This window comes from Citrus clementina, unplaced genomic scaffold (genome assembly GCF_000493195.1).
Source record: "Citrus clementina cultivar Clemenules unplaced genomic scaffold, Citrus_clementina_v1.0 scaffold_3, whole genome shotgun sequence".
NCBI classification, from domain to species: Eukaryota; Viridiplantae; Streptophyta; class Magnoliopsida; order Sapindales; family Rutaceae; genus Citrus; species Citrus x clementina.
The window spans coordinates 45,786,536-45,923,250 of NW_006262339.1; the positions used below are offsets into that span (position 1 = coordinate 45,786,536).

A 136,715-nucleotide genomic window follows, 5' to 3' on the forward strand; every position below is an offset into this window, starting at 1 on the left:
AGCCTCTAGATTCGCGGCACTCCATAGACTCATGCGCATTGCAGCTCCACAACTGGAGGCCTTTTCATCTCCAAAACCCCCTCGACTCCTCCGATTCCACAAAACCCTCCTACTCTCCCTCCAGTTGGGTCCACACCAAGCGCCCCTGCCTCTCCGACCGCGCCACCTCATTCTCCATCATCGACGCAGCCGCCATTGACCTCTCCAAACTTAGCCTCTTCGACGACGATAATGTTATTAAACCCATGACCGCTGCGACAGCTCCACAAAGCCGAGGAGGTTACAGACTAATCGCCAGAAAACGACGCCGCCGAGGGTCGAGGTCGGTGTCGGGTCGGAGCAGCGACCGTAGCGGGACCAGGCGTTGCTGTTCCGTGGGAGCATCGGCGGCGTATGGGACATGCTCGGATTTTCCTGTGGCGGTGGGGACGGATTCGAGTGGAGAGCTGTTTGGGAATGGAGAGGCGAATTGGGCGTCCGATGTGAGTGAAGCTAGGAATTCGAGGAGAGAGAGGGATAATGGGAATGGGAGTGGAGAGAAGGAGAATTCAGGCACTGGGTTTGGGGGGCAAGTGGGGTGTTTGGAAGCTCAGGTTCTAGGAAATGAATCTGGTTACGGGAGTGAACCTGGGTATCGTGGGGATGCCGAATTCGGATATGGGGACGAGCTTGATGAGGAGGAGGAAGATGCTAAGTTGTTGTTTTGGGGGAACCGTTTTGGAGGTACTGACAATTCTTATGATTTTAATTAGACAACTTAATTGGGATTCTTTTGCTTATCGTGTTACATTTCTGATATCTTATCTTCTCTAACTTTTTGGCCTTCTTGCTCTTCTGTTTATGGACCTGAGTCTGTTGGGTGCTTAATTCTGCTAGGCAGTTGAATGACTACTTTGTAAATTTAGTACATAATTTCAAGTGTTTTCACTGAGAAGCTTGCCACCCCGATCGCTCATACTACCACAATCATCTGACTGCATTTCCAACTGAAATGCAATGTTACTACAAAATTGCATTGCACATCCAAAATAGTCCTAAGAAGACATGATCCAAGCTGATACTTGACATGTACCCCCTCTTCCAGGCCCACCACAAGGGGGCCCAAACCACTTAGGCTAGTACACTATCAACTTTCTGGGGTATCTTTCTGCATGTGTGACTAAATTCTTTGTTGTTATAGAGTCAAATGCTAGAAAATTCATTTCTAATAGGCAATTCTATGAAGAAGGTCAATACGATCATTCCAATTATTCATCTGATTGGATCATTGACTAAGACGCGGTTTGTTAACACATTAAGGCATCCCATCAGTAAGTCCACCTTGTCTGATTCCTCTGAAAATACGGCAGGTAATATAGTGTCTAATTCCTCATTAAACTGCAACATATAATGCTTTCATTTGGAGATTATGAATAAGTTGAACTCTAGTTGCTGGAACCATGATAACTGCCCGTAGGATCAGATTCTTCTTGTGTTCCATTTTGCTGCTCCAGTAAAGCTTCTTGTACATCACCTGGCTGGAACAGTTACAATCTTTGAGGCTGAGGGTCTTGTGTTTTGTGGAACAACCAACATAAGCTTCTTTTCTGTTGTTGGCGTTGAAAGAAAAAATATTCTGTTGATGAAGCCATTGATCCTGCATGTTTCAGAATTTACCATTAGTATAGTTTTTTACTCGGTATTTTTTTTCTTTCTCCATTGTAGATTTGGGGACATAAATTAGCTACTAGAGCATATTGTATATTTTATAATTGACAATTTCTTGGATAGTAGCCTCCTTCAATTGTAGAACTCCCGTCTGCCCACTTTCCTGAGGCTTACTTTCAATCTGGTAGTAGATTTTATCCAACTCTAGAATTAATGACTGAGAGGGATGCTGCACAGGAACCTGTAGTTAGAGCAAGACATAGAGAGCTAGATTTAATTTGTTTTTTTTTTTTTAAATATAGTTCTTTCTCTTTATTTTCAATAAATTAGCTTTTCACTATGTATTAATGGTGGAGATGATTTCATATGTTTTTCCTTATTCCATGATTTCTTAAGAGTACAATAATAGGATAAAAATCAGGTCCTGATAAGTAGTGCTCATCTGTTGCTCTTCAAGATACATATTGTTGGAGGAAGTTTTGCTTTTCTCATCATCTAATTCTAAATTCAATTGATCAGTTACCAGTTGGTGACTGTACATGAAACATGGCGAAATGATGCAACTATACGCTTATTGAAGATTCTTTATTTCTATGTCTTCATTATCTAGCGTCTTTGTGTATTTATACTAATATGAGAGCTATATTTGATTGGCCAGGTATCTCCTGCCGTCATTAAGATAGTTATTTACTGATGTGCTGCTTTCTTGCAACAGATGTAGATTCTAAAATGGAGATGGTTGGTGAGAATACATTCACTGATCAAAAATCTCATCACAGATGCCGCCGTAAGAAACATGATTGTAGAATGGTTGATGCTCTGAGGTAGCCGATCTTGTGAACCAACACGACAAATACCTTCATCGCCAGAGTGTTTTGGTGTTCTACTGGAGATGTTTATGGCTTCTTGGATTATAATGCATACTTGACAAAATAACAAGTAATGCTAATGCATTCATTTCCATATTTTGTTGAGAGTTCTCCAATTGTGTAGATACAGTATGGATGGCGGTCATACATTATTCTTCATCCCTGAAGGATTTTGGACTTGCTTATACTATTACTACAGGGAAGCTTCGTAAATTATTTACTGTTTGTTATTTTGAAACTGCTCGTACAAAGCAGTCAATATATGTAATATGATTATGATTATCATCACTACATTCATACACATCCAGCACCAGTCAAATTATCCGTACAAAAGAAAGAAAGTTGCATCATGTCCATTGATGATGAGCTAACGATTATCTATCATTTACTTTATCAATTCGGTGACTTCTTGTTATTGGGAGGAGAATGCTTTGTAAGAGCTTCGAAGTGCAGAAACCGCTGGGTGAGTTCAGTAGCATGAAAGAAATCTTCAAGGAAAATTGGGGAAAAAAATAAAAATAAAAACAAAACAAAACGAACACGCGGTACGGTCGCGTTTGGTCATTGGTGGCTTGGTGTACAGACTAAACAGTATGTAGTTGGGTATTTCGGTAATTTCATTATAGTTTAGAGTCATTTGGATGGCAATGATGGTGTTTTACAGAAATGGTCTCCCAGCTCAGCATCAAATTAATTTGAAGTGAGGGTTCTCTTCTTCTTCTTGTTAGTTGATTAGTAGTTCGTTGCTGTTAGTTTTATTAGAGATACAGACTCAAAAAAGAGACGCAAGTGAGGGATGGCGATGGCCGGAGAAGCGATGATAGCGTATAGATCCCTGATTAGAGCGACGCGGAAATCATTCGCGGGAGATACAGTGATGCTGAAGGAATCAGCCAAAGAAATTCGTAAGAGATTTGAGGAGAGTCGTCACGTGACCTCCCCCACGGAGATTCAGAGACTCCTCGACGAGGCACGCGAAGCTTCCCGTTTCATTTCCACCATGATTGTCCAGGCCAAACTCAATGAACGCGGCGGTTACGGTACTTTCTGGAGGACAACTCATCTTTTCATAAGATTTATTACATAGGGCAGTGTGTCCATGTGTTTGTTGAATTGTCTGCCAGGGCCCAGGGGTTCTTTGATTTCAGTTTGCGAACTAATGTTAGATTGAATGTTATTAATAAGGGGTTAATGAGCCCTTTTCAAACAAATTTCGTCACAACTAAAATTAAAAATTTGTTGTTGCAGAGGTGAAGCCTACTCAAGAACACGCTGGAGCAACGCTTGACATTCCTTCGGAAGAGATCCTCCGAAAGTCCGCACAAGGAGGGAAAGACTAGACTAGGCCTCATCATCAAGGAGGATGCATTACATATTCACATTGCTTCAATATCTGGGTCATGTGTTCTTCTACCATTACATCCACATGAGCTCCTGCAATTGCATTCTGTTTGTTTTTTTGTTCGTTTAGTTGCTCAAAATACTACTAAACAATTAGCAACTGAGAACAATAACTTTTAATATGCTTGCGTTCATGTTTATTTTAGTCTGATTCCTGCATTATTTTGCGATTTATTATGGCTTTGCAAGAAAATTATTGGTCTTAAAATCTCTAATTTTAGAGCAAAACCTATGGAATTTCTTTCCATAGAACATTTCACAATCCTTGCTGAATGCAAGTGTAGGGTCTGCAGTTCCTCCATGCTAGTGATGCACTGGCTGCTTTATTTTTGCTTAACTCAAAGACTGTTTATGAATCTAATGGGGAAATTCAAAATCGAATGCTCAAGGATATTGTGTTTCATCCCTCGGCCTGCTTTTGGGTGGCTGTGACTTTTAAACGAAATTGAATTTAATGAAAGAATTATCACACTATTAATATTTTTCTAAAAAAATATTAGTTATAAATCATATTTGGTATTTACCGAACATGATATGCTTTTATATCACAGCTATGGAATTTTTATGTTTCTTGTCTTCCACAACAGCTAATACCCTAAATATCAAACATGCCCTTAAATATATTTCTTACAACGATTAAATACTTTTCTGCTGTTGTGGCAAAAAGAAGACGACGCAACTAAATGCTGAATTTCTTTCATAGTTTTAAATTTTTTTTTTTTTTTTTTTTTTTTACAACAGAAAACAAAAATAAGAGGGCATGGGCATCAGTATTACTAGTGCCAATGCTGCCAATATACAGTAATTGATAACCAAATCTCCGCATATAGGCATCTTCCCGTAGTACCAAATATCCCTCAGAAGCAACTTCACCGATCAAAAAACTACAACACCCTAATTCGGAAAGGTACTAATCTTCCTCGCTGCCTTTAACATCTTCCTCACTTTCTTCATCATCTTCCTGATTCTCCTGCTTGCTTCCTTTCTGTTTTTTCTTGTCACCAACAGTTCCTAGGGAAAACCGAGTTGAAAGAGCAATGAAAAATGAATACATGTTCTGAGCCTGGTAAGTTAGGTTCTATAGGAAAGAGAAGAGAACTGGTCGTATTAGGGATGACCTCTTCTCACTGTGTTGTTCATAAAGACAATAAGCCTTCTCTGATACAGAAATGAAAACAAAACATGTAGAAGATACACATACCATATTCACTGAAGATGATACTACCAGAACACAATCCTTCCTCAACCTTGATGAGTTGTAAAGTCATTCTGGGTCCAATCTCTTGAAGCTTTACAGCACTTTTTGTAGAAGCTCGGTTAACTCTACCAAGATCACTTACCAGTGTCACTGTTGCTGCTTCATCATCAGCTTCACTTTCTGATCCATAACCAGCCCTTCAGAAATCAAAGGATATTAACAATGAGGAGCAAAATAAATACAGAATATCCTACACTAGTGTGGCACACCAATCTTGGGGAGGGGAAAATCCAGTCTAATTTCTGTTTGCACATGGGGAATAGTGGTGTGGTGTGTGGTATGCTAAAAAATTAAAATTAAAAAATAGAAAAGAATGCCCTCATTGAATCCTCACTACCAATGAAGGGACACAATTTAAAGAAAGCATTCTGTTGTTCCCTCAGACAATCTGATAAATAAATATTAACTTTGTATCCTTTATTCCCAACTAAATGATGATACTAGCAGAGACACGAAGTAAAGTATGAATAAAAATATGAGAAATTGCTAACGTTGACCAGAAAATTCATGCTAGAAATTTCGCATCTACAAAGGCAGGTCATACACATTCCTAAGTTGCATCTCTAAATTTTCAATAATAAGCTCAAATAACATAATATCTAGTGTTCCATATTTATGACTCGTAATTGATAATCCTAAAACTATTAAAAACCTAAAATGAAATAATAGATCTGCTTTGCAGCCACAGCTCCCAAAGTGTTACAACTTACGATATCAATTGATGGAATAAAATTCTCCCATCACGCTGACAAGATTGACTAGAATACAGTGGAACTGTGATAAACAGTGGAACTTACTTGGTGACAAAATCACTCACATCTTGGAGACTCCTGAGATCTGGAACTTGATGGCTCTGAACAAATTTTCTTAGTCTACGGGAAACACCCACAGGTTGCAGTCTAATAGAATAATGCCTAAAATCAATAAGTTTTGTGTCTTTGTTGTAATTAAGCAACACAATCCTCTGGCAAGTCGAAAGCTTCACCTGGGATATCATATAAAAAGAACATATGAGAATGTTCAGCTGGTTCTGGCATTTTGAATTATTATTGTTTGATCACTAACAGTGTTGATATCAATTGGTTCTGGCATTTTAAATTATTATTGTTTGATCACTCACAGTGTTGATATCAATAGCCGGAAAGATGTTCTGAAACATAATAGTTGTGAGCTTTAGATGTTGATCTCCAGTTCCAAAACCAGAAAGAACAATCTGTCAAAAACATACCCACACTTAGCAGAAGACGGCAGGATTAAACTTCAAGTTCCCTAATTACAAAATTTTTTGCTCAAATATGCTACTTTGGTCTATTATACCTTGAGAAGAAGTCAAAATAGCCAACATAAGTTGGGGAAAATAATGTGAAGCAGATATTAACTATTAAGAGGCAAGGATTTATGTGGTCAAATTATAAGTTCTAACAGATGGCCAATTGATATTGAAGAAATAAAGCAAGACAAATAGAAGCAACAATGAGAATATAATTGTGAGAAATATTACCAAAGGAGAAGTTTTGAAAAGATCTTGAGGACATCTAGGACGCAATTGAGATTGGGCGACATCAACAGCTAATGAGTACTCGTGTATTTTAAATGTAAGAGTTGGGCCCTGAGGGGTCCTTGCAACCCTCAAGTAGGGTGCAGATTCAGTCTTTGATAACATGAGGAAATGTGTAACACCCATTGGCCCTGCAACATTCAGAAAGTCCTTGAGATTATTCCGTTTCTTCTCCTGCAAACATACAACAAAGAATAAGAAACATTTTATTCAGAAAAAATAACATACAGATTAGAACTAAATAGAGTTCATGCAGGAAAATTAATTAGTGACTGTTATGACACTGCTTTCTATACTTGTAGCCTATGACTGACCAAGTATATAACTGAATGTCGTGGGTTCTAAGAATCAGGCATCCAAGATAATTAACGATCCCACAAGGTTTTTCTTCAAAATTTTCCACACCACTGACTCAACTTTCAACATATTGTTTACCCTAATAGACTCTCTAATTCAGATTTCTCGAATATGTGCTGTAATTCCCAGTTATCCTGGTACTGCATCAACTTTTATCAAAGTTGATCAAAGAATGACCAAAAAAGTATACAAACCTTTAGAAATTCACATAATGTCATCATCATAAAGCAAAACCATAGGTATTCCAAATAAACTATACCTTAAGGTTGAGAGCAGTGTGTGGAAGCATCAACTTTCTTAAATCCATTTCAAGCTGCCTGAGAGGACCAGGCAACTTTCCTCTTGAAAACACAAAACTCTTTGGAATCTTATCACCGGTGATGTGATCCACAGTCGGCTGCTTCTTCTTCACAAATGACTTCACAAATCCCTTCTTCTTACTCTGTTATAATTGAGATTGTAATAAGAAACATTCCCAACAAAATTAACAATCATCTTAATTCATTTAGTTGCTAAGAAAAAAATAAAAAATACAATCAACTCGAGGAATAGTACAATCATAATTTTTCATCTTATCAAGTAAGCAAATCAGATACAAGGAATTCCACTTACATTCCGGAAACGAGCCATGGCTTTGTAGGCACAACTTCAAACTTTCCTGATTAATTATTTCACTTCTTGAAATCTATAACTAAATATAAAACACGGAGTTAGCTCGGAAAGATGACCTATTAGTAATATAAACGGACACAATAACCAAGTAAAGAGGACGATTGTTTTCTATTTTGCCTAATTTGTTCCAATTAAAAAAAAAAAAACTAAAATACAGCAGCTTTTTTATAAAATTAGCTTATAATCACCACTTACGGTTGTTGCTGCGCAGAGTGTTCTTCGTCGTTCGTACACGTCCTCCTCTGCGAATTAGAAGAGAGGGGTTTTGGTTTCTGTAATAGGGTTTTGGTAGAATGTTTGGACTGGACTGAGCCTACTTAATTAAGAGTACCCCACCATATCCCTGATAAAACCCCTTGTTTATAATTACTGTAATAACCTTTACCATTTCGTTTATCATTGGTTCGGTTTTTTTATTGATTTGGAAATAAACAAAAACAAAATTCCATTGAATTCGTTATTCGTGGAGTATAAACAAAATTCCAACTTTAGTATAGGATAAAAAAAAAAAAAAAATTGATACGAATTATAGAGTAAAAGTTAAGAATGATTATTTTTAATGTTATAAAAGAAAGTGATTTTATGGTAAAATGGAAAGTTTATTAATGATGAAATAGAGAGAGGATTTACAATTAAAGAACAATGAAGTTATAATTCCATTCATGTTTTGAGAATATTAATCAAATATATGAGAATCATTAATAGCTACTTCTGAATTTGTGAAAAAAAATATCTTATTCATAGGCATGATGAGAAATACAAGTGAATGGTTAGTTGTGAAACTAAAAATGAGTGTATTTGGAAGTGACATCATAATTACATAACTTCAACAGAGTACATTTAGCAAAGGGATTTTACGAGGATTTTAAAAGGTGCTAATAGCTCTACTCTTAAATAAACTCTCTTCTTCATTTTGTATTTAATGAGAATGGGTTTGACAAAATTTCATACGACCTACTAACATGATATGAAATTATGAATCCATATAATAAAAATAGTTGTCAGGTTGATCTTTATCGGGTTGGGTGGTTAATGGATCAAACCATTAAAACTCATTTCCCAAGAGTTCAAAATTGTATTTAAGCATCAAAATCGTTTCACCCAATTCATAAACATTTAATATTAATAGTTCAGTAAATTCAATAGCTAAGATTATGGATTTTAAAAAAAGATAAATTAATTTTTTTTTTTGTTAATACTGCCAAAATAGTAGGAGGTTAGGCCAAACTCCTATCTGTAATATAAATTAGAAACTAAAATAAAAAAGGAGAGAGAAGATCAAAACCTCTAATACAAAAAAAAAGAAGATAAATTAATTTCTTTCTTTCTTTTTGTTAAAACTGCCAAGATAATAGGAGGTTAGGCTAGATTCTTACCTGTAATATAAATTAGAAACTAAAATAAATAAAAGGAGAGAGAAGATCATAACCTCTAATACAAATAAAAAAGTATAACAATGCATAAAGTATGCCCAAAAAGAATAAGTCAAAAACAAAATATCATCACCCAATATGCAGAGTCTCATAATCATCCAAATGAAGAATATCAGTCAAACCAATTGTAAGGCCCTGGTAGCTTAAAAACCACTAATGAGTTTGATGAGAACATGCCCAATTGGCCATAAAATCAATAGCAAATGCAATCTACTATAAAACATGCCTAATAAAGATTAAGGAGCTATAAAACAAAGCACGAACACAACTAATGAGATAAACAAAATCCTACCACACAGAGTCATAAGATTTAATTTAAGAAACAATTATGACCGAGTCGACTCTACCTCGAAAAATATTGAAAAATTGACTTTAAATTGACTCGTTGTATGATTTTTCGAGGAAACACAAACTTGAAATTTCTTTCTATGATTATAATAACTAATATTGGTGCTAGAATTAAATGATTGACTAGTTTTGGACTATATTATTAGATCATGTTAAACACTGAGAATATAAAGAATTTTCTTGTTTGGTATTGTATATATTTTTAAAAAGCTAGTCCTGTGAATTGTTATGTGTTTTAATCTAAAAATATATAACAATTATTTTGAATTTACCAAAAGGAGTAGATAAAATAGGCCGGTTCGAATAACAAACTAATAATAATGAATGAGTTTGAATATATATAATTTAACACAACATGAAACCGCTCTCAAATGATCCATTGCAAGAGGTAAACGAGAATATATACAATTTTATTTTTTTTTTTAGTAAGAAAAACGAGCCTAGCACAAACTAAGGCTTAACAAGCCGAGGAAAAGCAGTCCCGAGACAATCATTACCCAACCAAACATTAACACCACAGGGAGGGTTAGCAAAGACATGGAGTCCCAAGGGAAGCGGGAGAGCATAATTAGCAAGAAAATCCGCAGCAAATTTGATTCCCGTTAGATATAATTCACGGAAATCTGCCAACTTCGAGAAAGGAGCTCCTAGATGCCTTTAACTGAGGGATAACAAGCATTATGAACATCATCACGTCGCTGTAGCAACTGAGTCACACATAAACTGTCAACTTCAACCACCAACAACTTTATACCCCGATCCCATGCCAAAACAGTAGAATATATACCAATTTTTTTTTTTTTTTAATGAAGAAAATACAAGTTCAAAAAAAAAAAAAAACTGTGACATTATATATATATATATATCAAGACTTTAACTCAAATATATTAACCTCTCGATAATAATGAATCCATGAAAGGAAATTAACTTGTGGTTTGATTTACATGGAAGTTCCTTTCATTTGCTCTTAGTGTGCCCCTCCATAATTTGTCAGGTGGCGCACAATGGTGCGACAACTACTGTACCAATCTTTATCTGTTCTTTTTTTTTTCCCCGAATGGTACATGTTGTGTTGGGTTGGTATAGTGTTTTTATCAGTATCATGTGAAGTGTGAACTGCATCCTTGACCTAACAGAAATTATATATGAAGATAACACCTCGTCAAGAAATTTTGTTGAGGCAGAAGAAAATAAATGCTTTTCCGAAAACAGTAGTTTGTGATATCGTATGATGTGTTCTCGACTCTTACCGACTGTAAATCTTTAATGCAGTCTAACCCCCCACAGTATGAAAATGAAGAGCACAGCGTTTTGATTTAATGATTGTGACATAAATTCATTGGATGCTTGGCATTCAACTGCAACAGTGCTTGTGACAGTAATATATGAATGTTATTATGGCCTTTCGAAGTCATATAAACTTTATTAAGATTTTCAGCATCATCAGTCAATATTTAGCAAACAGATCTTCCCTCTCAGGATCTATATCATCACCCTCATCCCAAATTTCATGAGAAACTCACCAGTCCATTCACATGCTCTTTCACTTTCTTAATCAGCCTGTTCTACCCTTTCCCCTTCTTTATTACACTCACCAGCCTCTTGCCTTGGTAACAACTAGAAAAGCGCCCAAAAACTTCTTATAAAGTTTCCCATCAAAAAGCTTCTGTTAATTCAGGCTTCACATTTGATAGATATGATTTCTTTTTTTCACCCATTTTAAATCCTAGAAATAAAAGAAATGGCAGGACCAAACATGTTCATGTTGTTCATGCTCCTTGCCTGGCTAGCAAAATCTGGCGAATCGGCATCCGGGAATAGGAATAACTTCGTCCGAGATGCATGTAGTGTGACAACATATCGAGATCTTTGTATCCACTCGCTAGCACCATTTTCTAAGAGTGCTAGGAATAGTCCTGGGAAGTGGGCGCGTGCTGGCGTCTCGGTGACAATAGGTGAGGTCAAGAACGTAACTCAATTCTTGTACAAATTGAAGAGAAGAAACTTAATGAGAGGGAGAAATCGATTGGCTCTTTTAGATTGCATCGAGTGCTTTCAAGAAACCATTGATGAACTTCACATGTCGCTTGGCATACTGAGGAGGCTAAGTGCAAGAGAGTTTGATAGACAAATGGATGATCTCACAACCTTTGTGAGCGCTGCACTGACTTATGAGGACACTTGCTTGGATGGTTTTGAAGGGCAAAAGGCAACGCAAGTAGATTTGCTTAAAAAACGAGTTTTGAAAACAACTTATTTAGCAAGCAATGCTCTGGCTCTTATTAACAAACTTGCAACCACGAGTTTGGAAAGCCTTGCCCTTGCCGATCCATAATATGTGTGTGTGTGTGTGTGTGTGTGTGTGTTTACATGATACGCTCTTCAATTAAGCTGCGTGCTGAGAGGCAGAGGTGATGGCATGAAACAATAAAACTAGTAGAGATCGGGCTACTTGTTTCTCTTTAGTGTGTACTCAACTAGCTTTAATTTAATCTTCCTATTGTGTATATCTGTTGTAAAACAAATAAATTTCAAGTTTCATGAACCCATGTGGATTTACTTCCCAGAAAATCCAACCCCAGCAGTAGCTCAACAACTGTAGATCATTAGAACTTTCTTCTTCCAAAATTCTGATCTTTTTTTCTTTTGGAGTGCGACTTATAATTGTCCTCGCTTTGGGTGCGTACATAAATCCATAAAAAGCTAAACCAGTAAGCATCGGGTTTGGGCCTGTATTTTAAACCGAAATTTGCTTGTTGAGGACCCAATTCGATTAAGTGATGATACGAGACAAACAAACACAAGCGATGCGCTAAAATAATATTCCCCAACAAGCTCTCATCTCATTTTTATTCTCATTTAAAACGCACTTCCCACGTCTGTTCTGAAAATGAATGGGACTTATCTGCACAAAAGCATAAATTCTGTTCCCACAAGACAACAGGTGGGAACTTCAACCCATTTCATTTATATTTAGGCTAATAATTAATGGAGAGATTTACTTGTAAAGAAAGATAAATTTTTATTCATCCCATATATATTAGGAGAAACGATCACTAAACCAATAAGTGGTTGTCAACACCCGACCCAATCTCAAATTTAAATGAGAATAAAAAATGCAGCAAATAAAATTTGAATCCAAGGACCTAACAGGCAATTCACGGTGTAAACTGATGATAGTGGCTAGGGAAACGACAATGCAAAACTGAAGGTTAGGCCGCTTCGTTGACTTTGGATCCAACTTGTTCAAATCTAGATCCATCTGAAAAGGCCTAATGATCCTTGAGCACTCGGCCACTTCTCTATCATTTTCTCATATTTGACTACTTAAAAAAAAAAAAAAAAATCAAATGCACCTTTAGTTGGCGGAGGTATATTTAATGTTTCACCATTTTGGTAGCATATGGTGCAGGCCGGGCAGTTCATTTGCTCCACACATTTTATCATCCTCGGCAGCGGATTAACAATAATAATTTCCACAATTTACAATGAAGGAATCACGTTTGCCCATGTTCTAGTTAATTTCGTCGTTCCTTTTTTTTATTCTTCTTTGTAAGCTATGTAATAGCAATTAGAAATATTTAGCACACTTTTTTCTTTGAAAAGAATAATGATAAGAGGTCAAGTTTCAAAGAAGTGGGAATCATTTTTATTTTAATCAAGAAAAGTCATCGGTGGATTAATCCGCTTTGCTCTTGCCATCTGTCACTGAACTTGACGATGCAAAAGTGTAAAAACAAAAACGCCATTTTTGGATCAATTTCAGAGAATGGGCTTTCGTCCTAGTCATTTTGTGATTGAGAAATTGACGGAACCATGCACGGATTGCTTTGCTCCTTCGTCAAGATTGACTCTTGCCGTTTTGAAAAACAAGTGTAATAAGCTTTGTCTACAAAACTTCTCGCCCGATCGCGGTCATTTGTTATTCGTGGAGAAATTATCATTGCACCATCTTTATTTTACTTTGTGTTTATTCAACCATTATAAAATTTTAATATATTTTTTGTACTATTTTTACACTAATATCATTAAATAATTTAAACAAAATGATAATTTTACCCCTAAATAAATTAAAATATCATTTTATCTTCTAAAAATTTTGAAAAATAAAAATTTATAATTAAAAAAATACCCCTAATTTTAATAAAAATAAATCCCAAAATTAGAATTTTTATTTTTAATAAAAATTATAATTATAAAAATAATTGTAAAATTTTGGGATTTAATAAAAATCTCCTAAATTATTAAAATTTTGGGATTATTTTCTAATAAATAAATTCAGTTATTTTAATAAAATTTTGTAAAATTATAATTTTTTAATAAATAAATTCAGTTATTTTAATAAAATTTTGTAAAATTATAATTTTTTAATAAATAAATTCAGTTATTTTTATTAAAATTTTGTAAAATTAGAAAAATTTTAATAAAAATAAGGAATTATTAAAATTTTACAAAATCTAAATTTAATAAAAATCAGCTGAGCACATCTATTTGTGATTTATTTATTTTATTAAATTTAGGAATATTTTTTTAATTATAATTTTCTTAGTTTTCAAAGTTTTAATAAAATAAAATGGTCATTTAATTTATTTAGGGGCTAAAATTATCATTTCGTTTAAATTATTTAACGGTAGTTGTTCAAACGTGACTAGTTGATATAAATTAAAAAAAAAATAATGTAAAAAATATATTAAAATTTTATAATAATTATATGAATATAAAATAAAATAGAGGTTGTACTATGATAATTTCCTTTACTTATACGTCGTTTATGTTGCATGTTCGCAATTTTTTTCTTTTTATTTTATAGCCGTTCAATTAGTTGAGACTTTGCCACCAAAAAGTAAACTTTTTTTTTTTTATTATTATTATTAGTGGAAGGGGGAAAAAATGCAGAAAACTCAATACTGTTTGTCCACAAAACTTGCAGGCTGATGAATCAAGATTCCAGACAGACCAATCACTGTTTACTGGGGACCATTTGCAGTGTAGAAAAACCCAACGCTGTTGTGTAGGGTAAATTACTCGTCAATTTATTGACCAAGGTAAAAAAAAAAAAAGCCTTTATCATGGTTTATCCGTAAATTTGTATTGTAATATTTAAAATAATGTTTGACATGAATGAGGCGTTTTAGCCCGGTGATATGCATATCTATATATATTTTTTGGTTTAACATAATCTTTCATTTGATAGCTTAAAAAATAAAGCGGGTTATCGTACTGTAATTTGGCGCAGGCATAGGGTAACACAGCAATGAAATTGCACCTTTTCATGTATACTTTTAGGTGGTGTTTGGTTTTAAGAGAGTGGAGGAGAGGAAAAGAGCATAGAGGAGTGGAAGAGAATAGTAAAATTAAATTTTATTGTTTAGTTTGAAATAAAATTTAATAGGAAAAGGAATTGTAATTTTTTTTGGACAAATTTATCCTTTGTCTTAAATACTAAATTACCTATATTAGTAATAAAATATTATTTAATATTAATACCAAATTTTTTAATTTTAAAAAATTCTAAAACAATTCATGATTTATATTTAATATAAAATATAAAATAATTTAATATAGTAAACTATTAAATATTAAATATTATTTAATATTATTAAAATCCAGTCAACGGAAGTCAACGCCGGTCAACGGTGGCAGGTGACTTTTGACAGAGGTCCAGCGAATTCCGGCGGAGGTCCGAGCAAGTTCCGGTGCCGGATGAAATTCCGGCAAAATCCGGTAGAGGTCCGGCGATAATCCGACGATAGTTAATTTATATTTACATATTAAATATTAAATAAATAAATAAGTTTATTTATTTATTAAATTTTTTAAATCATTCATTAAATTTAGTTAATATAAAATTATTTATAATATTAAATTGATAAAATAAAATTATAAATAATAATAATTAATAACATTAAACAAGTGAAAATATTGAAGAACAATTTTAGAAGTTTGTGTTTTCAACATAAGAGGAATTTAAATTCTCACTCTTTGGTGTGGAATTCAAATTCTACATTATAAGGAATATTAAATTTTAATAAAAATTAAATTCTTATATATTTTATGTAACTAAACAATAAAAATAAAAATAAAATTTGAATTAATTTTCTCTCCCCCATTCTCTCCTCCCAACCAAACATGCCCTTAAAAGAGAGAGGAGAGATTGGATAACGGTTAATAAAATGAAAAATACTCGAAGAAAAGCAAAAAGCACATTAGTAGTGACCCTGGCGCGTGTTGGTGTTATGCTTTCATCATGGCACAAATGGCGGTTGGTAACTAATCGAACACAGTCAAGGCTAAGTGAAGACTGGAGAAACGTGCAAAATCTTTGTAGACACCACGTGTAGGGAGAAGAGTCGATGTCGCTTCAGTACGAATCCTGCCACGACGTGCAATATAAGCCTTGTCCACGAGGACCCCCAGACTCTCAGATACCCCTCCCTGGGTTCGCCCCACTCATCGAGTCATCGTCTCCAAATTTTCTGTTCATTTTTTATTTTTATTTTTTGGTTACACACGAAGCGGACCCAACCCAAGCAAATCAAGATAATGATATTTTTAACAATAATTCCCGTAGTCAATTTTCGATTTTACTTACTGTAACGGAATAACTTTGTTGTTACACGTGTTACTACTAGTCTCACCAGGGGCATGTTTTGGATGTGTCACGGACTCATCGTTGATGTAGGAGTTATTAGAGGTGGTGAAATGGGCTGTAATATGACATGATTTTTTTTTTTTTTATATATGTTGATAAATTTGATACAACTAATAAGTATGTTGACGTATTCCAATTTAATAAATAATCGCTTCATATTTGTAGAGACTACTTCAATATGATTACACAATTATGATGCCAATATTAATTTATCAATTTATTATATTTTTTTAAATCTGTTACTATCTACTAATTATTGTGTTATCATAATATATCAAACATCTTATATTATTCGTATCAACCATTTATTAAGTGGAATGTATTCATATTTGAATTTTTTGACACGATTATTAAATGTGTCGCATATGTATTTACTTAAATTTGACATAACACGACATGAATACGACATAATTTTATGAATTGTCACCTCAAGAAGTAATTATGTTTCTATTGAAATGAGTCAAAAAAATATCAATGCTATGCTTACTTAAGTATGACACTTATTACGTGACAAACGATGTGTCATTATTTAATTGATTAAACAGATAATTAATTATTAAGTCTTACTATTTATAACCTAAATGATAAAAATATATCGGTGGCACATTAGTTGAAATATAAATTAAGTATTTTAAGAGAATAATCATATAAATAAATAGAAAGTGTCCGATTATTTAGTTCCTACCAATGAGAGTTTGATTCTAATCCAAAATCACTTGTACTATTCTAAAAAAAAAAAAATTATTAACATGAGAGTTGTAATCTCACTGAAAATTGTAAAATTAGACTAGGCAATTAAAAAGTCATACGAAACTTTAAACAATACTGCAGTAGCCATGTCGGTACCAAACACAATTGAGTTGTATGTAATCTAACATTTCGGAATTTTCAAAGTCCAAAAGGTGCGCCCCACCATTTTCTGTGTCGGGGTCCGGGGGTGTGATTTTCATGAGGTGACCTAAACGAGCGGCTAAATTTAACCCTACGGCCAATATAACAAGAAGAAATCTTTAACTGGAAAAAAAAGAAAAAAGGAAAAAAAGAGGAACGCCTGCTTACAAGTATCATTTCTTTACATGGGACTGGAAATAAGAAATGCATGTGTCCCCTCCCGTCGGTTACGTAAAGTAATAATCTTGGCTTAAAAAGAATAACGTAAATTCATTGAAGGCATAAAATAATGTTGCAAATGTTCAATTTAAAAAAAAAAAAAAAAAGAAAATGAAAACTCGATCTAATGAGCCCATGGATTGCTGCATTTAGGACAAAGGTTAGGTATTGGTTAGTGGAATAATTGAGCGACTAAAATCACCCAATAATGGAGTACCATTTTTGGGGGCAGCATTCGACATTCGCCTACCAAGGCAGAACTCACCTAATTATATTATTATTATTAATATTGAAAACATTTAAATCTCTGTCTTCCCTTTAAAGTTACCACCACGAACGGGTAATAAATTTGGACACGAAAGCCTTCGATAATCTCCAAACAATGAACTCTATTTCTTTCCTAGACCCAACCCACAAAAAAAGCCTTTTCCCCGCGAAGGATGGAATGGGCAACTTGGATTTGCATGGACTCTCTACCGGGACCACGTGATTTGTTCTAACCATCGTAGGCTACGCGTAAAGTAGTATATCACAATGCACGAAATTAATACTCGATTTTGTGAATTATATGAGTTTTAATCATCGTATTAAGCAAAAAAACAAAATAAATTTAAAGCAAATTTTGCATTAACTGTAATCGGTAATTCCAGTGGAAGTAGTTTGTGGCGGGTAACGGAAATTGAAAAAGAAAATGTATAAAACCGCGCGTACAGAAAACGAAACAACAAAAAATATTATTAAACATTTTGGAAAACCAAAATTAAATATACGTAATTGACGTCTATACATTTTGGTAATCCAGTTCTTGTTTCATTTTGGTAATCCAGCGTGCGCCCCCCATATAATACTGTGTATATACATCTGTTACGGGCATTGAACCAATCATAATAATATTTAATTTATAAGTTCTGTTAATTTAAATATAAGATTATTGTTCTCTTAAACAAACCTGTGAAATTTGCAAATAAATTAACAACCGTCGAAATTTCTTAATTGACAATCAATTGTCGTTGGGTAATCTCAATTTATGGTGGTAAACGAGATAATTATGAACTTTCAGTTACGTTATATATATAACATAAAATAATGAGCATATCTCAACACAATGATAAGAGTTTTAATATCTAAAACAGCTGTTAATTACTTATGTCGTCAAATTTTCAAGAAAATAAAAAATAATTATACTACAGTATTAAAATTAAAAAGTCAATCACGCAACTACGAAATCAAAATTCGTAAAAATACCCCCACTAGAAGAAAGTTCACAAAGCATTAATTTAATTACGTAATAATTTCCTACTATTTGGAAATTCGAATCCCACCAAATGACGACAATCATTTACTCGACAAAGTCGTACCACAATGGCCTTTCCGCAATTTTCCACCAAACGGAGCCCTCATCTTTTCCCCTCCCCTTTTTATAAACCAAAACCCCACAACTCCAAAACGAAAATCGCACCAATCCTGCACAGCATAAAACACAAGCCGGTGACTGAGCTCTCCCGGCCTGTTCAACTCAGCTGTAGCTCGTGAAAAATTCACCTTCTCTTTTATATTTCTTCTCTCTTTGATCAGCTGATCTCGACATTGGAGCGAGGTGGGGTGTGATTAGAAATTCCCGAGGATGGGGTCTGAGCTCATATACAGAGGCCACGACAGTCAACTGGCGACGGATTCTTATTCCCCTAAACCCATCAAGCCATGGTTCGCCGTGACCCAACCGATTCGCTACATGCTCCGCGAGCAGCGACTCGTGTTCGTCCTCGTCGGCATTGCTATCGCCACCCTGTTTTTTACCGTCATTCCGACGTCGTATCCCGCCTCGTACGGTGGGGCCCGCGGCCACGTAGCGATCTCGGATTCGCTGTCGTATTACCCCGTCGAGACGTACCAAAGAGCCTACAACCCTCGCGTCGGGTTCGGGGCGGTGAATTCGGGCGGGAAGATTCCCCTGGGGCTGAAACGGAAGGGGCTTAGAATAGTCGTCACGGGTGGGGCGGGGTTCGTCGGGTCTCACCTCGTGGACCGTCTGATCGCGAGGGGCGACAGCGTGATCGTTGTAGATAATTTCTTCACGGGAAGGAAAGAAAACGTGATGCACCACTTTGGTAACCCGAATTTTGAGCTCATCAGACACGACGTCGTCGAGCCTCTCTTGCTTGAAGTCGACCAGATCTACCATCTCGCTTGTCCCGCATCTCCAGTTCATTACAAATTCAACCCCGTCAAGACTATTATATCCTTTTTTTCTTTCGAAAGGACAAAAATATTGTTGTTTTCAGAAAAAAAGTTTATTTTCAGCTCATATCTTTTGTTTTGTTTTTATTTTAAAAAAGAACTTGGTTGTTTTTTTTTTTTTTTTCCTTAATGAGAAATTTTACAAGACGAATGTGGTGGGAACATTGAACATGCTTGGATTGGCGAAGAGAGTGGGAGCGAGGTTCTTATTAACGAGTACCAGTGAAGTGTACGGTGACCCTCTTCAGCATCCACAGAAGGAGACTTACTGGGGCAACGTCAATCCTATCGGTACATATTTCTTCTCATTCTCTCTCATTTTTTAGTTTTCATTAGTCAATTTCGGCCATCACGCAAAGCATGTCGTTTCTTTATTTTACTGTATCGAAACGGCGCCCTTTAGCAGCCCGGGCAAAGCGGAGGCTGTTTATCATGACTTCAGATCTGATGATGGCCGCGTCTAGCGGTGCGCTAATCAAATGGTTCCAATTTCACCACGTATTTGTTATCGTAACTTCAACAAATCGGCGGATGTTTGTTTGAAGTTTGAACGGTGATAATGGTAACGTTGTTGTAGTGCGCGTGGTAGATTGTAAAAATGACAAACGTTGAGGGAGGGGTATTTTAGTAAACGGGATGGTTTGTGAAATATGAATGTTAGTGCGGCGCCTAGATCTGACGGGTACTGTATTCTCGGTTTTAAAATAAATCTGACAACGGGTTTGGGTTCGAATGTTGGAATGCATGACAGGTGTCCGAAGTTGTTACGATGAGGGAAAGCGAACTGCTGAAACGTTGACCATGGACTACCACAGAGGAGCTGGCGTGGAGGTTTGTTAAAGTTACCCATTGATTAATTTCAATTAACTGTTAGTTATAAAATTTTTCAGAGATGACAAATTGGACATTATTTATTCTTGTTTTAATTCTTTTTCAGGTTAGGATTGCTAGAATTTTCAACACTTATGGACCCCGTATGTGTATCGATGATGGTCGCGTTGTCAGTAATTTTGTTGCTCAGGTATTCTTTTGCGGTATTTTGTATTATATAATTACAAATGGTGGTGGCCCTAGTGGGTGTATTATTTAGTTAAAGATAATTTGTTGCAATGATGCAGGCTTTAAGGAAGGAGCCTTTGACTGTATATGGAGATGGGAAGCAGACTAGGAGTTTCCAATTTGTTTCTGATTTGGTAAGACTAACAGAAACCATTTGAGTATTTACAATATTATTATTATGTATTTTTACTATCTGATCAGTATTTTCGAAGTGCTAGTATGGTCACTGCTTATTCATTTTTTTGGGTAACTTTAAGATTCTTTGATGCTTCTACACTTGGATTAGCTTTCTAATAAAATAGATGGGTTGGGCATCTCTTGAGCAAGAGATTTGTCTTGTTTTAGGGAAGTTTGTTCTATAGATGTATTTGAATTCTAGCTCACTATGCATTGCACATGTTATTGTTAGAAAATACAAATTGGGATTACTTTTTCCATGCGGGCAGCACGTGTTTGGGGAAATTGGTTTTTTACTTCCTGGATTAGAATTTGCAGCATGGTGAACAGTTTGTGCAGTGCCAAAATGAGGCAGTTGATGTTATATGACCATAAATTTTTCTTTGGCAAGTTCTAACTAAAGAGGCAAAAACCATGTGACTAGGAGCCAATGAAGTCCTAAGTGGGCCAGGCGTATTAATAGTCCCCCTAGATATGTATAGCAGTATACCACGGTCTCTTTTGCATCATCAATTTACACTTAGTGGGACAAGAAAAGAAAAGAAAAGACCCTATCATTAAGTAGACAGTATCAATGACAAGATTCTCCGGTCCCTCTGACCTCTCTCCATTGAACTGATCATTTCTAAGTATTTTATATTAGGTTGAAAGTAAATTCATATCCTACTGGATTGGCAAGCTGATTTTATTAGAAGGTTAATAACTTAATATATAATTCTTCTTTATAGGGGTTACGTGGTACTAGGTAGGTTGTTGCCAATCCCGAGTAAGATTTCTCTGAATACTACTTTCTTTCAAGAATATCATAATAATAACAATTCCTCTTAAGTAATAATAGTAACAAAAGTCTCAGTAATATTTCAGGGGTATATTTACCATGGTTGTGGAACTGTCCTCTCCAGATGGTTATAGATTCAGTATGGTTGCTGCTTTTCAGTTTTTTTTTTAAAGATGATTTGTTGCAATGTGTGTCAAAATAGGTGGAGGGTCTGATGCGCCTCATGGAGGGAGAACATGTGGGTCCTTTTAATCTTGGAAATCCGGGTGAATTTACCATGCTTGAACTTGCTCAGGTATGTCTCATTTCATTGAAGAATATTCATAATTTTGATGGTTTCATTCTTTCACTTTGTGGCATTGTTGCTTCTTTAGTTATTCATTTCATTGTCTGTTGCCCACAACTGTTGCGATTTCAGAAGATCTCTGGTCACGAGTACAGTGAAACGGATACTATATAAGATAAACTTTGTTTAGACATATACAAATATGTCTAGTATGGCAACAGTGTCTTTATACGGCTTTTCTAATTTCATATATTTATTTTTTGGGTTCAATAGAAATAATCTGGTTTTACATCATTATGTATTTGTAGATCAATATGTTTATGATTATAGAAATTGCCTCAGTAACCAGATCACTCATTTAATGTCAGATCTAAATATATCAAGACAAATTCAATGACCTTCCAAGCCATAAAATCCAATGTGAAACATAAGAATGTATTTTTTTTTTATTCCATGAGACTATTACTCAGACTATAACTCATATTAGATGAGACTATAATTGATATTTATAAATCAGACTATTACTAGGACTAGTTTACATCAATTTTTTATGAAGCACTGTCCAGATTTTTAACCCTTACTAATATTCAAGAGATGTTTAACCCTTACTAATATTCAAGAGATGTTTACTGCACTCACACTTACTAAGGTGAAGACTGCCTGTACTCAATTATTTATTATAATTAAGGAAGGAATAACCTCTGGGTTTGTGGGGGTTCGAATTGTTGCCCTCACGTTTGGAGGGCAGCAGCCCTGACCATACAGCCAAAGGCCGAGTGGCAAAAGAATGTATTTTAATACCACAGATCTTGTTTTATCTGTTGTTTTTTTCCAGTTTGATTTTAGCAAGAGATAGTAATACCAGCAGGTTCTGTAAATTAATGTCTTGTACCTGGCATTTTTGCTTCCATAATAAATCTGAGTCTTCTCCTCCTCCTCGTTGTTTTGCTGCAGGTGGTCCAGGAAACAATTGACCCAAATGCAAAAATAGAGTTCAGGCCCAACACTGAAGATGATCCACACAAGAGGAAGCCTGATATCTCAAGGGCTAAAGAGCTTCTTGGTTGGGAACCAAAGGTATCATTGAGGAAGGGTCTCCCCAAGATGGTCAAAGATTTCCGGCAGCGTATCTTTGGTGACCACAAGGAAGGTGGTGCAGGTGCCACCCCCGACACCACGTCATCGGCGTAACTTGGCCCGTGTACTTCTTAGAGTGATCAAAGGAAGGGGAAATGTTTGGTTGAAAACAATTCCCCCTTTTTCCTCCTCGAGAACAACATATGGTAGCCACATTCAACAGCAGCAGCGGTAGCAGCAGATGAGCCCTTTGTTATCTATATCTGGCTTAGATTTCAAGGTGCCCTGATATAAATTCGTTTTCCTATTTTCTTGTAATTTTCTATGTTATCCTGATCCTGAGTTTGATAGACAGCAAGCATTACCGTTACAATTTATCCAGTTCTTATCTTCCGATTGTAGTAGAGGAGTTTGTTACTGAAAATAGGCAGTAGACCACATTTCTTTGTTCCTTTCGTTCTGTTTTTTGATAATGTACTTATTTTTGTTGTTTCATTTCGACCATAAAGACTCAAATCTTAATAATCGCCCACTACATGATACTAGTTGGCCGACAAACCACACACTGCTCGTCTTCTTGAGCTGGTGACAAACACCATTCAAACATTTGACTGTAAACGGAAATCCACAGAGAGCATCACCTATCTGAAGTCTGAACCATCATATATCCCTTGGTCAGGTAATATAATCACCTGACTACAAAAATCAACGGGCTAGTGGAGACAAATAAAAGTCACTGACTTTATAATAAACTTTCAGACCAAACATGTTAATCCCTAAAAATGTAAATGGATCTGTCACGCAACATAGTCCACAAATATCAAGACAACCGTTCTAACATCATCGAGAATGATTTCTAAAGACCGCTATATCACTTGGGATTTCTAAGGACAATGATTACAGAGTCCCCTCGAAGGAACATCTTGCTGATGAATCTGTCTTTGTTGACCGGAAGAGCTTTCTTCTTTCCTTTCCCAGTCTTGGGCAACTGAACCAAAAGTAAATACAGACATCAGGCATTGTAGCATCAGAATCAGGAAAAGAATAATAAATAAATAAATAAATAAATAAATAAAGATCGGTGGAAAATAACAAACCTCAGTCCACATCTCCCTGACATTTTCAAGGACCATGTTGCAGTGTCGATCAAATGCCCTCACACGGCCAAGAAGCTTCTTGTTGTTCCGGCAGTTGATTAGCACCTGAGTGAACAAGTGATTAAATGGCAACAAAAATATTGTAACAAAGCCATATCCATATGATAATTTACAAGCAGATCTCACAAGCCAATACCTGGAGAACTATAAACTCCAAGGCCCAAAAGCAGAAAAGCATAAGGGTTGTTTGGGAGTTTCGAAAACTGAACCGAATTTGGATAACAAGCATTATGCTACCTACTTCTGGTTAAAACCAACAGAACATTAATTTGGAAAAGCAGGCAGTGAAGCCTAATAAACAAAACAATTCTGTTACAGAGATCACCTTAAAATGTCAAACTTCACTTTAATCAGACCATTCCAGCAAACTGGTTTAGAGTTTCTCAAACAGCCCCTAGCTAAATAGTCACCTTATCAAACTACCAGCATCCTCAGCTTGCATTTGATTACATAAATAATTTAGAAACTTCCTACAAAAACTACGCAAGGCACTTGATAATCTTTTGCTCTTATTAAATGTAAATATAGTTGCATAATACCTGAGTGTTATTTTTAACACTCATCATCAGAACAGAAAGTGGCCCAGTGTTGAATTCCTCTTCCTCAGTCTTTCCACCCTGCCACAAACAGTATAAATAAGAGGTATATAAGCTAAGTTCAGCATAAAAGTAGGATAACGGCAATCCAGAGACAAAGCTGATAAAAATCTTAATAAACAGTAAGAAATGTTACAGTGGTATCCTCATCCATTGCTCTACTGCAAAAGAATCAAAAAGGAAGAGAAATAATGTTAGTTGGCACATTGTCAATATACAATGATGCAAAACAAGCCGACAAAGCAATTAAATCAGTGAAGCATACAAATACACTAAACTATCTAAGAGGACAAAACCAAAAAAAAAAATGAGGGACAGGACAGTGAGGGCATAGCAGTGCTGCATGCAAGATGTACTTCTGCTGTCAAACAAAAAATTCTAACAAAAAGGAATATATTGAGTGCTCATGCAAAGGTAAATCAGTTAAAGAATTAGAAACCTATTATCATGTCTTGAGATATATTAAAGATTTGAGCTCCTTTTCTACTTAACTGAAATTCCAAAGCTCCAACTCTAATACACACACACACACACACACACGCACGCACACAAACTTCAATTTCTGATAGAACCAACTGTTACTTTGTCCCCTGATTCCCACAAATAGACTAATGAACAGATTTTGTAAAATCCCCAACATGAGCATAATTTGAACCAAAAACGAGTCAATCCACACGTATAAATACCCCAGTTATTCAATAACCATACATTCAAAAAACTTTCCTCGCAAAGATAGACTAAAAGAAATTCAAAGAGTCAAGGATTAGAAGTCAAAAACACTGGCGAACAAGCAGCACACATAACAAACCCTAACTTGTTAAATTATAAAAGGAACAAAATAACCGACAAGAAAATAGAAACGCGAAAATGGAGTCGAGTACCTCATCTTCACTCGAGTCTCCCAAACCTGCAAAATAAATAAGTAATAAGCAAAGATAAAAAATGAAAATAAAAATAAAAAACGAACAAGCTGGCAATTATCTTAAAAAGGATAAAATGAGTAATAAATCCGCAAAAAAAGAAGAAGAAGAAGAAGAAGAAGAGGAAAACAGTATAAAAACGAAACAGAACGATAAAGAACTAGGGATCTAAGAGAACTCACGACGACAGGGTATAGACTTTAGAGAGAGCGAGAGGGTGAAGGGGATCTTGGGCAGAGAAGTGAGAGTTGAAGAGTGAGAGAGAGAGAGCGAAAAACGAATGTTGATAATTTAGAACAGTTGGGCTATTGCAGACGATTGATTCAGTCTGCAATTACGCTTTGGAACCAGCTGCCGAAACCACAAAGGCCCAGGCTCCTATTTAGACCGGGCTTTGATCTTTCACTTACACAAGCCCTTTCTTCTTTTTGTTTTTTTCAATATTAATAAAAAACATTGAGAGTTGCTTTAATATAAAAGACAAATTAGTAGAAAGTGAAAATAAATAAATAAATAAACAAACATTTCTCTATTTGCAAATTTATATATTTGTTTTGTGGAAGTATTGCAAACAAATAATGGAAGAAATAAAAATATATATATATAATACAGGCTTAGTGAGAGTGAGAGAAGACAATCAGAAGGAATAAATTTTCAGAAAAAGCCATAACCCCCTACATTATGAAATTTGATATTTTTCAAAATGCTCACACTTGCTCGCTTCCACCTTCACTTATATATACGATTATGTTAATGAAATTTATTGTCACAATAGTACAAAGTGAGTAGCATAGTGGAATCTAAATTTGAATGTTGGATTATGTGCAGTAGTGGATAAGGTAATGTGGGACGTGTATAATTCACAACATTCTCTATATTTAAAATTTTCTAAGATATGACACCAAAAGTTTCATGCAGTGGTTTTTAAACAATTTATTTTAATTGACTACTTGAGTTTGACAATAGAAGGTAAGGTCTAAAAAACTGATTTGATCTTTTTCTACATTACATATCTTTTAAATAATTATATTAATTAGTTTTCATACACTCAGAGACAGATGTAATATGTGATCAGTGGGGGCTGTAGCCCTGCTGACTAAAAAAAATTCTAAGAATAAAAGAAAAAATATGTAAGATTTTTAATTAGCTCCCCATTAAATCTATTAAAATTGACCTATAAATTTATAAATTCACAAAATTTAAACTTTGACTTTTAAAATTATAAAAGCATATACTATAATTAAAAATAATGATAGATCATCACCACAAATATTTTTTTATTCTTGAAAATACGTCGAGAACAATTATAAATGTATTAACAGATATTCTATACATTTAAAGTTTTTATTTTAAAATTTTATTAATATATAATCTAACCCCGATAAATTATTTTTCTAAATCCGCCGCTACATACACCATGCTTTTCTTTAAAAAAAAAACATAAAATGTAGACAAAGATTACAACTCTAGGCAATGTTTGCAGTTGTTATTTGTTAACAAGAAGTTTTGCAGGTTGAAATGGTATTGCTTTATTTTTTCCACCAAGAAAAGAGAGAGAGAGAGAGAGAGAGAGAGAGAGAGAGAGAGAGAGAGGGAGAAAAGTACGTTTACAGGCTTCATTTTCTATTAACTTTCCTCATAATTAATTCACAATGGTGGTTGTTGGGAATTTTCACATGAAATTTGGGATTCATTGGATAACATTTTCATTTCGCATATAGGAAGGAAAGAGCCTGAAAAACACTAAAGAGAGATTTCCGCAGCAATGGCTGATGCCATAATCAGGCTACATGGCAGAGTGGTGGAACATGCGACGGCCTTTCAACCCACACAAATAGCTCCGCTGTTGTTGGCGCTGATGTTGCCTGCCGCTGGGTGACTCAATGTCAGCAAGTTTTTCAATGCTATTTTTAAATGAAGGATGAATTGGTGTCACTGCAATTGCATTGGCATCACTCATGCGCTCATCAAGCCAAGCTATGATATCACCAAACACGATATCTATGTTCTCATCAGGTTCCCCCGACGTCAAAGCGTGCCACATTCCTGGGTACAATTTGATAGTCTTGTCTCTGCTGCTGGCTCTTTCATACAATGCCTTGCTCACTTCTGGGTCTGTCACTGTGTCTGCTTCCCCATGCAACACAAAGAATGGAATCATAACCTGTAAAACATACGCCATTAATTAGTGATACCCGTCATCGATACATATATATTACTAGAATGCTCTTGTTGTTGTATCTCAAGTTTTTGCGCATTAATTCATCATTCACATAGATAATAACCTTGCTTAAACTGTCTTCAAGGCTCATGCTGGTTCTGAGCATTTCCAATGCTGTTTTCAACCTTGGTTTGTCTTGGTATATCAATTTGTTGTTCCTAATCTGCAACAATGTAAAGTGGCCATATATTATTATTAAATCAGTAATTCAATTACTTGAGTCAGATAATAGCTACCATACAAAATAGAGATATAAAAAAAAAAAAAAAAAACTCATCACCTCTTCACGTTTAATGGAGTCCTTAAAAGCAGAGTCAATGACATCTTTAGTGGGCACTATCTTCCATTTAGGTATGATCTCTTCCACTCTAGTTAATATATTCACAAGTACTGGATGTGGCTTCACTTTCTCTGATATCTAACATTTCGTAACACCAATCAGATCAAATCAACAAATGCAATATTAACTCATCTCTTTATATATAACAATATCTAATTAATATTGATTTGTACCTTACACATTGGTGCAACAAGGACAGCACCATTCCAAAAAGAAGGGTCCTTTTTGTGAAGCAGAAGGGTAACTGCTCCTCCCATTGACTCCCCATACAAGAATCTGGCCTTATCCGTGTACTCTTCCTGTGCTGGAAAATCATTGTGATAAAAAGAAATATACATATTTAGTGATGGATTTGACTGTATGTCTCGAGCGAAACACAAGATGATTGCGGCACTGGCATGATTACATATTACATACCACAGACGGACTTGAAAAAATCATCACAGTCATTAACGATGTTCTCGAACTTCTTGATGTAACAACGAGCACCTCTGGATCGACCATGTCCTTCATAATCAATACCAAACACAGCATATCCAGCACTGGCTAGCCTGGTTCCACATTCTAATCATTCAAATCATGATGTCATTAAATCCAGCCTTCAGCTTATATATTTTAATTAATTCACACCATTTATTTAAAAACTCCCCATTATCTTTCTCATACTAAATCTCAAAATGGGTCAATAACTCTCTGCTTCCAAAAACAATACCTATATGGCCAAAAAAAAAAACACGGTGCCTGTATTTCCAAAATTTAACACAAATATAATATTACATATGTATTTCAACCTTTTGTTCGCTAGCTAATTCAACTTACATCCATATATTTATTCCCTTTAAGGCAAGTTTAGGCAGGTAACCAAATTTACAATAACACATATAACATTACCTTTTGAAAATCCAACAACAACATTATAAAGCAAAAATGTCAATGAATGTGTGGAAGGCATGAAATATATTAAAATAAATGCAGCTTTAAATTATTAGGGACCCTTTCTTGTGTGGAATAAATCTAACCTCTAATTAATAAATTTAATCGTCCTTTAATATGTAGGTTAGATGTATTTTGGTGGAGCTACGAGTAAAATTGGAAGTTGGAAAGCAACCCAACCAATGAAAATTGATGATGTTTGCCAACCAAACCAACTTAGCTGACCAACATATTCAATTTTCAATTTCAATTTTCAGGTCAGCATGATCCACAAGTATCCTTAAGGAAACTTGTTGCCCAGTAGCAATATGAGGTGTCACAGAGAGTACGAAAATTATTTTGCGGTGCACTTAATAAAGCAAACATCGTTTTCAAAAGAAAATGAAATTTGCACATGGTTTCTAATTAAATAATTAGCCAAACTTATGTTTAGTTATAACTATCTAGTATTTTATATGATTGTATTGTTTACCTACACAAGGCAACTGATGGGTGCCATTACCAAACCATGCCCAAAAAAATTAAAAATAAAAATAAAAATAAAAATAAAGAGGAAGCTCTTATAGAGGAAAAAGCTCGCGGGAACGGGAGGGATCAAGAAGACGATGATTAAAAACAGTGATAACTGATAATATTAATCAATTTGATCACAAATCAGTAGTGCGCAGAGGAAAGGAATCCGCCAGTCTTGTGACGTCAATATAGGAAGGATGAGACGACACGTTTCAAAGAGGGTATGGGCATACTTTGCAAATGGGTTATTTATGTATAAATTTTCAATCATTTTTGTCTTCATTATTTTCAATAATTGCGTATAGCCGTATAGGACATAAAGTGTGTTAGGATAAACTCGTTCAAGCCATGGCAACTATTGTCAGTGTTTATCCAGGTCACGGCAGCCATTAGGATGACTAATTCAGAAGGAATAGGAAGGAAAAAGAGAAGGGGAAAAAAAAAAAAAGAAAAAAAGAAGGGCCGCAGCAATGTTTTTTCAATAATTTTTTGCAACAGAGAAATTTGTTTTGTTATTTGTTTTTGGATGATGACCAAATTCTGACGATGGAGGTTTCAGGAGTTATCTAAGTGTAAAAATTTGGTCAGAATAACTCATTTTGTAGGCAGGCGAACGTACAATGCGAATTGGGCAAAGAAATTCGAGCGAACAAAATAATTATGCAGGTTAAAGTACTTTGCATTTGTTTCTGTAAATAATGTAACATCATGCAAAGTTTGTAAATGGAAATTGAGATATATAGAACTGAATTTGGAGGAGATTTTTTAATTTTAAGGAGGGAGAAGGCAACAGCAAAACAAACAAATAAATAGGTAAATAAAAGTAAAAAAATTGAAGTGAAGGAGAAAAGGGTAGTTGAATAAGCAAACGCAATAGAATTTATTACCTCTCATGAAACCACTGCATTCCATGCCATAACCTGCATCGCCATTAATGAATTAAATAATCACAACCAACCCCCGTAAAAGAGTACAAAGAGAGAAAGAGAGAGAGAGAGAGATATCGCCTACTCCTACCGTGGCAAAGAAAAACAACAGCCTTTGGAGTAGAGAAAGGCAACCATCTGCAAGTAAAAAGCTGCACCCCTCTTGCATTCCTTATATATTCCTATTTGTAACAACAAATTATGTAAAAGAAACCATCCATAAATGGATTAATACTTAGACATAAATAAATAAACAAGAAAATGAAAATGAAATGGGTTGAAGATGAAAAAAGAGAGAAAAAGAAAAGGATTAATATAATACATGTATACCTCTTGATACTCAACGACCGTCTTGTTATTGGGATGAATCTCAACTTCCATCTTCATGCAAAAATATACAGATAGATATATATGTCATCCACCACCAATCACAATATCTGCTGCTATCTCGCTCAAATTAAGAAGATGATGTGATCTTAAACCGTATATATATATATATATGTGTGTGTGTGTGTTGCAAGGTCAAAGGCAGAAATATTTGTTGCTCAGATAAAAAGCAGACAACTTTTTTAATTTCTTAGGAGAACGAGAGGATGACTGTAAAAAGAAAAAAAAACACGAGACTCAAGAGCAAGCTAGCGAAAAGGAATGGCTCAAACTTTCGCACATGAAGAGAGAGAGTTATACTCTTATTATATAACACAGAATGGAGATGGAAGCCAAGGATTGTTTCTTTACACGTATTCATTTGTTTATTTAATTGTTTTGGACACGTCGGAAAGTTCCGTACCTGATGACGTGGCGTCGTCAAAATTCAGAGCCCCATACCCCGTAACGTATGTGTAGCGGGAGCCGGAGAACTTCGAGATTATGAGTTAAAGAATGCTGCCTCCAGTGACCCAGTCTCCGCTCCGACCAAATATATCAATCATCCCATTCCCCATCCCAATCTTCTTATCTCACGGATTTCCATACATGTTCCTGACCGACTTTTTACATCATTATCTTCTTGTAGAGTACGAAGAAATCCTTGCGTTTTTTTTTTTTTTTTTTCGCGTGGGAATGGGATCTTATCGTTTTGTTTAAATATTAATGTTAAGGGGATTTGATTGGGTGCTGACTGGGGGATTCGTACCCCAGTCAAGGACGAGAATTTGCTCTGGCCCCTTCATTTCGGGGAGTGTGCCACTGCCACAATTGGAAGGAACAGCTCATTCTGCAGACTCTGACCACCACTTTCCAACGCTGACACAAATCCGGATATAAAAATTTCGCTTTCACTGGGATTTTGAACAGCATCATAAATACACTCCCCACAATCGGACACATCTTAAGCCTGTAAACCACTTCCAATGTGATAGCAACTGAACCAATTCTTATTATATCAGAGTTTAATTGAAAGCAATTTAAACAACACTTTCACAAACCAACCAACCCTCATAAATCGTATCAACTGTCTGCTAGAACATGTACTAGTAATAATAAGGCGAGGGTTACCTTGCAGCTGCTATAAGATGCAGTCTTCTCAGTACTCGATGTGGATCTAAATGAGACCCACGGTCAAATTTGTGAGAATTACACCTTACAACAGCTGTAAGGTAGAAAGTTATTGATAATAATAATAGTAATCCTCAATAAATTCTATCATTATCATATCAATAAGAAAAGTCAATAGGAAATTTGTATATATGCAGGCGGAGCGCCCGAATCTGACTTTTGAAGCAATTGGCAATTCTATTTACTTAAAAGAATTTCATCTTAAAGAATTATTCTATTTGGAACACCAGAGCCCCTCCACTTCCCATGGCAAACAGTACTGAAGGTTCCGGAACTCAATTCTCGCAGGCCTTGAAAGTTAATATTCTTTATAATCTGCCAAAGTGATGAAGTGATGGTGATGGTGAGGATGGATTTGGTGGTCACGAAGATCTATGGGTGGTGGTAAACTGGCAATGATATGTTGGTGATGGTCAGGGGTGGAGCACAACTGAAAATTCTAAAGGAGCCAATTTTTTTCTTTTGAGATATTGATTAGTTTTTATTGGTGTTCTCATTATTGTTGTGCTGAGACGGTCATAAATTTGGGATATTGGTTGCATAGCTTCCAATTCTTGGGATTTGTTACTTAGCATGGGCTTAGTGGAACTGAAAAATAACTTTATCATCCAATATATAACATTTGTAAATTAATTGTGCAGGACCGACTTTTTACACTAATTTTTCATATTTTATTTGAAAACTCCAAAAAATTTTAAAATTCTACAGGTGCCATGGTATCCTTACCTAACCTTATATACCCTTCGTCCTTGGTGATGTGATGCTTGAGAGAGAATAAAGAATTTTAAAAAAATATTTTTACTTCTTATTGAGGATAATTTTGGCTAATCCATGTGTGGCTGTAATTTTTGGACGGCAAATGCTAAGTTACAATAATTGTAACATACATCTCTCATGTGAACCACATAAATTGTGGGTCCTATAATTTTGTGTGGTTCACATGAGAGATGTATGGTACAATTATTGTAACTTAGAGGCTCCCTTTTTGGACGCATTGCATTGTATTAAACATATAGCTAATACAATAAAAAAGTGTATAAAATATACTCCTGAAAGTAAGGTTTAGATTGTATTATATTAAAATAAAGTTCATATTTAAAATATAATCATTTAATTTTTATTATTTAGTAAATTATAATAAATTTAAATTTATTAAATATTAATGTATATTTATATTTTAAATGAATAATTTAATAATTCAATTTCAATAATAATAATAATATAAGATAGTAATAAATCTAAATATTTAATAAATAAGCGATAATACCTTATTTTACTTTCATTATTTAAAATCATTTTAATTATTTTACTTTAAATATGTAAAAAGTATTTTATATTTAATGATTTATTATTTGTTAAACAATTATATTTGACATTAATAAATAAAAATAAAATTACAATTTTATATTATATTTTTACAATATAATATTAAATTATACTATATTATATTATAATAAATAATATATAGAAATAAATTAGACTATAATATAATATTATTAATAATATAACATAATATTGTAATATTTTGTTATCTACTAATTATAAATTATTAAATTTTTGCATTGAAAGTTTAATATATAAAAATAATTGTTTAATAATTAACTCAAAAATAATAATAAAACCCTAGAATATTAATAAATTTAAATGATATTAATTTGATTTCAACATTAATATAAAATAATATTATTTTACATAATAATAATAAAACCATAGATGTTTATAAGTCTAATTCAATCGATATAAGATATTTTCTCTTGTGACCGATTCTTGTCATGTGATAAGATAACGTGTCTCTTACAACTGGTCATTGTCATATGATAAGATAGTGTGTCCCTCACGATTGATCTTTATCACATGCTAAGATAGTGTGACCCGTGTATGAGTTTAGGTCAGATACCATATAGAAGTTTATAAATTTAACTCAACCCAAATGTTAACAGAAGAGTTGAGAGTTGTCAAAGTCTTACATGTTCAACCTAATTCACTCGGTTGATGTGGGACATTTTTCCTAACAAAAACAAACTAGAGTACCTAAAATGTCTAAAATACTCTAAAATGCCTAAAAGCGGATTGGAACAAGAAATTTTAATCTCTGGCGCAGAAAACAATATTATGGTTAGGAATCAATTTAAGGCTACTTGTCCGCGAGGCTTTATGGCGAATCCAGTTTTAAGGCTAGAATGGAGAAATATTTCTACAGAAAGTAATGGCAAACAAGCTGAATGGAAAATATAGCATAATCAATCAATCACGAAATGACATGCAAATGTTGCATTAAATAGTCAAATTGAGGGCAAAAGTGAGAAACACAAAATATAATGCAATGCTAGGTTGTAAAATGTAGAAATAGCAGTAGTTGATAATGTGTATATCTTGCTTTGCTTTGTCCCCAGGGATCTAACAGCGTTGTGATAAGAAGAATGACATAAGCTGAAGGAATTAAGAGAAGGAACTAAGAAGGGCAGAGAAAGCAAAATTATTCTATATGGAGATGATTGAACAACAATTGCATCAAAATTTCGGCTTACAAATCATGAGCAGTCTATAACTCTCATCCATCATGTGCTTTAAATTATTACGTTAAATGTTTCATTTCTAATTGTTCGTAAGAAAGAATACATGTTTTTAACTGTTGCAACTTCTCAAAGGCCAAAAAAACTATTTTCCCAGTCTCAAATGTGACGGCAACATTGCATATTTCAGATGACAATTTCCATATAGCCATCTGAGGGAAAAAAATAAAATAGGTGGCATGAAAATTAATGGTTGATCAAACAAAAGAACATGAGTGAGAATCATCTTGATCTACCCATCAGAATTTCATTAGGAAATACTCAGTTTGTTCTGGAGTAGTCAGCAGCAGCACTGAAGGCAGAGACTATGCCCGCCACACCAATGACCTGCGTCCATCTCCGTGTCCCAGCAGCAATAGCAGCGCCTGTCACAGCACCAGCAATGAGAGCATTTACCTGTAAGAAGGGAACAATGACAACTTCCATGAGTATATCATATGCAATGTCCACATCTCATGATTCTAATAAAGCATCAGAAAGATCATGTTGATCGAATCTTTCGCATTTCTGATTATATGATACATGAACTCCTGTTACGAACAAACACTCCTGTCCTACGCAATAAGTCAGGGACCAATGGTAATTGACTACTTTGTACATGTAGATTGTATGGACTTCAAATACAATCTTATTAAATTGCAAGCATTTAGCTGGCGGCAGAAAACAAATAATTCAACTGGAAAAATGAAAGAACCACAAATAAAAGGAGTCTTTCATCATCCCAGGGTGTACCATATTTTCTGCCACATCATTGAGGTAAAAGGCTTTGAATCTACATCACGGAATCCTCTCACAGAGAATTGACATGTATTATCCTTATGAACCACCTACAATTTGTTAGCAGACAATGTCCAAATTTCCACGTGCATCATAGTGCGTATAACCTAAAATTTATCATCTAAACAGCAACAAAGAATCAGTAACAAACACCTTGAGGACATCAAAACATTAGCTAGCACAGTTGAGAGAGAGAGAGAGAGGTTATAATAGTAACTGCCTTAACTTCTAAAGGAATTGGAAATAGCAGGTTGAGGAGAATTGCTACAGGAATCAACTAAATAATCTCTAATGGGACTCCGTGCTTGATGCTTTAAAAAATTTGTGCTCCATAAAAATTCATGCCAAAGTCAACCCATCTGGCATTCAAGAAGATTTAGGTATCAGACAAACAGATTTGAGGCACTTAAATGTCGATACTGATTGTACAATTTGACAAGCTAATATTTGTGTCTACACAAATACCCAAACATCAAAAGAAATCAAATTGAAAATAATGATGGTTGACTAACCCAATCATTCTGCTTCCTGTATCTCTGAATCCCACAGCGGGTACTAGAAAAAACACCAGCAACAAGTCCTGTGCAATAATAGAAAATGCAAATATGAAAAAATTGCTTAACAAGAAAGATATGGAATAAATTGCAAACAAGAAGCAATGAAAAAGGTGTTGACAAGTCCATTAAGACAAGAAAAATGCTCTATGAATGTGATGAAAGAGAGAGAGAGAGAGTAACCACAGAGACACTGGTGGCGGTGAAACATTAAGATGTGGGCAGAAAGAAAATGAGGTTAGGTTGCCTCCTGGTTACAACACGTGTTAATTCTGCGACATTGCTCAAATTATATAAATAGCTACCAAGTCAAAAAGCTCAGAAACTAATCTCTGACTGAAAATTGTGGCATGACATAGACTAGAATTACTGATTTCAGAGGATTTTTAAGATCCTGAGATATTGATACAGTCACAATGCTGAGAAAATCTCTAAAATACATAAGGAACGGACACTGATGTATTTTAGAAGGTGCTTACAATAAAATTTTGTAATGAACTTCATGACATGGCCTTAAAGCTAATTGAAAGTCATCCTGAAAGCTTGTTACCTTCCATTAAAAAATCAGTAACTACTACAAGTGAGCCTTAAACTCCAAGTTTAGATCGCAATAACACTAGGTGTATTCATGCAATAAACAATTAAACACAGTAACCACCATATGATTAAAAACACATTCACTTACCACACTGAAAGCCGTACTTACCAATTGATTTTGCCTGCACAGCAGATAATATATAAGGAATAAGCAGAGTAGCAATGGCGCATCATATAATTTTGAAACTAACTAAAATATATAGTACCACGAATGAAGCTCGAGTGATGCCGCTTAGACCTGTATTAGGAAGCAAACAAAGCACACAGCTAAAATCAACACACAGAATTGAATTCCTGAATCAACTGGAGAAAATAGCAAGGCGAGAACTTAGCTTAAAAAATTAAAGCGAGTGAAAAAGAGATTTAATTGATTTAATTTGGATTTTGTAAGCATTATTACCTCTTTTACGAGCTAGCTGTGGACCTGCACACAGTCCCCAAATTGCACCTGCCTAAAAATAGAATGCGATATTATATTCGAGTAAGCAAGCGTTTGGTGAAACTTTTATTGAATTTATATTACGAAATCGTAAATAGATTTTCGTTACCGTTCCGATACGGAGGATGGCATCAACAGCAAGTGACGAACACGGAACGGCGTCGATGAGCTCTTCTTCCATCTCTCATTTCCGATTTTATCTCTAATTTCCCAATTTCAGACGAAAGCCGGGCGGTTATTTTGGTGATGTGTCAGTAATTCTGTGTAAACGACGCCATTTTGACTGGGGTTGGTAAAATTCCGATCCGGGCCCGGATATTGCAATGCCCGGACCCGACCGGGATGTAATTTTCAAACACCCAGACCGAGTTTAAAAATTCCTGCATCCGGTCGGGTTTTTGTGCCCGAATTTTGTATTTTTTTTAAACTTTAATTTTGTAATTTTATGTGTGTGTATATATATACTTTTTTTATTTTTTTATAATTTTTAAATTTATTTCAATAAAATTAGACGAGAAAATATAAACTTTAAATATTTAAAAATTTACATATATGTAATACATGAATCAAATAAATATTAGTATTTTAAATAATATATATTTTATAATTTTTTTCATAAAATTTGGGTTTCAAACTTATAAATTGATGTTAAGGACCAACTCGGCTTCATACTCAAGTTAAAAATTATCCGACCCACATCACTTGGGTCCAATTTGGGTCTGGACTAGGCAAGTATTTTTGGCACTCCTAATTTTAACTGTTACAATCATAACAAAACGTCAATTTGCCGAAACGTCACCTTAAAAATGGATTTACTATATAATACAAGCTAACATAATATAATTTGCCAAATTGGCATGCTATATGTCAATAATTAATTGATAAATAAAGGCCAAACATGGCTCATATAATTGTTTCTGCTTTCGTTTTTTTTTTTTCCAAATGATTGAAGAGTTGAAGCCTATAAAAGGCAGACAAAACTATACACAAAATAATGAGGTTTTGAGTTTATTTAAAATACACATACGTATATATATATACATACATACATAAGTAGGTGCATTTTTAATTATAAAGTTTAATAATAAAACTGTGATGGATTATATGCTCAAAACATATTACTATTACATATTTGGGAATGATATATTTATTTTTTTTCGAGTAAATTTTTTTAATTTTGCTAAAACTATTGTTTTATTGAATAAATTATTTTGTACTATAATTCACTTTTAAATATTGCAATTTTAGACATTTAAAAGAATATGTGGTGGAGAGTTAAAAAGAAAAATAAAGAAAGAAAGAAAATAAAGAAGCGACATCGTTTGGTCCAATGCTGAAACCCTAGTTAGCCCACATAGCTAACCCTCCTTTTTATACGTTCGTTCTTGAGACAGCTCCAAGCTGCAGTGCTCTTCTCCTGTAAATTGTACAATTCGTAGTGCGGCGGAGCAGAGACGGGAAAATGAGTCGCGGAGCAGCAGCAGCAGGGGTGAAGGGGAAGAAAAAGGGAGCGACCTTCGTGATAGACTGCGGGAAGCCTGTGGAGGACAAAATCATGGACATTGCGTCCTTGGAAAAGTTCCTCCAGGAGCGGATCAAGGTCGGCGGCAAGGCTGGTGCCCTTGGGGATTCAGTTACCGTCACCCGTGAGAAGACCAAGATCACCGTCACTTCTGACAGCAACTTCTCTAAGAGGTACTTTATTTGTTTTTTTTTATGTGCTCTTTTTAATCTATTATCGTGTTGACGTTTAAATATTAGGATTTTATTTAGGGTTTAGGAAACTAGATCGCTTAAATGGTGATGGTGATGGTGATATGAACTCAGATGAATCCATGTATGTAGATAAACCCTGCTTTGTAAATCTTGCTGTTGTAAGAAGTTTTTATTTGATGCTAGTGGAACCGCTGGTGATTGGAAACTTGTGTACTGAAGTTAAAGTCAACCATATGCTTCAGTGATGGCAACTATGTAGTTAGGTGACGATTGATGTTATTTTGGAATTCAACATTTCTGATAAGCATCTTGGTTTTGTTGGCTTTCACATTGACACTCCTCGTACTCAAGTGGTTTTGTCTGGACATCTGTGTTGCAAATGACAGTTTTATTTGAGGATAGTTCTTTTCTAGCCATTTCAAGGAGACCTTCCATTAGCATTACAATGATGTTGTCATTTCATTAAGGGTTCCTTTTCTCGCTGGTCCATCCAATCTGGATAGATGTGTGATTGACTGATTGCATTGTGATGGGCCAGCTGCTTTATATTGTAGTTAGGGCATCATAACGTTATTTTGAATTTTCAATGATAGTTACAGTAATGGTATAGTTTCTCATAATTTTATTTCAATGGAGATTTTGAATTGTATTCCTTGAGAAGTTGCATTTCTTTTTCGTCTTCACGGTGCCACTCCATTGTCATGTTCACCATTCCTATATTCTAATTTCAGGTATCCTATGCCCGGTAAATTTTCATTTTTGTCATTAATTGTTTTCAGGTATCTTAAATATTTGACCAAGAAGTACTTGAAGAAACACAATGTAAGAGATTGGCTCCGAGTGATTGCTTCAAACAAGGACCGAAGTGTCTATGAGCTGCGATACTTCAACATTGCTGAGAATGAGGGAGAGGAGGAAGACTGAAGATCCATTTCAGTATTTCCTCATATTATATCTATTCTGATTACTTGTTCTAGCTCTTTTTTCTTTTTTTCTCCTGCGATCAAATCTGTGGACTTGTTTGAATTGTTTATGAGATCATTCTTAGTTTATGTTCTGTTGAAATTTTGTTTACTTTTTAGATATATGTTTTTTTTTTTTGGGTTGTATAAGATGCTTTAATACTATGCCAGTTTTTTCTCAAGTGGTTGGTTATTTAGTGGTGGATATTGTTATTCACTCGTAACTTTGTATGATCAAGCCCACCTGTGGTTGGGACTCTCAGTCATTTTGAGCTAGTAAGGCATTGTTTGTGCTGCTTTTCCCACAAATTTAGTTAATAGCTTGTTGCTCAGCTGCAAGAACAGCACTTGTGGTGATTGGTGATTGTTAAACTCATTTCCGTTTCTCAGTGAAATGGGAGAATTAATGTCAGAAGTACCATGCTGTAATGTATTATATAGTTGTTAGCTGGACATTGGCGTTGTCTTCAGAGTCAAATCTTGTGGGGGATTTGAATTGGATTGATGAATTAGGTAACCTTTGAATGGCTGATGTTTGGTTCTAGTTAATTACTATTTAGGATTTGCTGGGGCTAAAAGGTCAGTCTAACAACTCTTGAGGGTAGAGCTGATACTTACTGGCTAAATTTATGGATGCTGAATATCAAAGTCAAAGAAAAGTTTAACAGCACATAGTGCTGAAAACAGTCACAGTAAAGCGACGCTTGGTCACAAGTATGAGGAAGTGGCGCTACTTATGGCAACCCAGACTGGCAGTGGCAGTGATGATAAATAACTATGGCTGGAATGTTCGCTCTGGCCTCTGGGGGTGGAGGTGATACTTACTGGCTAAATTTCATTAAATAAAATTATTCAAATAATAAACTAATTAATATTTTTTAAGTAAATCATGAATAACAAAAAAATAAATTACTTGATTAAAAACAATGAATAAATCATTTTAAAGTTATAAATAAAAGTGGTGTAATAAATTATGGAAGGTATAACAAATGGAAAAATGTTTTTCTTCACATTATCTAATCTTTGCTAAACCCATATGAAAATTGGGATTAATAATTCCATGGATTTAGGATTAAAATTTAAATTTAGTCCATCAACCCAATTCATGTAGATTAATGTTTTATCTTAAAAATTAGTCCAACCTATACTTAATTTAAGCCCCCAAACATAATAAGATGGATAAGTGAAATTTCATCCGAAGAATTTCAATTGCTGTGTTGACGTGGCTTGTATTTAAGCAGCCGAATAATAAATATCGAGTTGGGTATGCTTTTGTTAATACTTAATAGCGTCACTCGGTATCTTTTTAATTTTTTCAATTTCCAGAACGTTGTCCATTCATATACAGGCTGCTTCATTTTTCTTTTTGGGCTTTTTCATTTCGGCCCAACAGTTGTTGAATGCTATATTTGTACGTAAGAGTGCGCTGTTAAGACCCATCGTTCATGGGCTTCGCTTTTTTTTTTTTTTGTTACCCCCTCTAAATCATCAATTTAAAATTTTAAATGTGCTCCATAAGTCGTAAAAATTTAAAATGTTCGATTGTTCCGTACAAACTCAGATAGATTTGTGTTCATGCATACGGCAACAGCTGTAAGAGTTTCCACGTGAGACTCAATATATTTTCTTTTCTAAATAGTGATAGGTAAAGATAGAATTTTTTTTTTAATTCGTGTGGATGGAATATGTATTTTTCATTCCCCAGTAAATATTTAATTATAATATACATATTTTAAAATAAATATAAATAAATTTTGGCACAATATATCAGTTTCTTAGTTGTCGGTTTGTGAAAATTACTTTTTGAGTACGAATTTTTGTATTTGTTATTCTGTCTGTTGCTTTGTTTCCTCATATCTCTTTCAAAAGTGGCTGAGTCTGTCAATGTCGTTTCCTTTCCTATTTCCTAGATAATTTACAAGTTTGTTCGCATTGGTGTGGAACATTATTGATTATTGATGAATGAAATTGGGATAAAATATAATAAATTCTTGATCCATTACTGAATGAAAAAAAGTACATAGAAAGAGTTGGCGTTACGACTTTCTAAGAACTTTCCATGTAATTTAATTTAATTTTATAATAAATTTAAAAATTAAAATAAAACTAACATCAAGGTGTTAAAAGATAAAAAGTGGGGACCGAATCTTCGATCCCTCTTATGGAAACAAGTTAATTTAACAACTTTGCTGACAATTATATATTTTGATTTGGTCAGAAGAGTCCTCCGAATATTCTGTTCTTAGATTAGAAGGAAGGCTAGAATGCCAACAGTTGTCTATTATTGAATTCACGATCTTTTTGTTTTGTTCTGACAATGTTAAGATAGTGGGTGCTACTTCATCAATCTTACTGATTAGTATACCCGTTGTATTTGCTTCTCTGGATAGTTGGTCTCTGCCATAATGTGATGTGTTTCTAATGCCAATAAAAAATACATGTGCGGCTTGGGGAAGGATTTTGTTTACCTATTTAACAAGAAAGTTTTCTACCTAATAAATAAAATACATTATATAGTCCATTTTAAGAATTGGCGACTTACCCGTCCAATGACCTTGGCACTGGGCGTTCCCTAGCTCCTTGATAGGGATGGCAATGGGCACCGCCCGCAGCGGGTTTGCCATTACCAAACCCAAACCCGCACAAAATTTAAATTACCAAACCCACCCGCAACCCGCAGCGGGTTTTAATTTTTTTTAAAAAACCCACCCGCAGCGGGTTTTAACAATTACCAAACCCGCAATGGTATCCGGCGGATTTTTTGCGGGTTTCCGTATTTAAAATCACAAATATTTAATATATAAATTTATAATAATAACCTCAAGTTCCATATAACATATTCAATTTTATATTTAAACAGTGTAAATGAAAAATTAAAATTTCCACATCAATTCAACACAAATTCTCAAATTTAAGTATAAATTATACAAATCTATTTAAAAAACACAAACTAATATCTAAAAATAATAATTACATTTCATATTATCATTTAAAACAAGATCAAAGAGAATATATTTATTTTATTCACCACCATAAGCACCCATCTAACACAATGCCTAAAATAATAATTAAGATTAATATTTTCAAATACTAATTCGAAGGGAAATGCTTTTAGTTTTCTTTAGGTTATGACTTTAGAATAAGAGATGAGCCATATACACACATACACAACTTTGAGCCTTTTGCTATTTGGTAATTTGATTAATTACATTATTTTCTTTATATATTTTTATATTTAAATTAAATTAAAAATATTTGAAAAAATTATTGCGGGTTTGGTGGATATCCATGCGGGTATCCACCGGGTATAAGGTTAATACCAAACCCACCCGCATCCATATGCGGGTTTTAATTTATAATACTAAATCCGCCCGCAACGGATAAAATTACCCGCAACGGGCGGGTTTTGGCGGGTGGGTTTGGGCGGGTTTGCGGGTTTGCGGGTACAATTGCCATCCCTACTCCTTGAGAACTGAGAAGCAAAAGGCATGAAGATATCTCTTCTATGACTATGGATCATTTTACCAGACTAGTAATACCGTAATGTGATTCAATAACGTGAAACATGCGTGAACGTGGGCCCATCTCTGTGGGGAAGTCGCCAATGTGATATTTTGAAAGTATCCTTTCCTACTTTTGTTTTTGTTAGAACGAAAATATTAATAAAATATAAAAAAATATAAATTTTAATATATTAATAAATAAAAACTTTTATAAAAAAATTATATATATATATATTTTTATCTTTTACTACATCCTCACTTTAACGTATTATTATTATTATTATTAATCAAATGATGCTCACTGTGCTGAAATATGAAGTAGAGATATTTACATTATTTAATTGTTTATCAGCAAAATATCTTCACAGTGTATAAGCTTCCGAAAAGTGGAATTACAAACTCGGAATACTTTGTGATTATTCATTCTCATGGAAAATTTAAGACTTATTTAGTAGTGAAGTTAGATAATTATAGTTTTAAAAATTATAGTATTAAAATATTAACTGTTGTGACTTAAAAATTATGTTGATTTGATTTACTATTTTTGTAATGAAAAATTTATAATTTTTTAATTATTTTTTAAAATTATTATTTAAAAATTATATTTACTACATACAATTAACTTTTATTTTATAAATACAGTTTTTTTAAATAAAAACTTTAACTTTTAAATTTAACAACGTCTTAAAATTGTTAGATATTTATATTGCTATCTTTATTAACCGAGTGTGAGGAGAGGGCTTCATTTTCATACATCGCTATGCAATCACAATACTTGCATTCTAGAATTGGTTGGATTCATTCAGCAAACGGATAATCTAATCTGATCACACATGAAATGAAATGAAATTAAAAGGTTAGATAGCTCGCGATGGGTAGCTTGTTTTGTATACTGATTGGGGAAAAACTGTGGTGCAATTCTGATATCGTATCATAGTTACATTCAGCCGTTGGATCTTAATAGACCTCACTCATCTAAGTAGATTCAACGTCTAAATGCTACGGTATCACAGTTGCACCGTAACCGAACCCGACTGATTGATACCTGTAATTTATTAATCACAATTTGTATTATTAAATAATTTATTAATCACAAAAAAATGTAAAACGACAACCACTAGAATTTAAATAGTGGAATTAGAATTGGTTACGAGTCCAATTGTCATGGACCCACAGCAGCAAGAGCTTTACAGCTGAATTGTGGTTATAAAATGAACCCCCATAGTGTAGGCAGCGGTGATTATATATGCATCTCCAATCGATTGGTTTGTTTCTTGAAAGATCAAACAGCATTTGATTATTTTTGTTATTATTATTTTTACATGCAGAATTTGTTGTAGTAACTCCATTACCATATCTATCCTTAAACCCGAGTCACCTGCTGTTTCTTTTACTTGCTGTTTTGTGTATTTGAACTAGATAAATCATTATTCGCCGTCGCCGGCGTTCAAGGGTGAGTCTCCGACGACCTTCTCCGTTTTCTGGTAAATTTTTTCTGAATTGATTCTATCTTACAACTTCAATTTGATAAATTTTGTTATATCTCATTTCTTTCCTATGTTTTTGGCAGCTTGAAGCTTCTGAGCTCCATGTTTGCATGTTTTCAATTTTTGTAACGATTTACTCTGTTTTTTGGCTTTAAATTATTCTTACTTTTATTATTTTTATCCTGTGCTGTTTCATTGATATTAATTTGTTTCACTCGTGTAGGACATGTATGGTAAGCTTTGTAGCGACAGATTGTCGAGGAACCAAAATTTGTTGAATTATTTTGTTCCTCTTATTCAGCTAATTGTGGGATTCTTGATCGGGACAACATCTGTATGAATTGTGAGTCCAATTCCTTAACGCTTAATGACTGAGTGGGTTTTGTTGGAGTGAAATGAATAATGAATGTGTGAAAACGGAAATTCAGATGCTAATTTTTAGTTGACCGAAGAAACTTTATCCCCCACTCTGGAAATGATACTGAACTAAGATGGAGAAACTCTCACTGAACTAACACTACTTATTGTGGGAATAAGATTATTAAGCTTAAATGTTTCAGTGCTTGGCATGTTCAACATAAGCATCAAATTTAATGCTTATTATGTAGCTATTTGATTTATACTCATATTTATTATTGAAATATCATCCGATTGCATTTAACTTTTCCATCATCTCAGGCTCCTTTATGCTGATGGAAGAATTTTTTATGTGATAAACGTGAACTGCAACTTGGGGTTGATATAAAGATGGCCTCTATACATACTCAAGCCATTGAGAGCATATCTAGAGCTTTCAATATTTTGCATTATGAAAAATGTGAAAGCTACTTGCTTTTCCGCGGGGAAACATCTCTTGGGGATGGGTTCCGGGCCTTTTTATACTTTCTTGGCCTTGCTTACTGTTTTATTGGATTGTCAGCAATAACTGCTCGGTTTTTTCGTTCTATGGAGAATGTTGTGAAACACTCGCGTAAGGTGGTAGAAATAGATCCAGTCACTAAAGCTGAAGTTGTTAGATATGAAAAGGTGTGGAATTACGCCATTGCAGATATTGCCCTGCTGGCCTTTGGGACTAGCTTCCCCCAGATATCATTGGCTACAATTGATGCCATCCGAAGCATTGGAAACCTGTATGCAGGAGGTTTGTTTCTTATGTAATGTTTTACATCCTATCTTTAACTATTTAAATTGGACTTGCATATTCCATCTCAATCTCTTTCTGAAGCATATCTAATGTCAGCTGGATTTGAAATTCAAGCTTACTATGTGCATGATCTTATCCATTTTGACTTTTCCCGCCTACCAATAAGGTGCAAAATATCTTCTCTGCTACACATATTATTGTACACTATAAATTCTACTTCATAATTAGGTTTGGGTCCTGGAACGCTCGTTGGTTCTGCTGCATTCGACCTGTTCCCCATCCATGCTGTTTGTGTTGTAGTTCCAAAAGCTGGAGAACTGAAAAAGATATCTGATATAGGAGTTTGGCTGGTAGAGCTTTTTTGGTCTTTCTGGGCTTATGTCTGGCTATACATAATTTTAGAGGTAACTTCAAGCAATGTCCTCTCACTTAAATGCTTCATAATTTGTGTAGTTTAAAATATTGAAACAAAAAGTACTAACTCTTATTTCTCTGTTGTGTCCATTACTTAATATTTAAATCAAAACCCCTTAGAGGATGAAATTAATCATGTTAACAAGAAGTTCTGACTTAATGCTTCAGGTATGGACCCCGAATGTGATTACATTTTGGGAGGCCTTACTGACGGTATTGCAATATGGATTGCTTCTGATACATGCTTATGCTCAAGACAAACGTTGGCCTTATTTATCACTTCCTATGTATGTTTTCAGTTTATCACTTCCTTTGTATGTTTTCAGTTTTTTTGTCTTTCTGGTCCGTTTATTTGTTTAGCAATTTAGTTTTTCTGTGCTTGCTGTTTTGCTCATCTCTTTTGCAATGTTTGCAGAGCAAGAACTGAAAGGCCAGAGGATTGGGTTCCACAAGAGACCACTTCATGTAAAGATGAGAACTGTGATTATGATGAGTGCTCTGAAATACTTCAACTTGGTGAAGATGAAAATAGGGGCGTTGTTGATATATTTTCCATTCATTCACCGAATGGGGCAGTTACCAGTATGATAAATCACATGTTTTTATGCCGTAGACTGAATATGGTTTTAGTGGTAACTATGCATTTCAGCATTCCAGCAGTCTATTTATATTTCTGTTAGTTGTCTTGAAGGAGCAATGACTCATGGCAATAAACACTGAAGCTCAGGTTATAGTTTTCTTTTAATCCATCTTATTTTATTATTTCTTTGATTCTTCGTATAAAGGTCCACTTGTTAGAAAGCCATCAAATATATATATTTTTTTTTCAAAAAACCCAGACTCCTGCTCTGACCCAGAACATGGGTCTGCACCGGCCAGGATCTAGACTGTGGGGTCAGTTGGGCCCCCCAACTCCATGACCCATGAGACAACAAAGGATGGAAATTTTAAGCTCACAGAAGTTATATCAGTGTCCTTAGTAGTGGCTATAGAAGATCAATAAGTCCTAGCAGAAAAGTGTATGTGGTGAGTTAAGTGGGTCTCAAGGTAGGGAGGATGAAGAATGATATATTACAATAGCTGTTATCATGTTGTGTCTAATTTGCATCATATTGGTATCCAATGTTTCTAGCCTCTTTCACCAAAGATCTTGATTAACCAATCTGGAAAATGCATCCTTGTAGGTCCACTGTATCAAAAAGTGCCTGGAAGTGAAGATGTTGCGGAAATTTCCAAGGAATCTTTCCGTGAGGAAATAAATTCAGAACTTCCTCATGTGCATGCACTGTGGAAACAGCAATTTGTGGATTCAATTGCGGTACCATAATTTTAGCTGTATTTTAGATTTCTTCAAAATCATATTTTGAGTTCAAGAGTCACTCCTCAATTCTCAAGAGTCACTCCTCAATTCTCAAGAATCACTCCTCAATTCTCATTCTTTCTCTCAACGCAATACCATTAAGAATGGATCAAATATTTTTCCTTCAAAACAAAAAAATGAAATCTTCTCAATTGACTCCGTACTGGAAGCATCCTAAAATTGTAGTTTGTTCAAAACTATTTCCAGTTGTATTTCAGAAAACATCAACCATTGCAGTCCCTGGAATGCAACTTTGACTGTTTAAAATGCAAGAGAAATATATTCTGGTTGGGGATTTTCGAAAGTTTAGACTCACGAGGCGGACATTTGAGTTCACCTCTTCATGCTTGTTCATATTGTTAAATTGAATTTATTGTTGATATGAAAATTTTATTAGAATAGGATTGTTGGGACTCCTTTGGTATGATTTATTAATGTCTACATTGTGTAGTTGCACACTAGTAAGTTTTAGTGGTTTTTCAGTATTAAATGGTTCCTCTTTTTCATTTTTTTCCAAGCATAGTAATAGATCCTCACAAATTATTTCTAATTTCTTAAACAGTTGGAAAGCCCAGAATCTAGGAAAATGAACAATATTTATCTACGGCTAGCCAGGATATTTTGGCAATCTCTCCTTGTGCCATGGAGAGTTCTATTTGCATTTGTGCCTCCTTATCATATTGCTCATGGCTGGATAGCCTTCATTTGCTCTCTAATTTTCATCAGTGGGATAGCTTACATTGTTACGAAGCTCACAGATATTATAAGCTGTGTCACAGGTATCTCTCCTCACCAGGAATGTCATTATCTACTTTCTTTAGTTGATGGCGAATATGGTTTTTCTTATAGTCTAGCTGCTGAAGATCCTCCCTTTATTATTTACCCTACTTTCTTGCAGGTATAAATGCTTATGTCATAGCATTTACAGCATTAGCAAGTGGAACTTCATGGCCAGATTTAGTGGCAAGTAAGATTGCTGCTGAACGGCAGATAACAGCAGACTCTGCTATTGCGAATATCACTTGCAGGTTTTGCTCTTAGAACCTTATGTCAGATCCTTGTTGCATATTAATTTCAAATAATGGTCAACAGACCTTACAGAATAACATAACCTGGCTGATGTTAGTATTTCCATGGCATATTGTATTGATTTTTCCTCATTTTCTTTGCAGCAATTCTGTGAATATTTATGTTGGCATTGGCATTCCGTGGTTGATTGACACTGCATACAATTTCATAGTCTACAAGGAACCCTTGCGGGTCCAGAATGCCGAGGGACTCAGCTTTTCATTGCTTGTATTCTTCTGTACTTCTGTGGGTTGCATTGCTGTTCTGGTGTTAAGGCGTCTAACGCTGGGTGCAGAGCTTGGTGGTCCAAAACTCTGGGCCTGGGTTACCTCTGTATATTTCATGCTGCTTTGGATTATTTTCGTTGTGCTCTCTTCCCTCAAAGTGTCTGGAATCATATGAAAAATGGAAAATATTCTCATTAAAATTTCCCCCATTTTTTATCCTTATTCCTTCCCGTATGTTTTGATTCCATACTATAGATTACAGATTCGTCATAGTTTTGCCTCAATCAGCGAGAGTTTTGATTTGGCTATTGCAAGATTGGGCCGAATAATGATGTTTATACAAAAAGTACTACCACAATATTAAATACAAAAGTACTTTTCTATTCTTCAGTGAAATATTTTTTATTTTGTAGTGTTTTTTTGTCTTTTACTATTTATATATATATATATATTTTTTGGGTACATATATCACTGCTTATTGAGACGGCTGTGGGAAAGAGTACAAGACACTTGCAATTGCTGTGGGGGTAGAAGGGTGGATTCCTCTTATTTCAACGTTAACTTACTCATTTAAGAATTAAAACGTTCCACTCTGGAGTGAGAAATGAAATTCTCACTTCCATGGAGAAATGGGAGTGGGGTAATTTTTAAAAACCACCTTAAGGTTTACCTTTGCTACACCTAGAGAGAATATATGCATATATTGACAATATCTCCTCTGGCCATGTATAAGAGTTAGGCACCCGTTAGGTAGTTGAGGGAATGTTAAAAAATGCCCTTCACAACACATTTCAAGGAATGACAAGATTATTTAGTATTGTAGATGATTTTTACATTTGGCGCCAAATGGGTTAGCGTAGTGAAAAGACTATTATACTTTTATGAATTTTTTTTCGACATTACACAATCATATAATTAAACAAAACTGAATTCAGTGTTAAAAAGACCAAAATGAGGCAAACCAACCACAAACACTTCACCATCAATTACTGCCTCAATATCAAACTAAGTTGCATAAGCATTAATATAAATAATTAGCCCAACCTGGTCAATATATTGCATCTTTTATACCAACAATCTTAAATGTAGCAATGTAAAATTAGATAAGTAATGGTATGAACTCTGACATTGCAGATTATGCATGAAGAAAGATAACACTAAATTTGGAAATATATATTTTGGCTGTAATGTTAATGTATGCTAGGAATCAGGAGTGTTGTATGGATAGGGTAAGTTTTGATTTCCCTAAATTCTCAACTTAATAAAATTCATTGTTAATATTAATTGTTACTAACTCTCAACTCACTGCCTACAAGCTTTGTGTAACCAATTTTCTCTTATATCTTAATGACAACCTCAAAAACCAACGGCCAAGCATCTTAGTTTTACCATGAAGTACAAACATTTACACTTGTATAATCAAATAAGCATCAATTTACCAACAAAATTCAGTTGTTGGAATCAGTCTATATAAAACATTAAAAAAAAAAAAACAACAACTAGCAAGCGGTTGAATTTTACATAGGCTACACATTTGTAAAATAATAAGTAAGAAAACCAAACATAAGCATTTTTCTCAACAAAAACTATGCATTCTCATAAAAAGCAATTGGAAAAATAGATCAAACAAATTTCAGTAAACATTCATATATCACGGTCCAAAATCATCAAGAATTAATCTGTTTTCATAGTTTACATAACATAACCAATGGTTATCAACGTAAAAATCAATTCATTTTCGGTCACTGCTTCAATTTGTGAAAACCCTAAAACAAAATCCAAGAAAATAATAAAACTCAACTTCAATTGTAAACTTCCATAAAAATACACATCTTTCACGTTTTCAATCAGTGACTGTTCAGATATCGGTCATCGTTAGAATTCAGTTCAAAACGTAGTTGATCTCATAGATTTGTTAGCTTAGTGTATCACAAAGTGCCTCAACTATTGCTAAATTCAGCGGGTATTAAGTTATGTTCAGAAAAAACAAGAAGAAATGAAGCTAAGCATTGTCCGTGGGTTTGAAAATGGGTTACTACCCCCCTCGGGTTTCACTAGCTTCAAAGCATCATGTGCATTCTCTAGTTGCTCTTGTCTAATCATTTACCGTATATCAGCTTTTGTAAGATTTAAAAATTAAAAAATGGGGCATTTACATTGTTGCCCTCAACTATCTAATGGGTGCCTAACTCTTATACACAGCCAGGGGGGATATTGTCAATATATGCATACATTCTATCTAGGTGTAGCAAATGCAAACTTCAAGGGTGGTTTTTAAAAATTACCCAATGGGAGTGAGATCCACTTCCACCTCTATTTTTTAACCTTTTATTAAATATAATATAATTATATTTATTAAAATAAATAAGTTATATTATTTGAAAATAAAATTACATTTATTAAAAATAATAATATCAAACTTATTTATACACAATATTATCATATTTAGTTAAAAATAATATTATTATATTCATAGATAATTAATAATATTACTATATACTATAGTTATTTAAAAATATAATATTATTTTATTTATTTAATACTAATAATTAGCTTATTCTAAGAAACATTAATTTTGTACTATATTCTTAATAACAATGTTTTATTTGTATTGCTTTTTAATTTACATAATTAAGAATATTGATAGTTATTATTATTAATTTATATAATTAAAATTAATAATTTATTTTACAAAGATATTTTTAATTCAATATGTAATTAAAAATTACAATTCTTTAAATAAGGGTAAAATTATTGTTTGAAATAATTCACTCCAATCTAAAATAAAGTAATATTACAAATATATTTACTTTGTAATTAAAAACTACAGCTCTTTAAATTAACGTAAAATACACTCAATTCAAGGCAAGCACATAAAATTATTTAAAAAAATATACACAAAATAAAATACTAATTCTTATTTTACACTCTCATAGTCACTCCCATTCTTACTTCACACTCTTAATTTTAGAATTCATATTCTAATTCCATAAGTAAACGCTACCGGAAACTATTGCTGTAAGAGTTCGATGCTGGCTTTTCATTTCAGCTAATGAAAATATAATCATCCACAAGCTTAATCTATATATCTGCCGAGTGAAAATATAATCATCCAACTGTCTGCTTTACAAAATAGGTTGTGGGTACTCTCTTATACGTGAATTTTATCTTTCCTGATGTTAAACTGTTCAAGAATTCCAGTCATGTTCATCACCAAGTCAAAAGTATATTTTAAAATTACAAGCTAGATGTGCTCAATTTTTTACTGAAATAAATAAGATAGCGAAAATCCCAAATAATTGGAAAGTCTCAACTAAACAAAGGATAAAAACAGATACCAGGGTTTTGTTACAAAGGGCAAATGAATTAATTGGCCACCAGATGGAAGAGACAGAAAGTCCCATAAGTAATCATTTTATATGGCAATGAAATAGAAGTTTGACAAGGGGGCACAAGTAACAAGTAAATTTTGGATTCTCATTAAGATACATGCAAGCAAACAACCGCTCTGAAACAATATCTTTTTGCCTCACAGTAGAAATTTCTTGATCTAAGCAAGGGCACCAGTGCAAGCTGTGGCTGGAACAGCTTCAACCACTTTCTTTGCAGAGCTGTATTTCTTGGTAATGAATCTACAAATAACAAGTGACAAGAACAATAAAGATGACCGCTCAGGAGAATTTGAAACAACCATGATACATTTGAATAACATTCACTGAAGCACCAGGTAAGGAGTAGGAGGGTTATGGTTAATTTAATCAAAGATGAGAAAAAGGAAACACAAATTCCAGTGTGAATTCAGCAAGTATGCTCAGTCAAATTACCTGAAGAAATCCCTCCACAGCAATTCAAACATCAACCAGTTTGATCCAGCACCCGATGAGCCACTTTCACCATCATTCCACTTTGAGGCAGCAGAAATACTGCACATAAAATTCCATTCAGAATGAGCAATCATGAAAATTTTGGAAAATAGAATATCAGTTCAATCTAAATTTGTTAAAAGAAAGCTATTAGTCTGAGGAATACCTTGTAGCAGTTTTCTTTAGCTCATCAAACATGGAACGAGGGGACAGGCATCCCATGGCAAGCCAAGGAGAAATCTTGCAAGAGAAGTTTGCACCATAAATGCTATCATGGTTGCCATCCTTGTTTCCCTTGGGTGGTTGTGCTTGGTACTCAGCTGCAAATTTTTTTAGCCTCTGCAGTGCTTCAGTCTCCCCTCCCTTCATAGAATTGGCAGCTGGCTTTCCACCCTATATGATGAACAAAGATGACATAGTTACAGCACAGCTTGGAGTAAAAAATTCCATGGAGTCTATTTCAAATGAATGATTATTGGGTACCACTGAAACTGATAAAAACAGTCAAATGTTCTAACATCAAGACCAAGTATGTCTTGCATAATAATTGGTCAACTGCAACATAAAAAGCAAAGCAACTTTCAACAAAATCTGAACGTAGAACACAAAATAAATAACGGTGCAAAAGCATTAATAAATCACATTAACAATTACAATGGAAAATGGTCCTTTTTCTGGCTAGTTCACACTCTTAATGCAATAATCTGGCTCAACGATACCATTTTCACTTTTGCCCAAGTAGTATTGGGGCAAAGCATGCGTATTTACCCAAGAAGAGAAGAAAAAGAATCAAAAGATCCACAATACTACCAGGAATTACTTCTTCATTGTACAGGTGTTCTCCTATAGGTCTTGAGGGAAAAACACTCCTATTATGAACTGCCATGTTTTAATTCATACTAAACTAGCTGCATAAAATTTTCTGTTTTCTGTTTAAAATTGCCCATCCTCTCCTTTAATCCTTCATTTCTCTTGGTCTCGAGATGAGAAAAGCATTAATTCAACAAATCTCAAGACATGCTAATTATAAAGCATCGCTATAGCAGAATTTCTAGCACAGCCACAAACAACAAATTCAAAATCTCACATGCCAAACCTGAGACATTGCAGCACTCTGGCTGAGACCTAGATCCAACAAGGAAGGAATATCACCAGGCTCAACATCTCCTCGAGACGGCAATCCCTTCAACTGATCCAATGCCTCAATCGTCTTCCGAATCTCCACGCCCTTAACCTTCTCTCTAAACCCACCATAATTAGTCGGCATTTCCCCCAACTTAAACGGCAAATCATCAAGATGGTACAAAGTGCTTCCCCAAAAGTACTTCACTTCAATTCCCTCGTCTTTCATCGCTGCCTCAATCTTCTCCTCCGATTTAACCTCATCATGTGACACCTCTCTGTGCGCGTACACTGCATCAGCTCCAATGGCTTTAGCCAACTCGACCAGAACAGTCTCCGGCTTTCCCACTCTCACCACGAGATCAGACCCACGTGCCTGCAAGTTCTTGCGAAGGTCAGAAACTGACTCAATCAAAAACGATGCCCGATACGGCCCCGTTTTGTCAAAGCCAGAAGAGGATTTGCCGTAATCCCTCGGGTCGAAACAATAAACAGGCAAAACAGAGACGCTCTCGTTATTGGCGGTGTTGAGAGATTCGTTATCATGGACCCGCAAGTCGTTGCGGAACCAAACAATGGAAGCTCGACGAATTGCGGCCCCATTGTTCGGGTCCAAGGGGCGGTGGGGCCCTAAAGAGAGAGGGCTCTGAAGAGGGTTTGCGGAGAGTGTGGACTTGAATGAAATTTTGGAAGGAGAGAGAGTGGAGGAGGCGGAGAGAGAGATGTGGGTAAGCGTAGAGGCTTGTGTGGGGGCTTTGACCTTGTTTGGTTGGTGGGAAAATAAGGTGGAAATTTTGGGTTGAATGAAGAAAGTGTTGGCTGGGAGGACTTGGGGGAGAGAAAATGAGAGGGAAAGAGTGGCAAATGGTGATTGAGAAGGGATAGTCGCAAGTGGGTTTTGTTCCTCATTGGAATGGTTTTCTGGGTTTTCAAGATTTTGCTTATTGGGATCCATTTCAACCCTGAAGATGGAAGATGAAAATTGTGTTGCAGCTGAACTGGATGGAGATAAGCTGCCGTTAGTGTTTGGTGTTGGGAATTTTTTTTTTTTTTAAAATTTATATATATATATATATATATATATATATATATATACATACACCTACCCTGTATCGCGTTTGGTTGGTGAGTGATTTTCGTGGCTCTTTGGAATTTCCGGGAATTCAAACAAAGCACGTGTAGTTTGTATTATTTGCATTTCTGCCCCTCCTCCCAGCGACCGTCCGCAGACCTGCACCTAACATTTTTTCGCTAAGTTTCATTCAACTTTGAAACCCTCTTCATTTTTTAACGATTTAATTTAATTTCCAGCTCCTACTTTAACTAACGGTGTTTTCGCAGATGCGTTCAATTTTCTTCCACTTCACCTTCTGACGCCGCCATCATCTGATATACGAATAGGAGTGAGTGAGTGGAATTATTAACACCTTTCTAAATTTTAAAATTTTTACGATACCTCTTTGAAATTTTATTTTATTTTATTTTAAATACTCTCAGTTTTATTTATAAAATATAAATTTATATATTAAAATTAATTATTTTGCTATAAATTTTTTATCCTAAAAAATATAATATATTTTAATTTTTTTGTTTATGGAATACATATAAATCTTAAAATATTTTATTTTTATTATATAATTTATATTTTCATTACTCTAAACTCTTATGATTTTTTAACAAATATTTTTTATTAAAATACAAATATAAGCTATGAAATGGGTGAGTGTAAATTTTTGTTAAAAGAATAATTTATTTAAGTGTTTAATTAAATTTTTATTAAAAATAGAAAATAAATTAAATTGCCTTTCGTTGATTAAATAATTTTAATGAGCTTTTAGACGTGTCGATACGGGTTTCATGCAAGCAAAACCCAATCCACAATGGGTTCTGGCCCAACCAGGTCATGGCTGGCCACTGGCCAATGTTGTTTCGGCCTTTCGAGGAGGCACAGTTGTTAGCTGTGAGTGATAATCAGCTCCAGAACATTATTAGTTGCTCTATTTAATTATTTCATGACCGATTTTCTGTTTCTTACTTTTGATTGCTGAATTATTATATTTTTTTTATATGATCTTACCCACATGCAGATTGAATTTTTTTTTTTTTAAAAAAATAAGTCTCACATGCAAGTACTCCAAAGACCTAAATGATTAATTTTGGGGCGCTGGCCCTGCTAAAGTTCTAAGTTATCTTAATTTTGGAATATCGCAGTATATTATTGTGCCCGATCAATTTTTTTTTTTTTTAAATTTTAAATCACCTTAAATGAAATAGAGGGGATAGAGAGAGAGAGAGAGAGAGAAACAACTTTGAGCTCAGAACTCCGAGACCGAGATGGATCCCAAGATGCTAATTGCTAGCCCAGTCAGCGCAACGCTTGTAGGCCTGCAACTTTCTATAACTTTCAATGCCACGTGTACGGGTCTTTGGAACAGACGTCAGAAATAACAAAACCTCAGTGGTCCTGCTGCCAGCTAAAGTACTACACTTTTACTTCTGTAAGGACGATTCCAATCCAATACAGCGACCAATGAAGGAGCAGTGAAAAGTTTGATCATCCCGGCCGTTAATCGTCGGTGAATGATCAGTCTCAATCAATGGAATGCTTATTAAGATTTGCAAATGCGCCTGCCGTTGCTACCATCTCTACTCTACGCTTCAACGACAAGTCGAAGACTAAGAAACATGGGGTTCTGTTGAGAGCTAAACTGGACGGCGAAAATGACCCATTACTCCAGTCCGCTGTGAATGCAGCTTCGCTTCGTTTTCAGGAGACCCATCGACCAGGCATGTCAAAAACCCCCTTACTTACCTGTTTGTACTAAAAAATCTTATCTCTCAAAACTGATTAATTGATCTCTTGCTTTCATGATAAAAATCTTTGAGAACTTAAACTTTCTTGTTCTCTATATATATGTGTAATGCATATGCAGAGCCTCTGTTTGTTGATCCTTATGCTGGTTGCTTGGTTCCTCCTGATGTTCAAATGGATTTAAAGAAGTACTCACACCACTATTGTCTCACAACTAAGTTCATTGATGATAAGTTACTTCGTACAGTGAATCACATGGATGGACTTAAGCAGGTAGTGTTGCTAAACTTATGGTATAAATTGAATTATTAGTTTTGATCTTGATGAAATGGGAAGTTGGTTTTAGCTATCTACTTGTGCTCTGCAGGTTGTTTTGTTGACTGATGGCATGGACACTCGGCCTTATAGGCTTAACTGGCCCACTTCGACCATAATATTTGATATTTCACCAGAAAGGATCTTCAAAATATCAGCTGAAAAGCTTGAAGGTCGGTGTCGTTTGACTCATTTTAAGTCATTGATGAACATAATTTACTGATATATATAATTAATTTCAAAAAACATACATCATCTTGATAACTTTAGGTGTTGGGCGTTTGCAAGTACTTTTGAGAAATGTAGATATCAGAAAGATTTGGTTTTTGATACTATAAATTGAAACTCATTATGGTTTTGTACTGAATAAATCACAAGATGCACCGATGAAGACTCACTTTCTGGATATCATCAATATGTAAACTTGAATAGACTTTTTTACGTACAATAAATTGTATACTAGGCTTCTGTGTCTTGCATGTGTTTCTTCATTTCATTGTAAAATCTTAAAGAGCTTTGACTACTCAAATCTCTATCATGCGCTCACTTTTCTACGTAGATTGGACTGCAAGTCTGCAATATGTTCTGAAAGTCCATTCTTGAATTATTAGGTGTAGGGGCTAAGATTCCAAGAAGCTGTTTATTTCTTCATGTTCCATTAGAATCATCAAATATTCAACAAGCTCTGCGTGCAAAGGGCTTTAATGGAAATCGGCCAAGTGTCTGGGCCATCCAGGTGATAAAGCTTCAACTTATCACTTAAAATTTGTCAATTCAATGATGACTTTCTTGATGTAATTATTTTCTGTGATCCTTTAGGGGCTTCCAGTGATGACTTTGGCAAGTTTTGAAGATGTTTTGTTGTTAGTTGGCAGTTTGGCTATGAATAAATGTCTCTTCTTGGGAGAATTACCTGCATGGTTGGCTGAAACTGAATTTGGGAACAAGGTCAGTTTGGTTTATTTTCTGAATGGTATTGATTCCGACTTAATTCCCTGCTAAAGACATCATTTGGTGTCTGGTCTTGTGTGTAGTCCACTACTGAAAAATGGATGGACAAACTGTTCATGAGCAATGGTTTTGGAGTGGGCATGGTTAGCTACAAGGAAGTTGCCAGCAGTTTAGGCAAGGAATTAGCCCCAGGATACTACAAGAATATCCTATTTCTTGCAGAACAACTACGGTTTTCTGATGATCAGGTGCAAAACTTATATCTAGCCTGGATTTAATTATAATGATGTATTTTAGTTTGCTTTATAATTAAGAGTCAATTCCTCGACGCATCCTCCCACATAAAAGTTGTGCACATAGCATTCTCTCTGCAGTTTCTTTTGTCCTTGGTGTGTGAGGCATGAAAATAGATTGATTCCATTAATCTGTTGCTTTCAAGTAATATTAATGTTTTTATTTAATGTACATCTTGGAGAAATATTCTGTTATATGTTTATGTATTTGGTTTTAAGCTTTTTGTGTGTGCGTGTGCATTAATGACAGATGGACACATGGAGAAGAGAATTGCAGAGGGTAGAGGAAGAAGGGGATGAAGAAGGATTTGAAGAGCTCTGAATTTATGTAGATATTTTGTGTCTCTTGGTGCTGGTGGAGGCTATAATGATGTAATTTTGTGATTTTTTTTTATATTCCTTTTTGCGATTTAGCAGCGCATCGTAAATATACAGAAAATAATGCACATAGAAGTAAGGTTTATTCTTCTGCTTCTTTCTTTTGGTTATACTTTATATTTAATGGTTATAATAATTTACACATAAAAAACTGGAGTTTATTGGGATCTTTTACACACACACACACACACACACAGTAGAACCCAAAAATTTACTTGAGACCATCTCAAAAAACTATTCTCACTACCAATCTTTTTTTGGGGGGGGTGGGTGGGGGGAGAAAAAAGTCTTACCTTAATTTTATAATTTTATAAAAAAGCCAAAAAAAAACCTCTTGAAGATTCAAAGCGTCTTCAAATCGTTGTTGAGTGCCCTAACCCACCATTAGACTTGTAGTCCTATGACTTCTGGCCTTAGCTTCTTATGAGTCACTATAACGGCATATGTTCGGAGTACGATCTAAACGATTGGGATAATTCTTTGTGGAAAAGAATTGCTTCTTCATATCAGCTTTTTGGCACGTGCTTTGAAAATATTAGATACTTTCATCATCAGAGTGAATCTGAAATATCAATTACGTGCAATCATCACGCAGATGAGAACTGAGAAGCACAAAAGACAAGCGCTTAGCTGCCCCCGCCATTTTTGCATCGATGAAGTCTTTGTATGTAATATGTTCTCACATACTTGAATCTACATCACAATCACCGAAACCACTTCATAAATACAGGATGACAATTTTACAAACAAAAATCTTGTTGCGAAGACAGCGTATACATGCCAGCCTCAGCTACCATAGCGCCTGCCGTAATCTGCCAAAGTATTATCATTACTCATGAAAAGAGAAGTGCATCCCCAGTGGAAAGCACTAGCTAACCACCAGGGATGGCTCAACGCCAGGTCAACAAGCTGAGAACAAACCGCAGCCTTAAATCTCAGCTACCCAAATCAGACTAACTTTCAAGCAAACCACAAGCACAACTCCAAATCACCACCTAACAATGATGACGGTGAAGTGACCATCTACTTCTCAAAATCTCTCAAAATCGATGGCCGCTTCAGAGCATATTTTTGAACCAGCCTTCAAATAAATACTCCCTCACTTCCACCAAACAAACATTAATGAATACAACACTATACATATCAAATTGCTACAGAAATCTTAATCTACTCTGAGACTTCCAAGCAATTTAATGGTTCTTGTTGATTTAAAACAGTAATAGCCGGACGTTGTCTAACAACATTCAGCACGCCTCTTGCAGTCATCTGTTGATTGAGGAAAGCAAACACCTGTTAGAAATCTGTAGGGCTGAATTAAGAGGAAGTATCTAAAGGACCCTCATTTATGGGTTTACCTCAAAGAAGGAATTAAAGTTTAGACGCAAAAGAAATCGCCTCAAAAATGGGGCTCTCTGACTCCCAGCAAGCCTGGTACTCCGCAGTATGGTGTATAAGGAGTTTGATTTCTTGTTAAATTCCTGAAAGACATCAATCAAGGATGACTAACTTATGCTGCAACATCAACTCAATTGGGTTAAGGAACTCGAAATGTTCAAAGAATGACCAACTTGAAAATTCCTAAATAGTAACATTACAAGCACAATCTTACAATAGAAAGTGCTAAATATAGGTACCTCTGTTATATGTTCCAGTTCAGGTGTATTTTCACTGCTTTCTTGATTCTCAATGGCCCAGCAGAATTGGATGCACAGTTTCATTATGCCGTCCAGTATTCTTGATACTGAGCCAAGGTCCAAGAAAGACTGTGAAATTAAAGCTGACAAATACCTGTAGGGAACAATAAAAATATAAGCAAAATGTTGCAATTACCATCAGGAAGAGCATATGAATCATTTATTCCATATTACAATAAAAACTGAAAATTGCTCAATTCTATTAAGCCAGCTTCAGGAATTATTATTGTGACTGAGTCTTCTATTTCACGGAATAGCACTTTCCAGTTGGAATGACCACTGAATTGCATCTGAGCATTGTATGCAAATCTAATATGGCTACCCCAAATAGATGGAGTCCAAATTTTAAAAACATGATGTCAACAAGGTTGTTACCAATACTTCATATTATTAATGTAGCCAGCCCTACCTAATATGAGATTGAGGCTCAATTGAGTTGAGATTAGTTGTGACTGAAAAGAATCACAAATGTAGGTGAAACTAAACCAGGTACTAAGATTCACAAGATTTTAAGGCTTTTTAAATATAAACTTAGTTTTGCAGTTGAAAGAAAAGATCAATCTTTCAATAAAAAACTAGTATTTGAGATAAGCACTTAGAGATCAGGATTTTGAAATCAGAGAGCAGTACTACCTTTATTAAAAATAAATAAATAAATAAGGAACCACATTTAGGTACCACTTTATTTCTTTGCTAGCTAATCAACTAATATGATTCAAATTTCAGCGAGTTCCTTTATTTGATAGCAACAAAAGCAATCAGTTCTGTACAATATTTCAGTATTGCTGCAAAGTGTACTACCCATTATTCCCAGATGAACATCAGTGCTACTTACTCTTGATGGAAGCCTACAAGTTCAGTGAAATCATGAGATTCTTGAATGTGAGCTTGCAGGATATTCCACTGAGTTTCTATCACATCAACCTAATGCAGGAAAGATGAGAAACATAACTAAAAAATGATGAATAAAATTAAGAGTTGGCATTCACAAGATTCATATGAGAAATAATAGATAATCAAAAACAACTTTTGGCTCATTTATTGAATAAAAAGTGGATTGCTCCAACGGATATGGACACTTAAATCTGAATATCATTCTGTGAGCATCTGTTGCTAAACTAAGAAAGAAATAATACATCAAATTATCACCCTACATATGATTCATAACCCTTATTACTTGAAATATTTTGCTCAATGACAAAATGGGATTCAAGAGACCAAAAGATTTTTATCAACACTGGAGATTGCCACATTGAACACAAAAATGCAATGCCTGCCAATGGATTTCCTTAGAACATAATCCCTATTGGATCATGAAATTTGCTGACTACAAGGCATTTCCCTAGTTTAAATATTCACAGAACTGCATGGCACTCAGAAAAATTAAAAAGTAAATTCATATGGTACTAATACCTGGATATAAAATTGAAGATTTCTGATCAAAAATGCCATATGTTCTCTAACACGCCACATTGGTCTACAGGTCTGCCGTCGCTGTTGAGATTTTGAGTAGTTTATTCGATCATTTCGATGTTTGGCAAAATATGTGTGATCTTGATGCATCACAGAGGCCCAGGATTTTTCCAATTCCATTTGAGTTCGCTTGAGCCGCAGCAAATACTGGAAGACCTTACAGTACCTGGTGTGCACTCATGTTAGCATGTATATGGCAAAGGTGAAGCTTGTTCAGTCAACCACCAACACAAGTCTGGCTGTGGTTCTTGTTTGAAAAGCCTTTTCAGTTTTCATGCACTTACAGACAAAAGACAGAGGAAGTTTTGTGGACGAGTATCAACATTATTTTTTGGGTGCGGAATGCAATCACACATAACAAGAATCATAAAAGCTTACTTGGAAAGTACTTCTTGGGTAAAGAACAGCTGTAAGGGCCAATCGACAGAATATTCAAGAGCAATTCCATCCCAGCCATCAAGGGAAATATCTGAATTACCACTTGATAGTGCAGCACCTGAGGTTCCATCAGCATAAGCTTTTGCCTTCAATAAATCTACGTGGGGGGATTTAACTGTGATTCCAAATGAAGGCATCCTAGAATATGTAGAAAGACAATTTAGCTCAAATTCTTTCCATAACATGACTCATGCAAAATGGGCAGATAGTGCAACTTGAAGAAGTAACAGGATACTGCACGTGAGCTCTTACCGCAAGGATACTCTAGAAAAGTATTTGTCTTCCTCACTGATGGTCTTTATTGCTGCCTGCATTGCAGGTAGCAGGAATCAATTCATTGACAAATACTTAGCAAACCAAGAAGTTTCATGAGGTACCATGATCAAACTATTAATTACATGGAATGGTTGCCAGAAAATCAAACTATTAACATACAAGCTGGAAAGGGACCATAAGATCAGCTTCAGCAGTTGATTGGCGAGGTGGTAAACGCATCAACTGGCGGCTCTCTTCAAGAAAGCACTGGCATTCAACAATAAAGTCTTATTACAATATGCTGAATGTTAGCAAGAATTCAAATAATGAAACCAGCAATTCAATGGGATTAGGGATATATCCAAAAATCTGAAGGGAACCTCACTTTCATAGAAGAAATTAAACCCCACCATCAGAAAAGAACAACAAAAGCCGTATAATAAGCTTTCGTTCCCTAAAGGACATAAAGAAGTAGTACATTCTCCATCCTTTACCTGGAAGAAATCACCTTTTTCTAAAAGAAAATAGTCTTTTAAGGCCTTGAGGTGGCCATTCAAGTTGGCACGTACTACAACAAGCTGCAAAAATAGAGAAACTGTGGTAAATAAAAGATTTAATAAATATAAAAAACAATCACATTCAGCACCTGCCAAAGATGACTGGCCGCAATAGCCCGTATGGAGTCAACAGCACATTCAAATGATCTTTTGTGAAACTCGGATGGCTCCTACATGTAATAAATTCAACGGTTTAGCCTTAAAATTCATGAATGGGACTAAAAGGGGTAAAAGAATGTTTTCTTTTATCTTGAAAAATAAATATGCCTGCCAAGTTAGAGTAAGACGAATATTTAAGTACATTTATGGTATCTATCAGAAAAGGACTAACAACCAAGAGTTATCTACAATACGAAGGAGGAAGAAAACCTTAAGGCCTTGAAGCATAGCTTCAATCTTATCAGCGTCAGACTGTGGAAGCAATTCTTCTCCAATCAGTTTCATATCCAGAAGAGGCTCCTTCTGAATAGAAAAGCGCCCTGTAACTCCTTGAATTTTCTGAGAACTTCTTGTTATCAGCTGATCCTGAAACCGAAATGCAGAGCTTGGATTCCGGAGAACCCTGACTGCTTTACCAGCAAAAAGAATTGATTCTCCAATGCGCATATGGATATATTCAGGCAGCATATCCTGCACAATCATAACCAAGAAAAATAAGGGTGAGAGAAACTAAACTTTTTCTACCAGGCACCACAACCACCCTTCCCCAAATGCAACACATAAAGCACAAGCAGTTCAAAAGGCAGATCCAAGATACCAAAAAAATATGAAATCCCAAGTGCCAGTCTGTTACAGAAGTATAATCCGTTGACAAGCGTGCCAACTTTTCAGAAACATCTGAGTGAGATGAACACTGCTCTGTATCTCTATCTTCCTGCCTGAAAATTATAAACCAGAGAACCAGTTTCAGGTGTGTGTATATATATATTTCTGAGTAAATGGAGAAGATAAAAAATTCAAGCATAATGAAATTATTGTCCCTATGTTAACCGCATATATATTTCCTAGAGGATCAGAAAACATATTACAATCAAAACCACTTTTATCGAACATAAAAGAATGCTTTTGGTCAATACCTTCTGATGAAAAATTCTCCATGCTGATCCTGAAGAATCCCATAAACCATCCATGAGGCAAGTTGGTTGTACATGACTTGATGCCCATGCCAAAGAAGCCTATGCTTTAATATGATGTCACAGTGCATAATCAGGTATTGATGGAATAGCCAGCAGTTAATTATATGGAAATAAAAAAATTGTATACCTCTGAATGCATGCCTGCAGTTCAGGCATACCACAGTGGCACCGCTTATGTAAAAGGTTGAGAAGTTGTCCTCCACGAATATCATCACGCTCAATCTCTAGAACAAGCTCATACAGAGGTGGAAAAAGGACAAAAAACTGGAAATACCATCCACTTATAAGAAGCAAATAAAATAATAAAGTTTTACAAAATATTTAAAAAAAAAAGAAAAAGAAGGTCAGGGTTTGAATCAAAACAACCAATTTTTCAGTAAAATTAGTTAACAAACATATAGCATAGTGCATAGAACCACCAACCTTGTTGAGACCTTGCGTTACAGTTGCCAAGATAGGCATGGTTTCAGACAACAATTTCTGCTCAATGAGGAGAACAGCAGACCTGTACACTGAGAGTATCTCAACAATGCCATTAGCAATAGCCCTTCGGTACACGCTTGGCCTTTCTGTTTTGCTTTTTGACAACTCAGCAGCCCTTTCCAAGGGAGACGCATTCGCAGACCTTATCCAACTTAAATTCCGAGCCTTGCTGGCAAATCGATCAATTTCTCTGTAGTAAAATCCTAAAGTAATGATTTTCTCTAAAAGATCCCTGCAGCAGCCACAGCAATTCGATTCATACAAATAATTAAGACAGTCATTTTCAATAAAATTTCGCGCCATTTGGCTAGGCAGCGAAGGAAACCCTAGCAAAAGAAAATAAAATAAATAAATGGCGGCATTTATTTTGTTTATCATGAATGTACCGTTCGCTGGGTTCGATGAAGGAGATATCGGGAGCAAGCTTAAAGGAGCACTCCTCGGAGATTGGAGCGTCGCCGGATAATGGAGTGGCGGCAGAGTTTTGGTGCTCGCGCTCGTCGATTATTAGATCTCCGGTGTATCCTAATAGAGCCAGCAGCAGCTCGTGTAACATTTTTCTCGCGCCGTTGCGGGAATTGAGAGTTGTGTCAGTGTGACTGTCTAGAGTGATTCGATTCAACTGGGAATTCAATTTGAATCCTTTAAAAAAAATTAAAAAAAAAAACAATTTGAATTCATTTAGCTTCCGAATTGCGCCTTTTTTTTATTTTTTTCCTTCGTCCTTTAATTACGTTTATTTATATTTTCACATATCGATTAATTTTTTTTTGACGTTATATTTTCTAACTGTTGTTTTATTTTTTAATTGTTTTTATACAAGAATTTTAAATGTAATTTATCGTAAAAAATTGATTAAAAGTTTCACGAGTGATTAATTATTCATTTCAAGAGTAGGGAAAGGAAAACTTGTATCCGGTAATTTATTTATTATTTTACGTTGGTTTTAAAACTAAAAATAATAACAATAATAAACGTTGGTTTTAAGAAATGAATATCAATTTCGTTGTAGCAGGCCGATTTCAGGAACAGAGAGATTCTCCAGAATCTGATCTTTGAGCACAAATTTAAGGTGATGCTGCGTGTTTCGCTTTCATTTCCCTTTCGCTTTCTCGGTGTATGGCGCTTTGTAAAGTGTTGTCTTACCAAAGTACAACCGACAAAACCAATGGCAGCGTTGAAAACGGACACACTTTTTAGTTTGCTCTAATTAATAAATAGTTATTAGATTATTTATTTTGTACGATTTCTTGGATTATTTATAAATATCATATCAATTATATGATCCAAGAAATTGATGAAGATAGTGTGTGTGGTATAATAGTCACAATGAAGCAACACCGCATGAAGTGCAATGCATCAAAACTAACGGTACTAATAGCACCCTTTTGGAATTGTTTTTGATACACTTAAAAGTGATTTTTGAAAAAAAAATTAAAAGTTAATTTTTGTATTTGATAAAATTTTTAGAAATTATTTTGACAAAATCATTTCATACTACAGTACATTTTGAAAAGTATAAAAAGAGTAGTTTTTTTTAAAACTTGATTTTAAAAATCAATTTTATGCTTGATATAATTCTGTATATATTCTCATGTATATTATAAAAATCTAAAATCATCCTTAATAATTATAAAATAAAATAATAATCATAAAATAAAATCATTAAAATTAAAGAGATTATTATTATTGCCAATTATATTGAGATAATAAGATAAAAGATAAAATTAAAAACATAAATATTTATTTTAGTTGTTTATTATTACATTTACACAATAAAAAAAATTATATATACATATTTTTATTAATGTGTAAACAAATTTGATTCATCGTTGTGTCTAATTCAATCATTTATATTATTACAAGAGTTTAATAATAATATTAACAAAATACAAATGACTGCTTTTAAAATTAATTTATTAAACATTTAATTAATTCTCTTTACAACAGTTACTTTCAAAACTATAGTATACGAAACCAGCCCTTATTAGCATTGTCCAAACAAAAGTTATATCATACCAATTACCAGAGTAATGCTACACATTCTAAATTATTTATCCCAAAAGAACTATTTCAAATGACGTGGCATTCATCAATTGGTTAGTAAGGTTAATACAATTAATTTACAAAATCATTTACCTCGCGGTGAAAATGATAATAATTAATGTTAACTACCCAATTAAGCTCGGAACTTTTTGCATTTTCCTTGCATTTGCTTGTTTCTCGTGACATTGCACAAAAGTGATGTAAAAATCACGTGTGCGTTAATGAGGATTATCTTATAATTTATAAGTGCTTAAAATTCTCTTATAAGTTTGTTTTGATGTTGGTAGCTTCAAATGTTGCAGATGAAGTATCAAAATTCCCATTACTGACGATTGTTGATACAGAAAATGAAATGAGTTAGAAGTACTCGGTAAGCTTTTGCTCTTTGCAGTATTCTAAGTGAATGTAAAAAAATTAAAAAGGAAACACAAGTACTAAATATTAAATAACGAATGAAAGAGACATAGGTTTTGACATGAAGCTGAAGCAGAACCACATACCTTACCTCCAAGGCAGAAGCTCATTCTTTCAGGAGTTAAGAGTGAGAGATCAGGAAAGGTGAGGAACCCATGTTGGAGAAGGGGAGCGCGTGCAAAGGATTTAGTGGCAATTCTGAAACCGAAAGGAGCCAAAGTGGTGTTTGCACGTGCCCTGCTTCTCCAGCAAGGAGCTACTCACCCAATAGAACAATACAAAGTTACTTGCCATATGTGAGTTTAAAAGACGGTGAAGAAGCTTGTGTATTTATAGGCGAAAAAAGAGAGGGAGAGTGCGTGTGTGTTTGTTTAAATTTTCCAAGTATTGGCCTATTGGGTGTCGATAAAAATTTATTTTGAAAAAAAAAAAAAAAAAACTCCGGTGGTAGAGCCATAAAGCCATGCCATGCCATGCAATCATGGTGGCACGCAATAGAAAATTCAAAGTAAAGATTTCTAAGGAAGACCAAACAGAGCCTTGTCTGCCTTAAATTCACAAACGCCTTAAATTTGATTTGGAAACCTGTGTAACAAGATAACCCTTCTGTTGCACACACACCGTTTTCTAGCCTTTGGATCAAGAATCTCTTGACCTAATGTCTTGATCCTGGGTCCCACTCTATTATATTGGGTCCACTATGTGGGTCACTTTTTAAATTTTCTTTGGGGAGGAACCTGTTGGTGCAATTAGTAAAAGAGAATAATGTAAGAGTGCACGTAGGCTTTGCGTGTTGAGCGGAAGCTTTTGAGTGTGGTGTGGTGAGAGAGATGAGTTATATAATGAGAGAGAGAGAGAGAGAGCAAAATGAAGCAGAAGCTCCCTAGGAAAGATATGATTCCCGTCTATGGAATCAGGGGACCGGCTTTTCCCCCCCAAAATTTATGGTAGTTTTGTTGCATCAAAGACTTTAAAGACTCCTACGTTCTTCAAAGACATGGATGAGCATAAAGTACTAAATGGAGAAGCAACATTGGCTGTTGAAGGCATGTGCAAGTTACATCACCTTTGTTGTTAAGTCTCAGCTTTGGTGGTCTAATGAATGGTACCATTAAAATGGTGTTGTCACTGTGAAATCACCATTTTTTGTCTTGTAGAAGAAGAACATAGATTTGGCATGAAGTCATCATCAAATCGAGGGAAATAAATGCTAGCGTGTGCACCTTGCTCTTCGGTGCTCTTTGTAGTAAATGCTTTATTTGGTCACACACTCCTACTGGATTCAAATGCACTCATGCTTCCAAGAAGCTAAATTCCACTGTGCTTGCTGCATATGTTTGACTTTGCCTCAGCAAAGGAACAGCAACCAAACGCAAAAAAATAAATAAATAAATAAATACACACACACACACACACACACACACACAATTGTGATGCAATATAAATTAAAAAAAAAAGGGACAGATTATTTCCTCATTTCTTTTAAGTTTATCATCAGTGTCAGCCCGTGCCTCCGTAAATTTCCCAATATACACAACATCGATGGATGCGGTAAAAGTTACAAAATTGGCCCATTGATTTTCCCTCCTAATTGCCCAACCAAGCATGAGTACATAGGAGGTATCATATTCCAATACTTTGAAAAGATCATTTCTACCCATTAGATAATAAATTACAGAGCAAGAAAATTGCTATCAAAATTGGAAAATTACGTACTGACGCAAGTCTATTTATATTTGAAATTCACTTGAACCACATAGCGCATCCTAATCTGATCCACACTGTAGACTATGTACTCATTGTACAACAAATGACCCTGCAAGAAGGATAAACATTAACATTATACAATATATATAAGAAATGGACTATTGTGTCGCACCTTGGAGTTCAGTTGCTCTTTTGGCTTTCCAAGAGGAACAATGACCCCATCTTCAAGTGTCTCCGCTTCCAATGGATCTGGGGCAGTTTGACCAACTCCTTTTGTGCTGCACAGTGCAAATAAACCACATTCAATCTGTATAACAATTGTTCATAGCACTTTGACAATATGGCAGAAAGAGAACAGAATAAATAGTTCCACCTCTCCTAATTGAAACTAAAGTCTAGATTCAAATTTCACTTGCCCCCGAAAAATTTGCCTTACAAACAAAAATGTTATAGACCAGTGATGGCAGGTGTGAAATATACAGAATGTGCATATCCATATCGTCAGAATCATTCATGGATTGCCTATGACATCCATAACTAAAAAATAGTAATGATAGATTCAATTCAATAAGCAATGACATGAGAAAATCTTCTACCTCAATTCTTGCATTCAGAAATTCTATCTGGTCAGCAATTTGATAAGCTTGATACCAACATTTAATTTAAAAACAGGGACACAAACCTTAGCTTCCCATCTGGCAACTTATCAGCATCATAATTTGCATACAGGAGCTCAGACATGTCACCAAGTGCAACCTAGAATGCATGTGGTTCAAAAATATTATGAGAGCATTCAACTATAGGGGAGACATGAAGATATTACATGCTGGGGCAGAAGTGGATTAAACAAAATTTTCTGCCACAAGAGAGAATGGGAAAAAAGAAATTTTTCCGGGGAAAACAAAACCTGGCACTGAAGTAAATCACAAATAATTAAGACAAAATTGTTGTGTTATGAGAAATATCAAGATTGTTGTGTGATGAGAAATGTCCATTCATGATCTTGTTTCTACATATACCCATCAATGCCAATTGATGTGCAACATATTGCTTTATATTCCATGTATATGTCCATTCTCAGTTAACATACACTTAGTTTCCACATTCTACAGGACAAACAAAAACAAACCTCACACAAAAGCAGCACACCAGCTGTAGCAGAAGGAGAAGCATAACAGTAATTTGCACTTTTGGAGAACATATCAGCAAAATAAACCCCCTTTCCAAACATGTAACCAGTTGCAGGCGCTTCAGGTGGAGCAATTCGTAGACCTGGCAGTTTTACATGGCATAGGTTGCATTCAGATATATGCAGTCATTATAGAAAACACATAAATGGACAGTTTGGTATATAAAAAGATAAGTTGATAAAAATAATGACCTTGAGATAAAATGCCAGTCCAGTTTGTAAGCCGAGAACCATGCCATAAAAGCATTCTATTTTTTGAATTGGAGAACTGCTGACAAGAGCAAAAGACAGCAAAATTAGATTATGTTTACCATAATCTATAGATAGCAAAATCTATAGAAAATTTACAATCAAGAAAGCATCCACAAATAGATGATATATTTCACACGTGACACTTCATAACTACAAATGATGAACTATCACCTTTCTGAAGCGCTCAGTTTCACCTTCTCTTTCTACCCTAAATATTTGAACAATATCAACACTGTAAGCGGAATGTGTTTTCGCATGAGTGTTCAGCAGATAATTGGCAATCTGTACACAGCCGAAATGAAAGAAGTATCAACATAAAGACCAAATCAAGTAAAAGTAAGAGAACTATGCCAAACCATGACACCCAGCCCCAGCCACTAACAAAACAAGCTCTCTGCTATTTGAACTTATAGGCTGCAGAATTTAAATACCAAAGAGAATTCCAACGAATCAACTTCAAGCGGAGTCAGTTGACAATGAAGACGCTGGTAATGAGAATACAATGGATCTGCCTGCAATGATTTATTCTTAAATTAGAGTGCCTCAGGAAGTGGTCTAAGGAACTCAACAAGCAATTATGAAGAAAATTGAAAAGCAATTTTCCAACATGCAAGCACCTAGGTAACTTCTGAAAAAGAAGGAACAAAAGATAGAGAAGAAATTTTTCACCTCAAAAGGGGTTCCCTTATATTGGTTAATTTCATAACCTAGCTAATTACGAAGTGCTAAAGAACAACTCTTCAAATGGGCATGGCCTATTCTTTTTCCAAATTTTTGCTATTTGGGGAAAAGAAAAGGAAAGCCAATTAGAATGTAGGAAATTATATGGAAACAACAGGAATGTGTATAGATTACGATTTACAAAGCATGAATTAACCTCAATGGCATTGATCTTATTAGAAGTCAAGACAGTTCAAACTTTATATTTCTAGAAAATCTACTCCCAGCCTCTCAAACCAAGGATAACGAAAGCAATAAAAGATGTTTTTCCAATAATAAAATGCTATTTGGACATAAGTACTAAAAATGGTGAGAAACAAAAAGGTTGATTTTAAGAGCACATGTTCAGTCATGAAATCCGATATATCATAAACTAGTAAAGTTGATTTGAGTTTTACAACTGAATTATAACAATAAAAGACTGGTTACTCTTTTGCATCAATCTATTGTTTATATTGGCATGTTAGACTAGCAAAGATGGCTTTCTGAATCCATAAACTGATGGGCACTGACAACAAAGAAGAGTAAATAGGAATACCTGTATCTCTGTATCATCCTCCAACAACTTTGTTGCAACTTCAATTTCACCCAGTGCTTCGACCTTCAAGTATATACAAGGAGATGAGAACAGAAACCCAAGTAAATTTCCACATGCAAAATGAAAATACCGATAGACTAAAAGAGTAAGTTATGTAGATGGACAATACATAAAGATACTATAATTTTAAAGGTCAATCTATTGAAGTTGTTAGGAGAATAATTGAAACTCAAAAGTAGAGGTTCTGAACAGCAACAAAGCCAGATGTGTAATATGAACATGAAAAATAATCACCATTTCCAATTTCAATTTCAACTTTTGAGGGGTGTCAATGACGAAGTCACCTGCCACAAGTCATATTCTCAAACTAGTTAGGCTACCATTTTGATACAGTAAAAACAAGCAACTAAGCTAGCCATATCCCAAGTTTCTCTGTGGTTCAACAAGCATGCCAGGAACTTTGGAAGAGAGAAAGGACTCACGCATTTTTTTAAATCCAAAGTCATGAGGTATAACAGTGTAGAATTCTCTGCAACAAAAATGCTGATTAAAAATTGAGTTCCCCCAACTTCTTTGAAGTTAAAATTAAGAATTCTAAAGGAAAATGAACAAATAATCAACAATATTTATCAAGTATCTCGCATCAGACATTCCTTGTGAGATTCAAGCACCTTTAATCAACCACCAATAGTGTCCGTTGACAGAAACAAATTCTTACCCACTTAATTCCTCCAGTTTCCTTCTATCTGGCAGGTGAATAACATCAGCTATCCTCTTCAACACATCATAACCCTACATAAACAAGAGAAAAATAGTTTATTAGTTAACCCTAGGAGTAGTGCTAAAAGAAGAAGACTAGTATTATGCAAATTGCAACCCATAAAGACACATTCACAAGTAATCAATTTGTGGTTATCCTTTTTTGGTTAAAATTTAAAGCTCATACATATTTACAATAATGTTGTTAACAAAATGATTCAACATCTTGTTAGTTAGATTAACTAATTAGATGATCTTCAATATTCTTTCCCCTGAAATAATGAGAAGAAATATCTGCAGTATGGAAACAGTATTCCATATGACAATAGATGTTTGAAATCTGCAAATGTGACAATATCATCACAGCATGATTATATGCAGAAGTAACTATTTGTTTGACTAATGCTACCAATCCAGCATATTATCTCTAGAAGAATTATAATGATGCTAGAGATTTGCTAAGGTTGTAGATATCACATCTATCATCCAAGAAGAAAATTTTGTACTAAAAGCAAGATTTATGTCCAATACGATATCCTAATGGAGCAATTAAACCAAATCTTCCAAGCTAATCCATTGTAAACTTAACCATGAAATTTTTTGGCATTTGTGTAATGCAAAATAACTAACTTACAGTGCTTGTATTTCAAACACTTACCTTCAAAATTGTGGATTTGCTAAGCTTACCGAGCGGCAACTTATTAGCATTGTATCCTAAAAGAGAGCAGATATAAAAGAAAAAAAAAACATTGGTGACAATGTAACTCAGGGTACCAAAAGAAGCGGTTATAAAATTGACTAAACTCCAACAAAATTACTTTCACAATCCAAACAACCAATAATATAATAATGCTCTTTGCTTATATATCATGTATCCTCCAGTAGAATGTTGAAACTAAATCATTGATGCTAACCTATCTCCATCATTAGCTGCTTCATCATGCTGATATTGCATATAAGAGAGATAAATTTTGCAACACATGGCTCAAGTTTTGTATTCCGAGGTTGAATATTTATAGTGGAGTTAGGCTTCTCGTGGACCTGATAACCACTATAGAAAACTCAGAAGTAGACCACATAATTTGCAGAAGTTCATAAAGAATTTAAATTATTGCATTAAATGGAACAAATTCAGAACTATTGCCTTCATATAATTATGATTATCTGTTGCCTATTCTTTTCTCTGGAAGGAGGAACATAACCATTTTCCAAAAGATAATTTCATAACAAAATAACATTTTGAGAATTCTGTTTTACGAAAAACAAAAGAATTTAAAATTTTGGTAATGAAAGAACTCACAACTGATTCCTCTTTTTGATTTGCACTATAGTCCATTTCCAACCAGGTGTAACACTTTGGGTAAGAAGTGAACTGCCGCCTGTTGGACCAGTGGTTCTTGGTCTTGGCAAAGAACTTCTGCTCAAACTCATTAATTGCAGTATCCTGCAAATTATAGGGGCCAAATATCTTATCTTGACCCTTCATGCCAACTCTACCCCATCTATTGTAGACCATGTACTCTCCACCACCATCAGATTCTGCAAACACATTTGTAATAAAAAGGAGAGTATAGTTTTAACAAAACTAGTGAAATGCGATTGCCTACATTATGTGTTTGTGTCTGAATTAGCACAAATAATTTTCCGTTACATTTCCCGATATTGTAATAACCATCACCTCAAAACAAGTTCATAAGCTGAACTTTGAAAGTTGGACCCTTACCATATTCACCTAAAGCCCTGTTCTGGTAGTACATATGTCACCAAATGTATGATGTTTCTCGCATACAATAAATAGAGAACAATGACAGCATACAAATATCACATAAACAGTGTTGAGAGATTACCTAGGAGTTGGATCACGTAGAACTTATTATTGTTGTCCCCAACATTAGTCTGATTCAACATGGCATCATAGATATCATTATCCTGCATCGTACAAATCAAATTCAGACTAAATTATCGAGAGAAGAAACTTTAAAGAAAAAAAAAAGCTCAATGTTATCAGCTACAAGCTGCTATTGCAACTACAAATAAGACTTGCCTTCTGAAAGACATGATAACTAATCTTTATATGTTCTGGAAGCCATGGATCCAATACAGCAGCACCCTTCTTTGTTGCCTTAACAATTTTCTCGTCCTTGCATTCATTCACCTCTTCTTTAAGTACCAAAACAACAATATAAATAAATTTCGAAGAAATACCAATAACAAGAATCAAATGAAGTCAATTGATCAAGTATTACTTACTGATAAAAATAAATACCTTGAAGAAGAGTATCCTTAGAGTCACTCTGCTCCGCGTGGTTACAAAGTCTCTCAAGAAGTTCTTTCTTGGTTCCAGCTTTGGATAATCCCCGAAGATCGGCTTGTTCACGCAATTGCTTAACACCCATTTGACCAAAACTCTCAATGGATTTCACCTTCTGCGAACCATTTGAATCAGTCTCATCACACTCCCTTCCTCTCTTCTTGCTACCCACTGACTTCTTGTTTTCTTCTTCCACAGCCTCTTCTAGTCTTTGTACCTATAACAATTCACAGAAAACAGTTAACACTTAACTGTGATGTAGAAATAGTATAGCAAAATTGACCGGCAAAAGAAAATGACCAATATGGCCTTGGTTCCGGCGGTGCTGAGCCCACGTTGGGCAAGCTTGGCTCGCAATTGGTCTACTTTGAGGTTACTTGCCATTCTTCAGATTATTGACACTCAGAAGCGATGATGTCTGAAGCTTTCGCGGGAAGAAGATTAAGATTGGGAGCTTTGAAAAATGGAGGGAGATGGGGGGGTTTTATAGAACCCGCACTGGTCATTGTTGGGTTCTGACTAAGAAAATAAAAATTGTCGAGCAAGCTTTCGGTGAGAAACTTCTGTGATAAATTATATATATATAATTACATTATTTAATTTGATTCTCACTCATAAATCATAATAATTATAAGGATAATTATTTACTGGCCACTTATTTTTTTATATTTTTAAAAATATATAATTTTTAAATTTTTTTACTGAATTCCATTTGAAATTATATTATTTTACAGCATACTCTCGTCTTCAAACCGTTAAGGGAACTAACGAATTATTGTATAAATAATTTTTTTATCCCTAAATATAAAAGAGTAATTATCCACCGATCATTTTTTTTTGTATTTTTTTAAAAAATACATAATTTTTTTTATCTGAACTATACTTAAAGTTATATTATTTTGCACATGTCTACTTCTGTCTTCAAACAATATAGTTGTAAAATAATAATTTTATCCTTATAATGTCAGTAAAGTTCTAACAGTTATAACGCGAGTTGACCAGTGAAAAAAATGTTAACTTCAGATGGAATGCTGTAAAAAAAAAAAAATTGTGTATTTTTGAAAAAAAAAAAACAGGTGATCGGTGAATAATTATCCTAATTATAAAATGACATGTTTTTACTAGGTTGAGGTAGTGTACTTGTTCCGCTTAAATTTTACTTGTACCACTAGATTTTCTCAAATTTTTGAAGAGTTTTTTTTTTGTATTATATTGTATTATTTATGTTTAGTTTAATAAATGAATAACACTTAGTTTAAATTTTAGAATAGCATTTCATCTAATAACTTCATTTAATTCAAAATTCTTTTAATTTTATAGATTAATAGAAGTTCAGTCTAAGATTCTCTGCTCTGGTAATCTAAGTTTTTTTATGAATGAAAATATAAGAACAATGATATTTGTATTTAAAAAGGTCAAAAAAAATACGTATATTTATATGTTAACATGTGTGTACGTACGATATTAATAAAATTTTTAAAATTTAAAGAGAACTCAAGGCCACATCAAAAGAGAGCATTAAAACTCTATTTTAAGGACTCGACTAGCTTACAGAATCTGTAAGCTACAGACTGCAGCATCAGCCGTTGGATGTGGTTGGATGTGGAGTGAGAAATTAAACAATAGAAAATGGGATGGTGGGATGATGGGCGCTGTTAGGTACAGAATCTGTACCGTAGGCAGGTCCCTATTTTAATTGTGAGCAAGGAAAAAATATGGCACATCGGCATTACTGTCTCTTCATCAATACACTCGTGTGGTAAAAGGACAAGACTAGACCTTTTGACATTCCTCAAATTCTCTCTTAAGCCTTTTTTTTTTAAATTAAAATTACTTAAATAACTTGACACAATAAAAAAAATTATTGTTTTGAATGAAAATTCAATTAACAACTTAGATAAATGTAATACATTTAGGATATATATATATATATATATATATATAGTAGTTTTCTAATTAGAAATCCCTGACTTTATTAAAGTCAGAGATTAGTTAAAAAAAAATTAATTTTAATACACTACATAATAAAATACAGTGCATTGAAATCTATGTTTATTTTATTTTTTAATTAATCCATAATTTTATTAAAGTCAGAGATCCTTAATTAGAAAACTACTATATATATATATATTGGTTAAAGTTTATGGAAAGATGATTAATTTCGGAGTGATACAGCTACAAATTCTTGTATAAATTTATTTTGTACAAACTGATGTGACATTAATTCATTGGTTGAATGAAAATATAAAATAATAAAAATAAATCATATGTGCCAAAAGAAATTTAATTCAACTAATAAATTAATGTCATATCAATTTGTACAAAAATTTATAGCTATATCACTACTCTTAATTTTAATATATCAATTTATATTTTACCAATTAACCTGAGGGTATTTTAGGAAATAAAATTTAAAATTTAGAATTTAGAAAGGTGGTAAATGCTTTATTTGGTCACACACTCCTACTGGATTCAAATGCACTCATGCTTCCAAGAAGCTAAATTCCACTGTGCTTGCTGCATATGTTTGACTTTGCCTCAGCAAAGGAACAGCAACCAAACGCAAAAAAATAAATAAATAAATAAATACACACACACACACAATTGTGATGCAATATAAATTAAAAAAAAAAAAAGGGACAGATTATTTCCTCATTTCTTTTAAGTTTATCATCAGTGTCAGCCCGTGCCTCCGTAAATTTCCCAATATACACAACATCGATGGATGCGGTAAAAGTTACAAAATTGGCCCATTGATTTTCCCTCCTAATTGCCCAACCAAGCATGAGTACAAAGGAGGTATCATATTCCAATACTTTGAAAAGATCATTTCTACCCATTAGATAATAAATTACAGAGCAAGAAAATTGCTATCAAAATTGGAAAATTACGTACTGACGCAAGTCTATTTATATTTGAAATTCACTTGAACCACATAGCGCATCCTAATCTGATCCACACTGTAGACTATGTACTCATTGTACAACAAATGACCCTGCAAGAAGGATAAACATTAACATTATACAATATATATAAGAAATGGACTATTGTGTCGCACCTTGGAGCTCAGTTGCTCTTTTGGCTTTCCAAGAGGAACGGTGACCCCATCTTCAAGTGTCTCGGCTTCCAATGGATCTGGGGCAGTTTGACCAACTCCTTTTGTGCTGCACAGTGCAAATAAACCACATTCAATCTGTATAACAATTGTTCATAGCACTTTGACAAGATGGCAGAAAGAGAACAGAATAAATAGTTCCACCTCTCCTAATCGAAACCAAAGTCTAGATTCAAATTTCACTTGCCCCCGAAAAATTTGCCTTACAAACAAAAATGTTATAGACCAGTGATGGCAGGTGTGAAATATACAGAATGTGCATATCCATATCGTCAGAATCATTCATGGATTGCCTATGACATCCACGACTAAAAAATGGTAATGACAGATTCAATTCAATAAGCAATGACATGAGAAAATCTTCTACCTCAATTCTTGCATTGAGAAATTCTCTCTGGTCAGCAATTTGATAAGCTTGATACCAACATTTAATTTAAAAACAGGGAAACAAACATTAGCTTCCCATCTGGTAACTTATCAGCATCAGAATTTGCAGACAGAAGCTCAGACATGTCACCAAGCGCAACCTAGAATGCATGTGGTTCAAAAATATTACGAGAACATTCAACTATAGGGGAGACATGAAGATGTTACATGCTGGGCAGAAGTGGGTTAAATACAATTTTCTGCCACAAGAGAGGAAAAAAAAAAAGAAGAAGAAAGAGAAATTTTCCGGGGAAAACAAAACCTGGCACTGAAGTAAATCACAGATAATTAAGACAAACTTCTTGTGTTATAAGAACTGCCAAGATTGTTGTGTAATGAGAACTGTCCATTCATGATCTTTTTTCTACATATACCCATCAATGCTAATTGATGTGCAACATATTGTTTTATATTCCATGTATCTGTCCATTCTCAGTTAACATACACTTAGGTTATGTTTGGTTTGAAGAAAAGGGAGGAGAGGAAAAGAGTGGAATGGAGAGAAAGGGAGAAGAAAGGAATGAAGAAGAATAGTGAAATTAGATTTTGTTGTTTGGTTTGATAGAAAATTTAATAAGAAAATTAATTATAATTTTTTCATTTAGATAAATTTATCATTTACCTTAATATATTAAACTATTTATATTAACCATAAAATATATATAAAATAAAATGGTGGTTTGGTGGCTGGCGGCGGAGGTCCGGCGACTTTTGGCGAAGTCCGGCGACTTTCCGACAAAATCCGGCGGTAGTCCAGTGAGGTCCGACGGTGGTCCCGCGACTTTCCGGTGGAGGTCCATTTATAATAATAAATTAATAAAAAATAATAAATAATTATTATTAATGACATTAAATAAATTAAAAAGTTGAAGAGTAATTTTGGAAACCTTAATTTCTAATATAAGAGGAATTTAAATTCCTCACTACTTAGTGTGGAATTCAAATTCTACATTATGATGGATATTAAATTCTAATGGAAATTAAATTCTCATATATTTTGTCAAACTAAACAATGAAAATAAAAAGGAAATTTAAATTACTTTCCTCTCCTACATTCTCTCCTCCCAACCAAACACCACCTTAGTTTCTACATTCTGCAGGACAAACAAAAACAAACCTCACACAAAAGCAGCACACCAGCTGTAGCAGCAGGAGAAGCATTACAGTAATCCGCACTATTGGAGAACATATCAGCAAAATAAACACCCTTTCCAAACATGTAACCCGTTGCAGGTGCTTCAGGTGGAGCAATACGTAGACCTGGCAGATTTACATGGCATAGGTTGCATTCAGATACTTCTAGTCGCCATGGAAAACACATAAATGGAAAGTTTAGTATATAAAAAGATAAGTTGATAAAAATAATGACCTTGAGATAAAATGCCAGTCCAGTTTGTAAGCCGAGAACCATGCCATAAAAGCATTCTATTTTTTGAATTGGATAACTGCTGACAAGAGCAAAAGACAGCAAAATTAGATTATGGTTACCATAACCTATAGATAGCAAAATCTATAGAAAATTTGCAATCAAGAAAGCATCCACAAATAGATGATATATTTCACTGGTGACACTTCATAACTACAAATGATAAACTATCACCTTTTTGAAGCGCTCAGTTTCACCCTCTCTTTCTACCCTGAATATTTGAACAATATCAACACTGTAAGAGGAATGTGTTTTCGCATGAGTATTGAGCAGATACTTGGCAATCTGAACACAGGCGAAATGGAAGAAGTATCAACATAAAGACCAAATCAAGTAAAAGTAACAGAACTAAGCCAAACCATGACACGCAGCCCCGGACACTAACAAAACAAGCTCTCTGCTATTTGAACTTATAGGGCTGCATAAATTTAAATACCAAAGAGAATTCCAAGGAATCAACTTCAAGCGGACAGTGGCAGATCTAGAAAAATAAGTTACCGGGGGCTAAATTAGATAATAGTAAAATATGAAAAATTAAAATTTTGAATATATAAAATATTTACTAATACATTTATAATTATTCTCTACGCATTTTTATATTTTAAAAATATTATACAATAGACTCATTATCAATATTATTAAATTTATTGTTTCGTATACAAACAATCAAACTATCATTTATCCCATATGATTCCAAAGATGATTTTTCATGAGTTTCATTACTGAAAACGTTTGCTCTAGTATTATTATAGAGACTGGAAGAATTAATCCTATTTTTGAGAATTGAAAATATTTTGAGTGGTGGGCTATCATTATTTTTAATTAAAATATAAGTTTTTATAATTCTTAAAAGTTAAATTTTAAATTTTATCGGGGTTTATAATTTATAGTGATTATTTTAATAAATTTTTTATGGAGGCTAATTAAAAAACTAAAATATTTTTCTTTTTTAATTTTAAAATTTTTTTTTTGGCCAGTGGGGGCTCAAGCCCCCACTAGTCACATGCTAGATCCGCCCCTGCAAGCGGAGTCAGTTGACAATGAAGACGCTGGTAATAAGCATACAATGGATCTGCCTGCAATGACATATTCTTAAATTAGAGTGCTTGAGGAAGTGGTCTTAGTAACTCAACAAGCAATTATGAAGAAAATTAACAAGCAATTTTCCAACATGCAAGCACCAATGTAACTTCTGAAAAGAAGGAAGAAAAGACAGAGAAGGAAATTTTTACCTCAAAAGGGGTTCACTTATATTGGTTAATTTCATAACCTAGCTAATTACAAAGTGCTAAAGAACAACTCTTCAAATGGGCATGGCCTATTCTTTTTCTAAACTTTTGCTATTAGGGGAAAAGATAAGTAAAGCCAATTAGAATGTAGGAAATTATATGGAAACAACAGGAATGTGTATAGATTATGATTTACAAAGCATGAATTAACCTCAATGGCATTGATCTTATAAGAAGTCGAGACAGTTCAAATTTTATACTCAAAATTGTTATTTCGGGAAAATCTACTCCCAGCCTCTCAAGCCAAGGATAATGAAAGCAATAAAGCATAAGGAGTTTTCCATAATACTATTTGGACACAAGTATTAAAAATGGTGAGAAACAAAAGGGTTGTTTTTAAGAGGACATGTTCTGTCGTGAAATCCAATATATCATAGACTATTAAAATTCATTTGAGTTTTACGATAAAAGACTGGTTACTCTTTTACATCTATCTATTGTTTGTATTGGCGTATTAGACTAGCAAAGATGGCTTTTTGAATCCGTAAACTGACAGGCACTAACAATGAAGAAGAATAAATAGGAATACCTGTATCTGTGTATCATCCTCCAACAAATTTGTTGCAACTTCAATTTCACCCAGCGCTTTAACCTTCAAGAAAATACAAGGAGATGAGAACAGCAACCCAAGTAAATTTCCACATGCAAAATAAAAGTGCTGAGAGACTACAAGAGTAAGTTATATAGATGGACAATACATAAAGACACTATAATTTTAAAGGTCAGTCTATTGAAGTTGATAGGAGAATAATTGAAACTCAAAAGTAGAGGTTCTAAACAGCAACAAAGCCAAATGTGTTATATGAACGTGAAAAATAATCACCATTTCCAATTTCAATTTCAACTTTTGAGGTGTGTCAATGACCAAGTCCCCTGCCACAAGTCATTCTCAAACTAGTTAGGCTGCCGTTTTGATACAGTAAAAACAAACAACTAAAGTAGCCATATCCCAAGTTTCTATGTGGTTCAACAAGCATGCCAGGTGTTTTGGAAGAGACAAGGGACTCACCCATTTTTTGAAATCCAAAGTCATGAGGTATAACGGTGTAGAATTCTCTGCAACAAAAAATGCTGATTAAAAAAGAGTTCCCCCAACTTCTTTCAAGTTATAATTAAGCATTCTAAAGGAAAATGAAATTTACATCAAGTATATCGTATCAGACATTCCTTGTGGGATTCAAGCACCTTTAATCAACCACCAATAGTGTATGTTGACACAAACAAATTCTTACCCACTTAGTTGCTCCAGTTTCCTTCTATCTGGCAGGTGAATAACATCAGCTATCCTCTTCAACACATCATAACCCTACATAAACAACAGAAAAATAGTTTATTAGTTAACCCTTGGAGTAGTGCTAAAACAGAGAAGACTAGTATTATGCAAAATTGCAACCCATAAAGACACATTCATAAGTAATCACATTGTGGTTATCCTTTTTGTTTAAAATTTAAAACTCATACATATTTACAATAATGTTATTAACGATAATGTTGATCTTCAATATTCTTTCTCCTGAAATAATGGGAAGAAATATCTGCAGTATGGAAACAGTATTCCATATGACAATAGATGTTTGTAATTTGCAAAGGTGACAATATCACCACAGCATGCTTATATGTAGAAGTAACTATTAGTTTGACTAATGCCACCGATCCACTATATTATCTCTAGAAAAAGTATAATCATGCTAGAAACTGCATTTGTCTTTCCTTCCACGAGATTAGCTAAGGTTGTAGATATCACATCTATCATCCAAGAAGAAAATTTTGTACTGAGACGATGATTTGTATCGAATACTGTAGCAATTAAACTAAATCTTCCAAGCTAATCTGCTGTAGGCTTAACCATGAAATTTTGACATTTGTATACTGCAAAATAACTAACTTACAGTGCTCGTATTCAAATAATCACCAAGATAACGTACTATAGCACACAATAACAAGTCTATCTTATCAAACCCTTACAACTAATTAAGAGTACTGGGCAAATTGCATAGCTCAAACACTAACCTTCAAAATTGTGGATTTGCTAAGCGTACCAAGCGGCAACTTATTAGCATTGTATCCTAAAAGAGGGCAGATTAAAAAAAAAAATTTGTTGGTGACAATGTAACTCAGAGTACCAAAAGAAGAGGTTATATAATTGATTAAACTCCAACAAAATTACTTTGACCATCCAAACAACCAAGAATATAATAATGCTTTTTGCTTATATATCCTGTATCCTCCAGTAGAATGTTGAAACTAAATCATTGATACTAACCTATTTCCATCATTACTTGCTTCATCATGCTGATATTGCATATAAGAGAGAGAAATTTTGCAACACGTGGCTCAAGTTTTGTATTCTGAGGTTGAATATTTATAGTGGAATCAGGCTTCTCGTGGACCTGATAATCAATAAAGAAAACCCAGAAGTAGACCACATAATTTGCAGAAGTTCATAAAGGATTTAAATTATTGCATATATGGCACAAATTCAGAACTATTGCCTTCATACACTTATGGTTATCCATTACATATTCTTTTCTCTGAAAGGAGGAACATAACCATTTTCCAAAAGATAATTTCATGACAAAATAACATTTTGAGAATTCTGTTTTATGAAAAACAAAAGAATAAAAAAGGTCAAAATTTTGGGTAATAAAAGAACTCACTACTGATTCCTCTGTTTGATTTGCACTATAGTCCCTTTCCAACCAGGTGTAACACTTTGGGTAAGAAGTGAACTGCCACCTGTTGGACCAGTGGTTCTTGGTCTTGGCAACTTCTGCTCAAACTCATTAATTGCAGTATCCTGCAAATTATAGGGGCCAAATATTGTATCTTGACCCTTCACGCCAACTCTACCCCATCTATCGTAGACCATGCACTCTCCCCCACCATCAGATTCTGCAAACAGATTTGTAATAAAAAGGAGAGTCTAGTTTTAGCTAAACTAGTGAAATGTGATTGCCTAAATTGTGCGCGTGACTGAATTAGCACAAATAATTTTCCATTGCATTTCCCATTAATGCAACAATCATCACCTCAAAACAAGTTCATAGGCTAAACTTTGAAAATAGACCCTTACCATATTCACCTAAAGCCCTGTTCTGGTAGTTCATCTTTCACCAAATATATGATGTTTCTCACATACAATAAATAGAGAACAATGACAGCATACAAATATCACGTAAACAGTGTTGAAAAATTACCTAGGAGTTGGATCACATAGAAGTCATTACTGTTGTCCTCAATATTAGTCTGATTCAACCTAGCATCATAAATATCATTACCCTGCGTTGTACAAATCAAATTCCAACTAAATTATCAAGAGAAAAAATATTAACGGTGCGTTTGGCACACTGTATTGTATTATGTTGTATTACATTATTTTAATATTGATGTATTGTATTATGTTGTATTTCATTAGCACTGTATTATAATAATGTTGTACAATATTTGACCCTACACTGTACTGTATTAATTTTTTGTGATTAATGTAAATTATATATTTAGAAAATAATATTTATTACTACTTAAAAAATAATAAATATAATATTCTTAAATTTTAGAAATTTAACATTTTTATTAAAAAATATTAAAATGTCATAATTCTTCCGAAACTTATAGTCTTAAATTTTTGGAATTGTGTATTTCAGTATTTTCTAAATATATAACTTGTGAAATAAAGATCGAAGTAAATAATTTAATAAAATAATCTATAAATAATTTAAGAACATAAATAAATATTTAAAATCTTCAAGATTAGTTCAAAAATTATCTTAGGATGATAGAATAAAAGTTTATACATATTACAAGATAATTATAAAATAATAAAGTGATATAATTATTATGACATAGTCACTAAGAAAATAAATTGAGCTAAATAATCTAGTAATTATTTATATTATTAATTTTCAATTAATATTATTCAAATTTAAATATTTATTATTAATTATATTAAATTATTTAAAAATAACTAATTTAATTATTCTAATATAATTAATAATGTAATAATATATTATATTATTTAAGTATTTATTACTAGTTATATTAACTTATTAAAGATTAATTAATATAATTTTACATATTAAATAATATAATATAATTAAATAATACATTACTTAGTTATATATTTAAAATAATAAAAATTAAAACATAATATAATATTATTAAATACAAATTTATTAATTTATATTAAAATTATAATTAAAAAATAAAAATTATATAATATAATATTAAATTAAAAAATTATATTAATTTTTTTTATTATTACAAAGTAAAAAAATTAAATTAAAAAAAAAAAAAAACCTAAGCTAATGCAGCAGTTTGGTGCCCCAAACATGGGGTTGCATTGCTAATGCAATGCAATCCCATGTAATGAGGGGTACCAAACACCCGCTAAAGGAAGGGAAAAAAAAAAAAAAAAAAGGAAAAGAGCTCAATGTTATCAGCTACAAGCTGCTATCACAACTACAAACAAGACTTGCCTTTTGAAAGACATGATAACTAATCTTTATATGTTCCGGAAGCATTTGAATCAGTCTCATCACACTCCCTTCCTCTCTTCTTGCTACCCACTGACTTCTTGTTTTCTTCTTCCACAGCCTCTTCTAGTCTTTGTACCTGTAACAATTCACAGCAAACAGTTAACACTTAACTGTGATGTAGTAATAGTATAGCAAAATTGACCGGAAAAAGAAAATGACCAATGTGGCGTCGGTTCCGGCGGTGCTGAGCCCACATTGGGCAAGCTTGGCTCGCAATTGGTCTACTTTGAGGTTACTTGCCATTCTTCAGATTATTGACACTTCAGAAGCAACGATGTCTGAAAGATTAAGATTGGGGGCATTGGAAAATGGTGGGAGATGGGGGGGAGTTTTATAGAACCCACACTGGTCATTGTTGGGTGAGTGCAGCAAAACGACATCCAAGTCGTCTTGACGTCCGACTGAGAAAATAAAAGCTGTCAAGCAAGCCCTCAGTGAGAGCTGAGAAACTTCTGTGATAGAACCCGCACTGGTCATTGTTGGGTGAGTGCAGCAAAACGACATCCAAGTCGTCTTGACGTCCGACTGAGAAAATAAAAGTTGTCGAGCAAGCCTTCGGTGAGAGCTGAGAAACTTTTGTGATAGATATATATATATAATTACATTATTTAATTTGATTCTCACTCGTAAATCATAATAATTATAAAATAACAGGTTTTTAATGGGTTGAGGTGGTGTACTTTAGGGATGGTAATTTTTCTTAGTGGGATGTAATTGAGACATATTTGGGATGTGATTAAAATATATTTTTGTCTCGTATAAAGATATAGGAATGGGAGTGATATTTTTTTTTTATCTTACTTGTATGTACGGGATGAGAATGAGATTGACAAATCTCGTCCCATCCCATTTCATTGCCAGCTAAATATGAGAATTTTTTCAATTGGGATGGAATCTCACATGATCCCATCTCTTTTAGGACGAGATTGTAACATATTTTTGTCCCAAAAAAATATAGAGATTGGAGTGAGACTTTTTTTATCCCACTTAAATGTACGGGACGGGACTGAGATTGCTAAATTTCATCCCATCCCGTCTCATTGCCGACCTTACTTGTACCCGTAAATTTTACTTATACCACATAAATTTTATCAAATTTTTGAAGAGTTTTTTTAATATTATATTATATTATGTTTGGTTTAATAAAATAATAACACCTAGTTTAAATTTAGAATAGCATTTCATCTAATAACTTCATTTAATTCAATTTTTTTTATAATCTTAATTAATTATAAAGTGAATTTAAGGAAGATACCAAGTCTTTGTAATACTTTTAGAATTTGCGCAGCAAGTCTTATTGCTTAGCCTTATGATCTAGTTTTGGAATCTATTGGACAGCTGTTTTATGTTTTCCACAGCCATGAAACTTATGGGAAGGATCAAAAAGTGAAAGAGTTGCAAACATGCAACGTTATATCAAAGCATAAACATTGATAGATTATGTTTGTATTTTAAGTGTTTCCTTTCTTGGCATCTATAGTAGATTTCGATTATTCAAAGCATCATTTTCTAGCTTTTTCAATTTCCACCGACCAGTCGAAATTAAAGTTGAAATGATATATATCAGAGAAGGAAAATGCTTGGTGAAGAGAAGCATGAGAGAAAAATAAGAGAAATAAAGAAGAAAATAGTAGAGAAAGAGTGAGTGAGTAGAGAGAGAGATGACAAAATTCTTTCATCTTTTTCTCGTGCTTCTCTACACCTACAGCTACTCATCAGAGAAATGTTAGTTGTCTTTCATATATAGTGACGTGGCAGCCACCTAGACTCCAATTATTATTATTATTAGAACTCGGCTATGTTGGGGATGATCCAACTTGGAGTCAACCAACGTGACCCGTTGGATCCCTACACTATTTTTCAACCGTTAAGATCAGTGACACAAATATTAGGTGACCGGGTAAAATGGTTTAAAATATTTAGGATAACACGCTGTCATTTTAAGGGAAAAATTTTACTCTCACACAAATTGTAAGCCATTCTTTCTCTCCTGATTCAGAGAAGCAACTAAAATCACAAAAAAGAGGACGATTTGAAGACAATATGTATTGAAATAGGCGAGAGTCCTTAAATGACTTAAATTGGGGTTTCCTTCGTGGGATTGATAGGCCGTTGAGTCTTTAATGATACGGTGATGAAAATAGATGATATTTTGTTCCTGTTGCAAGGTTGTACAGTGGCAGCGACGATTATTACGATTATCAGAATAATTATTTGGTTTTTGTGTCTTATTACGTTTATCAAGTTTGGTCATCATAAATCTGTGTAGCCGTGAAGTTTTAGTGAAATTGTAATATGGACGGTTGATTCGAAGATGAAGATTTGCATGTAGTGTTTTAATTTTTTTTTTTTAAATTAAATTTATGACATGGGCAAGTTTAGGGTTGTGACAGTGATTCCATAATTGGGAAATAATAAAAAGATAACGAAGGCTTAGTGCTATTTGTCACTTGTCATTCTAATTGCAGATTGCTTTTGGTGACGAAGATGAAGATTTTAACGCGAAGATGAAGTTTAGGGTTGTGATAGCGATTCCATAATTGGGAAATAATAAAAAGAGAACGAAGGCTTAGTGCTATTTGTCACTTGATTGTCACTTGTCATTCTAATTGCAGATTGCTTCTGGTGACGATGATGAAGATTTAACACGAAGTCCTGTTTATCGAAATGGAACCGGTAATCTTTGTAGCTGTGTCACGTTCCCATTGGATGTAAATTTCCTAAATATTTAATCTTCACCATTGCTTTAAAAGCAACTATCCAACGATTGAGATTAGTTGGCTCCAAGTTGGATCATCTCCAACTCCAACATAGCTGAACCCTTATTATTGTTGTTATATAAAAGGTAGAGGAATACACCGTGTCCATATATATCTTATAACACATACCTCCCTTATGATCGAATGGCGAATCAAATAAAGTTATTTGAGAGTTAATTGACTAAGTCCGTAGAGTTCGAACTCCAATTACATATACATAGACACATTGTTCATTTTCCCTCCTCTATTTTGATTTTGTTTTAGTTTATTAAGTAAGCTGACTGAGAACAGACCTTCCATTTACTTTGTAGTCTACTATAAATATGTGTAATCTATATGCTGAACTTGTAAGCTTAGATCAATTAGTATGTTGAAGAATGATCAGATGCGCATCATCTGCATGTTATTGTGCATGATAGGCCACGTGTTACTTGATAATTGGCCAAACTATTAAACATCAATCTATAATTAGGTGACATTTGGCTTATCGCATCTGATTGGGTCTCTCAAGATCCAATACTCAATAAAAACACTCTCAAAGAAAGATAGTAAATAGGTTTGCATACGATTCAAACAGGTGCAAGGTCATTTCATATATTATTGCTTAGGGGAAAAGGTCACCCACGTGGTCACGCCCCTAAAGTTTATTTAAATGGTCACATAGACCCCCTTAATATTATAAGAAACTATTATATTATTTGATTGTAATAACCTAAGTAAATATAAATATAGTAATAAGATACAAATAATAAATAAATAGCATATGATATAAATAAAATATTTCAAGAAGTATAATTAATAAAATTACATATATAATGAAAATTGTTTTTAGTATTAAGTTAGTATTAGTCTATCCCAAAGGACTTTATTAATACTAAAATCTATTAATCCAAACCTTGAGTTTAAAAATTATACTAATATAGATATAATTATAAACAATATTGTAAATAAAATAATATAAATTTTATAAATTAGTGTGAATGTTAGGCATAATTATTGTACTATTATTAATATGTCAAATAGATTTTATTACTATTAAAAGAATACGAAAAATTAATAATATTAAAATAACTTTTCTAATATTCAAAATATTTTTTAAATTTTATCTTATTTATATATTATATTATTTAGAGTTTAATTTATATTGATTACGTATAGAAGTTTAATTAAAGTCAATTATTCGGTTGTTTTAATCAAGGGTATAATAGTAAAAAAAAGAATCCACGTGATCATTTAAGTAAACTTTGGGTGTGTGAATGACCTTTCCCCTATTGCTTATTATCAAATATTTTCAGGCACAACTATCTCACAAGAACAAAAGCCAACAATTTCATCTTTTGTGTTTGAGAGCAAAAACATTTTCATTTGGCTGAACTTTTTTTTTTTTTAAACATAGAAGGATTTGAATTATAAACTTCTTTTTTACACTCAAGAAATTTTACCAATTGAATTAGTTAGTAAAAAAAACAACGTGTTAAACAGGCAAATTCATTTTAAGACAAAACAATGCGTCCCACTTTTAATACAAGAAGACATTGGAATTTGGCAAAAAGTCTCGCATACATCAACGAGAAGGAAAAGATTAAGAGCCAAGCTTATTTGATTTTCCCATTGGTTCATGCAAAGAACAATTTGTTAAACGGGCAAATTCGTTGGGCTTATAAATATTTCTAAAGTGAGACTAAAAGGAGAAATAAAGTCTCGAAGGGTTCAGCTATGTTGCTACAGAAGTATGGTACAATTTTGTTTTGTCTTTTTGTGACTTAACCGTTAGATCCAACAAAAGAATTCCAAAAGTAATCGCAACGGCAGGATGTATTTACTCAGGTAACTAACATTGTAATCCCTCTAGTTTTTTTAAATGTCAGAAAGAATATAATTATTATTATTTTACTCTCCCACCCCCATCAATAGTCATTCTCCTTTCTCCTCATGCAACCCGTGAGTATTATTTAGATTTTTTTTATGTTTTAGTTGTTTATTTTATTTTTTTAATAAATATTTTTATTTATTGACTAAGTTATTAAATAATATGAATAAGGAAGATGCAGGGAATTTTGAGAAGATTTTTATTATTGATATTAAGTAATTATAATGCATGATTCAGTTGTGCATCTATGGGAGTCAGAACCACATAAATACAATAAAGCCTATGAACTTTAGGAAGACAAATCCTTGATTTATTCTAAAAATACATCAATATTTTATAATTCTCCAATGATTGCTATTATTTTCATATCTACTTCTATAATTAATTATCCATAGTATTGAGAAAGTACATACCATTAAAAATGAATTAACAAAAATGAAGAGGAGTTACTGTTTCTTCTGTTTTTATTTCTCTAGTTTTTTATGGGAACATAATGTAGTTGAGTATTGGTAGAGTAGTATTTTCCTTATCGTTTTATGTATATTTGGTAAAATTTGTAGAGACTTATAATGAGTTTAATAATAATAAAATTCATGTAAAGATTTCTAATAGCTTTGTCGATTTGATTTTTATGAATCAAAATGAAAATTGAAAAAGTTTTTTTTTTTTGGGTAACATATATAGAAACAAATAAAGTAAAGCTTGTCTGATTAGTCAAAACTTAAAAGAGTTACTCAGTGTTTAGTTGAATTTCTTTCATATTAGGCCAAAAATTTATGGTTTAAGCTTTTAATAATAATAATACAAGTTGAGATGGGTAAGTTGTTTTAGTGCTTGCATGTATTCAATCAAATTCAAATAAAGGTAGTTAAATCCTAATAAATTTTTAACAAGATTTTCTTTCTAACGTTAATGATTGAAACTTCGAGATTTAAGGTAGTTAAATCAGGATTCTCTCATGGTCTAATATTTTTTAAAAAAAATCACTAAGTAATTGGTAGTTAATGAATTAAAAAATAAAGATAATTATATCCTAATAATTTATTAACACTAAAGGACAAGTGTCACAAGATTTTCAAAATTCTAGGACAACTCATATTTAGTTGGCAAAATTTGATCATTAAACCAATTGATTGTATAAAAAATTAGCCAAATAAGCTTATTATCTTTGAGAGACCAGCAGCCAATAACTATAATAAAATCAACTTAAAAACAAGAGACCAAACATAACTAATATTAGATCAAATCTAATTGATTATTTACTAAAAACTCTTATTTTTTTCTTTTTTTAATAAATACTCTTATGTCTTTGAAAATTCAAAAATAAAAAAATTATCTACGAAATTATAAAAAAAAAAAAAGAAGGAGAAGAAGAAGAAATCAGATCAAAAAAGAAAAAGAAGCGTGGAGGAGAAAAAAAATAACCAGGATTAATATTAAACCATGGAAAACAAAGAGAGAAAATAATAAATAATTTTTAAATTAGGGCTTATATTAAAATTTCAAAACCTTCAATTTTTATTATTTGCAGAAAACAAGGACTATTGTGTAATAGAGCATTATTGTGGTACGGTGCAATAATAGTTTTGTCCTCGAAATAAAATGTGTAATTGATAAAAATTTAACCTTGAGGTTTTATAATCTTTTAAATCCTAGTCTATGAACACAACAGATTCTGCCCATTATTAGAAAAATACTAGAAATTAAAGTAAGAAAAAGACAAAAAAAAAATTGAAGTAACAAATGTGTTTGGGGAATGAAATAGGGTGACCAAGATAAAGATGTTTGCTCATACATTATCGTGCTCTCCTCCAGAGTAAAAGCGAGCAAATGGTTGAGCAGATCACCTCGACCAGGATATTATTGGTCACTTTGAGTAGATCACCTCGATTAGGATATTATTGGTCACCTCGACCAGAATAATATGTGGTGACCTCGAGCACATCACATCGACCAGGATATTATTGGTCACCTCGACCAGGAAGTTACCAGAAAGCACGATTCAGTCAAAATATTTTCTCCGAAATATTAGGGACCAGATTCTTAGTGAGCTGAAAATTAGTAGTTTTCTTGAGAATCCTAGGGGAGAGGATAAAAATCGCTATAGTTTCCTATAAAAACCCTAAGGGGGGATTCTTCTAGCTCTCTCTCTCTCTCTCTCTCTCTCTCTCTCTCTCTCTCTCTCTCTCTCTAAGCAACTGAACCCATTGGACATTTTTCTCTCTCTACCACTGAGAAATTTCTCTTTCGCCTGTGATTTCTTTAAGATTGATTATTTCAAATTCTTTTCCTTTAAATTTACTTAAAAGCTTTTTGTTTAAAGCAATCATAGTTAAGCCACATGAACTGTGGTATGGGTTTTTCCAGGTAAGACCCGAATCGCTGACTTGAGCGTCGGAGGGTTCTCGCCGGAAAAACTTCCAGCACCTCCTGACTATTGGTTGTGTTCACAGGCTCACAGGTTATCTGCTCATGGGTTGTCTGCTCATGGATTGTCTGCTCATGGATTATCTGCTCATGGATCGTCTGCTCATGGATTGTCTGCTCATGGGTCATCTGCTCATGGGTTATCTGCTCATGGATCGTCTGCTCATGGGTTCTTTGCTCGTGAATCGTCTGCTCATGGATTATCTGCTCATGGGTTGTCTGCTCACAGAACATCTGCTCATAAAAAATCTGCTCATGGTACTAACTAATCAGTAGTTTCCCACCAAACAAATTTAATGATGATACAGGGATCTGAGATTTAATCAACTTATCCGGATTTTGGCATCAACAAAATGAATCTCTTATAAAAAATAATAATAATAAAAATCAGAGAAGATTCATAAAGTGCTGAAAATTAAGTAACTTGAAATGCGACATTCGGTCCAAAAACATTGAAATTTGGCAATAATCTCATGGTTAACAAGGCAAGGGGAATGACAATGAATGCTGTTCGTCTTGTCACAGGCTTCCGTCCAAACAGTATAATATACGTCCAAAATTCAACATTCATAGCCGTTAGCCCACGCCATCTCCCGCATCAATAATTTTTCAAATAATTTTTTCTCTCAGCATTTTTATAAATTTAATTACCAATAAAATATAAGTAGTAAAATATTCTAAAGGCATTCTAAGCATGTCGTCACTCTCGAGGGTAAAAAAAAAAATTTATTTTGGCACAAAAAAGATTTGACGACATGATACTTGTATTAAAATTAAAAAGAATATTTAAAATTTCTTAAATAACTTGGCCCAAAAAAAATTTATTTATTGTTTTGAATGAAAATTCTATTAAAAACTTAGATAAAGGTAATACATTTAGGATTCTTATGCGGTTTTAAAAGGAATATATATATATGTTTTTGGTTAAAATTTATGGGAAGATGATTAATTTAATATATCGATTTATATTTTACCGATTAACTTGAGGGTATTTTAGGAAATAAAATTTAAAGAGGATTAAAAGCTCCACTCAGAAAAGAAAGGTTAGAATGGGCTCGGCGGACTGTAGCCTGAAATCTTCGAGCCGGGTTCTAAACCCAACCCGATCAGGAAGTAAAGTGAAACTAAAGGCCCCAGGGTCCAGACCCAGTTGCTACATCAAACGCAAATCGTCGAAAGGCTTAGGCTTGTCTCCGGTCTCAGCGTAAGTCAGCACAGAAGTTCGCACGTTCAGCGAGCTGGAAGAGAACCGTCTGCGGTACAGCCCCCTTTCTCTTTGTCTCTTGTCCAATTCTGTCCTTCACAGTTTAACAAAAAAAAAAAAAGTTCTGTAAGACTTGTGGGGCTTTTTTTTTGGTTGGGCTTTTTCGTTAACATTTAATTGTTACATAGAAACGCGATGGCTCAACAAGCAGCAGCAGATCATCAACAGCTGGATTCACCGCTCCAATCGCCACAGCCGTCTAGAGACGACATGAATATGATATCGTGTGTGACAGCATTAGAGGCTGCCCTGCTTCCATGCTTGCCCGCCAGAGAGCTTCAAGCCATTGACCGTTCTCCACATCCCTCTCATCAAAGTTAGTTACTTCTTCTTCTAATTTTTAATTATTGTTTTTTATCAATCAATATTCAACTTCAACCCTCCAGCAGTTTACTTTAATCATGTGATTTGGCTGCCAATAAACATCAAATGTTGCAAGTTTTTAGTGCTAGTCAGAGTCAATCTTTGTTTATGGCTAATCTTAGGATAGGGTATATAATTTGTAATATATTATTTTCCGAGATGGCCTGCATGCTTGTTTCGGATAAATTAAAAATATATATCCCTTCAATTCTTACAAAATGCTTATCCATATATTTTTAGTATTACAGAATTATCATCTTAAGGAAATCTTGCCAAGTAAAAATATGAGATAGAATTGTTGTTGATCATAAGAGGAATATTTTTTAGTGAAGTTTTGAGAAAACGAATGAAGTTTGAAATACCAATTAATTGATGAGTGGATATTCGATGGTTCTTTCAATCAGTGCTGATAGTGTAATCTTAGTGTTCTTCCATTGTGCAACAATGATTCCGTGGCCCATAAAACATTAGGATTATAGTATAAAAAAGATACTACTGGTAAATTGTAATTCTTCTAATTTGAGAAACCTGTATGCTATTTCATACCTTGAAACAATGAATACCCGTACGAGCTTTAAGATTGGCTAATAGATTTCAGAACAAATTTAAAATATTTCTAGCAAATGTCACAAACGACTGAACATTAGCAATCCAGATAAAGAGAGAATAGAATCGTGATTTTGATCTGTGTGGAAGAAACACAGAAAAGGTATCCAGATCATTAAGGGAAAAGAGTGATGAGATAGTTATGAAATGATACGGAATGCCTCTCAGAGGTGATGACCTTTTGCTTCGTAAACAATAATGCTCGTCAATACTTTGACATTATTTGAAAGTTTTAAAGATTGAAAGCTATTATACACAAGAGATTGTGAGGATTTGGATTTGGATCCATATACAGATTCTTGTAACCTCTGAGTTCTCTTTTTTGTTGTACGTTTCCATAGTTGCGGTTGAAGTTCCTTTTGAGTTTGATCCCGAAATAAGCTTTTAAAGTGGATGCACTATGGATCATCCACTCACTTGAATTAATAAATGGAGCACTAGGGAGAGAGAGTGTTAGATTCACTCAATGGACAGGACTCTCTCTGTCCCCCTCCCTCCCTTCCATAAACAACACAAACAGGCACAACAAGTGGCTGCTGGTGTTGGTAAGTTTATGAGTGAATTGCAGGCATGTTGTTTATCGGTCTTCATTGATTTGTTCTCTATCTTCGCCAAGTTAATTAAATTAGCTTTTTGTCTACCGTCTACAAATGCAGTTGCCATTTTGTCTTTAGTCTATTTATACACGGTCGAGATGAAGTATGTTGCCCATTTCTGCCAAAGTACGCAGTCTTAGCCAATTTCGTAGTTCGGGGTGTGAACAATGCAGGTAGGTGGTTGGGCATTTAGCACTGACCCAGGCTGCTATGAATATTTATATTTCTATGAAATGATGTCCTTCTTTAAGACTTTGCCTGGGAGTAGAGATGAAATGTATATGATAATATTTTGTGGCACCTCATGCTAATGTAATATATTGTTGCTACAGCCATCAGCTGTAATTGTATAATACATGGTTGATTATATCATCTCATTTACTCGTTGAATTTACTCAACCAGCATTTAAAAAACAAAAAAAAAGAACATCCAATAGTTTACTTATTCATCTCCTTTTCAGGCTGGTAGGACAGTAGATTCATTATGAGTTATAGATGGACATTACCATTTATCCGCCTCTCTCATATCTCTGATTATGGAGGTGATTGTGGAATTAGCATAAAAAAAATGCCCTTTCAGCATTCCTCTTTTTAAACATTGTTCCGCTTATTTAGCGTACCTGAGGTAATCCCATTCTTTCTATTGTTCTTCCTGACAGTTTATCATATTTCTTTCATGAATCTTATATGGCTCTATGAGAATGCTCTTGATTTGTATTGGCTGATATACCTGCAAATGCTTTACTTATATATTCGCAAGTTATTGGACCTTATGATTTAGGTTTTAACCACTACGAAATTTGTTAATGGGATAAAATTTCATTGGGCTCATTCTTCTAATGGAGCTGCAATTTTGTCCTTGGGCTGAAGAAATCCTTTTCCTTATTGTTTCAGTTGATGTGGAGAGGCATGCTAGAGATTTTATGGAGGCTGCCAAAAAGCTTCAACTGTACTTTATTAGTCTGCAAAGGGAGGATCAGCCAACGGAGGTGGAAATGCTTAGAAAGGTAATCTATTCACCACGCGGCATTTGATACAATCTATAATTGGGGATTATTGATTGGGGACATTTATGCATCCGCCATGCTTTAACAGGACATTGCAATCATGGAAGAAGAACTGAAGGCTAAAAAGGAGCTTATAAAAAAACAGGAGAGACTCATACAACGGTGGAGGAATGATTTGAAAGGTCAATTGGATAAACATATCACTGAGCTGGAGAGGGTCTAACAGTGGAAAAAATCTTTATTTACAATGCCTTTTATGTAACTCTCTAGAAAGTGCCATTGCATTGTACCTATGCTTGAGGTAGTTTAACCATGTATGCCCCTGTGGATTGTCAGAGGCTTGCTTTGAAAGCACCTTATGGGAACACCCTTGAGATAACATTTGTCTCTTTTATTGCCTTGGTTCGCAAGTTTGTCAACATGTCACTTGAATTTAAAGCTGCTAAAATTACAACATTTTCATTCTAAGCTGTATGCTTGTAAGGAGAGATATAAAAGTTGGTTTCTTGATTTGATAAGAGTGATGGTGGGCAATGATTCTGTCCTCGACAGAATAAACGAGGGCAAGCTAAAAGTTACTGTTGTATAACTAACGTCACACTAGCATATTGCATCTTGATGCTATCCAGATGAACATATGTAAAACCAAATTTGTCGAACACAGAGATTACCAAGTAACCGATGACAAATACATACACTGACCTTCATGTAGTTCAAAGACCCAGTAAGTCGCCAACCAGATAAACTAGTGTAATTCAGCTAAACTAGTTAATCAATTTTCAACATAAAGAAAGCAAGAACTTGTGCAGCCATTTTCATACATATAAGCACAGAGGCTCCTGTGAAACATAGCATGCAACAGGAAACCACAAATTAGCAAACATGACATCTAACTAGATTGACAATGTATGAAGTTAAATATTTGCCTGCAATGATAATCAAAAATTGCGAAAGGTAATCAACAGAGATTGCATCTATTTCTTGGCATAAGTGATCAACAACTGTTGCTGGCCAATCTTTAAACTTTGGAGTGACTGCATTGCAACTGTTGCTTGCATTTCATCTCCATACTCCACAAAGGCAATCCCGGGTTTTGCCTCCACCATCCTAACCTCCTTAAAACCAGGGAACTGGGAGAAGAACATTTGCAGCGCCATTGGAGTTGTATCATGGGGAACATTCTGAACAAATAGGATGTTATTAGGTGGAGCTGGAGCCTCGGGGATCACAGATTTTGCACCACCTGGATAGGGTATTTGTGATAGCTGCACCATTTTGAAAAGACAGAGATGGTAAGAATCATACAGAGGACTATTAGATATTAATCAAAAGAAACAAGGATTTCAACTGTGCTTTTGTTAAATGGCTAATGAGAAATGAGAATGAGATACTGTATCAGACAACACCATCAACCTAAACAGCCAAGACACTTACAGGAGGTGTTGCACCGTAGGCACCAGCATATGCAGGATTCAGACCCATTCCTGCTTGATTAGCATCATGTTGGTCTTTCCGCTTTTTACCTGCCGCATAAGACAACAATTAAAATAAATCCACTCCATACATTGCACAATGTTAATATGATACAGTATAATAACATTTTGGTGTTATTTTTTGTTCCTAAACAAAATAAAGGGGGGGGGGGGGAGTCAAAGCACGACATGGATTAACACCTAACATACATTGTGCTTTCTATCAAAATATGCACCTAGGTGATGGTAGTGTTCACTTTCACTTCCATTTTATACCACACACGGCAAAACAAAGTAATATAAGCACTTCCCAGAGGACGGCTGATACTGTATGAGAGAGGCTTACCCTTTTCCTCGTGCCGTTTTCGTCTTTCACGTGGAACAAAGGTACCATCTGCTTTGGCTATTATATCTGATTTTGTTTTTGCATATTGTATTCTCTGCATTGAAAAAATGGATTTATCATAAAGAGATATAAACAAAATCTCCTGGTCTATAGCCAAACAGAAAAATGATTGCCAACAACTAAAACAATGCAAAGAATAACTAAATGAATAGACTTGGCCAAAGAAAAAAAATTTCTGGAACCTAAAATACCAAGATTACTTGCCTCTACTCGATTACCAACATAACTCTATGTTACAATCCACACAGAAATGCAAGATGTAACCAAAGGACATAGCATTATCACATAATTGACAATAAAATCAAAATCCAAAATGATCTTTGGGCGAAGGGATTAGAACATAGAGTAAACATTTTTCCCGGGATATATTTGAACTTTCCTCCGATTGATAATGCATATACAACTTTATTCACTCAAATTAAAACAGAATATCCAGGCCTGAATGATCAACCACCAAAAAACACGCTGGAATTTGGTGAAATCTAGGTTTAGCTTTGCCTTTCAGGAAAAATCAAATTCATTTCGAAGAAATTCAAAAGACTCAGTCAATGGGTCACCACCAAGCTGCAGTAAAACCCCCTACAAAATCAAAACACCAAAGCGCACATTCAAGCACAAAAGTTCATATAGAGCCATCCAGGCACTCCAAATGACAGTAGCCACGACTTGTTGATTAAGATAACTATCCATGCAAGACAAGTATTCCTAAGGTGCTCCAGGGTCCATGATGCGCAATATTTGCTGTACGAAAAGCTAATCTAAGAATATCAATACCCCCACAGAATGCAAGAAGACTAGCAAGAGACAAATGAAAACGAAACCCTAATTTCTACAATTACCCAAAAGGGAAAAAAAATCAAATTCCAGTTGCATCAACGACAAAAAAGACCACAACTGTAGCATAACTCACAAATACATTACTTTTGACTAAACTCTCAGAGTCTCCACTTTGCATCAACTACAAAACAGACCACAACAGTAACATAAACAACAAATGGATTACTCTTAACTAAACTCTCAGTCTCTCAACTCTCAAACATGTTGTTGACACACAGACAAAAATAATTAATTACAGCAATAACATCATTTAAATAATCTCAAAATTGCAAAGATGAAATTGTAAAACGGCGTCGCACCATAGGCTTGTCGTAAAATGGGAAGCCCTGCATCTTCTCAACAGCTGCAGTGGCGGATGCGACATCTTTGAAAACGAGCCAAGCTTGGCCTTTGTGTTTCAGCGTCTTGAATGCTAAAATCTCCAATATCGTCCCGAATTGCTTGAAAACTGCGTGCAGCGACTGCTTCAACTCTGCATAATTACCGACCAAACAATTCCACTACATCAATACAAAGATTATTACAGTAAAGTAATCGCGTGAGATTATTAAAAAAAAAGGGGTAAAAATCGCGAAACTTAACGGTCGATTTTGACTTTCTCGTTGAGATTGTTGATGTATATAGTATTGTTTGGAGAAATTTCGTTGCCTTGATTTGCCACCTCCGGCTCCATCTTGTCGGTTGCCGTTCGCAGTAGGTACCCGTCTGGGGATTTCAAAAGGGTTTTGTCATTTGTGAGCCAATGCAACTGCGGTATGCCGGTGTGGGATTTGCCCGAATAGGCCGACAGGTTGAACCTGATTGATCATTTTGGGCCTTGTCTCTTCACTTTAGCGCTTAGGTGTGTCCCTAAATAACCTTGTTGTATTTCTAAGAACACACCCATCTCTATAGTCCAAATTAGTGCCTTCGTCTCCATGCCATCCGCACTAGTGTCCCAGGCATTGGAGTTAAAGAAAAAGTAAAATGGATTAACTAATCGATTAGGTGCATATAATATTTCCTGCGCGGCGGTTTCAAAATTAAAGGAAAAATATTCAACTGACCATCTAAAGTTTTACACTTTATCAAAGATTTTTTTTTTTGGTTTTTTTTTTTGTTTTCTTTTTCACTTGAAGTTTATAAAGTGTATCAATGTTACACTTGAGAAATGTGCCTCATTTTCCACAACAATGGATTCTTCACTATCAAAATTATCAAACCCAACAGTCACCAGCCATTCAATCTTGTATTTCAGATTTTTAATTATTTAATAGAGCAATATATATATATATATAGAGAGAGAGAGAGGGTGTTTATGTTAGATTAGAGTTTTACTTTGATTTGTGAATTTATGGAGTTAAGAGTTTGTATGACTTGAATTTAGGATTTTGATTTTCACCCACTTGAAGTTTTATCGTGAAGATTTTTCTTTTTTATTTTATAATCGAGAAGTAATTTTAAAACATTTAAGAATTCTATAAATTGAAAATTATGTAATTTTAAATTTTTAAAATTCTAAAAAATAGAAATTTTTTTAATGTTAAAGTCAAATGATAATTTATTTCTATGATGTCAGTAAATTTCTAATGGTGTTGTGATGGAAGTGGAGCATTGACGCCCTTGCTAAACTTCAAGTAAACAACTAAAAAAAATATTATGTATTCTTGATAAATTGTAAGACTTTAGGTGGTTGGTAAATATTTGTCTAAAATTAAATTAATCTTAATACAATAATATTATTTGTAGGTTTGAATATATTCCAATACAATTTATTTGAATCAAAGTGAACCATGTACAAGTTAATTTTTAGGGTTATTATCATTTTACTACTTAAAAAATTATCAAATATCAAATTACTACAACAAGTATTGTCTCCTATCACTTTCCTACTATATCTTTATAAAAATATCATTTTACTACTTTTCTGCTACAACCGTTAGTTGACTAACAAAATACCAATTTCACCCTTTATGATTAAAAAAAATTACTTGAAACTTATTTACAAAATAAATTTGTAATATATTTATTAAAATGGATATAAAATACCAACATGATTTTTTTTGTTGGAATTATGAAAATGAAGTTTATTTACAAAATAATTTTGTATTATTATTATTTTTTAATGAAACTTATTTTTTTAATCATGAATGGTAAAATTGGTATTTTGTTAGTCAACTAACTGGTCAACTAACGAGTCAACTAACGGTTGTAATGGAAAAGTAGTAAAATGATATTTGTTATAACGGAAAAGTAGCAAAATGATATTTTTATAAAGATATAGTAGGAAAATGATATGAGACAATACTTGTTGTAATTATTTGATATTTGGTAATTTTTGAAGTAGTAAAATGATAATAACCCTAATTTTTATCTCTTAATTTTGAAGATTAAGGTTAATAGTGTTTTTTTTAATTAAAAAAAAAAAAGCTGTGGGTCAACAACTATCAAGTCTATCACTAAGTCTAGCAGAGATAAAAAATGGCCCCTTGAATCAACAAAGAGAAGAAGTGAAGGTGTGGTATACGACCCCGCGACCCTTGTGATAAAAACAAAGACAGATTCGGTGATAATATATAACAGAGAATAACAATAACAAAGAGGAGAATATGTCATCATCAACTACGAGGGTTCCAGGATAAGGATGGAGCAAATTGAATTTTGTTACCACATAAATGGATAGGCCCTCTTGCCAATTTTAATTGTAATAGGAGATACTTTTATTTGTACACAATTCATTCTTATATGAATCCCAAAATCAACTTCATTTTTTAAATTTAATTTTTGGATGGGTTGACTTTAACTTTAAAAAAAAAAAGGGATTTAGAAATTATTTGACTAAAATATTTTAGTTAAATTGTCGCAACACCAACAGCAGACCATCACTTTTCACATTTACTATCAATTGGATGTGTTATTCAAACCTCCAACAAAAAAAAAAAAAAAAAAAACCCTTTGGATGAAGACATGAAGGTTACTGGGAAAAAAATACTAATAATAGTAGTCTAATATTTTATGTTTTTGACCAAAAGTCAAGAATTTTATTGATATCGAATCACTTTCGTAGTTCTTCAAAATGTGTAGTTTTTGGGTAAAAGCTCAGAGAAAACTGAATATTAATTAGAACGTCAAACCTCCAGCATTTTATCGAGCAGAAAATTCAAGTGTAACGATCGCACAATATAATTATGGTATCAGTAAATAATAGAATCAAAACAATTATTGCAACATGTACATTAAAATAAATAAAAGAAAATTCAAATCAAGAAAAATAAAATGAATCAGTGAGTGCAGCGTATATATTTTTTTTTAAGAAAAAGAAATTAAGATTCAATTCAACAAAAATAAAATGAATCAGTGAGTTCAGCAATTTAGCTTGGTCAGTGATCCAAAGTGGGTAGGCGGGTGATTTTGGTTTTTACTCTCTATTCATGCCCCTTTATATTTACCTCTTTTTTTCATTTTTTTTTTTTTGGGGTCAAATATACGCAAACATTTGCTCCAATTATATAAATGTTCAATTAACAGTATGTTCTGAATGGGGCCCATGCGTTCAATAAGAAGCTTCTATAGAAACTTGCCGTCTTTTTAACATGTCAACATTTGACTATCACACGCATTTAAAATTTTTTTGCCTAATTGAATATTTAATACATTTCTTCTACAAAACAATACATACATATCTATTTCGTCTCAGAGTCAGACGACGTACATATCCTCCCCCCCCCCCCCCCCCCCCCTCCAAAAAAAGAAAAGAAAAGAAAAGAATTTCGTTCGTTACGTGTGGTGACTTGTGAGCTCCCTGGCCGGCGTTGTAGGTTTTAACCCCAATTCACGGGGCCTCTAGAGTGGGTCACAACTCACAACCTCTCTTTTTCTTTTTCTCTCTCTCGAGTTTTTCTTTTCTCTCTCACTCTCATTCTCTGTTCACTGCAACAGAGAAATAAAAGCTAAGGGAACCCTTCACATGCATCAAATGCTCATTAATAAGTTTTGAGGAAGTAAATCCAAAAGCACATTAGTATTTTCATCTTTTACAGGGCTTTAATTAAATGTATTATCATCTTTTATTCAGTTAATACTTTGCCAATTACTAATATCTTCGCTCAAATTCACTTTTTTTTTTCTTGTGCCAAGTTTATTGAGAGTACAATTTTGAACTTGAACTAACTTTTTCTATTTACCATTTGTAAACAATTAATGACACACAATTATTCAAGAAAACTGTAAATTAACTTTTCTTAAAACTAATATTTTTCTTCTATCAAATAGAGTAATCAGGCACACAATTGTTCCTAAAAACAAGTTACGAACATAATTTTAGATAGACTATCAAATTATACTTTGTCATTTGTGCTACAAAAGGTTGTGGCCCACTATTGATATTTAATTTTAAGTTACGCACCATGTCTAATTTTGTTTAATTGTATTGCTGCCCCATCACTTGTCACTTGATGCATCAAACTTGCACTCCAGTCCAGGTCCAGGTTCAGCCCTGCCGCCCTTAAGAGCCTATGCTGGCAGGAGCAAAGCCGTCGCTAGCTATATACCAGCCAGCAGAAAGTTCAACTTATAGGGCCCATTTTCTTATGACGTATCCAACTTGAGCATGATTTCTGGGACTCGGACGATCACAATATCACATAAATATCTAAGAGCATCTCCAAATAGGAAACAGATCCGGTGCTCAGCTGAGTTTGTGCTGAGCACCGGATCCTAGTCCCTCCAAATATCAATTTAAAGAGTATTTTCAAATATCTAAGAGCATCTTCAAATATCCAATTTTTTAGATTTTATTTTTCAAATATTAATTTACTTACTGATGTAGTAAATAAGTGGATGAAAAAATACAATCTTTTTCAAAAGGCTCATCAAATAAGAATAAGTTAACATTATTTTAATTAAAATTTTTCACTATTAAATTGAATTGCTGTTATGTTTTTTAAAGAAAACATAAATAATAATTATTACAGTCTTATTTTTTTAATAAATAATAATAAAATATTAATAGAAGAAGGAGAAACTCACTCGACAATATTAAAGAGTGAAAAATAAATCTTATTTGAAGAATATAAATTAACGTGTTTTTTTAGAGTATTTAATATTGTAATGACTTTTTAAATAAGAAGTAAAATTTTATTTAAAAGAATTTTTTGAAAATGCTCTTAGGTAAGTGCAGACGTGCAGTTACTATAACATGCAACCAGATGCGGCGCCTCTGCTTTAGGAGCAGAGCTCTGCCATAGTTTTGCTGCCTTGCTATGGGCTAACTAAATGCAGAGGATTCTTGATGTGGCCTTGTGGCTGGCCTCAACTACGTATGTTGAAGCCACACGTACGAGAATCAAATATTTGTCTCTCATAAATGCCGATGGGTAAATATCTTTTTAAATATTAGTAAGTGAAGATATTAGTATCGATAGGCCCCTGAACTACACACGAACGTATGTATTCAAGTTTCAAATACACAGATTATAACCAATTGAAAAAATGCAAAGTATCTTTTTCAAATCCCATATTTTAAATTGGGAAAAGTCACCCATATTCCCTAAATTTACTTAGATGATCACATAAACTACCATAAGTGGTCACACGAATCCCTTTTTAATGATTATGCCATTAAATTATAACACAAAAATTGACTTTAAATAAATTATTATGACAAACGCAAATATAATATTACCATAATATAATACATATAAATATTATAAACTATTTTGAATATTAAGCAAAATTATTTTTAATATTATTGATAATATTTTTATATCATGTCTATATCAGCATAAGTCCAACGTTAATTTTTAAATTAATAGATTTAAGTAATAATAAAGTCTATCAAGACATAATGGTAATAGCTTAATATTAAAAACAATTTACATCATATATATATATATATATATATTGTTTTATTAATTATATTTTATTTGTATTTATGTGTTATTTTATTTATTTTTATTAACTCAGTATTGTACTTAATATTTATTATAAAAACTTTCTCCATAATCTAAGGATATACTTGTTAAAAAGAAATTTATATGGCTATTTATGAAAATAAAAGAATATACGTGATCATATGACCTTTTTCCTTTCAAATTTAAAGGGATAAATTTACACAAGGGAACATCTAACATGACCTTGCCCACCGATCTCGGATATTTAATTGACCAATAATACATTTATGCAGTTTTGTTGAAGGACACCATTCCGAGCTCCATAAAGTTTTTGGATCTCCAAAAGTTACAGATGGATGAATGGATGGATACGTATAAAGCCACTCACAATTTTTTAAAACAAAAATGTAGAGGCAGAGAGAAAAAGAGAGAAGCAGAAAGCCATCACGAGGAATTCGGGTAAATGATTACATCAACGGGGCGCTGCCTGAATCTGTGAGTAGACAGCGAAGCATAACAGCCTGTTGTTCACGTTATAAATGGTTGCAGCCACTTAATTTTATAATTAATTCGTATCTTAAAATAAAATAAACCAAAAATTAGTTAGAACCACAAAAGTGGGAAATCTTAAAGCTGATGCCCGTGTCATCACGGATCAACATTTTCTACAAGAAGTAATAATGTTTATGAATGAATCTTAAATCATATTTTAATTGATGTAATATTTATTTATTTTTTATAAAATTTATCATGTGATAAATAAGTGAGTTGAAATATAAATTAGAATTTAAATGTTATTAAAAAATTAATTTATTTTAAAAATATCACCAAATATAGTGACGTAGCAATGATTGCACCATGGGCGTCTAAAACTTCGCTCTCTCTGGGAGGAAGCGGACCTTTCGCGGGGCGAGCGGTCAAAACGCAAAACTTGGAAGAAACGAAGCCGCCTCTTTCCTTCAACGATCCGTCCACACCTTGGACGGTCTGGATTATTTAGTTGCCGCGTGAATCAGCGGGTGATGGTTACTTAACTCCCCGCACTCACGGCGGCCTTTCCTCGCATGTGATTGTCGTTGTTGATTGAATGAAAGTGCCCCCCCCAATCAATCAGACGCTATCATTGATCTCACAAAGAAAATTCTAGAAGCAAACCACCAACGTAGTAATTAAAATATAAATGAGGGGTAATCAAGGAAGTGGTGGGTTTCAAAGAAGAACTTAAACGGCTCCTTGTAATAACGACCATGTGGCAAGCCACGAAGGGTCCTTTGCGTGTCTCTAGAAACCACCTTTGACCGAGTCGGTTTAAAATTAAAATTAAACACTGGTGGCTGGCACTTGCTCCTTCGAGGCTCTATATAAAGCACGTAGCTCCTCCTCTCTCCAAGAACCCATAAACACAAACGCTTTGAGGGGATTTTCGCGCTACGAAGAGGGAAGTTTCTTTAGCTGCTGTTGAAGGCTTTTCGATAGAAAGAATAGAAGGAAATTGCTTTCTGCAGCAGCGTTAAGATCTCTTATCATCATCATCATCCCACATAACTAAGAAAAATGGCTCGCTCTTTCTCAAACGCTAAGCTTTTCTCTGCTTTCGTCGCTGACGGAATCTCTAACGCCATCTACAAAAGAGGATACTCGGCGGCATCACAAGGCGCTGTGTCGCGGGCAACAGGGGGAGCTAGGAGTGCTGCTGCGATGTTGAAGAAACCAGCAGAAGAGATGACAGGATCCAGTGAGAAGGTCTCGTGGGTCCCAGACCCAGTCACTGGTGTCTACAGGCCGGAGAATCTCGCCAACGAGCTCGATGGGGCCGACCTCAGAGCCATGTTCTTGAAGCACAACAACTGATCATCAAAATTAATAAGTATTATTATTAATATATATTAATTCGGACATGGAAACTGAGGAAGGACGAAAGAAAAATTAAAAAAAGATTAAAAAGGGATTTGTTCTGATGTGGTCAGCCGCATGAGCTCTCGAGGAATTCCGGGAAATTGGCGTAGCAGCTGCAGCTCCCCTGTTCTCTCTGTTTTGACTTGGGGATCCAAACTAGATTTTGTATTGCATGTAACATTCCTGTTTTTTTGTTGCCATTTTTCGGAAATAAAGATGATTTATTATTTACAATTCTGATATATGCAATTGGCGTTGTATCTTTCTTTCATCTAATCGCTTTCGCTTCCATACCATCCTAAAAGTATTAATGTATCATGATGACTCTCCCAATCAGCAGGAGTTGCCAAGAGTCCAAGACGCTGCATGTTACTTGTTCGTTTTCTGCTTTGTACTAGGCAAATGTTTACAATTTCTATTATTCATCGAGCCGCTCACATCGCTAAAGATCGCTTCCGTTGTCATACAAGTGAAAAAAAAAAAGGCTCCGGTGGCTATCGTATTCGTAGATGCATAATATTTTACGCTTGATAAATAATCCCCAATTATTTAATAGAATTGTAGCTAATTATTGGATGGAATTTGGTTTAATGATACATTGAGACCGTGGAAAGCTTTCTGTGATTATCTTCAGATTCGTTAGTCGAACGCTTGGGGACCTCTAATATTCTTATTCTTGATAATCACATATTCTCCATCATTGTGAATAAATAATTAAGTGGATACGACGAATGCGATACAATCGTCTTCGTCTTCTTTTAAACAATTATTAGGCTCCAATTTATTTATTTGGTCTGAATTCTGTGGTGGGGTCGATCCTGCTAATTTTGTGATGCAGGCGAAGACACGGGTGAATGGTCGGTCTACTTTTGAGTTGTGATGATCAAGAGTATAAAACTAAGCTATTTTCTGATCAACAATTGTATGCGCAACTTTTCTGCACTGAGAAGAGTCAACTATCAACAGAACTCATTGTGGTAGAAAGAAGTTTCTGATGCACGCATGTGTTTGAGTCGATGTCAAGACAAAGTAAGCGACGCTGAGTTGACCCGGCACTTGTGGTTTACTGACTTGCAACAGGAGCTACAAAGAAAAAAATCGGTTTCTTTTAGACTTTAGTTGCTTGCTTCATACATACTACAAGCTAGGTTGCTTCGTAATGCAAGCCAGACGACCGACGACTTGATTCTGAAATGACAGATGCCACTTTGCTTGGCTGAGTTTTTGTCTTGTTAAGCAATTCCAGAAACCAATAACTTGAGGCTTAATTGGTTGGACCAACAGAGGACGTCCTGGTTTGGCAACCCCGGGATTGATGAACGGTTAACATTTCAAGCCAGGAGATTTTTTAAGTTCAGAACATAACAAAAATGAATAAGTGGAAGGCTGGTCACCAGACGTGCTGTACTAAAAAGAAGAGTGACAGTCTGAGCTAAAGGGACGTTTATCTCTACAGGATTCTGTCATTCTGTGTCCACCAAAATCACAAATAGGGAATTATCTTGAAAACCCAGAGGACTTTTCTCTTAACTGATTTATGTCCACAGCAAAGATGCGGTGATCCTACATTGTCGACTATGATTCTCAACCAAAAGCGACTCAGAACTCTCTAGAGCAACAGAACCAACCAGATAATATTTGAGCTTTAATCCTTAAATTTTGCCTGCCGTAGCTATAAGATATGCAAAGACAGCTGAATTTAGGATATCTGCTGGATATGTCGATCAGAATCAGAGTCGCAGTCACTCCACCCAACAGAATGGCCAACACAGGCCAGCCTGTAGCTTTCAAGAAAGAGTAACCATGAAGATAGCAAACCTATGACTCCCTCATTGCAATATATAGAGGTAGATTATCATTCTCTCCTAAAATTTAGGTTTGGGGCTTTCAATTGTTGCTGGGACAAAATAAAATAATGAGAACAAGGAAAGCCAGAATAACATGATTAGAAAATAGTATATATAATTATTATGGCGGATTTGTGGTGTTACAATGACCTGGCCAAATTAACATCTTCAAAAGTATAAAGCAAGTTAAAGAACGGTGAACAATAGCAATTTTAAGGCATCTTAGATTGATTGATTCTGAGAGAATCTGATAGCCTCTTTGAATTTTGTCATAAATGGTATCGGTCCTCCAATCATAAACAAAAGTTTGTTATCCAGTTGGAGGTCCTAAGAATCACCAAATCGGTGGTTAAAATACATCCAAAAAGCCTAAAGGAAATATACATTATTTGTAGGGATGGCAAGAATCCCCACGGGGACGGGTACCTTCGGGGATTTTTTTCATTCGGGGAGGGTATATGGATAATTTCATACCCAATTCCTTATTCGGAGAGGGGACGGGAAAATTTTTTTACCCAATTTTTTATTCGGGGAGGAAACGGGGATGAGGTGGAATCCCCATCCCCTACCCATTTCCCCATTTTAAATTTTAATTTTATTTTAATTTTTTAAAATTACTAGTAAATAAATTATAAAATTATAAATATTGGTAAAAATGAAAAAATATCAAAATATTTATATTATTAAACTTTTAGGCCTAATTAGCTAATTAAAGTTCTAAATTTTTATTTAGGACATTAAAAAGACCGAGTAGATTCTATTAGCCAAATTTTTTTTTAATTTTAATATTCTTTAAATATTTTAAACTTAAATCTATTTTTTATTTAATTTTAGATGTCATAATTGCCCACAGCAAATTACAATTTTAATATCTAATCTAATATAATCTAATATTTGCTTTTGATTTGCTCCGATTTAACTATTGTGTTGTAAAGGGAATAGTCCACATTTATAAAGTGCCCACGCCACCATTGAAAAAGTTAATTTTGAATCTAAATTCGATTTTATTTGTAACAATTTTGTATTAGACTATTAATTTGTTCATGATAGTTTGTAAAAGAAGTTTGTATCCCTTGCATATTGCGTTACTTACTAATTTAATGTATGTGACTTTTGTAATAAATATTAATGTAAGATATATTTCGAACTTTACTTTTATTTGAATTTTTTATTTTAATATGATTAACTCAAAATCGAAAAAAAAATGTATTAGTTATTCGGGAATCGGGGATCCTCGGAGATCCCCTGTTATTATTCGGGGAGGGGATGGGGATTCTCTCAAGTAATTCTGACGGGGATGGGGACATACGCAAAATATCGGGATGGGTACGGGGAGATCGGTCCCCTCCCCTCCCCTCCCCATTGCCATCCCTAATTATTTGTAGTAGTCGTATATAAGTCATCCGAGGGTAGCTATTGCACAGAACTTAAGGTTTGCAGTAGGACAACCACATTTCAAGTCCAATAAGAAAGCAGCAAAACTCTGATGATAATTGGTAAATTATCACCATGGAGCAGGCACAGGTGGTGTATATTCCATCACTGAAGAAAGGGAACGGAGGGGAACTGACAACATAGTCAGATTATAACATAAGTGGTAATATAGTCAGATTATAACATAAGTGGTAATAACCATCTAAATCATGTAATCAATCCCATGAGAAAGAACTATTTACCAAAACCATGAACAACATATCAGCCGCTTATTCTGGGCCTCATATCATCACCAGATCTCTTTCCAGAATAAGGTTATTGGTTGTAAGGCATGATTCCTCTGATTTAACATCTTTTCACATTAAAATGTGTAAGCAAGCACAAATGTTGGTTGTTTCTTGGCATATGTATATAAGAAACCCATGTAAGGTTAATTAACTGTCTCCTTCCGACAAACGTCATCCAGGGTCAAGTTCTGGCTAGGTTTACTTATTCTAGAGAAACTTAAAAACCTTCCTACCTTTCTATAAAGTAGCTCAAACAATCCTTCCAATGATAAAACCTTGTTAACTTGACATCTTAAATCTAGAAGAGTACATTATTTCAACAAATAGCTCTGCGCCCCTTCCCCATCCCCCTAACCCCCAATTGAAAAACACAATGGAACGTAGACCATATCTGTACAGCCACAATATGACATTTTGCAGAACTCTATGTTGATACTTAAGTATATAACCTAAGAGGGTTGCACTTTTCAGTATGAAGTCTACAAGGCCTCCCTCAAGACTCATGGATAGTGGTATCAACATCATAGACCAAATTCTATTGAGTCACAATAAGACCATCTCTATCTCGCCACATTGAACTTAGTGAAGACAATTGACAATGACAACGAAACATGGTTGGGGGTCTGTAGCCTTTGAGGATAGTCAACGACCTTCAACCACATCATCTCATCCTGCTCTCTTAAACTTGAATGGTGACCATACGGACAAATTCAAACAGCATACACGCTCTGAGCTTCCCTACAACAGTAAGATTCACCAAGCGCAAGTCCAGATGTACGAAATTGAATTCTAGATTTCTACCACATCCTAGGGTGCATGTGCAGGGTGTCTGAAACTAGAATAAGCCTTTGGACCATATAATCTCCAAACTGTAAGAACTCTAAAAAACATCTCCATTAATTACAAATTACAGGTGGCATTGGGCTTTTTATTCAAGCCACAAAGGAATTGGTTCATACATGTAATTGACTTAAACTGATGTTGATGGTATACCTCCTTTTGTAAAATTCCTATGAAATTACTCTAAGGCAATTTACCAACTAGACAACTTTTTCTCAGAACAAGATTGCAATTGAATAGCAGGGCCAAAGAAAACTATGGGCTCTTTTGCACATTTTCATTAATTATCGCTAAAAACGCTTTCATTATAACCCATCCCCTACAGCCACCAAAATACAAAATTTTGCTTTCCTAAAACCTATAATCACAAACGTCATTATTCATTCATTCATTTATCATTATTATTATATTTTTAATAAATTGATTTAAAACCATGACTGTAATCCAAGGCAAGTAAAAGATTACACAGATAGAATACATATAGAACCGATCCCAATTTTGACTGTATAAAGTTCAACATTTTCAATTTTTTTGTCATTAAAAGAAAAACTACATGTGCCGATTTGCAATCATCGCAAGAAAAACACAATCGACCACAGAAAATTCAAGCCTAGATGGAAGAAACGAGAGATTTAACTCTAAGCTTGCTTACTTGTCCGCTAACGCAATCCAATCCACATCCACACTGAGGACACTCGTAAAAATTATCAATTGCAAACGACGCCGAAGCAATCCCAACAGAAAAATCAATATCATCTCCGTTCCTAGTAACCTCCACAATGTTGAGCCACAAGAACAACACTTTGACGCTGACCCCGGTCAAGCTCGTGAGTTTGTTTTCGGATATGTAGCCGCTGATCTTGGATTTGTATTTGAGCTGGTACGATCCTTCGAGGGAGAAACTGCACGTGCCGTCCAAGTAAGCGTGGAACTGGCCGGTCTCTCTGTCTATATCGTACTGCGTGATGCCCTTTGGGAGGAGACCCGCTGGGAAGTTGTACGACTGGAGGATGTCGTAGGCTGATAGTTGGTCCGAATTTGCGGATAGCGATGACGTGGCGACGGCAGATTGGTGGAGGAAGATGAAGAGCAGGGAGAGGAGGAGAGTGGAAATGGGTGTCAGCGACATCATGGTACGATCTCTTGTTTTTGCCTTTTTCTTTTTCTTTTGTTTTTTTTTTGGCGGGGGGGCGGCGGGGGTGGAGGAGTTTTCTTTCTATATTTTTCTGGGGGAAATTTTGGAAGGAAACAGTTCAGAATTCAGATACGATGATGATGAATGATTTGTTTGCAGTAGATGATGAAAGGCAGTCAAGCAAATGGCGTACGTAATTTTCATTTATTCCAATTACACGACGTCGTTGCTGTGTTTTAATTGCTATTGGCTGTTCGCGTCCCACTTGGTGCTCATTGCTTAAGTGGACACAGAGAGAGAGAGAGAGAGAGAGAGAGAGAGAGCACGTGGCGGTGATTTAATCAATATAAAAGACAAGCGAAATCAGTCAGGTCAGGGGTAGTATTGAAAGCTTTTGAAAAGTTCAAAGTTGCTTGGGTAGATGGATGTTGATTTAATCACGAGTAAACTATAATAAAACAGAGTGCAAGGGGTTCAACGAAATGTTACAATACAGAAAGTTTCACAATATTTTTTTATAAATTATAAATAATATAAAGTAAAAGGGTCGCCAAGATATTTTACAGCAACAATTCAGAAAAGACAAAAGCAGCTTCAAGTTACGTTAACTGTAACTTAGGGGATCCTATTGCTAAATTAATAGTTGATAAAATGATAATTATAATTAAATAATTATTAAATTAATATTTGATAAATTAATCATTTTTATTATATATAATAATTAATAGTTTCATAAATATATTATATATAGTAAATATTTAAAAAAATTATTTTTATTTAGAACCCAATTAATATATAAATTACTAAATAACCAATTTAAATCTAACTATATATGATATAATTATGGTTTTTTTTTGTTGTACGAGCATAATATCTTATGAATTTCATTAATTGATATTGCTTTCTTCACAACTTTCAGATGTGAGACTACTATTGTATTTTATGTCCTATATCAAGAGAAATAAGAGACATAGAGATCAACTGAATATATTACATCTAAAAAGTTTTTCCTCGTGAGTTACTATATAATCGTGAACCAATCATGCAATCTAGTCAAAAGATTATCAAGTGATTAATTCACTCAATCAAGATCAAATAAAATCATATCACACAACTTAATAGGATCACTACATTCTCAAATTATAATACCTTTATACATCATAAAAACTCTTATTATGAACTTGATATTATCTTTATAAATTAATGAATTATTAATTATTAGTTTATCATTCTATTAATATTCACTAAATTAATAAATTTTTTATGGTCTCAATGCTATTAGTTTATCGTGATTCTACTTGTATGAGGGTAGCATAGGGTCGGGTTAGTTGGATCTATTATGAATTCAACTAAACCGATATATTTTTGTCCATTGTTGGTTCGCTTGGTTTTTCAATATTAAACCATTAATTCCTTTGTAGTTTGTATTTTTTTTTTTTTTGTACAAACTGATTGGTTAATTTCTAAAAATTGGACCTAATTATTAGATTAATTGGATTTTTTTATGGTGTTGATTTTTAACCCACCCCTACCTAGTACTAGGAATGACAAAATTCTCCACGGATTTGGAACCTCACAAAAAATGGGGGTGGATTTTGAATAATTTTTAGAAAATAAGATGAGGAATGGAAGAAAAATAATTATCAAATTCTCAATGGAGTAGAGTTTGGTTTTGCATTCTCCACATCACTCCTAACGTAACCCCATTATATATAATTTTTCTAAATTTTTATTTTATCAATTTCAATGTTGGTTAATAAATTTTCTTTTTATTTTTAAATAATATAAGTAGGATATAACTAAAAGAAAACCTTACAAAATAATTATTATTTAACCTAAAACACTGTTATGTTTTATTTTCTCACTTAAGGTGTTGTTCTCTTCAAATATTTTTCAGTTTTGATATCATTTCAATATATTATTTCAATTTTTTGGAGATCTTTTCAAATAATATAAATACTTTATAATACGATGATGATTTTATTTAAGTATCTAATTTTTTAATTTATTGTATTCATGTATTTCTACCTATTATAAAATAAGTAAATAAAAAATAAGGTAGAGATGGAGAAATCATTCTCCACATGAGGATTCTCATTCTCACCTCACTAAATTTATTGGAGAATGAGATGAGAAATGAAGGTGAAATTTTTAATGGGGGTAGGAAATGGGGTATGTCTCATCACTTTCATCCCACTCTATTGCCATCGCTACCCAGTACCAATAGGAAACTTTACTTATTTCATCCTTGAATATTTTTTAGTACTAGTATATTATTATCACAAATCTACAGATATTTAACAAATAAAAATCTATTGAGGTTAACCTATATAAATTTTTTTATGGCGCATGATTTTTGTTTGTTCTCAAGTTAAGATATATAAACCCCATAAATATTAGAGGACATATATTACCTTCATTTATGAAAAAAAAAAAAAACCTATTGCAACCTAATTATATATAATGAGGAGGGAAAATTAGAGTCCCAATATTAGAGCCGAGACTTAAATTTCTATCAGTACGAGCCCAATTAAGATTAATGCACGTTACATAAGTCATCTTAATTAAAATTTCATGTTAGTCAATCTCGTCCTGATTAAACATATACGATTGTGATGAGTGATTATATGTGTATAGTAGCCACACACATACTAAAAAAATTCATTCACAGTCACATCAACGCAGATCAAATTTGATATGTAGGGTATGAATCTAGGACTCGCCTATCGTGCAACAGTGGCACCATGACATCGCTTTTGTCTTTTCTGTGTAAAATTTCATGAAGCCCTTTTACTTATTCTTATTTGAACTTTGCTTTAAAAATATTAAGTTCATTTCTCCCAAACCCGTGAATCCTTCAACGGTCGATCAACGGCAAATCGGCTCTTCCGATGGCTGTGGTTGGTTAGAAAAGACAGAGGAAACTGTGGAGAATAAAACCCAAGTGGTGGCGTCACCGGAAACTGGAGAAACAGCGGCGAATTGAAGCGGGGATTCTGTGACTTTTCACGGCTTATCGACAGCTTTCTGAATGTTTTACGGCGATAAGGATGTCATAGAGATGACCGACGTCACACGAGCTTCTGATCGGTACCAACCTTAGCTGGTGGTACAGTACAATGGTGGTACCGTAGCTGGATCCATGAATCTAATATGGGGTGCGGGAGACAAAATGAGTCTTCATCGCCTTTAATATAGTAGTACTGGCTTTTGTTTTGTCCCCAAAAAAACAAAAGCACCGGCTTTTGTCATTGACTTTGTTGATATGGAAGATTATAGGAAGAAGTACTGCTCAAGCAAGGCAATACCTAAGTTACGTGTTTGATTCTTATGCAACTTCTTTTTTTTCGATCCAAAAACAAGTAGCAGTCTAAATTCTAAAACTACAATCTCAAGCAGAGAAATTACTCAAGGATTTATTAATTTCGAGTTTCCCTTGGCATTGGCAGTGCCGCAGTGACAGTGACACAACGACTGTCGCAATCCAAGCCGCACCCACAAGTTGGACACTTTGGTTTTCTCAAATCGAACCAAAATTTTTTTGGTTCGGTTCAGAGAGTAAAACTCGAAATTTGAAAATAAGCGAACAACCTTTAAAAACAAGCGAGTCGATTGGTTCTGCTCGGTTCGGTTCAATTAAATAAAAAATTATTTAACTTAAAAGTGTAAATTTAAAAATTAATTTGAATTCCTAAATCCAACCCTAGATCGGCATGGGAGCAAACGGCCATCTCTCACAAAGCTTCATGCACAGCAATCTCTCTCTCCCGCGGCCTCTGACGGTCAGCCTCTCACGTACTCATCCCTCACGCACGGTCAGCCTCTCACGGTCACGGACTCATCACTCACGGTCTCACTCTCACCGTCAGCCACCGTTCATCTCGCCAGCTGTTGCAGCCTCTCTCCGTCGTTGCTCTCGTGCCGGTGAAGGTGAGCAGCCTGAGTTGAGTTCAGTTTCACTCGCCGACTCACCGTTAGCAGCAACTAGTTCAATTTAATTTCACTTCGTTTATTCTTTGATTAATTTAATTTTTGTAAATAAAAAAATGAGTTGATCTGTTTTGTTTTTAATTTGAGGCATACGAGTTTGATTTGATTTTTGTTATATTATGATCTGTTTGTTTTGATTTGATCACGCACTGGTTGGTTTGATTTTTGTAATTTGTAATTTGTAATTGATATTTGATTGGGAAAACTGTAAAAATCATGCACTCACTTTCTCTATACACACAGATTACAGTAAATTAAAAGAAAAAGTTTTTTGAATTGTGTGATTGAATTTGAGGCGCAATAGCTTCAATGGGAAATACGAGCAACTGTCTACTTTCATTTCATACTTTGTATGCTGCTAGTTTCTGCCATGGCTTCTGGAAGCAGAGTAATTCATCAAACAACAGAAGCAGTTGTAGATAGAGTGGGAGACTTGCCGTGTCAACCCGAAGTTGAGTTCAAACACTATTCCGGGAACGTGAAGGTCCGGCCCAACGACCAAAAAGCTCAGTTCCCTACTTTCTTTGAAGCCCAAAATGGAGTTTCTAACTTTTCTTCTCTCACTTAATTTATTTCCTGTTGCATTCCCGTGTTGTTTCTATTTTTGTTTCGTCCTGGAGTTTTTACATTCATATTTAAATAAATAAATAAAAAAAGCGTCTTGCAAATTGGTACAATATCCAAATTCAGTAACTGAAATTTTCGAACCGAAGCGAAATATCCTCAATTCTGTTTGGTTCGATTCTGAAATTTGGTTTATATTCGGTCTATTTTATGGAGAATCGTTCAGTTTTTGGTTCGGATCTGCTGCCTAAAAACTGCAAAATAATCCAGCATTGATGAGGCAGGATTATAGGAGCATGCTGAAAACGAAACTTTAAGGTATTTAGGGCACATTATTATATATATGTTGATAAAAGAGATATCCTAGTTGAAGCTCCAGAGCATTTTTTGTCCCCTCATAATCTCCAATGTGATCATAGTGGTTTAACTGATATTGCAACGTATCTATATGTCGATCCTCTGTGATGAATGCACAGTTCTGTAAATATAGTTGGAATGAAAATACTTGCTAGGTGTAGAGACGAACAGCTGGGAGTTATAATTATGGATGCATAAACTACGAAGTGACACTAATGGCTCTCTTTACATGGCATTTTGAGAAAGGTCACTAGGCCTGTACATGTAACGCGGTAGTATAACTCACTCAATCTCCAAGTATGTTGAGGGAGGAGGGAGCGAGTAAGATTGCGGCGCTCTCATTTCTTCTGATCCTAGAATTAAATGTGTGGGTGTGGGTGGGTGAGGTAAATATACCCAAATAATACCCCATGATGTACTATTATAAAATGATTTCGATTGTTTTCTGCTTTCTTCTTTAAAATTAAATGGAGATAGATGCATCACGATACAAGAGTAACTTGGACTATGGCCCGGTAGAAATGAAAGACAGTAAATAAAAATAAATAATTCCTTATTTTTAACAAAATACGTTAAGAGAGAGAGAGAGACAGAAAATCTTAAATAATGGAACCATGTGTTCCGTGTATCCATCCAATAAATTTCTACCGCATCCACAAATGAAAAGAAAAAAGGTTGATAGTTTCAATACAAGTTGTAAAAATTGGTTTGGCTCATAGTCAGACTCAGCAATACAACAAAACAAGCTTTTATTGGATCCAAATTAAAAAAAAAAAAAACTAAAGAAACTACAATCGGAAGCAGATTAAGAAATTAGATGCGTAGATAATGATATAATTAAGATTTAAGAAATCGACGACAGTACATTAGGAGTAAAGCGGAGGTTATTGGCGGTGGCAGTGAAACAGTCAAAGCCACACCCACAAGTCGGACGCTCGGCAAAGCTGCTGACAGGAAAATCAGCAGAAGCGATTCCAACAGAGAGCATCAGCTCATCACCCTGACGAGTCACTTCCACAATGTTCAGCCAAAGAATAAGCACTTTCACACTGATCCCACTTAAATCAGAAATCTTGCCTTTGGTTATAACGCCCGTAATCGTGGGCTTGTACTTGAGGTCATATGATTCGATTGAGAAACTACAGGTGTCTTCCAAGTATACCGAAAACTTACCCGTGGTACGGTCAATTGTGTAGCCCAAGACGCTTTTTGGGAGGAGGCCGATCGGGAAGTCGTATTCTTGAAGAACTTCGTATGCGGTTTCCGAATTGTCGCCGCGGGCGCCGGACGAGACCAGCAAGAGGAAAATTATGCAGAGAAACCCCATTGACGTTGAGGATACTGGTCGCATGCGGTCTGGTTTGGTACATATATTTTGTTTGCTTTTAAAACCCCAGGGGCCACAACGGGGTTTGTGCTGAGGTTGGTTGTTGGATCAATGAATGGGTAGATAGAATTTACGGACAGGATCTTTACACGTAGTATTCCTACCCTTTTTCCAAAAAGACAATTTCGTTCTCCAGACTGTTGTCATAACTAATAAGCAAGTCGCTTCAATTAATGTGAACAATTCTGTGTCGCTGTTTTTAGCCTTTGAAAAAACAACTACAAAATATTTGACAAAAGTACAAAAAAAATTAATTACCATAGCAGTCATAAAATAATTTAATTTTATTAAATATATATTAATCTTTTTTATCAAAATTTTATAACTCAATAATATTTTCCTTCAAAATATTTAATTTCTATAAATGAACACGAAAGATTAAACTTTTATTTACACTAGTATATGGGGAGAACTAAATTTTGGACCTTAAAATAAGTGATTCATGTAATTTTACATAAATTACCACCAATGTAGTAAATGACACTACTTGCCCTTTTTCATGATATTTAGTGCAAGAAAATGTTAAATGGAACATGTGTTCCACCTTACTGTCATCTCTCCTTTGCCCATTCTATTAAATTATACCACCCATGCTATTTCAGAAAACCAAAAAAAAAAAAAAAAAAAAAATCTTCTTGTTTTCTTTAAGTGTGTTAGGATCATGAAAAAGGCAAGTACTTTTTTTTTGTGTGTGTGTGTATTTTGTATGTAATACAAAATCAAAGGATTTAGAGAAGAAAAAAAAAAGGACGAATGTTTTGATGCATCAGCAATCAGCCACCAAGGTTCATTTTAAAAACGATCATGCAGATTAGAGATATTTCTTTTTCTTTTTCTTTTAGGTAATTACAATTTATCTAGAAATGCAACCCACCTCCCCTCAAAATTTTCGATCGAATTGATTCCATTATCAAATTATTTCATTCATTAAACGTCCCAAGAAAACCAATGCCCATTTTCATGGCTGTAAAACCCACAAATTAATTTATGCTTTTCCACCCTAAAAAATTTCTAACAAAAAGCGACATCCAACTCACATGAAACTTTTCTGCAATTAAGATGAAAACACTCTTAGTCACACATTATTATTATTCGGCAGAAATAAATTAAAAGACCATTTAACTAGTTACAATCAAATCCACAGCCACATTGAGGATACTGATCAAAGTTATCAATCGGGAAAACAGCACAATCGATTCCCACAAAGAGTGCAAGGTCACAGCCTTAATGGATGACTTCCACGATGTTAAGCCAAAGAATCAGGACCTTGACGCTAGCACCCTTCAAATTCGTGAGTTTGTCTTTTGATGTAACCCCTGAGATGGTGGACTCATACTTGAGCTCGTAAGATTCAATGGTGAAGCTGCAACTGTTGTTCATATGTACCGAAAATTAATTCGCCTGTTTCTGCGTTGAGTGCATAGCGGGTTACTCCTTTTGGAAGAATGCCAACTGGGAAGTCGTATTCCTGAAGAACGTCGTATGCAGACGGCTCACTGTCGGCTGAAGCAAATGGGCTGGTGATTCTGGTGATGTTGAATGTGCAGCCAGCAGATGTTCAAAATGACGACGGCTAACGAACCCATTTTGTTTTTACTGTTTCTCTGAGTTAAAAAGATGGATGTTGGTATTGCGGAACCTTGAAAGTTAATAATTTTAGTATGCGTTTATACCTGTTGATCTTGATGGTGCCCATTTTGTCACAATTCTCATTAAAGTACAGAGTTTTAAGTGCATAGACAGAGAAGCTGATAATTGTTTCTGGGTCACGGTGGCAGTGATGTGTCTACATATTGGAGCAGGTGTTCATCTTTTTGGCTACTTGTAAAGTAAAGATGGTTCCACGTGGCGGCTGCTAGCCAACTGTGCAGAAGACCACCAATTATGGAATGATTACACGGATGGCCCAAATTAGTTTCCATGCATGAACGCACTCTAAATCTGCAAATGATCAAAGTAAAATTATTTTTCAGTCCCCAAATTCTAATCTAATAATCAGAAAAACAGAAAAGAAGTGAAATGCGGCGGAAGTGGGACTGGGAGGTGGCAACGTTTCGTGCTGACGCATGCACTGTTGTAAGCGGGAGGGCGACATGATACCTCCCCACCAGACAACACGTGTCAAATCTCTGATAAAACAGATCGTCCGAGGTAGACAAATTCGTCTTGGAATCGAAGACATAAACGGACTTATTTGACTTTGTCACCTCGGGGAGAAAACGGAATTTGCTCATCCTATCCCACTAAAAAAATATCGGCCGAAATTTTCGTCCACACGGGTAAATGGAAAATTTACAAAAATAATCATAAAATTTTTTAATTTTTTATTTTAAATTTAATCCTTTTCAGTTTTTTCTTGTCATAATTAGTTAAATATTAATTTTTTAGACTAAATAATCCTTATTACTTTCAACAAATTTATAAACAATGACAGACATTATTTATAAACATTATTTATAAATATATTGAAAGTAATAAGGATAATTTGATCCAAAAAAACAACATTTAATTAGTAATGATTAAAAATACTTAAGGGTCAAATTTTAAAAACTGAAAAATTTTATGATTATTTTCATAAATTTCCACGGTCAAACACCGTGAGATCACTCATGCCAGTACACTATCTCGACACTACGTGACAAAGCAATGCCTTCTTGGGCTTCCCCGAGTGATTTTGGATTTAGTTTTAATTCTTTTAACTGTTTCAGACTTTTAGTTACTAAACACATAATAGGGACAAAAGAAGTATCATTTATTCTAGCTTTAGCAATGACTTCATCTTCCAGATATTTTTGGTTTTCCTGAAAGATGCATATTGACGATACTGGTTTACAAAAATATGTGAAACCAAACTCTACCAGCGTCCAATTTGCTCTTTTCCTTATAATTGGCTTCGCCCAGAATCAACATTTCCTTTGCAAAAATTGTAAAAACTTCAAATCGAGGCAAAATATTTCTTTTAATGCCCAAAAAGCCGATAGAAAGGACACTCTTTCTGCAACGAAACTGCTGTAACAATCATTGACAACAAATATGACATAACCATTGGGACCAACCAACCACTCCTACAATCTCTTTAACGTATATCCTACCTGCTCCACTCACCTCTGGATAGCCCGCTGGAATAGAATCAAACCGTAAAAAATACTTTTAATTTTTGAACTTTTTGATTTCTGCTTTGTTTCACTAATTTCATCAATTTGAACTACTTACATCAGATTAGGACGAGCATAGCACAAGTTGGACTTGTGTTGAATTCAGACAACCGTTGATTTCAAGACAGTTCAAAAACTAAGACCGACAATTTATCAAATCCCAATACTTACCCAATGATGTTCTTCTGCCGTCTCTCCCTCTCCCTCTCCTGAGTATCGATCCCATCCCCTTTGGTGCCTGCATGAATATGAGGGCATGATAGAAATTAGAAACAATACACACGCACATATTGACAAATTGATGAACAGAAACGGACTAGACTCAGGAATCAGAAAGTAATTAAGCACTGCACACCTTTGAAGAGATACAGGAATTAGTTCTTGAAGATTAAACAAACACATCCTTTGCTGTGAAAATAGAAACAAGCACAAAAACAAATAGAAAGCTTTTTCCTCGTGCTTAATTCTCGTCAGCCAATCATGAGACAATAAAGCCCACCACATTATTGAGGGGCAACATTATCATCTCCCCTCACTGTAGGAAAAGGAATTTGGAAACAATTCTGCCAGCTATGTTTCCATATACAAATCAGTTGTTTTTGCTGTCCATAAATTAACGTGTACTTTTTAACTATGAGCATGCAGCTATATCAAAGATGTTCTGACAGTTCTGCATTATTTCTCTCCTATTAACATCTTAAACCTCTCACAGAACAAATGGTTTCCTATTTAAACAGCACTCTCTCTATTAATTACCCCATTTTTAAAGTTGTATCATATGTCTTTATGTAGGAATTGTTGTCTTGCCATCCGATCTAGGTTTGTCCTTGATTTTCTCATCTCATAAGAGGATTCTATTCCAATAATAATATTAAGTATACATTTCTTCTTTAAACTCCCACTCAGTCTAGATGCAGCATCTTTATCTCTTCCCAGAAAAATATGCATCATTTGAAAGTGCGGTCTAGTAAATAAGTATGTGTTATTTTCAAATCCATTTGTAATCAAAAGTTTGCAACACACCAAAGTCAAAAGAATGGAACAATATACTGGTTAAAAAAGCAAACTACAGGTTTGTTGAGGTGGTTTGTTCATGAAAGGTGAAACATGAACCAGTAAAGGAATGCAAGAACCCTGTTCCTGAGGAACCATCCCAATACAAAGAGAATCAGATAAGGGCTGAAGAATTACCCATTAGATGTATCCAGAAAAGTCAAAGAAAGAAGAAGCAGCAAATTCACTAATGTAGCTTGAAAGAATTAAGAGTACAACAACCAATGCCTACGTATGAGAATTTTACAAACAAAAATTTCCACAGCTATCAATACAATCAAATGAGAACAGTAGGCAGGAGTGGTCCACAGCCAAATAAAGTCAGCAATGGACCTCTAACAAATATGCAATCACAATCAACAGGGGCAAGGAAAAAAAATACCAGGATCCTACGTTTTAGCTGCCCCTGACTTAGCTCACATCCCTTAGTCTTTTTATCAAAGCATCCAGTGATTTCTTTTTTGGATTCTGTTTGGCTCCCCTGCTTCCAAAAGTTCCAAAAAGCCGATCTGAAGGATCTCTTAACTTCTCTGAAATTGTCACTACTTTCCTGTGGTCCAAAGCATTGTAACTCCTTTCCCTAATCACTGGATTCAGAAAATTCTCAGGATGATTGCTCAACAGCAAATTCACCAACTGTCTTGACTCAGCAAGCGCTGTCTTCAACTGATTAGCATCCCCATCTGTGAATAGGGGAGCCAAATTATCAGCAAATGACTCCAAAAGCCGAATATCTACATCAATTCCCATAATAGCATTGATATTAAACCTCTTCACAGAATCCCCATATACAGCGCCTACAATTGTCTCTGATATGTGAGAAAGGACATCTTGCAAAACCCTTCTAAGAACCTGAGCAGGCAAAATCTGTTGAGCAGTAGAAACCAGGGTCTCCAAATATATTATCACCTCATTCACATATTCATTCCCATTCTGTAAGGGCTCATCAGCCATCCAGTTCACATTCTCTATCAATGACATGAAACCATCAACCTTATTCTTAAGCAACCCAGATAGCATTTCCTCTGCAGCATCACGGGCTTTGGTTAGAGGAAATTGCCTCCTACTTCTCTCTGCCATTCTCAATGGAATACCCGAAAGCTGTGCAGCATGACGGAAGAAAAAATCACAAGCACGCTCTAAAACGGCCATATTAGCAGCCACCTGCATTGCCTGAGAAACCCCATGGACAGATGAATTGATAAGCTTCAACAAAGCCTCATCCAAAACCTCGCCCAAAAGCCTATCCAAATACTTTTTCACAACATCAAAGAACTCCAGATGCCCACCGTATGACATAAAGCTCACTGAATCCTCAATAAATGACCGAACAATCCTACAGCAATCAGGCACTGTAGAAGAAAATGGTGCAACGTAAGGAAATGCAGGTACAATATCGGACGTCTGAATCTGAAATGAAAGCACATTCATCGAATACTCATACTCCTTCTTCATGAGCATCTGCTCAAACTTATCAGCAGCAAGTGCTTCAGTAATCTGTTTACGACAATCTGACAACAGCAATTCATGATATTTGTCCCTATGTTTGCTCAAAACATCAAGCAAAGCATCTATGGGATACCCATACCTCCGCAATGTAACACCTAACAAACTCACATAGTCCTTAATCAACAACAAGTGATTAGCAGTTTGCATCCTAGAAAACTGATCCTCTAATACTGAACACATTTTACTAACAGCAGCATCCCACAGATTCTCAACTTCAATTTTAGATATCAAACCACCACCAGTCCTCAAAATTCGATCTTCAACAATGAAAAAGCCCGCAATTTGGGCAAAAAATGTTTGATGAGATTCTAGAAACGGAGTCATTGAAGATACCTGAAAATCAGACGTCAATTGAAGCTTCCTGTTTTCGAAATAATACTGCTTAAATCGATCCTCAAGACCTAATGTTTGGTGAATATGATAAGCTCTATAAAGCGGCGTCAAATCAAACCCTAACAGACCAGCACCACCGTTACTATCACTTTCGACGCCGTTACTAAGCCCGTTCTCATCATCATCTTCCTCCTGCAAGGCGTAAACGCAGTCACGCAAACTGAGACGGCTTTGTTCTTCGGCTTGCCTCTGCTTGATTCGTAAGTCCTCTTCCCGTTGCCGAGCCGAAGAAGCTTGGCCTATCGCTAATTGGCCTAAATTTCGACTCACTACACGGATCTCAACTAGCCAATCACCGAACTCCTTGTTTACTTTTCTTTCGATGTATGATCTAATCGATGGAGTTTTCTTCTCTAACATTCGCTTCAAAGTAGACGACGGCGCTTTATCTGAAAACTCACTTTCCAGTGCATCCGTACACTTCAAAGCCATGTAAAAATTGTTATTCGAAAGATGATGATTTGCTCTGGAACACAGCTCCATCAATTTGACACAAGACACGATTGATTTCAACGCTAAGTCAATGTTTTTTGAAATAGTTTGCGCTTCCACGTAAGAATCGAGTGAAGCGAGCAGTGGACCGGCAACGGACTGGAGCTTGGAGTTGGAATCGGAGAGAGCAGATTTGAGCGAATCGACGTCTGAGAGGAGAGATCGAAGATCATCAACGGCTAGGATGAAGTCCTGGTAGTGAGCTTTGCAGACTTCCTCGATTTCAGATTCTTTGGATCGGGAGAACTGGCGTAGGTGTTGAAGGAGTGTCTCCGGCTTCCCCGATGCGAAGGCTTTCCGTACGAACGGGCCCAAGTCTTCGCCGTTGCCTATGGCGGAAGACAGGAGTAGCTGATCGAGTTTATCGGCGGAGTCTCCGCCGTTTGCAGTGGCAGGAACCACCTTGCGGCGGGTCCTTGCTGACAGCTGCATCCTTTTGAACAAGTGGCGAAAAGAAACGGAGGGTGTACTTGGAAAGAATGAAGAGGAGTTATTGCCGAGAGATAGGGGAAAGGCGGGGACTTGGGAGGCTATAAGTATTTATTTTGTGCTTCGACGAAAATGCCCACTTAATGTTGGGATATTATGTAGGTTGATTGTGGAATTTTGTAGGTGAGGTATGAGTCGTTCGGTAATTTGGTGACTTGTTTGACCTCCTATTACCTCTTAATTAATTCGACGGCGGTCAAGCCGGAATGATGTCCGACGTTGATTTGGTGATTAACCAAGGCGGAGACTGTATCACAGTATCAGCATGAATCATACAAAGCGTGAAATTTAGTCGCTGTCTGAAAATAATTGCGGGTATTTTTCTTTTCTCTTTTTTTTTTTTTTTTTTTTTTCCAATTGGGGGTTCGTTGGCAAGTAACAATCATTTTTTCCACTTCAACAAAACAAAAAGTAGAAGGTAATTAATAAACATTCCTATCAACCCCTTTCTTCAATAATTGCATGTACAGTATAAAGAAGAAAACATATAAACCTAACTCGTGTGTACAATTAGGTCAACTAAAAGATATATGATGGCTTGTAATTATAAAACAAAGATATATAATTTTCGTAAGTCGTCAATATGAGTTTTTGGACGTCTTTCATAATATACTAATACAGTAATGCGCACAAATACAGAGAAGAATAGGATCTATTTTGCATAAATTTTGGGTTATTAAATCATAATCAATCGAATAATTGAAAATAATAATAATATGAATTTCTTTTAAAATAAAAGATAATAAAATTTGGGTCCCATTAAATATTGTTAATTCCTTTTATTATCTTTTTCTCTCTTTACGGCGTGATTACCTTCTTCCTCCATGATTTCTTCAATGGCAATAAATTATAAGGAAAAAAAAAAAAACACCGACGACCTAATGTTCCAATTTCAAGTTCCAAGAGATGATTCAGCTCTGTTAATGTAGCCATACAACACTTTGCATTAACTTGATTTTTCTTTTTCTTCATTGTTGATAATAAGAATTAGATAATGGAGCTATCACTCCACAAATAGATGGACACGACAGCAAACTTTTCCATATGGGTAAGTTTTTTAGAAGAAATAAAAAGAAAATTATAGAGTATAACGGAGCTTTTCTTCGCCTTATATAATGTGAACAACACTTTTTTCTTTTGTGTACTTTTAATTCTTTCTTACTCTTTAATATATGATATAACACTGTAATTATTTTTTTCTCCCTTTGTTGATAGAGAAGAATATGTAGAAAATAGAGAAATAAAAATATATTAAAATATGTTAAAATAAGAGAGAAAAGGATAATAGAACGAATATATAATATTTCGTGAGGCCAAATTTTTTTTTTTTTTTTAAAGAAGAAATCCACTTCACCACTAATTTCAACCATTTGATTGATTAGTATTAAAGGGCTGAGATTTTGTGTAAAATAAGCATGGGCTACCTCCTATCCCGTAAATATATTAACAGGAGAGAGAGCATTTGTTTCTAACAATTTCTTGATGATTGATGATATCTGTGAAACTTTTTGATTGATGGAAGGGAATGGTTCGGTACATTCTGTTATGCCCGGGCCTTCTGCTGTAAGATACTAATATACACACAATTATTGTTATTATTATTATTATTATTATAGGAGTCACATGTCCATTTTAAAAAGAGAGAACCATGAAAATAGAAAAAAAAACAAATAATGGGTTGTAGTAATGCTTTTCACACACCGTTAATATCGTTATAAATTCTCATTTTTGTTATTTATATTACCACTATATTTTCACATGATGGTTTGCTTCATTTTTATTATATACGCCTATACGGTCAATGTGCATATTTACATCAGTCGTAGCATCGTGCGATTTGAGCAAAAGTATACATGATTGTTAACTCAATTACAGTGTATAACGAGATTTCCCTCTTAATTTCACAAAATATAATTTCTAATGCGGAAACGACGTCGTTAAAGCGCTAATTTCCATCGACCTAGTTAACCATTTAACGGTCCAGATCAATTAACAAAAGCCAACGTGTACCGTTCAGGATGACGAATCGTCAAAAGCGATGGACCTCAGCACTACAGTGTACTTACCATTCACAACCTTCGTCTAGAAAATAAAACGCGAACACTAAACCCTAGTCTCCTTTGAATAGCATTTGCTGTTTAGGGAAGCAGTCGCAGGGAGCAGCAGCAGCAACAACAACAATGGTGCATTATAGTCCTTCCTTTCAAACCCTAACCTATGAACAATTCACTTATATCTGTTTAACTAGTTAATTTTCGTTCTATAAAAAAATAATAATTTAATTTTCGTGCTTTTGGTTTTGGAAGGGTATCGATTTGATAGCCGGTGGTAAGAGCAAGAAGTCCAAGAGGACTGCCCCGAAATCGAACGATATCTATCTCAAGCTTCTCGTCAAGGTAACTCTTGTCCATGTTTATTTGAATTTTGTATTTGATTATGTCATGTATTTCATTAGATTTACGCCTGATTGATCCATTATGACCAGCTGTACCGATTTCTCGTGAGGAGGACTGATAGCAATTTCGATAAGGTGATATTGAAGAGGCTCTTCATGAGCAAAGTCAACAAGCCTCCTATGTCTCTCTCTCGTTTGACTAAATTCATGAAGGGCAAGGTCCGTGTCTCTATTTATTTTCTTTTGGATAATAATGTTACATTAATTCAAAATGTGTTAAAGTCTTACTTAGCTTCTTGTATTAGTTCATATAAATGCAGGATTGAAAACATCAATGCCTTTGGTTATTTGTTAGGATCTGTCAAAGTTGTTCCGAATGATTTATGTAGCTGTATTATTATATGGATTGCTAGTTGAACTTATTTGTGTTGTGCGTTTCTAAAAAGATGAAAAATAATGAAAGTTTATTATTTATATTTGCTTTTATCTATGCCTGTATCAACCATTCTGTAGGAGCTTTGGTTGAAGTCGAGTACTAACTGTTTCTTGGTTTGATTCTCCAGGAGGACAAGATTGCTGTGGTTGTTGGAACAGTCACTGATGATATTCGTGTGTATGAAGTTCCTGCACTCAAGGTTACTGCACTGAGGTTCACAGAGACAGCAAGGGCAAGAATTGAGAAGGCAGGGGGAGAATGCTTGACATTTGACCAACTGGCTCTTCGTGCTCCTTTGGGTCAGAACACGGTATGCATTTGACTCAGATTCTTTTCTATTGTAGTTTGATTTCATAATTTAGCATGCACGCTGCCTACTTTTGAGCTTAGCTTATTATATTATTATTCTATGATTTAATTGGAACAGTCAGGTTAACTTGGGCTGTTTTGTTCTCAATAGTGAAGTTGCACCATCTAGTTTTGGAATGTTTATTTTATGTCAGTAAAAATATTATAGTGTACTTTCTACCTGTTTTATTTGGATTTTATTTTTCTGTGAAATTTTGAAACTTGTGGGTACAGATTGGGACTTAGATTGCAATAGAGGTTTAGGTTGTTGAGCATTAATTGTTTACAAGTAAAAAGGGACTGCAGTAATTATTTTACTCAGTTTATAGTTATTATATCTGTGGTTTTAGAAAACTATTCCCTCTTTAAAGATTTAGCAGCATAAGCTATTATGTAACATTTTCTTCTGTAGATGTTTTATTCTAATCATATGAATCCCTTTATTCTCTGTGTGTGTGTGCGTGTGTTTATATATATTGTTGGTATATCTTCACAACTCCAATTCTGGTAACAGTGATTAATTTTTTTAGGAGTTCTCCTGATGCCATACTTTGAATGCAACATCATTTGCTTTGGTACACAAATTAGTTGGGAAAATTTAGATTGCTGTATAATTGTTTAAAGTTATGGATTAATAATCTTAATAAGGTGAATTTTATGGCCAAATTCAGGTTCTCCTGAGAGGTCCGAAGAATGCTCGTGAGGCTGTCAAGCACTTTGGACCTGCTCCTGGTGTACCACACAGCCACACCAAACCCTATGTGCGATCTAAGGGAAGAAAATTTGAGAGGGCTAGAGGAAAAAGGAACAGCAGAGGCTTCAGGGTTTGAGATGCAGAACTCATTCATAAGGATACAGAGCAGCCGACCACCTTATGCAAATGTTGTGTTTTCTTTTTTTCTCCTTGCTATTTTAAATCTCTTGGGACAATATCTTAGCAAGTTATATTTGGATTTTTGGATTTTTTTTTTGTTTGAGACAGATCTTGGATGTCCTTCGGGGCTTGATGTTTAGAAGTGAAGACAGGATGCCTCATTTAAAAGTTGCCCAAGTTCTACACACATACATGCATGCCTAGTTGAATTAAAATGAACCATGAGAACTGGTTTTAGTTTTGTTGTGGATGTTGCTTTGTGCTAAATACTGCCACATTTGTCGTAAAAATGGCTTTTATAAATGATTGTCCAATCCTGCAGAATGAGTTTCATTTCAATCTTCTAATTGAAGAAGCCTGCCATTTCCATTAAATTCAATTTTTAGGGTACATTCATTGGATATGGCATGTTGTCTCATAATGCATGCTATATTTGTAAGCAGACTTTTTGGACAATATATTTATATGCAGATTTGCTACTTAGCTCTTTTTATGTTTGAAAATGCAATTCATAAACGGCGAGATCCGGATTGGAATTATAGGAGAGACGGGCCAACGCGGTTAGAAATTTCTGATGACGTAGTAGATGCGTGCACTGGTTTCGTCTGGCTTTTCTTGGTTGAGAAAATGACAGCACAACTTGCGGCAAATCGGGATTCGGGTGCATCTTTCTTGAAGCTACCTGGTCCGATAAACGTAGCATCCAGATCCCCCACGATTGGGTACTTCGATCTGAAAACCCAGTTCATGGAGCTGTTTGCTCCCGGTTTCTACAAGAACAGAAAATTAAGCCTTGTCTCACATGGTGAAATGTGGATCATATTCTCATTATGACATTCCTGTCCAATTGTCTCGTATGGTGAAATATAAATAATAGTCTCATTAGTCACATTCCTCTGCAAGAAGACATCCTTCTTTAACAAAATATTGAAAAAGGCAACATGTTAGATAACTTGCAGTCTGTTTATTGGCGATAAGTTAATAACCAATTCCGACAGATAAAACTGTAAGAAAAAGATTTACTTACGACCAACATTTCAGTCTCGATGTTTGGTTAGACCGAAGCCACACTCTGTTAATGGTATTATACATCTTCCATATATTCTCATTCGAGTCCAAACGGACATATTCTTCATTTGTCTTAGATATGGCAAGTCCTACAACTACAACACATTTATTCAGAGACAAACAGAACAATACAAGATACATAGGCTGGAGTAGGCCTAGACTGTTGGTATGGTGGAATTAATGAAACTTTAGATTGTAACTCTTATGGAGATGCATGGCATGCTGAGATGGTCAATGCCAAAGCTCCATCAGAACTTCTTGATGAACTCATAGATGTGTGCACCAACTTCTTCTGCCTTTTCTTGGTTGATAAAGTGAGCTACCCCTTCCATGACAACTACATCCTGCAGATATGGTACATATTTCTTGAAGCCACCATTGTGTATATATTCCTTCGTACCTTTGTTGTTATAGACAAGATCCTGGTCACCCACGATATACTTGACTGGTACTTTGATTTGTACCCCAGTCCATGGCGCCATCAGCTCCCAATTTCTATAAGAAAGAGAAAATTTACTTAAATATACCGTACTCCACAATAGGCAGCATATTGTTTTCACATAAAGTATCCAATCACTACACTAGTATTAGTAAAATTATGTGCCACCTAGATACCAAAACAAGATTTGAAAAAGGGGCATCCATAACCTGTCCTAGTACTTCCAGCCATGAAAGTAGTCACGAATGTGTAAGTTCGGTGTTTCATATCAGTCTCAGACATGGATCAAAGATTACCAATTGTATGTAGATGAAATAACAAATTTCTAGAACATAACAGTAAGGTACGTGATGAAAGGCAAGATTGGCCCGACATAAAATGTATTCATCGACTACTAGAAAATATCGCCAAAAAGATTAATCGCCAATTTGGCCAGATAAAAGATTGATAACTAGCTCTTTAATTTATGAAAGCCACGGTATAAGTTTTTGGAACATACAGATCCCAACATCGATAATAATTCACTGGTCCAGTGAAGCCTTTCTGGTTAAATTTGGAGGCATAATAATTGACATCTTCTTCTGACAGCCAAGAGGGCAACGCTGAAGGATCCGGTAGAGTACTGAGTCCTGTATCTTTGGGTATACAAAGTGGTTTTGGAATGCGCAAACACAGAAATTTCTTCATAAGTCTTGCAGTATCAATCTGAGCAAACTCTTCTTCAATCTCTCCAGGTTCCTACAGCATAAGTTAGAAATGTTTTGAACGAGAGTCAGCTCATGAGATTTACGAATGATGCACTTAAATAGATGCTTCTAGAGTAAGAATACTGAAGATTAGATCAACATGTGGGAACTATTCTAGAACCAAAATCAAATTAAAATCTACTTCAGTGTCATTGCTTCCAAGTATAGTGGTTTTGCTCACAATTTTAACACTGATCAAGAGAATACAACCACTGTTTTCATGACTAGAGGAAATCAGCAATATATTGCAAAACATAACCATGGCACACATTTTGCAATGCTTGTATGTTTAATCTTTTTGGACTTAACTTTAGGAATATCACTCGTCAGTCGCATAAAACAAATTGACCTTCACTGTTACTACCACACCTATCTAATTGAAAGAATGATCTATTTGAGGGAATATCTAATTGGAATAGGGAAGGGATCTCTCACATATGCCACCAGTAGCTTATTTGTTTCAAGATTTCTGACAAACTTCTGACATTATTTAGTGTTTTGGATAGATTAATGAGAATAAAGGAATAATGCCAAGTCATTCCTTGGTACCGACTGACGAGAGAGAATTTAGGTGATCCATCAATAACCAATTTTCCGTCACTAAAGCACACTTAATGAGAATTTGGCATGTAGGACTTGTGAGGAATAACACTCCTGTTCATCTATTTTGGACACTCACAAGGACAAATATAGAAGAACGCATCTATCTACCTAAAGTATGTAAAATACAAATTTGTAATTTCACAAACCTGCAAAGCAGATAATAGTTTTCCATGCTTCTAAAAGCAAATGCATACAGCAGTTTAGAATATGTCTAAATTACTTGTCTACATTAACATAGTGCCATTGTGTCTTCTTTATGGGTTTGGCGCTGAAAGCCAGTTTTTGTGTGAAAACACCATACTCAAGTCCATGCTTACAGCAAATAATTAATGATAAACAATCCCAAAACATTGTACATATTGAATAATCATCACAAACAATTGGGTTCTTCCCAATTTCTCTTGCTCTTCGTAACTCCAGTGAAATTATGTCCAAAATTATTGACGCAAATCAGTAACCAATGTATAAAACTGAAACATTTCGTAGGCTAAAAAGATGAATTTAAGCAAAATTATACCACAATTGTCAACGAAACCAAATTCAATGCATTACTTTAAAGTTATTTCTTAATACATGAACGGAAATGTTGTTAAAAAGAAGGAAAAAAATCACCTGAAATCTGCAGATATAATAATCATCACCATAGACAGCCCTGAAGTTATTAAGAGGTCTCACAGCCGGGTTTCTGGGAGGAAAGGGGACGCTCATGTTGACTAAGGCCTTGACTCTGTCCGGCCTAAACAAACAAAAATACCAAGCAATCAAAGCACCCCAGTCATGACCCACTAGGAAAACTTGATGGATACCCAATTTATCAAGGAGGCCGATGAGGTCACCGACAAGATGGAGTGCCGTGTACGACGTGACCGAGGGTGGGGCGTCGGTGTCGCCGTATCCACGAAGGTCTGGGGCAATGGCACGGTAGCCGCGGGAAGAGAGATAGAGGAGCTGGTTGCGCCAGGAATACCAGAGTTCAGGGAAGCCGTGAATGAAGAGAACTGCTGGGCCTGTCCCTATTGATGCCACGTGCATGTTTATGCCGTTAGTGGCTACTGTTGTGTGCTCTATTTTCTCCATTGTTTGTTTGTTTTTCCTTTTGGTGCAACTCTGAAATCTGAAGGTTTCAGGATTAGGCTCTGTTTAAGTTGAATGAAAGGAACGTGAAACAGGACGGCTCCTGCCGGTTGATGATTGAGCTAAATATCAAATGGATAAGAAGAATAGGACGGACAAATGTCATCCGACTAAATGAGCATGCATAAGAGAGCTGTATTTAAAATTAAAATTTAAATGAATGAGAGTTAAGGGCAGGTTTGGAACTGCGGTAACTCATTAAATAAGTTATTTTTGTTGTGAGGATAAAATAAGTTGGTAATTAAAAAAGTAATTTAGTATTTGATAAATTATACTGTTATGATTGTTGTGAGTTTAAAAAATAATGTATATGTATTTGATAAATTTTTTTTATGAAAATATTATTTTATTATATTTATGACCAAAATAGACATAATTTTAAATTACTTTTTATTTTTTAGAGCATGTTTAATAATGTTTAGACATGCATTTTTCTTTTTAAAATACATAAAATTACATAAAGTGAAAAAAAACTCAATTATATAAAATCTAATGAACTTCATTATCTATTACATAAAATATGATAAAAATTCAGACTAATACATAATTCAAATAAAATAAAAAAGTAATATGCATTGCATTTATATTAAATTTATCGCCATAAAACACCTTGTATATAGAAAAATATATATATGATTGAATGTTAAAATCAATAGTTATGAAATTAATTTTAGAAGTCATGGTTAAATTTCGTTTGAAATTGTTCATAGTTCAAAGAAAATTTACGTAATCATATGCAAGTCTTATTAAATCTTATAATAAAAAATAAAAGTAAAATATCAAAAATATAAATTTATTGGATCAAAGCTTTATAATGTAAGGGTAATTCGATTATGTTGGTAATGTGATATTTAATGGTTATATATTAGGTGTATGGAAAAATAAGACATAATTATCTTTTTGTTAAAATATTAAAATTATAATAGGAATTTAAAAAATGGATACTGATTTATTTAATAAGCTGCTTATGAAAAGCAACTCCCTACCTGGCTTTTAAAAGTTGCTGTCAAAATAGAAAAAATTATAAAATAAGCAGATTTTACAAAGTTTACCAAACACTATTTTTATCAAAAATTATAAAATAAACAACTTATTAAATTTTAACTTCAATCTCAAACGAGTCATAAGTAATCCAAATTTCCTAATGTTGCTTATCCCAGTATTGGTGGCTTGGGTGAGTTCTGTCTCTGCACTAGACCGGATGAAACTAATTAACTCATTATTAGTTTTCGTTACTAGATAAAAACATTGCATTGGAGATTATAGAACTGATAAAATTAAATATGATCCAACTATCTAATATGAATACAATATATGAGTATGAGCCATTAAATTTGATATGATAATTAAATAGGTCAAATATGGATCGATACGTTTTGTTTCATATTAAATTAGAACTAAAATTCTTTACTCATTTATTCGATTAATAATACGATTATATTTTATATTCTAAATTAATTCTAAATTCTTTTAACAAAACTCAAATATTGACCATAATTTTCTTTTTTATTTTTTATTTTTAAAATGAACATATGAACATTGTTTTATTTATAAAATTGTATATAAATTTAGAACTTCAATAGTATAAATATCTAATATTGTGATAATATTTTAATATATATGTAAAACAATATGTAAATGTTTTACATAAATTTTATTAAATACATAGATATTAAGCGAGTTATTAGATAATCCAGTAATTTTTTGTGACAAATTCTCGTCTCAATATTTTAACACGATTATTAAACAGATCATGTTTGGATCGACTTAAATTTAACACGACACGAAACTCAGAAACTGACACGTCCTATAATGACCCAAACATGATCTAATGACCTGTTTGGATCGCCTTGAAAGGGTAAACATGAGTCATAACGGAGGTTCCACTGACAAAAGCAAAATATGTAGACCCCCCAAGAAGTAAGAAGAACACTCTTTGCCACCCTACCAATGGGATCATGATAGAAGAGATGAAACTAGAGATCGACCATCAATCACAACTCAAAGTATCATCGCATTCTGAGATTCCCAATGGCAATGCTCAATCAGAACTGCTTGATGAAATCATAAATGTGTGAGCTGACTTCGTCAGCCTTTTCTTGGTTAATAAAATGGGCAACTCCTTCCATTACTATTACTTCCTGCAAACCTGGTACATCTTTCTTGAACCCACCATTTTGTATATATTCCCTGATACCAGGGATGTGATATGTGATATCCAAGTCACCCACCATAAACTTAACTGGTATTTTAATTTGTGCACCTGTCCATGGAGCCAGGAGCTCCCAGTTTCTGCAACAAATCAAAACAAACTTTATTTTGGGTAACAATAGAACATACCCCGTCCTAAACATGAAACTTACTTTGGGGCTCTGGTAACATTGATATACATATGCAAGTTGTAAAGTCAAATTGCCTGTTTCATACAAAGATTACAAAATTACTTAAATAGATGTGACAATTCTTCATGTGCATTGATATCAACTAGGGACCACGAATGTCTAAGTTAAGTGCTTCATATCAGTCTCAGGCTTCAAATGAAAGGCAAGAATTATGGACTTTCTATGAATATTACTGCAAAATTTCGGCAAAAAGATCATTTTTCAAAGACTAATTTGCCTGATATCTGATTTAACTCTTTAATTTATCATAGCTGGTACAGTGGTTGTATGGGAACTTACAGGTCTAAACATCGATAATAGTTCAATCCTCCAGTGAAGCCTTTCTGGCTAAATTTTGAGGCATAATAGTTGACATCTTCTTCTGACAGCCAAGAAGGCAAGGTTCGAAGATCCGGTAGACCTCTAAATCCTATTTCTTTAGGTACACATGGTGGCTTCGGACTGCGACCTCCCAAAAATTTCTTTATCAGTCTTGCAGTATCAATCTGAGCAAAATCTTCTTCAGCCACTCCAGGTTCCTACAGCATATCTCAGTTTTGAGAGAGTCAATTCAAGAGATTTGAG

General features: G+C 34.4%; 24 protein-coding genes and 1 pseudogene across 36 annotated transcripts in view; 10 read left to right on the top strand and 15 right to left on the bottom strand.

The window, feature by feature from the left end:
• LOC18049860 overlaps window positions 1–3,009 on the top strand; it is a 3,299-nt gene extending 290 nt beyond the window's left edge. Inside the window, exons 1-2 of the mRNA XM_006444287.2 lie at window positions 1–723; window positions 2,363–3,009. The exon at window positions 1–723 is cut by the window's left edge and continues 290 nt beyond it. Of these exons, the coding sequence (XP_006444350.1) occupies window positions 1–723; window positions 2,363–2,475 (836 nt within the window). The 3' untranslated portion in view covers window positions 2,476–3,009. The remainder of the gene's footprint in view (window positions 724–2,362) is intronic.
• A 199-nt stretch (window positions 3,010–3,208) lies between these two features.
• Window positions 3,209–4,057, top strand: LOC18049861 (mitochondrial zinc maintenance protein 1, mitochondrial). The gene is made up of 2 exons (XM_006444288.2): window positions 3,209–3,556; window positions 3,765–4,057. The coding sequence occupies exons 1-2, from the start codon at window positions 3,313–3,315 to the stop codon at window positions 3,854–3,856; spliced, it is 336 nt and encodes a 111-aa protein (XP_006444351.1). The 5' UTR covers window positions 3,209–3,312; the 3' UTR covers window positions 3,857–4,057.
• A 544-nt stretch (window positions 4,058–4,601) lies between these two features.
• On the bottom strand, window positions 4,602–8,056 carry LOC18049862 (peter Pan-like protein). Of its 2 annotated transcripts, none has more exons than XM_024189833.1 (8): window positions 7,958–8,056; window positions 7,703–7,775; window positions 7,350–7,532; window positions 6,677–6,907; window positions 6,296–6,388; window positions 5,973–6,160; window positions 5,119–5,312; window positions 4,602–4,928 (listed from the first exon to the last, which is right to left on the bottom strand). In XM_024189833.1, exons 2-8 carry the CDS (start codon window positions 7,718–7,720, stop codon window positions 4,828–4,830), a joined length of 1,008 nt encoding a protein of 335 aa, XP_024045601.1. In that variant the 5' UTR covers window positions 7,721–7,775; window positions 7,958–8,056; the 3' UTR covers window positions 4,602–4,827. The 2 variants fall into 2 exon arrangements, with proteins under 2 accessions (XP_024045601.1, XP_024045600.1); XM_024189832.1 differs by having other exon boundaries at window positions 7,703–7,781.
• A 2,822-nt stretch (window positions 8,057–10,878) lies between these two features.
• LOC18045881 (pectinesterase inhibitor 6) lies at window positions 10,879–12,136 on the top strand. Its single transcript, XM_006444290.2, has one exon. It carries the CDS (start codon window positions 11,285–11,287, stop codon window positions 11,876–11,878), a length of 594 nt encoding a protein of 197 aa, XP_006444353.1. The 5' UTR covers window positions 10,879–11,284; the 3' UTR covers window positions 11,879–12,136.
• Window positions 12,137–18,721: 6,585 nt separating this feature from the next.
• LOC18045882 (UDP-glucuronic acid decarboxylase 2) lies at window positions 18,722–23,413 on the top strand. Its single transcript, XM_006444291.2, has 7 exons — window positions 18,722–19,541; window positions 19,687–19,834; window positions 20,295–20,374; window positions 20,481–20,564; window positions 20,662–20,736; window positions 21,760–21,852; window positions 22,798–23,413. Exons 1-7 carry the CDS (start codon window positions 18,930–18,932, stop codon window positions 23,032–23,034), a joined length of 1,329 nt encoding a protein of 442 aa, XP_006444354.1. The 5' UTR covers window positions 18,722–18,929; the 3' UTR covers window positions 23,035–23,413.
• A 224-nt stretch (window positions 23,414–23,637) lies between these two features.
• On the bottom strand, window positions 23,638–25,914 carry LOC18045883 (probable small nuclear ribonucleoprotein Sm D2). 2 transcript variants are annotated; one of them, XM_006444292.2, is made up of 6 exons: window positions 25,776–25,914; window positions 25,555–25,580; window positions 24,810–24,834; window positions 24,617–24,694; window positions 24,018–24,092; window positions 23,638–23,908 (listed from the first exon to the last, which is right to left on the bottom strand). In XM_006444292.2, the coding sequence occupies exons 2-6, from the start codon at window positions 25,557–25,559 to the stop codon at window positions 23,792–23,794; spliced, it is 300 nt and encodes a 99-aa protein (XP_006444355.1). In that variant the 5' UTR covers window positions 25,560–25,580; window positions 25,776–25,914; the 3' UTR covers window positions 23,638–23,791. The 2 variants fall into 2 exon arrangements, with proteins under 2 accessions (XP_006444355.1, XP_006444357.1); XM_006444294.2 differs by having other exon boundaries at window positions 24,018–24,122; window positions 25,776–25,907.
• A 1,265-nt stretch (window positions 25,915–27,179) lies between these two features.
• Window positions 27,180–31,445, bottom strand: LOC18045884 (caffeoylshikimate esterase). 2 transcript variants are annotated; one of them, XM_024188748.1, is made up of 9 exons: window positions 31,317–31,445; window positions 30,857–30,907; window positions 30,618–30,708; window positions 30,488–30,520; window positions 28,572–28,718; window positions 28,328–28,458; window positions 28,095–28,232; window positions 27,879–27,977; window positions 27,180–27,757 (listed from the first exon to the last, which is right to left on the bottom strand). In XM_024188748.1, exons 2-9 carry the CDS (start codon window positions 30,905–30,907, stop codon window positions 27,380–27,382), a joined length of 1,068 nt encoding a protein of 355 aa, XP_024044516.1. In that variant the 5' UTR covers window positions 31,317–31,445; the 3' UTR covers window positions 27,180–27,379. The 2 variants fall into 2 exon arrangements, with proteins under 2 accessions (XP_024044516.1, XP_006444359.1); XM_006444296.2 differs by lacking the exon at window positions 31,317–31,445 and having other exon boundaries at window positions 30,857–31,224.
• A 3,099-nt stretch (window positions 31,446–34,544) lies between these two features.
• On the bottom strand, window positions 34,545–37,280 carry LOC18045885 (outer envelope pore protein 16-4, chloroplastic). Of its 2 annotated transcripts, none has more exons than XM_024187312.1 (6): window positions 37,133–37,280; window positions 36,985–37,036; window positions 36,791–36,822; window positions 36,694–36,706; window positions 35,946–36,013; window positions 34,545–35,052 (listed from the first exon to the last, which is right to left on the bottom strand). In XM_024187312.1, the coding sequence occupies exons 1-6, from the start codon at window positions 37,202–37,204 to the stop codon at window positions 34,918–34,920; spliced, it is 372 nt and encodes a 123-aa protein (XP_024043080.1). In that variant the 5' UTR covers window positions 37,205–37,280; the 3' UTR covers window positions 34,545–34,917. The 2 variants fall into 2 exon arrangements, with proteins under 2 accessions (XP_024043080.1, XP_006444360.1); XM_006444297.2 differs by having other exon boundaries at window positions 36,673–36,706.
• A 1,067-nt stretch (window positions 37,281–38,347) lies between these two features.
• LOC18045886 (60S ribosomal protein L22-2) lies at window positions 38,348–39,894 on the top strand. Its single transcript, XM_006444298.2, has 2 exons — window positions 38,348–38,718; window positions 39,519–39,894. The coding sequence occupies exons 1-2, from the start codon at window positions 38,486–38,488 to the stop codon at window positions 39,661–39,663; spliced, it is 378 nt and encodes a 125-aa protein (XP_006444361.1). The 5' UTR covers window positions 38,348–38,485; the 3' UTR covers window positions 39,664–39,894.
• A 4,520-nt stretch (window positions 39,895–44,414) lies between these two features.
• On the top strand, window positions 44,415–49,300 carry LOC18045887 (magnesium/proton exchanger). 7 transcript variants are annotated; one of them, XM_024188193.1, is made up of 12 exons: window positions 44,447–44,469; window positions 44,624–44,688; window positions 44,775–44,816; window positions 44,915–45,034; window positions 45,370–45,832; window positions 46,064–46,239; window positions 46,418–46,536; window positions 46,665–46,831; window positions 47,434–47,567; window positions 48,172–48,388; window positions 48,508–48,637; window positions 48,782–49,300. In XM_024188193.1, the coding sequence occupies exons 5-12, from the start codon at window positions 45,439–45,441 to the stop codon at window positions 49,077–49,079; spliced, it is 1,635 nt and encodes a 544-aa protein (XP_024043961.1). In that variant the 5' UTR covers window positions 44,447–44,469; window positions 44,624–44,688; window positions 44,775–44,816; window positions 44,915–45,034; window positions 45,370–45,438; the 3' UTR covers window positions 49,080–49,300. The 7 variants fall into 7 exon arrangements, with proteins under 7 accessions (XP_024043960.1, XP_024043962.1, XP_006444364.1 ...); XM_024188192.1 differs by having other exon boundaries at window positions 44,415–44,688; XM_024188194.1 differs by having other exon boundaries at window positions 44,415–44,657.
• A 3,002-nt stretch (window positions 49,301–52,302) lies between these two features.
• Window positions 52,303–54,936, bottom strand: LOC18045888 (blue-light photoreceptor PHR2). 2 transcript variants are annotated; one of them, XM_006444308.2, is made up of 4 exons: window positions 53,864–54,936; window positions 52,934–53,160; window positions 52,729–52,827; window positions 52,303–52,536 (listed from the first exon to the last, which is right to left on the bottom strand). In XM_006444308.2, the coding sequence occupies exons 1-4, from the start codon at window positions 54,842–54,844 to the stop codon at window positions 52,455–52,457; spliced, it is 1,389 nt and encodes a 462-aa protein (XP_006444371.1). In that variant the 5' UTR covers window positions 54,845–54,936; the 3' UTR covers window positions 52,303–52,454. The 2 variants fall into 2 exon arrangements, with proteins under 2 accessions (XP_006444371.1, XP_006444370.1); XM_006444307.2 differs by having other exon boundaries at window positions 53,855–54,936.
• A 1,202-nt stretch (window positions 54,937–56,138) lies between these two features.
• Window positions 56,139–58,735, top strand: LOC18050063 (putative S-adenosyl-L-methionine-dependent methyltransferase MSMEG_1480/MSMEI_1444). Its single transcript, XM_006444309.2, has 7 exons — window positions 56,139–56,676; window positions 56,823–56,974; window positions 57,069–57,189; window positions 57,628–57,752; window positions 57,836–57,964; window positions 58,051–58,215; window positions 58,511–58,735. The coding sequence occupies exons 1-7, from the start codon at window positions 56,487–56,489 to the stop codon at window positions 58,580–58,582; spliced, it is 954 nt and encodes a 317-aa protein (XP_006444372.1). The 5' UTR covers window positions 56,139–56,486; the 3' UTR covers window positions 58,583–58,735.
• Window positions 58,736–58,908: 173 nt separating this feature from the next.
• On the bottom strand, window positions 58,909–65,366 carry LOC18050064 (gamma-tubulin complex component 4). The gene is made up of 16 exons (XM_006444311.2): window positions 65,061–65,366; window positions 64,615–64,906; window positions 64,319–64,455; window positions 64,132–64,230; window positions 63,813–63,933; window positions 63,425–63,685; window positions 63,145–63,225; window positions 62,993–63,076; window positions 62,679–62,765; window positions 62,496–62,551; window positions 62,184–62,381; window positions 61,746–61,971; window positions 61,168–61,256; window positions 60,273–60,426; window positions 59,994–60,116; window positions 58,909–59,904 (listed from the first exon to the last, which is right to left on the bottom strand). The coding sequence occupies exons 1-16, from the start codon at window positions 65,228–65,230 to the stop codon at window positions 59,806–59,808; spliced, it is 2,277 nt and encodes a 758-aa protein (XP_006444374.1). The 5' UTR covers window positions 65,231–65,366; the 3' UTR covers window positions 58,909–59,805.
• Window positions 65,367–68,581: 3,215 nt separating this feature from the next.
• LOC18050065 (poly [ADP-ribose] polymerase 2) lies at window positions 68,582–75,144 on the bottom strand. The gene is made up of 18 exons (XM_006444312.2): window positions 74,911–75,144; window positions 74,566–74,827; window positions 74,344–74,459; window positions 74,147–74,228; window positions 73,600–73,838; window positions 73,214–73,340; window positions 72,958–73,013; window positions 72,259–72,332; window positions 72,023–72,069; window positions 71,835–71,884; window positions 71,541–71,603; window positions 70,714–70,794; window positions 70,454–70,564; window positions 70,223–70,298; window positions 69,971–70,113; window positions 69,524–69,597; window positions 69,014–69,119; window positions 68,582–68,950 (listed from the first exon to the last, which is right to left on the bottom strand). The coding sequence occupies exons 1-18, from the start codon at window positions 74,992–74,994 to the stop codon at window positions 68,861–68,863; spliced, it is 1,881 nt and encodes a 626-aa protein (XP_006444375.1). The 5' UTR covers window positions 74,995–75,144; the 3' UTR covers window positions 68,582–68,860.
• Window positions 75,145–77,411: 2,267 nt separating this feature from the next.
• On the bottom strand, window positions 77,412–85,401 carry LOC18050066 (poly [ADP-ribose] polymerase 2). Its single transcript, XM_024187575.1, is given in 18 exon segments — window positions 77,412–77,605; window positions 77,669–77,774; window positions 78,179–78,252; window positions 79,269–79,411; window positions 79,521–79,599; window positions 79,752–79,862; window positions 80,014–80,047; window positions 80,607–80,653; window positions 81,396–81,458; window positions 81,690–81,739; window positions 81,876–81,922; window positions 82,099–82,172; window positions 82,877–82,932; window positions 83,130–83,256; window positions 83,524–83,633; window positions 83,636–83,758; window positions 84,064–84,145; window positions 85,342–85,401. Coding segments are annotated over 18 exon segments (1,476 nt in total). The 3' UTR covers window positions 77,412–77,515.
• Window positions 85,402–93,611: 8,210 nt separating this feature from the next.
• Window positions 93,612–96,803, top strand: LOC18050067 (mediator of RNA polymerase II transcription subunit 28). The gene is made up of 4 exons (XM_006444314.2): window positions 93,612–93,715; window positions 93,850–94,037; window positions 96,181–96,293; window positions 96,382–96,803. Exons 2-4 carry the CDS (start codon window positions 93,857–93,859, stop codon window positions 96,514–96,516), a joined length of 429 nt encoding a protein of 142 aa, XP_006444377.1. The 5' UTR covers window positions 93,612–93,715; window positions 93,850–93,856; the 3' UTR covers window positions 96,517–96,803.
• Window positions 96,804–96,960: 157 nt separating this feature from the next.
• On the bottom strand, window positions 96,961–99,794 carry LOC18050068 (U1 small nuclear ribonucleoprotein A). Its single transcript, XM_006444315.2, has 5 exons — window positions 99,591–99,794; window positions 99,308–99,480; window positions 98,112–98,205; window positions 97,728–97,816; window positions 96,961–97,558 (listed from the first exon to the last, which is right to left on the bottom strand). Exons 1-5 carry the CDS (start codon window positions 99,679–99,681, stop codon window positions 97,268–97,270), a joined length of 738 nt encoding a protein of 245 aa, XP_006444378.1. The 5' UTR covers window positions 99,682–99,794; the 3' UTR covers window positions 96,961–97,267.
• A 6,460-nt stretch (window positions 99,795–106,254) lies between these two features.
• Window positions 106,255–107,038, top strand: LOC18050069 (protein SENESCENCE-ASSOCIATED GENE 21, mitochondrial). Its single transcript, XM_024189580.1, has one exon. It carries the CDS (start codon window positions 106,433–106,435, stop codon window positions 106,727–106,729), a length of 297 nt encoding a protein of 98 aa, XP_024045348.1. The 5' UTR covers window positions 106,255–106,432; the 3' UTR covers window positions 106,730–107,038.
• Window positions 107,039–111,619: 4,581 nt separating this feature from the next.
• LOC18050070 lies at window positions 111,620–112,580 on the bottom strand. Its single transcript, XM_006444317.2, has one exon. The coding sequence runs from the start codon at window positions 112,312–112,314 to the stop codon at window positions 111,793–111,795; it is 522 nt and encodes a 173-aa protein (XP_006444380.1). The 5' UTR covers window positions 112,315–112,580; the 3' UTR covers window positions 111,620–111,792.
• Window positions 112,581–117,950: 5,370 nt separating this feature from the next.
• LOC18050245 (uncharacterized protein At5g01610) lies at window positions 117,951–118,617 on the bottom strand. Its single transcript, XM_006444319.2, has one exon. It carries the CDS (start codon window positions 118,577–118,579, stop codon window positions 118,073–118,075), a length of 507 nt encoding a protein of 168 aa, XP_006444382.1. The 5' UTR covers window positions 118,580–118,617; the 3' UTR covers window positions 117,951–118,072.
• A 1,069-nt stretch (window positions 118,618–119,686) lies between these two features.
• On the bottom strand, window positions 119,687–122,922 carry LOC18050246 (annotated as a pseudogene).
• On the bottom strand, window positions 120,165–126,022 carry LOC18050247 (exocyst complex component SEC15B). Of its 2 annotated transcripts, XR_002906402.1 has the most exons (3): window positions 123,206–126,022; window positions 121,942–122,008; window positions 120,165–120,556 (listed from the first exon to the last, which is right to left on the bottom strand). XR_002906402.1 is itself a non-coding variant. In XM_006444321.2 (2 exons), the coding sequence occupies exon 1, from the start codon at window positions 125,647–125,649 to the stop codon at window positions 123,235–123,237; it is 2,415 nt and encodes an 804-aa protein (XP_006444384.2). In that variant the 5' UTR covers window positions 125,650–126,022; the 3' UTR covers window positions 121,770–122,008; window positions 123,206–123,234. The 2 variants fall into 2 exon arrangements, 1 of the variants encoding a protein (XP_006444384.2); XM_006444321.2 differs by lacking the exon at window positions 120,165–120,556 and having other exon boundaries at window positions 121,770–122,008.
• A 1,742-nt stretch (window positions 126,023–127,764) lies between these two features.
• LOC18050248 (60S ribosomal protein L18-2) lies at window positions 127,765–130,009 on the top strand. The gene is made up of 5 exons (XM_006444322.2): window positions 127,765–127,889; window positions 128,013–128,102; window positions 128,192–128,320; window positions 128,665–128,847; window positions 129,557–130,009. The coding sequence occupies exons 1-5, from the start codon at window positions 127,887–127,889 to the stop codon at window positions 129,713–129,715; spliced, it is 564 nt and encodes a 187-aa protein (XP_006444385.1). The 5' UTR covers window positions 127,765–127,886; the 3' UTR covers window positions 129,716–130,009.
• A 694-nt stretch (window positions 130,010–130,703) lies between these two features.
• Window positions 130,704–133,878, bottom strand: LOC18050249 (epoxide hydrolase A). The gene is made up of 3 exons (XM_006444323.2): window positions 133,228–133,878; window positions 131,766–132,004; window positions 130,704–131,322 (listed from the first exon to the last, which is right to left on the bottom strand). The coding sequence occupies exons 1-3, from the start codon at window positions 133,690–133,692 to the stop codon at window positions 131,076–131,078; spliced, it is 951 nt and encodes a 316-aa protein (XP_006444386.1). The 5' UTR covers window positions 133,693–133,878; the 3' UTR covers window positions 130,704–131,075.
• A 1,658-nt stretch (window positions 133,879–135,536) lies between these two features.
• LOC18050250 (epoxide hydrolase A) overlaps window positions 135,537–136,715 on the bottom strand; it is a 2,959-nt gene continuing 1,780 nt past the window's right edge. The window contains exons 2-3 of the mRNA XM_006444324.2: window positions 136,431–136,669; window positions 135,537–136,041 (exon numbers count right to left, since the gene is read on the bottom strand). Of these exons, the coding sequence (XP_006444387.1) occupies window positions 135,795–136,041; window positions 136,431–136,669 (486 nt within the window). The 3' untranslated portion in view covers window positions 135,537–135,794. The remainder of the gene's footprint in view (window positions 136,042–136,430; window positions 136,670–136,715) is intronic.

What these genes read in the sequence shown, in the direction of transcription:
- LOC18049861 (XM_006444288.2), top strand. Translation starts at nt 3,313, where the DNA reads ATGGCGATGGCCGGAGAAGCGATGATAGCGTATAGATCCCTGATTAGA. An exon ending in CAATGAACGCGGCGGTTACG is followed by an intron (nt 3,557 to 3,764) that starts GTACTTTCTGGA and finishes TTGTTGTTGCAG; the next exon opens with AGGTGAAGCCTACTCAAGAA.
- LOC18049862 (XM_024189833.1), bottom strand. An exon ending in ACACTGCTCTCAACCTTAAG is followed by an intron (nt 6,908 to 7,349) that starts GTATAGTTTATT and finishes GTATGTTTGCAG; the next exon opens with GAGAAGAAACGGAATAATCT. An exon ending in GTGAGTGATTTTGTCACCAA is followed by an intron (nt 5,313 to 5,972) that starts GTAAGTTCCACT and finishes TGATTTCTGAAG; the next exon opens with GGCTGGTTATGGATCAGAAA.
- LOC18045881 (XM_006444290.2), top strand. Translation starts at nt 11,285, where the DNA reads ATGGCAGGACCAAACATGTTCATGTTGTTCATGCTCCTTGCCTGGCTA.
- LOC18045882 (XM_006444291.2), top strand. Translation starts at nt 18,930, where the DNA reads ATGGGGTCTGAGCTCATATACAGAGGCCACGACAGTCAACTGGCGACG. An exon ending in ACAGAGGAGCTGGCGTGGAG is followed by an intron (nt 20,375 to 20,480) that starts GTTTGTTAAAGT and finishes ATTCTTTTTCAG; the next exon opens with GTTAGGATTGCTAGAATTTT. An exon ending in TCCAATTTGTTTCTGATTTG is followed by an intron (nt 20,737 to 21,759) that starts GTAAGACTAACA and finishes GTGTCAAAATAG; the next exon opens with GTGGAGGGTCTGATGCGCCT.
- LOC18045883 (XM_006444294.2), bottom strand. An exon ending in CAATGGATGAGGATACCACT is followed by an intron (nt 24,695 to 24,809) that starts GTAACATTTCTT and finishes TGTTTGTGGCAG; the next exon opens with GGTGGAAAGACTGAGGAAGA. An exon ending in TCAGGGAGATGTGGACTGAG is followed by an intron (nt 23,909 to 24,017) that starts GTTTGTTATTTT and finishes CTTTTGGTTCAG; the next exon opens with TTGCCCAAGACTGGGAAAGG.
- LOC18045884 (XM_006444296.2), bottom strand. Translation starts at nt 30,913, where the DNA reads ATGAAGATGGAAGTTGAGATTCATCCCAATAACAAGACGGTCGTTGAG. An exon ending in TTGTTGCACCAATGTGTAAG is followed by an intron (nt 28,233 to 28,327) that starts GTACAAATCAAT and finishes ACGAAATGTTAG; the next exon opens with ATATCAGAGAAAGTGAAGCC. An exon ending in TTGAAGACAGTTTAAGCAAG is followed by an intron (nt 27,758 to 27,878) that starts GTTATTATCTAT and finishes TATGTTTTACAG; the next exon opens with GTTATGATTCCATTCTTTGT.
- LOC18045885 (XM_006444297.2), bottom strand. Translation starts at nt 37,204, where the DNA reads ATGGAAGAAGAGCTCATCGACGCCGTTCCGTGTTCGTCACTTGCTGTT. An exon ending in ACAGCTAGCTCGTAAAAGAG is followed by an intron (nt 36,823 to 36,984) that starts GTAATAATGCTT and finishes TTCCTAATACAG; the next exon opens with GTCTAAGCGGCATCACTCGA. An exon ending in TAAGTACGGCTTTCAGTGTG is followed by an intron (nt 36,014 to 36,672) that starts GTAAGTGAATGT and finishes ATTATTGCACAG; the next exon opens with GACTTGTTGCTGGTGTTTTT.
- LOC18045886 (XM_006444298.2), top strand. Translation starts at nt 38,486, where the DNA reads ATGAGTCGCGGAGCAGCAGCAGCAGGGGTGAAGGGGAAGAAAAAGGGA. An exon ending in GACAGCAACTTCTCTAAGAG is followed by an intron (nt 38,719 to 39,518) that starts GTACTTTATTTG and finishes AATTGTTTTCAG; the next exon opens with GTATCTTAAATATTTGACCA.
- LOC18045887 (XM_024188192.1), top strand. Translation starts at nt 45,439, where the DNA reads ATGGCCTCTATACATACTCAAGCCATTGAGAGCATATCTAGAGCTTTC. An exon ending in GGCTATACATAATTTTAGAG is followed by an intron (nt 46,240 to 46,417) that starts GTAACTTCAAGC and finishes TTAATGCTTCAG; the next exon opens with GTATGGACCCCGAATGTGAT. An exon ending in CCTTATTTATCACTTCCTAT is followed by an intron (nt 46,537 to 46,664) that starts GTATGTTTTCAG and finishes CAATGTTTGCAG; the next exon opens with AGCAAGAACTGAAAGGCCAG.
- LOC18045888 (XM_006444307.2), bottom strand. Translation starts at nt 54,844, where the DNA reads ATGGATCCCAATAAGCAAAATCTTGAAAACCCAGAAAACCATTCCAAT. An exon ending in CAATGTCTCAGGTTTGGCAT is followed by an intron (nt 53,161 to 53,854) that starts GTGAGATTTTGA and finishes TTCATCATATAG; the next exon opens with GGTGGAAAGCCAGCTGCCAA. An exon ending in CTGTGGAGGGATTTCTTCAG is followed by an intron (nt 52,537 to 52,728) that starts GTAATTTGACTG and finishes TGTTATTTGTAG; the next exon opens with ATTCATTACCAAGAAATACA.
- LOC18050063 (XM_006444309.2), top strand. Translation starts at nt 56,487, where the DNA reads ATGGAATGCTTATTAAGATTTGCAAATGCGCCTGCCGTTGCTACCATC. An exon ending in ATCAGCTGAAAAGCTTGAAG is followed by an intron (nt 57,190 to 57,627) that starts GTCGGTGTCGTT and finishes TTGAATTATTAG; the next exon opens with GTGTAGGGGCTAAGATTCCA. An exon ending in AAACTGAATTTGGGAACAAG is followed by an intron (nt 57,965 to 58,050) that starts GTCAGTTTGGTT and finishes TCTTGTGTGTAG; the next exon opens with TCCACTACTGAAAAATGGAT.
- LOC18050064 (XM_006444311.2), bottom strand. Translation starts at nt 65,230, where the DNA reads ATGTTACACGAGCTGCTGCTGGCTCTATTAGGATACACCGGAGATCTA. An exon ending in TAACGCAAGGTCTCAACAAG is followed by an intron (nt 64,456 to 64,614) that starts GTTGGTGGTTCT and finishes TGGTATTTCCAG; the next exon opens with TTTTTTGTCCTTTTTCCACC. An exon ending in CTTGTAGGCTTCCATCAAGA is followed by an intron (nt 60,427 to 61,167) that starts GTAAGTAGCACT and finishes TGTTCCCTACAG; the next exon opens with GTATTTGTCAGCTTTAATTT.
- LOC18050065 (XM_006444312.2), bottom strand. Translation starts at nt 74,994, where the DNA reads ATGGCAAGTAACCTCAAAGTAGACCAATTGCGAGCCAAGCTTGCCCAA. An exon ending in ATCAAAAAGAGGAATCAGTT is followed by an intron (nt 73,341 to 73,599) that starts GTGAGTTCTTTC and finishes AGTGGTTATCAG; the next exon opens with GTCCACGAGAAGCCTAACTC. An exon ending in TGAAATTGAAATTGGAAATG is followed by an intron (nt 71,604 to 71,834) that starts GTGATTATTTTT and finishes ATATACTTGAAG; the next exon opens with GTCGAAGCACTGGGTGAAAT.
- LOC18050067 (XM_006444314.2), top strand. Translation starts at nt 93,857, where the DNA reads ATGGCTCAACAAGCAGCAGCAGATCATCAACAGCTGGATTCACCGCTC. An exon ending in TCCACATCCCTCTCATCAAA is followed by an intron (nt 94,038 to 96,180) that starts GTTAGTTACTTC and finishes TTATTGTTTCAG; the next exon opens with TTGATGTGGAGAGGCATGCT. An exon ending in AGGTGGAAATGCTTAGAAAG is followed by an intron (nt 96,294 to 96,381) that starts GTAATCTATTCA and finishes ATGCTTTAACAG; the next exon opens with GACATTGCAATCATGGAAGA.
- LOC18050068 (XM_006444315.2), bottom strand. Translation starts at nt 99,681, where the DNA reads ATGGAGCCGGAGGTGGCAAATCAAGGCAACGAAATTTCTCCAAACAAT. An exon ending in CGAGAAAGTCAAAATCGACC is followed by an intron (nt 99,481 to 99,590) that starts GTTAAGTTTCGC and finishes GTAATTATGCAG; the next exon opens with AGTTGAAGCAGTCGCTGCAC. An exon ending in AAAACGGCACGAGGAAAAGG is followed by an intron (nt 97,817 to 98,111) that starts GTAAGCCTCTCT and finishes CTTATGCGGCAG; the next exon opens with GTAAAAAGCGGAAAGACCAA.
- LOC18050069 (XM_024189580.1), top strand. Translation starts at nt 106,433, where the DNA reads ATGGCTCGCTCTTTCTCAAACGCTAAGCTTTTCTCTGCTTTCGTCGCT.
- LOC18050070 (XM_006444317.2), bottom strand. Translation starts at nt 112,314, where the DNA reads ATGATGTCGCTGACACCCATTTCCACTCTCCTCCTCTCCCTGCTCTTC.
- LOC18050245 (XM_006444319.2), bottom strand. Translation starts at nt 118,579, where the DNA reads ATGCGACCAGTATCCTCAACGTCAATGGGGTTTCTCTGCATAATTTTC.
- LOC18050247 (XM_006444321.2), bottom strand. Translation starts at nt 125,649, where the DNA reads ATGCAGCTGTCAGCAAGGACCCGCCGCAAGGTGGTTCCTGCCACTGCA.
- LOC18050248 (XM_006444322.2), top strand. An exon ending in ATCTCAAGCTTCTCGTCAAG is followed by an intron (nt 128,103 to 128,191) that starts GTAACTCTTGTC and finishes CATTATGACCAG; the next exon opens with CTGTACCGATTTCTCGTGAG. An exon ending in CTCCTTTGGGTCAGAACACG is followed by an intron (nt 128,848 to 129,556) that starts GTATGCATTTGA and finishes GGCCAAATTCAG; the next exon opens with GTTCTCCTGAGAGGTCCGAA.
- LOC18050249 (XM_006444323.2), bottom strand. Translation starts at nt 133,692, where the DNA reads ATGGAGAAAATAGAGCACACAACAGTAGCCACTAACGGCATAAACATG. An exon ending in ATTATATCTGCAGATTTCAG is followed by an intron (nt 132,005 to 133,227) that starts GTGATTTTTTTC and finishes CTTATGCTGTAG; the next exon opens with GAACCTGGAGAGATTGAAGA. An exon ending in TATTATCGATGTTGGGATCT is followed by an intron (nt 131,323 to 131,765) that starts GTATGTTCCAAA and finishes TCTTTCTTATAG; the next exon opens with AAATTGGGAGCTGATGGCGC.